This window comes from Pyxicephalus adspersus, chromosome Z (genome assembly GCF_032062135.1).
Source record: "Pyxicephalus adspersus chromosome Z, UCB_Pads_2.0, whole genome shotgun sequence".
Classification (NCBI taxonomy): domain Eukaryota; kingdom Metazoa; phylum Chordata; class Amphibia; order Anura; family Pyxicephalidae; genus Pyxicephalus; species Pyxicephalus adspersus.
In genome coordinates, this window is record NC_092871.1 from 26,233,361 (window position 1) to 26,365,689 (window position 132,329).

The window sequence follows — 132,329 nt, forward strand, 5'->3', positions numbered from 1 at the left end:
TTAATTAATAGCATTTTCAGACCCGGATCTTTATTATCAAAATGTGTCCAAAAAATAAAAATATTCAAAAAATTACCTTTCTTCCAGGATCACCTCCTCCACACAGGTATTTTTTAATTTATTTTATTTGGATTAGTGATATGTAACTTCGCTAATTGCATACAAATTACTGATGGAAAAAAGCGTAGCTGATACATTGTAAAGTCATCTCAGTGTCTCTGTCACAGGTCTATGATGCCTAACAATAAATCCAACATAATTATAGTTACTACATCATGACAGTTATTAAAAAATCATTAATGTGGATATCATTCTATGTCACATTCAGCTTGTTAGTCTCGCGGAATTCCTTTGGTTTTATATGAATACTGTAGTCACCATTAGCTGAGTGTTTAACAAGCCTAAATAGCTTGATGAAAGAACCTAACAATCAGCAAGTTGAAAGTACATTCAAGTATCTCTCCAGCTCCTTTAAGATCAGCCAAGGTAACCAAGTGGCATAAAACTTGATAAAATTGCTTTTTAAATTGGCCTTTAATCCTTCCACTTATCATAATCCTTTTGATTTTAAATCTTTGTTTTCAACTTTGTTACTGTTAAAGGAGGAGGAAACCCCATCCAACTGTCCCTAATTTGGAGGGATTGTCCCTCTTTCAGATCCACGTCTCCCTATTATACATATAGTACATATTCCCTGGATAAAAACACCTCTATAAAATGATTTAATATTACACGTTTAGTAACCCAATTACTTCAACCTCAGCAATCACATGTCATTTCAAAGGGTATTTTTAATATTTTTAAATTTTCAGCTTTTATTAAATTTATACTTGATGCTGTCCAATTAGGCTTTGCATTTAGTTTAAATCTAATTTTATTTAGTAATTTTTTTATAGATCTGCAGTTAGAAAATGTGCTAAAGAGAGAATTTCCCTTCATTCTACAGTTTCCTTGCTTTACTAGGTTTAGATGGTTCCCTCAACTCTTATGATGCTGTATTGTGCTCCCTTTATGCAGAAATGTCAAATGCATTTATGTAAAAAGAGGTGATAAACTGGTGGTAATAACCTACTGGAGTGAAGCTATAATCCCTTCCATGTGACTGTAATCTCTTGTGATCTGTATTCAATACAGAAAAAAATTCCATATACTGCAAAACAATGTATTAATCCTTTGTCTGCCAGAAGATTCCCATATAGAATTGCACATTTATAGTAGCCAGCTATAATATGCTCTCATTGCATGGAAAAGCACAATGATTTATTTTATTTCAAAAATTATTTATTATTATTGAACAGTATTTATATAACACCAGCATATTACGCAGCACTGTATATTAAATAGGGGTTGGAAATGACAGACCAATACAGTGACACAGGAGGAGGAGAGCCCTGCCCAGAAGAGCTAAGAACTTTATACACCCCCTTTATTCAAGTACCACATCCCAAAGGCATACATGGAAGGAAAAGAAAAAGTGGTACAAAAATAGGAAAAATCCAAATTACACAAACACTAGGAGGAGGATGTTAACTTTGGAAATTTTTAAAGAACCCCCTATACATTGGGTTTTTTCAGATTAATACATATTGATATATTTACATGTCTGTTTATTTGACTCGTTTCGCAATAGATTCCTCAGGAGACTGAACGTTAAGGAATTCCCAGCAAATACAAAATAACCACTATATGGTACTTTTTAGACATCAGTAGAATAAAGAACTCATCTTTTGTATTGCATATAAAAAAGATAATAATTTATTGGATATGATTTAATTTTTATATGCAATGCATTCTATGGGCTCTTTATACTACTGATGCCTTAAAAGGTCCCACACAGGTTTTATCTCCTAAAAATATCAAATATGCTCTTGGGATGTGACATCCATATCTCTAAACTGCTGTTCAGGATTATAACTATAGACACCCACAATTGTTATATACAGTACATATATATTTCCTAATAGTATATGAGCAACCCTGACAATAGATGGGGAGCAAGTGGGCAATGTCTACAATATGAGGTTATTTGTTACGATATATAAGAAATAACAATAATAGTTACAATACTGGAGCATTTCTTGAACTTTTCTTCATTCTAGCAGCAGGGTGGAACTCTCTCTTCCTTCTAGCCATACCCATTCCTAATGGCCAATAGAGCACAGCCCACAGTTCAACTACAGTAAATCCTCTTCTTCATTATTAGCAATCACACCACTAATCCAACAAGCAATTCATTGCCAAAACCACAAGGAACTACCTATAGCCCAGATACTCAGGTATCTTTAATTAGCTGGATTTTCTGGCAGGTATAAGAGGATATAGACATGAAAAAGATGGAGTTAGACTTTAAAACATATTGTCGTCTTTTACATGAATTATGAATTAAGTTCCTAAAAAGCTACTTTTGTATGACAAACTAAGTGTTTTACTGTTTTCTTTTTTTAGGCATTGCATACATGAATTTAGTAAGATGATTTGCAGGACTCATTCTCTGGTAAAGAATCTTCCAAGTGCATGTGTTTTTAATGGCATTAATTGATTCTCCACAAGAGACTAGGTGTTGAATACCAGATTCATTTCAGTTTAGAGTTCAAATAACATTCATATCAAGAAAGTCCAGGATCCAAAGTTCAGCTCCATTCTAATTTCAGCTTTGCTCTAGTTCCAAAAACATGGCTCTACTCTGGATCCAGATCTTATCCAAAAAAAAAAATGGAACCAGTTCTGCCTTATTTCCAGGCAGTGGAAATACTATATAAGTACAAGTAGTCCCAAAGTTAAGGACATCCAACATATGAATGACTCCTAGATACGAACAGGGCTTCCCTGCTTGTTTGTGTGCAGGACAGAGGCTTAATGACGGGGAGGGAACTTTTTGCATGACTTCTGTAAACCTCTTGTAACTCTTTCATGATTAAGGCAAACTCTGCAATTGTTTCTTTTTTGTCAAAGCACAGCTTGCTGCAGAAGTTAATGAATGTCTAAGCTCCATAAAGTTTTTTTTGCTTTTTTGCTTTGTTTGAACTAACACCATGCTGCCTAAAATTTATGTTGAGACAAACATCTGTCCTAATTGCATTTATTAAAATAATATACCTGTTCCAACTTACATACAAACGTTACTTAAGAACAAACCTACAGTGCCTATCTTGTATGTAACCCGGGTACTACCTGTATATGCTGTTTGGGAAAGAGAAGCTAGGTCTATGTGTAGCAGCCCGTAGAAATTGAACAAGGGTGGCAGTGGTTCAGTCCCACCACTGTAAAATGTGCAAATGTTGGTTCAGCCTAGCTGTGCACATGGCAGAGTGGCTGGCAGTTGCCAATAGCCGGGAGCCACACTGCGGCCAGCAAGTCTGACCCAGGCCTAAACCTTTTAGTTTGCCCAAAATGGGCAAAGGTAAGGTTCAGATTAAATATAATACTTTATTGGTGTATGTCTTTATAACATCAGATATATGCCAAGTAACTGTTGAATTACAAGAACACCCATTTATTTATAATACTTTATAGTACAATTCTTAATATTCCTAGACTCTAATGAGCTGAATAACCTGCACAATTATTAAAGACCCTGGGAATGCATGAGTCATTTTCCCAGCCAGAGATTGCAGCCTCAATAATCTCTTCATGATAATAGCCCAGAAGGATTGGATATCACTTCTGGTTTGGAATCGTTTTTCACTGTTATTGCCACTAGGTCCCACTTTGTAAGAAAATGGTTTGTACTTGTAGTGTGTACCATACCTACATGCTCATTAGCTTGGCTGCTTACAGCTATTACAACATTCTATGTATGCAGTGTTATAGTGATTAGCACAACAACATCCTACTGGTGAGGTTCTGAGATCAAATACCTCAAGCATTGTTTTTACACATGTACCAGTTTTTCAATGGCTAATTAAAAAATGTAATTATTGTAAATAAATTATATTGCACTCTCCTTTTTGCAGACAGAAGGATGTGAGTAATGGTTACAAATTACACTGAATACTTTGTATGGTCTAACAGTGATTTCAATTCCTTTTATATTCTCTCCTTACTCTTTATTGGTTTGTAAAGGAAAAAATATGCAGATAAATGTGTGGATTACCACCATTGAATTTTCCTTCTGAAAGCACTAATTGCCTGGATGTCGTCATGATCCTCTTGTAGATGAGGAGTTCTCTTTTAGTGTATTTGTTCTAGGCAAAACTAAACTAAAACTAAATACATAAAATACATAAATACTGATAGAGGAGTAAGGTAGTCCAATATTAAGCCAGTGGAATAAATAACCAATTTGGCATCTTTCAGTGCAGCTGGGATGGTTTTTGGTGTGGAACATTCTGGTTCAGAAAAGGTAAGTATGCAAAAAAGGTACAGTTAGGTCCATAAATATTTGGACAGAGACTATTTTTTTTTCTAATTTTGGTTCTGTACATTACCACAATTATTTTAAATGAAACAACTCCTTCAGTTTCAGCTTTAATTCAGTGGGTTGAAGAAAAAGATTGCATAAAAATGTGAGGAACTAAAGACTTTTTTTACACAATCACTTCATTTTAGGGGCTCAAATGTAATTGGACAAATTAAAAAGCTGAAAATAAAATGTTCATTTCCAATACTTGGTTGAAAACCCTTTGCTGGCAATGACAGCCTGTAGTCCTGAACTCATGGACATCACCAGAAGCTGGGTTTCCTCCTTTTTAATGCTCTGCCAGGCCTTTACTGCAGCGGCTTTCAGTTGCTGTTTGTTTGTGGCCCTTTCTGTCCGAAGTTTAGGCTTCAACAAGTGAAATGCATGCTCAATCGGGTTCAGATCAGGTGACTGACTTGGCCATTCAAGAATTTTCCACGTTTTGCTTTAATAAACTCCTGGTTTGCTTTGGCTGTATGTTTTAGGTCATTGTCCATCTGTATTATGAAACGCCTCCCAATCAATGTGACTGCATTTAGCTGGATTTGAGCAGACAGTATGTCTCTGAACACCTCAGAATTCATTTGACTGCTTCTGCCCTGTGTCACATGTCTGACCAATTCTTTGTACAGGGGCAGGATTATGTCTCCATCTCTGCAGTCTATTCCTCTTTTAATACAAGAAAGTACTTTACTAGCTTTAGATATTCCAGCTTGGCATTGCATGCTGTTATTAGGTCTATGATCTACCAGAACCCCCAGATCCTTTTCCATTTCTGCCCGCCCAAATGTATTCCCCCTAGAAAATTTGAAGCATGCATGTTGCTTGCTCCCAACTGTATAATTTTATATTTATCTATATTAAATATCATTTGCCACTTGGCTGTCCAATCAAACAGTACATCCAGAAATAATGGAGGCTGCCATTGCTGAATTCCTTCTAAATTACTTATGTCTTGGGTGTAAAGCCGATCTTTTGCTTTCAATAATCTCAGTCACACCTGAGACAAGCATACAGGCACCTGATACAGCATACATTGACCAATTGGAACAGTTTACCGAACCCCTGAACTGCATACTCCTTCAGGGTCAGGGATTCAGAAAGTATTAAATACCAACCACGTTTTCATAGACACCTTGTTTATATTTACTGATTGCTTGCTTGGTATTACTTATTGCTACTCTAGTAAATATGTATACTATTCTATGCCAAAAAAAACCCTCTTATGATGATTGTCATAAATACTGGCTAATATTAATAATAAAAGTGAGGCTGATGCAGTTTATGGCTCAGACTAAGAGAAGCACCTAATGCACTTTGTGAGTGAGCAACACAATGACATTAAGCATTGCTGACATATTTAAACATGTTTTCACACAATATTTACACAACTTTCACCCAGGATTCACACATTTTTTTCAATTGAATTCAATTAGGAAAAAAAAAGGATGAATCATGAGTATACATTTTCAAAAAAGAAAATTATGAATAGACTTAAAATGTGTAATAGTTCCAATACACTCAAAGCAAAAAAAGTGATAGCTAGTGGAATTAGGAGATAGGGATTAGGTCTCATGGTAAAAAACTTGCAGATGGGCTAAAGGAATGGAAAAAAAGGCACGGAAAGGAATTAACTGTCACAAGTGCCTAAACATGACACAAATTAGTGGCCTGCTATAGGTATTAAAGATCTAAATCAGAGGTCAGTAAACTTTTTTTGGCCACTAGGCCATTTCTGGGGTAGGCAGGAGCACACTAGGCCGGACTCTCTCTCGAGTCCCGCTCTAATGGCTCCGCCCCCACCAGAAATGCCCCTGAAGGGAAATCCCTCTCCTCTGCAATGCATACGGAGGAAAGGTAAAGTTCCTTATTTACCCTGGGGGCGGAAGTATTAACTCCGGCCACGGTAAATAGGGATGAAAGCCACAACACGGAGGCTCAAGAGCCGCACACGGCTCTGGCGGCTCTGGTTGTTTGTTCCAGCTCCACCACGGGTTGCCAGCTGGGATTAGGTCGGATCAGCCAGGGGGTTGTTAGGCTGGAACAAACTACCGGCTAGGCCGTATCTGGCCAAGGAGCCGGAGTGGGCTGACCTCTGGTCTAAATCAATCTAAATAAATAATCTAAAACCTGGGCGTTGTGGTCAGTTTCTTGATTACTTGTAGCAGCTCTTTTATCTCTAATAGTGAATACCAGCAAAGCTGCGGACTTAAAAAGAACTTTCTGTGCAAGTACAAATATAAGTAAAAATACAGTATAAATATAAGTAAGAATGCGGCATCTGTCGTTTCCATCCAAACGAGCTGATGAGATGAGGAGGCAGACTGTAAATCATGTGTGTGCATCCAGTTGACACTCCTGGCTTATTTCAGGAAGATTACAGCTAGAGCTGGTAATACAGCATTCTTGTCCCATCAATATATTTCTAATGATGTATTTAGCTGTGCTCTCTATATTCCCAACATGAATCCTCCTCTTGTCACCTCACATGTTTAAAATCAGAAGATATTTTACAAAACTAGTCCAGTCTTGCTAAAGACTATTTTTAAAGGGCAACCATTGTTGGCAGCAAATCATTGCCAGCAGTTGTATGGTAATATTTTTATTTTTGCAAAATAATCTTAGTATATTTAAATATTTTTTTCAGAGGAGCATTGGTAGCAATGTAGAATCTAAAGTATACAGTGTAAAAGGAGTATATTTGCTTGTCTACCGTGTGGTTTAATTGAGCTTCTTTTGCCTTTTCACCTCTCCCCAAGACAGATGTTTGATTAGTTGACTGTGGCCTCATCTAGTGGTTGGTCACCCGTAGTAATCAGAAAAAATGCTCAGTATTTCCTTGGCCCATTCTTGCCATTCACAATTCCAGTATCAGGATTAAAGTATTTGTGACTGTTGAAACTGTTTCATCTATTTTATATAGTCCTCATTGAAAATATCTTCGTTGGGTTAAAAGAAACTCAACAGATTTAAATGTGAGATTTCATCACATCTTGTTTCTTATGCCTTCACTTAGAGCAGGGGTCAGCAAACTTTATTGGCTACTAGGCTATTTTAGGACATTAAAAAGGCACACTAGGCCGGACTCTCTCTCTCGAGAGTCCCGAACTGATGGCTCCGCGCCCCAACAGGAACGCCCCTGAAGGAAAATCCCTCTCCTTCGCAATGCATACAGAGGAGGAGGAAATGTCCCCTTACCCCGGAGGCAGAAGTGTTAACACTGGCCTTGGTAAATAGGGAAGGGAGGCATAACAAGGGGGCTCAAGAGCCGCATGCGGGCCGTGGGTTGCCAACCCTTGCCAGCCTGGATTAGGGGGGGCGTTAGGCCAGAACGGACTACTGGCTAGGCCGTATCTGACCTAAAGGCTGGAATTTGCCTACCCCTGACTTAGGGTTTTAATGATCATGAGAAAAAGTATCAATGTTCAATTCTAAGGTTTTATATTTCAAGACATAAAATCACCTGGCCCCTAGCAGGTTCTAAAATTATTTCAAACTAACTTCAGATAGAAAACACACAACAGATTCCACCATGTCATTATTTAACAAAAATGGAAAAGATATGTATGTAAAACTAAGTACACCCTGTAATCCAATAGCTTGTAGGAACCACTTTTAGCTAAACTTGAAGTAATGGTTTTCTGTATGACGTTATCAGTCTTTCACATTGTTGTGGAGGACTTTGGGGCCACTCTTTACAACATTGCTTCAGTTCAGTTTGCAGGCATTTGTTTATGCACAGCTCTCCTTTGGTCCCACCAAAGTATTTTGATCACATTGAGGTATGGACTTTAAGTGGGCTATTGCAACTTCCTTTTTTTGCAACCATTCTGTTGTAGATTTGCTGATGTGCTTGGTACTCTTTATGGCCAAACATCTTCTCTTTGGTTTCATTTGTTCAAAGGATATTGTTCCAGAAGTCCTTTAGTTTGTTCACCTATGACCTAAACTGTGCTGCCATGTTCTTTTTAAAGAAGAGATTTTCACACATTTTTCTCAACTGAATACTAATGAGAAAAAAAGACAAATGCTGGGTGAAGTTTTCTAAAACAAAATTATGAAAGTACCCCAAAATGTGTAGTTCCAATACACTCAAAACAGTGATAGGTGGTAAGAATTAGCAAATTGGCAGCTTTGGCAATCTTTACAAACAAGCCATACTTGTCTTTTTTCTAATTGTACGGTCATGAATGCTAACATAATAACTGAAGCCAGTAGAGTCTGGGATATAGTTCTTGGTTTCCTTGCAATTTCTTTGAGCATTGCACAGTCTGACCTTGGGGTGAATTTGCCATGACATCCACTCCCGAGAAGACTGACAGCTGTAATAAATGTTATCCACTTGTGAATAATATTTTTCACTGTAGAATGATGGAATTCAGATTGTTTGTAATGGCCTTATAACCCTTCCAAGATTGATGGCAGCAACAATTGCCTCTCTAAGATCATTGATGGTCTATCCTATTTGGCATTGTGGTAATACACACCCAATTACTCCAGACCAGCAAACTGCCAAAACTTTTTGTTTTTATAGTGATCATTACACTTGCTGATGATTAATTAATCAAGCCCATTTTGTTTACTCTCTTAATTTCTATGGAAGTGGTAAAGGTGTACTTAATTTTTCACACCTATTCTGCATTTTGACTTTGTCTTTGTTAAATAAATGATGACACTGTGTATTATGTGTTGTTGTTTATCAAGGTTGCATTTACCTAATTTTAGACTCTTCTAAGGAGTTTTTAAGGTGCACAATATTTTTCTCATGATTGTGTTTTCAATTGAGAGTCAGGGAAAGGCCAAAGAAATTCAAGGAATGTGGGAATTCCACCACTGGTGTTCGAAGATTATTTTAGTTTTCAAAACCCTGTATTTGAAATACCATTGTTTTATGAAATAAGCTTTTATTCAGGGTAAAACACTCATACTGTGTATTTATCAAGCACATTTAAATTAAAATGTCTCTATATACACCTATTAATAGATAGGGTTAAGCCTAACTGCATTCAATATTTTATTCAAATGACAGGATATCTGACAAAAAAAGTGAAAAAGACCCCATTCCAGCATCCATGCTCACCAGATGCCAATACCCCAATCTAACTCTACACGTATAGAAGCACCCCACTTAGCCTTAGGTACATTGTACATTGTTTCCCCGGGATTTCAGTATTCAAAGGATGGCACTAGGGAAAGAACTCATGGAGAAAGAGCAGCTCACAAGAGTAGGACAGGGACACAATGGAAAGTCATAGAGTCCAAAGCCAGAAACCAGGTGATCCACAGATAAAGCTGTACACGAGAGTCCAGCATGTCCAGGCAGAGTTAAGGGTCATACATAGGTAGTAAGTCCACCAAACAAGGTATCCAAAGGTAAAGACAAAGCAGTCGGGAGTCACAGTCAAATGTCCCTCAATGGCTGCAGCACATACCCTAAAATCCCATTCAGCTGTGCACAGCCTTAGTGTATGCTGGGGATGCTAAGAAAGGTACATCTCAGAAGGAATCTGCATAGCTAAAGGGAAACTGGGGATGCTGCAAAATGTTGAGCAGAGGGCAGACAGCTAACTCCTTGATCTCCTTTGCTGCTGCTATCAACGCCACCAGAAGGAATAAATAGGGCGTGCTAGAGATGTGATGTGGAAAAGGCGTCTAACACAGGGTTCTCCAATCCCCGGCCCACTAGTGTCTGAAAGGTGGGCAGCGTCTCTGGCCAGTGCACCCCCAAGCGGAGTCAAGAGAAGGATCCCGTTTGGGGGGGGCGCACCGGCCAAATACACAGACCATGTCTCCCGCATGCATCTCAGGGCGGTGGGCGGGTTGTGTCTCTGGAGAGTGGGCTGCTTCTGGCATCATGACGTCACTTTGGAGGAAGTTTCTTGCCCTTTTAGTGACACACGGCTCCCTATGGATGTGCAGTCCGGAGTCTGTGCATTTAGTGGTCTTCGATCTCCAAAATGTTGGAGACCACTGGTCTAACACACACGCGCAATATTCTTTGACATACAAGAACCTCACCAAGACCAAGTTGCTATTATGCCATTTTAGGCTTGACTAGAAAGAAACTACTTTGTTTACTACTTCCTCTAATTTCTGTTTGTACTTTTATGTTGGAAGAGTCTATAACTGAAATGAATTTAGATTTCCAAACTCACATTTGTCTCATTTCATAATTATAACAAATGTTGGGTAGACGTCTGTTTTAAAAATGTGTCTGTTCCAATTAGATTGATTCTGATCAATTGCCGCTGTCGCTCTTCTTGTTCCTGCAGAATCCCTTATTGTTTCTCCTATGTGTAAGCATATCCTTACTGATTATTTATACAATGGCAAAAGCCTTGCCTTTATTCCTGCATTGATTGCTGTACTTAGTGCACCTGATGCTGCAGAGACTGAGTGGGAAGCCTAGATCTGTTTATCTATTGTTTCCATCAAAGGTCCTGCTGTTTCAAGTGATTTCCATTTATGAAATGCTGCCTGGGAATAACATTTTTATTTGATGAAGTGAGGCGCACTAGCATTCAAAATATGAACAAATCACTTACAGGCACAGTAACACTGCAAGTGAAAGTGACCCATTTTCCCTTTATTGTGTGACAGCAGATTCATCATCCTTAAATCATTGACTTTTATTGAAGTCTAACCTCTATGTGGCCCCAGTATTCAGTTTGTAACAGGTCCTGATAATTGCACTGCAGAATAGAGACAGCAGACGAGTGATCGGTGAATGCAGTCTGAAGCACTTGTTTTTCCTCCGCTAGGTGTAACAACACAAACCCTCAAAACAAAAGCGGCACTATAGAACTCAAATATAACAAAGAGGAATAAGAAGCAAGGTCACAGTAGCTAAAAACAATTCATATACTGGAGCTACATTTTCTAATTGTATTCCACAGGGGCCACTAAGGCAGACTTTCTTTTAATAATATGTTGTTCAGCCAATTCAACACAAAATATTAGATTTTTAGTAGCTAGGCGACATTAAATTCCATAGAAGAAGTCATATTACCATCAGTCCTTGCACACAACATTCAAGGCTAGCCAGTATAAACTCCTATCAGCATGGTTTTGATTAGGGGAAAAGTTAAAGTACGTCGTCCAAATTTGAAACTCCATGTAGGCATTGTTTCCAGTAGGCTGTAAACCAATACCTTAATCAAAGCTGTTACTGGGGTCAACCAGGGAAACTAAAAGGACACAAAAGCCTACCTTGTACATGCCACTTCTTTTACATGTGTAAAGGATTGTCACTTGAGATAAATGATCATAATCATCTTGAGCAAAAATATAGAATGTGTTCAACATCATTTAGTAACTGCTGTAAAATTAGCTGAAGTTGGCCTTTTATTCATTGCATCAAAGCAGACATTTGACCTTAAATTTTATAATAACAAAAAAAAGTTCTTCCCACCCTCATGTTTTAAAAACACTTCTAATTTTTCAAACTGATTTTATTACTAATATAATTTAAAATTAATTATTGGACCGCCTGTCCAAAAAGTCCCTAGGCCAGTAGCGCAGTGTTATGATCTGCGGTTGGTTCAGTCGGTCAGGTCTAGGTTCAGCAATGTAATGTGTTCAAAATTTGAGTTCAGCTGACTACCTGAATATATTTTTTCCTCCCTGATTGCTCAGGCATATTCCAGGATGACAATGCCAGGATTTGGACTCAAATGTGAAAGAGTGATTCAGGGAGACATCATTTTCACACTCAGAGACCTAAACGCCACTGAGAATTTTTGAAATGTGCTGGAGAAGGCTTTATGCAGCGATCCAACTCTCCATCATCAAGATCCAGGTGAAAAATGATAGCACATTTGGGCCGAAATAAAGATTGTAACATTTCATAAACCTATTGAGATGGTACCATAGCAAACGCTTGCCATAATGAAATTTAAATGTGGTTCAAAGGAAAAAAAGTGTAAGACTTTTTTGGCTAGGTAGTGTATATCACAATTTAGGTTTCCTTGTGTCCCCGGATACTTGCTTGGTACTTGCTCTAAAGACAGCAGCTTGCAAAAACCTTAAAATTGAACATCATGTCATCGGAGGGCTAGCTGAAGAAAACCAGAGGAGATGGTGGGCTTCAATGAATGTGGTTAGAGCTTCCTCATGCCAGTTCTGATGCTTTGAGGGAGACACTTACTCTACCTAACACTACGTAACTTCTACCTGCAGCAGCCTCATACAGAATGAACGCTGGTAAATCTGCAGATGCTGGTTCTTTAGGACATGGTGTGGTGCAAGTGGCTAAGCTGCTGGCAAGGTGCTAGCTACTGGAAGCCATGCAGGATCCAAGTCATAGGGAAGCAAGCAAAACACCAAAAAGAAAAAAAAATGATGAGGGGGATTAATTAGGTTGAAGAAGCCAGTGTGCTAAGTCTGTTGTAGAATTTTACTGCAGAACGTTTTGTCACCCTATTATACATATTACACTTGTCACCCTATTATAAAACCATAGGTGGTATCAACAGATGATAAAATTGTTACAGTGAGGACTCAAAAACACAAAAACTGCTTTGCTAATGTTGGTGACTGTATCATTTTTGACTTGATTGCTTTTGGTCAGAGCTCCACTAAACCACATAGATATAAATTGTGAATGCCTTTCACTGGTACATTGTGTTAATTAGGTGGACACAAACACAATCATTTATTCATCTTTGCTCTGAAAATCAGTGAAGGATTTATTAACATATGACGGTGGTATTATAGACTTTGTAAAGCACTGCGTAAAATGTTGCCGCTATGTAAATACTGTGTAATAATAATAATAATAATATTGTTAAACATTATTCTTAATCAGGCATAGTCAAACTACAGCCCCAGGTCATGTTGGGCTTTTTAATCCGACCTGTCAAATATTGCTCCAAAATTGTCCACTGGCATAAAAGGGTGACCAACAACACGGTTCTCACTGAAATGAAATGTAATTTGAATTTAAGTTTTCTTTAACTTTTTCTATCACGCCACACTTCGCATCCATCTGATGCTGGCTTGGCCTGTCTGTCAAATTTTAAAACTCATTGTGGCCCCTGAGCCAAAAATATTTCCTACCATTGTTCTAAATGATTGTGAGGGTAAAATGCAGCTACTGGCGGAGGTATGAAATCTAATGTACAAGAAACAAAAATATATCAAAGTTAGAAGTCAGCAAACATATAATATGTAAACATACAGGGTTAGGCTACATACACACGTTAGATGATTCTCGTCTAATTATCCCCTCGGAGCTAGCATTGGATAAAATTTTTGGCATGTGTACAGCGCATGTCCAACGACGTTCATAGATCCATCCTGGCGGGTCCACGAGCGATCGTAATGGAAGTGAAGAGAAGAAAGCGCAGCGGGGGTGCCACTCCAACGTTCTCCCCCTTCCCCTCTCCATAGAGCAGAACGGCGCTGTATGTACGTTGAATTATTAAACATGTATACGTAGCCTTATTCTTGTGATTCCATAAATACTGCAGGGGATGTGGGGTACTCAGTAGAAACATCCTCCAAACACCACATTATAGAAATGTCACTGACACTAGAACGCAAAGATGCTAAATATCTAATACAAGTTTTAATGTCACTCATTACTGAAAATGACAAAACTGATTCATATAATTACATATTCATTCAACAAAACAGTCAGAGTTTTTATACTTCAATAGTCTCCATAGATGGGACAGTGAACATTTTAACGTAGGCAATTCTAAAACTTTTAGTTTACAAAAAAACAGTGTTTTTGCCCAATTTTCATTCTGATTTAATTATGTGTACAGCCATCAACCAATTCATTCACAAGTCAGATTTAAAGTACACCTGTCATGAAAGAAATATTCTGATGTTGCTCTGAGTTGACTTGACACTGACATACATAGAACAGTCATGCTGCAAGCCAAGCCACTAGCATTTCATATGAAGTCAGATCTGCAACCAAATGGGTATGGAAGCCATTCCAAAAACACCAACCACCTGTTACCTGATACCCCCCCCCCCCCCCCCCCCACCCGGGTGGTCATTAGTGGCCTCGATCTTCCTGAGAAATGTAATACTTGGGCTAAGTGAGTTGAAGAGAGGTGAACCCTAACAAGCCTGATTCACCCTATGCAAAGTTGCCCAGACAGACACCGAAGTGGGACCACCTGAACCATTGGCTCCCTAAACTGGTCATTACGGGGAGGGCTTTGGATTTCAGGTTAAAATATTTTTAGGAGCCAGATACTATATGTTGATTTTGCCAAAAAATGCTTGTCACTTCCTGTGAGCTGAAATCACAACGACCTAAATAATGGAGATGAACATCGGCAGATCGCCAGTTATACAAGTCTATGACCATCGTAGCTGCCCCCATAGTTACATTGAAGAAATAAGTGGGGAATAAGGAGACAAGAATTGTATTATTCACAGGATTCCTAGAGGAAAATAAAATAAAAGCCCATGAGAAGCTCAGTATTTGCACATCTCATCATCCCACCTTTGAACGAGTAGTACCCAAAAATCCCAAGGTCATTTAGAAAAGCTAACCTTAAAAATTTAAAGTGAACTAAATGTAAAACAAATTAAAATTGTAACAGACAGGTTCTTTATTGCAGAAGGCACAAGTAATGCCCCTTCTGTAATAAAATAAACATACCTGCCTGATCACAGTTTTTTTTTAAGTACATTCACCTGTCATGATTCCAACATTGTCATCTTCTCTTCCTGGTTTCCTGATCTTTGGCCACCTTAATTAGCTATGTACATAAACGCAGTTTATTCAGTACAGGTAGTCCCCATGTTACATACGAGATTAGGACTGCAGGCTTGTTCTTAAATTGAATTTGTATGTAGGTCAGAACAGGTACGTTATTTTAATAAATGCAATTAGGACAAATGTTTGTCCCAACATATTATTAGGCAGTGTGGTGTCAGTTACAGTATTAAATCCTCACTGTGATTTAATCACAAACAAAGGAAAAAAAGCCTAGACATTCATTCTGGAGCAAGCTGTGCTTTGATATGCAAAAATAAACAGCTGCAAAGTTTGTCTTAGTCATTAAAGAGTTACAGAACAGATTTCTTCTGCAAGTCATGCAAACTGCCCCCTCCCCCCATCAAGCCTCTGTCCTGCACACAAGCGCGCAGGAAAGCCCAGTTCGTATCTAGGAGTCTTCCATATGTCAGATGTCCTTAACTCTCGGACTACCTGTAGCTGGCATCATACACTAAGTTGGCATACACAGCTCATTTCTTTTTTAAAAGAAGATTGTAAACTGGCAGGTAGGTATGTTTTATTGCAGAAGGGATATCGTCTGTCTCTTTCTGCCAGAAGACCTGTCTGACAAGCAGGACAATTGTTTCACTTTAAATCTAACAAGCATATATACTATATACCCTGTTTCCCCGAAAATAAGACCTACCCCGAAAGTAAGACCTAGTACTATTTTGTAAACCTGCCCTAATATAAGACCTACCCCGAAATCAGGAATCAGTATATTATAGTAATTATTTTTTTTTTATTTCTTTTGAATACGCTTTCACATATATGACATTATATACTACAGCTATCACGTATGCAGCTCTACATGCCCATCATTAACAACCATAGCTTATCTATGAATCCTGTCTGGAAAACAAATGCTACTTCCGAGGCCTCCATACAAGAGATTGGTATACTCTTCTGTTTCTCAGTGGGTAGGAAAGTAATACCCATTAGCGCATCATTATAACGGCTATTTGCATTAAAGTCATTTCATCCTTCGTGCTATCCGGCTCGCTCAGTGCAGATGATCACCAAATCTGTAAGACGTGATTTAAAGGTTACTGGATGGATTACGTTGGGCAGGACTCTGCCATTTTGCTGGCGGTGGCATATTTAGCAAGGATCTCCCCTGCAGTGTATGTAACATCCTTAATGAATGTGGTTTGATGTAATCTAAGGCTGTTAGATGGCTAAATTCTCTCTATTCTGCATCCCCTGCTATTACAATAGTTACAGTGTAACCATTTTATTCTATTTACTTCTTGTTACTGAAGACACCTGCAGATAAAGCAGCACAGTAATACATGTGCAATATGCCACTTCAACTTCAAATTCAAGAAATGAATCACCAAATAGACTTTTTCAGCATTGTCCATTGATTGGACTCGATTGCCCTCTAGTGGATAAAGTGAGTAACAGCATGGATCAAAGCAACTGCACCAAAGCACTTAAATTGTTCCTAAGCAAAAAAAAAAAAAACACAATCAACACATTTTTATTTTACATAGCAAATTAAAAGAAAAAGAACAAAAACAAATTAACAAAACAGAATTATGTATGTGTTAAGGATGTTACCAGTTCAAAGTAAGCATGACAAACACATTGCCTTTTAATACGATGCAATAAATTGGGAATAGAGATTTATACATTGAGGAAGAAATAGACAGAGAGACACTTCAAAAAGGTACCTCTCTCATTATTAAAGGTTCCTGCGGTGCGGCAATCCCCACAGGGAGTTGCACAATAATGCAAAAATGCTTTTAAATGCTTCAAATGATAACCTCGCACAAATAAAAATAAGATGCTGTGAAAAGCTGACCATAAAAGAAAAACATAACACAGAGTAATATGTGCCTACAGCTGTGATATGCAAATTTACTGAAGAGGTTTAAATACAAAACAAATTAATATATTGTTATCTCAGCCTTTGGTAATACTTGTTCCCATTCAGCAATGGTTTACAAAGTTTTTGTAATAATTCCTGGTTGCAGAAGTACAAATGAGAAAATAAAAAATAATTATATTTGCAAGCATCAAAATGTATATTTTGGTGAGGTCTGGAGGTATTTTGGAACGATTGTTATTAAAAGTACACATGAAACCAAATCTGGAAAAGATCTGGTCCAGATCTATTTTATTCTAAGTTTGTTGGATAACTCAGGTTCTCCTATATTATTAAATCAGGCCCATTATTACCTTCTAGGCTTATTATTGGGTGATGGTGATTGTGTATCCCTCGCTTCTAATGCGAGGTTATCAGTATGCTCAGATTAAAGTCATCATATCTAGTATGGCTTATTTTATATAGGTAGTTCCTGAGTTACATACGACATAGGGACTGTAGTGTTTGTTCTTAAGATGAATGTGTATGTAAGTCGAAACAGGTACATTATTTTAATAAATCCAATTAGGACAGATCTTTGTCTCAACATATTATTAGGCAGCGTGGTGTCAGTTACTGCATAAAATCCTCACTGTGAGTTAAACACAACCAAAGCAAAAAACAAAATTATGGAGCCTAGACATTTATTAACTTCTGGAGCAAGCTGTGCTTTGATATGCAAAAAGAAACAACTGCAGAGTTTCTCCTGGTCAATAAAGAGTTACAGAACAGCAAAATATTTCTTGTGCAAGTCATGGGAACTGCCCCCCATCAAGCCTTCATCCTGCACACAAGCGAGCAGGAAAGCCCTGTTCATATCAAGGACTCGTCTGTATGTTGGATGTCCCTAACTCGGGGACTACGTGTACCTGGCATCACTGGTCATGAAAGAGTTACAAGATGTTGTAGAAGAGCTCAGTCCTTAAGATGACCCACAACCTCAGCTGAGATTTCTTTTGCAAGTCATGCAAACTGTCCCCTCCCCTCGTCAAGCCTCCGTTCTGCACTTGAGGGAGCAGGGAAGCCCCGTTCGTATTTAGGAGTCGTCCATATGTTGGATGTCCTTAACAAGGAGACTACCTGTATAAAATTCATGGGAATTTTGGGTGATAAGGCATTTAAAAGATAACTGTATTATTCTTTAAAGATTAGTAATCTATAGAAACAAAAATAAGTTATAGAATAGCATAGGGAACAGTTAAAATAAAAGCATTGTAAATCTGGGACGCCAAGTAATGCTGTTAATCCACCTGTACTGGAAATTTTCCACTAAGTTAGAGATGCCCTTATATCTTTGTATGCTTCATGCCTATGCACAGCTAAAAAAGGTTTAGTAATGAGGTATGACGAGATTTAATGACTTAGGAAACTATAAGCATCAGACGGCTGATATACGCAGATATGTCGTCTTTTGCACTTCACGACATTAGCTTTTTAATCTGCCTTCCATCAAGTGTGATATTAGTTACTGGAGAAACCACAGAAACTTCTAAGAAGAGCAATACATGGCTGACTGACTCTGAGGACAGGATAATGGAACTGAAACAAATATTGACTTAAACAATTAGGTTCAAATATTCAGCTTTTTATTTCTACATTTCTAAAGTCACCTCTGGCAGAAATGGAAATTAAAGTTTCAGAAATCTCTGCAAAGATTGTAACAGTATTTTCCCAGTGGCAGGTCCGAACAATTTTACTGAAAAATATGTGACATTCTTTGCCTTGTTACGGAACAGGGGTCGACAAACTTTTTGGACTACTAGGCCAATTTAGGAGGTCAAGAAGGCACACTAGGCCAGAAGAAACAAGGTGTCCAAGGAAAGTTTTTTTCCAAGCGTGACTGCAAGCGAGCAGCCCCAGTCTTCCGCCCATCCGCAGTGTAGTCTCTGTATGTGTGCGCATGCTTGGCATCGAAATGCCCTTGAGATTCGATCACTTGAAAGTGCTGTTGGTGTCGTTGCACACTAAACACAGGGCTTTGTTGCCGGGTTGGACGAAGATTAATTTGTCAGTCCATTCGGGGTTGAAGACACGACGTTCGAGGTCAACCTTCCGGAGACTGGTAGCCGACCATTGCTTCTGCTCTTTAGGCATAGTAATTGGGGTTACTGTGCTTGAACTCGCGATAATGCGACAATTCAATTAGGCCAGATCCAAAATAAATAACCAGGGGGGCGTTAGGCCAGACTTGAATACTGGCTAGGCCATATCCGGCCTAAAGGCCACAGTTTCCCTACCCCTGGTGTAGAACAACTCCAGCAAAAATATGGATGGGTGTACTTCCCAACTTTCGGAAATAGGAAGGAGGTACACTTTTTAGGTCAAAGTATGTAGGCAATTACCACAGTCCGGCCATGTCCCTAGTAGTGGAGCATAGTTGCAAAAACGGACTACATTGCCTTTATATTAGCTTTTCAGAATGACAAAATGAGTAATTTAGAGTCTGGATGAAGTTGTTGGGGTAATTTCATATGTCCAGTAAACCACAGCGGTTTCCTAGATAGTCAACTGCATTACCAACTGTTCAACCCATTCAACCATATGGAACTATTTTGTGCAGGTGCATATGGTTGCATTCACATCATGCTTGCTGTGGATTGTGGGGTGGCTTCTGGACAGCCTTGCATGGCCAGCCACTTCTATTGACTTGTATGTCGTCCAACTACAGTGAGGCACTTGGTATGCAGTTGTTGCTGGAGGATTAGAAATCGCCCGCAATCCCTTGAAGTGCATAGAAAAAGCACAGCAAACACACAACAAAATGTTTGTTAAATGCTCTGGTTGGCTTTAAAAGCTGCAACCATGATAGGGGCCATACAGGGCACCCAGGGGTGACTATCCATACGGTTTTTAGATTGCACATATTAAAGAGGCCTTAGTGCAAAATACCACTTTTTTTATAGTAAATAACACATTTTTATAAACATCTACAGATCCACCCAACAACAAGGACAACTGAGGAGAAAAAAAGGGGCGGAGGCAATTGGTTCTAGAAGAAGGCCCCTTCATATTTGGGAGGTATGGGTCCAGTGTAGAACAGGTAGAACCTCCAAGATTTTACTGCTGTCTATGAGCACATTGGGGAGATATCTTCTCATTTTCTTATCCTGATGAAAGAGGGGTCAGCAGAACAGAAAATCGCTCTAATAGGGATATTAAACTCCAACAGAAACATTTTAGTACAGAAGATTATGATGGTCTGTTGTCACCAGGGTTGTAGTGGGGCATGTACGGGTGGGAACGTCGTGCCTTCACTTTTTTCGGGAATGGGCACTCTTATTTTGCAAAGATCTCTTTGATGGTCTGCGGCTCTGGCTGGTTCCCCCCCCCACCTGTGGGGTAAGGAGAAGGGCCCCACTGGGGGGCGCACTGGCCAGACCCATGGACCATGTCTACCTTATGCAATTGCGGACTCAGGGTGGTGGAGAGGTTGTCCCTCTGAACTCAAACCGCCCACTCTTCCGCCACAGGCTTAGACCTAGGAACACCAATAAAATCATTATGAAATTCCTTCCTATAACAAATACTTGGGCTCTACATTACAGAATCTGCAAATTTGACATTAAAAGGGATCCCGTCACCAAGCAAAATAGCATGTTGTACACCTTTAGAACTGCAATACTGTTGTAGTGGCTGGCAGGTGGATCCAGGAGATGTCGAGTTAATCTTAGCTCTCCTAAACGTATTTGGAGAGTGCTGAATACTATTCCTAATGGGGGTGCTGTCTAGCATGTAGCATCCAGCATTTAGATAGCTGCAGCAGGAATTTAGCAGTTTTCTATGAGATTAGAATATTTTACTTTTTCTGATGGCTCTTTGCAGTGACTATAACAATCGTGCTTGACGTGTTTATTTTGCTATGTGTCTTGTTAAATATAGTTTTGACATCAAGCCTAAAAAATGGTCATTGGAGATATCACCGTACTTCATTGTTTGTACTTTGTAGAAACATGAGATTGCAGCATTTATATTTCAAGGGTTGGAAAGAAAAAGATAACAGAGCAATTGAGTCTCGAGTTTGTTAGGCCTATGAACACTTAAGTAGTCACCAATTCATCAAGCAGCAGTTCTTCAATGTATATCATATGGAAGAGTGTGCATATAGGCAGATGGCACGGTGTATCCTATAGGCAGAAACAGGGAGATTGTACACAATAGTCAATGCAGGTGTCCCGTGAATGAAAGATTATCTTTCTAGTTGAAATGATGTTCCACATGAACAGTCAGTTTTCTTCCAAATCTCCCCTGTATGGTTTTCCTGTCCCATCCTTCTTTCTTTATCTGTAAGCATATGTGGATGACTGAAATACCTTCTGGTTCTATAAATTCTGAAGCATTGGGTTTGCACGGACCAGTATTTTCTCTGAGACCTTTAGAAAAGCCAGTGCTGAGCCAGAACTCCAAGCACATGGATATTTAGATGGATTACATGTACGGGAACTGGCAAGTACTTTGGCCGGGGAGACCTTCAATGTGGAACCCTGAAGGCTATACTTTGTCTAAAAAGGTGAGAGTTGCTCACAACTATAAAGGATCGAAAACCTTGACAATATCATTTGGTTCAAAAGTTATATCCTCAGCCAGCTTGTTCAAGCTACATTCTGTAGGACTTAGTTGGTTCTCTGGGCATTGGGAATGGGATATGGATGAGCGAAAATGCCTCTGGCATTCTTGCGAAAATTTACCCCCCTCCAAAGGGTCTGTGAAATCTGCGAAATCCAGGGTGCAGGTTCCCGCACTCCCCGGGTTGATAACTACATCCCGGGGAGCGTGGGAACCTGCGCTCACAGCTGATTGGAGGCACGCGAGTGCTTCCAATCAACTGTGACTGCAGGCAAACTCCTAATGGAGTTTCTCCATTGAGAGTTCATCTGAGTTCAGTTCCCACGGTCACCAGGCTGTACTTATCATTGCTAAGTACAGCCCGGGGAGCGTGGGAGCCTGCGGTCGCAACTGATTGGAGGCACGCAATTTTTAGAATACCAATCCACAGCCTATAGGAGGTTATTGTGATTGCTATGTTTATCTACTAGATCTACTTTAAGTATTAAAGCAGAACAAGTTCACAGTCATCCTCTAGTTGATAAAAGCTACAATTCCCTGTGTAACTTCTCAACTTAGTATTTTGTAAATGTATTAAGGTTCCATTTTGTTTAAGTTCCACTCACTACTATAATGCAAAAACAGCATTAAATTTTTCTATAAATTACTGTAAGTAGGTTTTGTCCTCAGTAGACATAATGTGGTCCCTTAAAGATTAAGTCTACTTAACTCAGACCACTGTTTCATTAGCTTTTGACAAGCCTGTTATAGTATTATCTCCCTCTAACAATGCTATGCACTAGCTCCCTCGTGGCACTTCAGTAAGAGAGACCATTTCCATCTCCTCAGTTAAAAGTAATTTTGGTAGCTGAGTCTACAGCAGCTTGATAAGAGCAATCCTTTGATGCTGTACATGCAATACATAGCATGAGGTCAACATTTCCACTTTTTTAGGGGATAACTGAGTATTAAAGTAAATGGAAAAAAAATAAAACCACCATACCCTTTTAAGGTGATGTTGGCATCATCGGTACATTGGGTAGAGACATACCCAGTTTAGGTGATGCTGTATGGACAACACAATTGTAAGATCAACTTTTCCATTAAACTCTAGCCTCCTAATTCTTTTGGAAATGGCAAAAGCCTTGGCAAGGGGTCTATTGGTGTTTGTGTCTATGTTGGGGCTGGTATCCTTCAAACCTTCCAATGGTGTCCCAGGTAAAGCAGAAGAACGAAGAGTTTGAAGTGTTTAGTAGAGGAACAAAGGGTTAGAAGCTCTTACAATGTTTAAATTAGAATATATACTTTCCACACTTACTGTTTCTTGTGGTCATTACAAGGGCAATAAGGGATATGACAAGGTGGCCCCTTTAGTCCCTGTGCTCTTGCTCAGTTTACTGCTAGGTCTGAAGGTCATTAGAAGTCCTCATGGAGGCTAGTGATGTGCATAAACAACAATGCCATAAAGTCACGCCTATGAAAACAAAATTAGGGTTTATCTATGTATTTGATAGACTTTACAAGACTTCCTATCAATTTAAACTTCAGCTTGATAAACATTCAAAGTCATAGTCCACCTTTTTAAAATAGGAGATCCTTCCCATTTCGAAATACAAGCTAGGAAAGAATTGTATCATTTTCATTCCTGGCATTATGCATGCACATTAGATGGAGGCTGCACTAGACATGGTTTGAAGTATCCATCTGTAAAGGATGAATTATACGGTGTATCAATCCTTTTTGACAAATACTACTTGAAAATGTTATAGGAAACAAAAAAGGAAGCAAGGTGAAGTATGTCATTACCAATAAAAATACCTAAGTGAAGTGATATTGAATACTGAATCATATATAACTTTTGAATAAGGTGCACTTTGTATTGAAGTATGTATGTGCTTCTACAAGGAAATAAAAGTGTCAAGCATTTATTAGGTAGAGTAACAACTGCAGTGTAGAAAATGAGTATCTCATCCTTAGTCAAATACCAACTGATTTCCACTGACCTTTCTGCTTATTCAGCTAATGGTTCTGTATTGCCAGTTCAATCACTCTTTTATGTGTTGTTACAGTAAAAATCAAAATCAATCTATATGCTCAGGATGTGTCAGTTTAGGTGAACTATAAAAACATATTGGTGTTTGGATGAAGTTCAGATAAAAATAAAAAATATATAGATACTTGACTCAGAAAGTGAAAAATTGCAGTATTTTCTCTGCAAATTACCAATTACAAATATCTATGTCAGTAAAGTGCAGAGACTATTAAGGGAAGAGTCAGAACTGAAATCCTGTCTCACTTGTCAAAAAATGTCCAGATTAGAACAAATTCTTGGTAAGAAACTTGAACACCCACAGGATCTGTCAATCACTCAAACCTTACTTGAAAATGAATGCAGTACACTTGGTACAAGTGCTTCTCTGCAGAATGTCTTTGAAACAAGTTTTACAGAGTTTCTACTAACACTGAATAATCGCAGCATCCACTAACCTCTCCGGGCAAGAACAAGATTTGTGCAGGGCAATTGCAAGTAAAAAATATAAAAGAAATTGAAACCATCATTGCAAAATCATAGTCAGTACTGGGTTAAAAGTAATAAAGTGAACACAAAACTTTAATATATGTCCCTAGACATAATGGCACATTCTGTTAGTCATGGTGTGTTCTGGAGCAGCCTGGCAGCCTTAAATTCAGGGCAATCATCAGTACTTGGCCTTGCCCATCCCACCATAGCACCTCTTTATTTGCCAGCCAAGGTGATTCGTAGTCCTTTTATTACTAGGAAGGCCACTAGGTGGCAGGTAAAAGCTTAGATTTCAGGTTTGCTTTTTTTGGCAAATCAGCACAGTAAATTCTAAAGTACAGTGGTCATCAGCTTTATTTAAAATGGCTACTCTTTGTATCATGCGGAGATCCTCTTCAGACTCCTTATCAACTAGTCTAATCTTCAATCTGCCAGAAGATAGTCTTTGTGTAGTTTAAAAATGAGGACAGAAGCTACTCGTTAAGTAGTGCCAATCATCCCACCAATGACACAACATTGTCACATTGTACAAGGACATTGACAGCTGAGGATGCTGTTTGGCACAAAAGAAAGGAAAGGAGAAGAGCAACCAGTGGCATCCAACATGTTGCACTGAATTGAGGACAGATAAGTACAACACATTACTACATACAGTAATTAGGGCAATCTGGTGGCAATCCCAGACAAGTCCCCCCCGCCCGTGCAACATCCCCAAAAACCACACCTACCTGTCCCCAGAAACCACCAAACTCCTTGTACACGCTCTTATCTCTCATCTGGACTACCGTAACCTCCTCCTCTTTGGTATTCCACTAACCTGACTCTCTCCTCTACAATCTAATATAAATGCTGTAGCCAGACTCATCCATCCTTCCCACCGCTCCTCTTCTGCTGCCTCTCTTTGTAGTTCTCCTTATTGGCTTTTTATTTCACCTTAGAATCAAATTCAAGCTCCTGTGTTTTGCCTTCCAATCCCTACACAGTTCTTGTCCCACTTACCTTTCTGACCTGGTAAAAAAATACCCTAGCCGCTCTCTTCACTCCTCCAATGACCTACTAATGACTTCCTCACTCATCCTCAACCTCATCACACGCATAGCTCAAAGACTTCTCTAGAGCTGCTCCAACTCTCTGGAATGGTCTTCCTCGTCGGATTTGCCTTGCTCCTAATTTCTGCTCATTTAAAAGAGCACTCAAAACCCAATTTTTCAAACTTGCCTACCCGTTTTCTTCTGAAACCCCCACTACTTCCTACCACTACATATCCCCCTCATATTGTGTGTTACTTCCCCTACCTCTTAGATTGTAAGCTCTTCAGGGCAGGGTCCTCTCCTCCTTCTGTGTCACTGTCTATATCTGTCTGTCATTTGCAACTCCTATTTAATGTACAGAGCTGCATAATATGTTGACGCTATATATTTCCTGTTTATTAATAATAAAAATAAGATTCTTTCACTGAAACTAATGATTCAGGAACATGTTTTAAAGTTGTTTCTTCCTCTTGAAACTTTAATAATTCAAGGTACTTCCACTGAAAATGTCATTGTACTTAGTTTGTCAATTTGAGTACACTCTTCTATTTTGTTCCTTAAGAAGCATTTACTTTCAAAGAGCATATAAAAACATCATACTCCCTCGAGTTTGAAGACATCAGTTCACATAATAATCACATACGAGGAGTTACCCCCCAAGGACAGGAACTCAAGCAAACAATCCCTGCTCTTTCCTCACCTCCTCTTTCCCAATATTATTTTTATTTTTAGTTTGGACTTTTAACAGTCACGCCTTCTACACTTGGGAGAATACCCACCTTTCATAGGGCAGCCCATAAACAAGGGAAGAAGAAAACTTTCCTTTTACCCCTTATAGACTGGGTGGCACCTCATTGGCTACTAGGAGTCCCCTTTGGCTCTGCCTCTGGTACATGGACAGAAATAATGATATCATTGCACTGGATAGGGGAAGAAAGAAGCTTTGTCATCTCCAGAAACGCCCTCGGAGAACATTTGTGGCCAGAGTAAGAGCCGGAACTGTTTGATGGCAAGTAAGGCGGGCATGAGAGGAATTGACTGGACTTAAGTTATCATAAAATTATTACTTACAATATCCTTGTCAGTGGTGGACATCAAAAACAGTGGGCCCCTGTGCAGAACAGACTTGGGCTCCCCATGGAGGCCCTTGTTGGCTCAGCATAGTCCGGGACCCTCATGCAGTGAAACACTTTGCACCTCCCAGATGCCAGTCCCTGATCCTCAATATTGTCATTGCCCTTGTATTTCCACAGTTGCTTGTTCTTGTTACCTGCTTACTGTAACAGCTACCAATTTGTTGCCCATGTATTGTGAAGTTAGTGCTGTAAATTCAGACGTAATTGTAAATTCAGTATGGTTTGGTACATTTTGCATTATACTAAGCAAACTGTGCATGTTTGGGATGGACAAATCTGAGATAAGAATCTCTAAATTCTTAAACTATCTATAGAAAATATAAATATATACATATCAAAGTATAAAGACCAATGGGCCCCTATCTAGATGGTACAGTGGACTCCACAATGGCCTGGGGCTCACCCACACTTGATTATGTCCCCTTTACTGCTTATATAAACAATTTGAAGTCACCCAATGCCCACTGAGGGGGTTAATTTTCTACTTTAAATTTAATTTCTAAAAGCATATGTAAACTTTACTGTGAATTCTCGGTTGCATAAACAGTTCATTTATATTTATAAATTGTCTTTTTATGTTTTTTTCCTGTCATGATTGGTAATATTCAAGAGGATCTCTTAGGTATTTGACTGCTTAAAAATTAATGCATTTATGGATTCCTGGGAATACATTACATTACATATTGAAAAAACAAAGGTAATTCTCATGAGGAAGACAAATAAATTCTACAGCCTAATGAAACCAAGCATTTAAGGAGAGAAATATAGAAAGTGGGTGTTTGGTAAGATTTAAGTTCACAAACAGATTGTTTTTTGCTGAAGAACCCTTATCCTCTGCATATATATATGGTAAAAATGACTTGCCCCTAAGATGAGGACCCTGACCCAGATCTCTCCACGTAAAATAGACAACATCCCCTCACCCTGAAGATCTGAAAAATATGTGGTAGGAATACTGCTGTCACCCACAACCATATTTTTGCAATACTATGGGTATATAATAATGAGTCTACATCTGCAATATGCAGCACAAGCAGATTTTCCCTTCAAGTACTTTTTTTAAAAAATTGCCACGACCTGAAGACACAAAAAGGCTTAATCCTTATCATATCAAGTTCAATAAGTCACAGAAACCAGATTTGTTTTACTGTATATGTACAGAATGGCAGTTTGAATTCTAATTGTTTGATGTAGAGTAATGGCTTTGCTCCTTAACATTTTAAAATATTTCATTTTGCCATTGCCACACCAATATGTTAACGTGGACAAAGTGAAGAATAACTATTGAAGGAATATGCTGATGATATGATGTGTGATAGTCATAAATAGTTATTAGTTGGCATGGGTTAAAGCAGTGGTCCCCAACCTTTTCTAGCTCTCGGACCACTAAATGCATGGACTCTGGACTGCGCATGCATGGGGGAGCCGTGTGTCACTCAAAGGGGAAGAAACTTCCTCCAGAGTGATGTCATGATACCAGAACCCACCCACTCCCCCATTGATGGTCTGAGCCTGCGATGGGAGAGTGGGCAGGTTGTATCCAGAGACACAACCTGCTCACCGCCCTGAGCCTGTGGTCCATACGGGGGACATGGCCTGCGGCTCTGGCCAGTGGGCCTCCCACAGTGGGGTTCCTCTCCTGACACCGCTGGGAGGTGCACTGGCAAGAGCAGCAGCACACCTGTCAGACTGGGGGTTGGGGACCCCTGGGTTGAAGATCATCTGCCAGGATTTGACCCTGTCCATCGCTGCCCACAGTAGATTACACCTGATATGTAAAAAATCAGTATATTGTCCAACCTGGTGCCACACCTAATTCGAGCAGCACTCAAAGTCCTTAACTGATGTGCTACAGACTTAGTGATCACAAAGATTCATTTCATATTTCTTTGTTTTCCATTAGAGATGAGCAAAATTAGGAAAATTATTTTCACAAAAATAATTTGCCATTTTGTGAATTTACCTTGCCAACTTTAGAAGCTGATCGCAAAGTTCCTGAACATGGCATAGCCACCATAATTGCTTATGGACTCATATCACATGAGTAAAATAACTAAAGGATTTTTGAAAAAAAATATTTGAGACAAGTATTTTCCCAGCTAAATCAGCTTTGAGATTAAAACCTACCCTTCCTAGTTTCTAAATTATTTTGCAATTTTGAGCACAATGTTTTCTGAAGGATATAAGACTCTCAAGAGCAACCGCTTCATGTTTGTAAAAGTTACTTGTAAACCTAATATCTAGCCAATCACAGGGCATCACTCAACGCGTTAAGGCAAGTAGACATTGTCAAGATGACCTGCTGAAGTACAAACCAAGCATGGGAAAGAATGGTGATCTAAGTGTCTTTACATGTGGCAAGGTTGTTATTGCCAGGCCGGCTGGTCTGAGAATTTAGAAACTGCTGATCTGTTGGGATTTTCACACACAACCACCTCTAGGGTTAAAATATCCAGTGAGGGTCAGTTCTCTGGGCAGAGGGGAATAGCCAGAGGGGTTTGAGCTGATAAAAAGGCAATAGTAAGTAAAATAAGCACTCTGAGGATTGCAGAAGAGCATGACCGAAGGCACAACAGGTGGATCATTGAAGCAAATGAGCTCCAGTAAGCAGGAGACCACACTGGATGCCTTTCTTGTCAGCTAAAGACAGGCAACTGCAGCTACAATTCACACTGGCTCATTATAATTGGACAACAACATGAAAGCATGTATGCATGGATCAGGTTAGTGGTGTAAAGGAGTGCGGTGACACTACTGAGAAATTATTTATTTCTTGTTGCAATTGATTTAGTGCCATCTTCATGTTTCCATGGTAGTTGGCAGATGTAAGTGGTCACGCTGGATTCCACAAAGTCCATAGCCACTTCTCCAAGCATTGACCCAATTTATTTGTTTAGTACAATCTATAAGCAAATATTGCACTCCTGGAAACGTTTAGGTGATTTCTGTGCCTGCAAGTTGTTTTCCTCCATTGTCAATGTTTTAACATGTAAAAATGTAAATAATATAAATTTGGAATTTTGCTGTTTTCCAAGTTTTAGATCTCTTGTTAAAATTTGTTTAGAGAATCGCGTACAGCAGACAAAAATGGCTTTGTAATCTGTTTATAGTAATGTGACCATAAACATGCAGAACATGTCACTGTCTTAGTAGCTACTCTGACCCTGTTTGCTCCCAACATCATCAACAAATTCAATTAAAGTTGTTAGCTAAAAGCAAAGAATAACATAATAAACCATAAGAATGCAAAACATCATCAGGGTGTACTTGAGATCAATTAACATAGGGCAGGGTTGCTACAAACACAAGGAGAAGCATAGCAGTAATGGTTCATATGTACAAATAATGAACAAACTTTTAAGTTATATTTCAACTGCCCAATACATAATTACCTGTTACCCTTATTTTTTAGGAGTTCCCCACATGCAATGAATATTAGATATAATTGCTAATTAGGAAGACAATGGCAGCACTTTCACTTGCTGCTGGATTGGGAAAGAAAAGACAGCACAGATACAAGTGACAAAAGTTCATGTTTGCCAAGAATCCTAGGTAGAAGATGGCAACTTATTTAGGTTGGCCAAAAGATCTTTATTAGTTTACCATCTTTATTAAAATATCAAGGCATTTCAACTAATTTCATTTCATATGAGTTGCATGCCATTTATACATTTATTGTTAACAACGAATTCTTAGAACTTGTCCAAATTACCTGTCCTAATTCCAGGTTCCAGACAGCTATTGTACTATCAAAACCTAAAAAGGCAGAAACAGGGACTTTCAAGTCAACAGTTCATCCTTTTCCAGTAGATTTTATCAAGGAACAATTTTAACAGCAACCATATTTGTTTATTTGTATGTTCTCTGCATACAGTTCTTCTCTACCCCTTACATACTGGATATCATTTTTATTTAAATCTCTGGTTTGTTGAACAAGCTTAAAAGTATCTATTTATAGCTGGAGACGCTTCTTACAGCCTGAGAAAATCTGCATTAGGCATACAAAGATCATTTTAGAGCTGTCTGGTAGCTGCAACATTTAATACAGAAATAGGTAAGTGTGATTTTTACATGCACACCTATTTTGGATTGTGAAGTTAGGGGGATCATCAACTATGCAGAACCTATTGATTTTTTGAATGGAAATCAAGCAACTTGGAATCAAAACCAAACTGCTTATTTTAGCATTGGTAGGAGGTTAACAGCAGTCTCTCCACCTGAGCAGCTGGTCCAGGAGGGCACCTTGTTCTCACAGGTAGCAAAGGGCTGCACAGTTTTACTGTTATTTCTTCAAACAACCTGGATCTGACCAATGCTGCTGCCCACAGTTTAGCTATTTCTTCAAAACTGAGCCATACACTGCCCCTGTCTACTACACCCATGCCTTAAAATCCTGGTATGTAATGTGGTGGGATAGGAAGGTCCATCCAGATTCTTCCCTTCTATCACAGAGTCTGGGCCCTGGAAGTAAACTAACCAAACTACGACCATTGATCACAGAAAAACTCCCAAAAATGATTTTTTATACCAGATAAAATTCACTAAAATCACCACTGTAACATAATGACTAACATAGTTCAACAACTTTCTGCAAGCTTACCATTTATTAATGAAAACTTTAATCTGAATATTTTCAGCAACTTTTGCTATAATTTCTGGATCCACATTTTTTTTCTAACCTTTTTGGGTCACATTTAAAGACCTCTGTTAAATATTGTTTTAGACAAAGTAAACTCAGATAACACAGAAGTAATTATTTGTGCACAAAGATTGGGTTGCAAATGTTACAGATTTGTGATATAGCAAATTGTTGGTGATGTTTGTCATTTGTGAAAAGAAATGTTCTCAAGTTTTGAAAACAGCTTTGATATTTGGAAATATTTTAGCTTGTGGATCACAGCTTTGTAAAACCAAATTCAGTGTAATAAAAAAGTAAAGTAACATTTCATATTGTTGAATCTCATTCAGTAAATGGACTCTGACATGTTTCTTTAATGCTAAGCCTACACTGAGTAAAATTCATATTAAATATATATAGGGTTAATATGAGTTTTAGGCATTTATAAAGATGTGGCAAAGAGTTAAAATAGACCAAAATGCTTACCAAATGCCAAAAATGCCCCCAAAACACCCAATTATGTTAAAGGGGGCATTTTTAGCATTTGTTTTACAGACCATCAAGAAAACATAACAGTGTGGGCAGGCCAGTTACAATAAATGGGAATTCTTTGTATAAACTCTGGGAGTCCATGTAGACCTAAAAAAAAATGCTATCTTGCATAATGTTTGCCTAGCTTTACAAACCTGAAGGTGATGGGCCTGGATTCTAATACCTGAATCAAAAAAGGTCAGATCCTTTGCTCACATGAGGAAATGAAAATCTACAGTTTGGTACATCATGAGAAGGAAACAAAGCACTGGTGACCTCAGCAACGCCAAAAGACCTGGACGTCCACGTAAGACAACAGTGGTGGATGATCACAGAATCATTTCCATGGTGAAGAGAAACCCCTTCACAACAGCCAACCAAGTGAAAAACACTTTCCAGGAAGTAGGCGTATCGATATCCAAGTCTACCATAAAGAGAAGACTGCATGAAAGTAAATACAGAGGGTGCACTGCAAGGTGCAAGCCACTTTAATTTGTCCATTTACTTTTGAGCCCCTGAAATGAAGTGATTGTGTAAAAAAGGGCTTTAGTTCCTCACATTTTTATGCAATCTTTTTGTTCAACCCACTGAATTAAAGCTAAAATGCTACAGTTCAACTGCATTTGAGTTATTTCACTTAAAATGAATTGTGGTAATGTACAGAACCAAAATTAGAAAAAAGTTGTCTCTGTCCAAATGTTTATGGACCTAACTAAATATTTATCAGGTCTGAACACATCCTGTACAGGTGTATTTGTCCCGACATGGCAACTGATGTTATCAGACAAACTATGTTATACAGCAGGAATGTAAACTCTTGTGGTTTACCACATCACTGCTTTCCCAGGCACATCAGGGAATCTTGCCCAATGTATATGACTAAAGATATGGGATGCCTTTTATATTAAAAACACAAACTGAATACTCAGAAAATATTAAGTGGGGAATAAAAAAACTGATCTGACATCTATAAAAAGCAATGCTAAAGAGGACTTAATATATTATAAAAAAGTGAAACTTTACTTTGAATGTAAAGGGGTGAAACAACAGGTTCACCTAATCACAGGGACCTGTTGATACTAACTAATTCTCTTTGCACACCCCCAACAATTCAATATGTCTCTGGAGTCTGAAGAAGTGTCTAGTTCCTCTAGCTATGGGGAACACTTGGATATATTAGAAGATATTTGTGAAAATCAGTTGCAATTCCAAGGAGTCTCACCCGTTCTAATCTATATAAATATAAAACAAAAATGTTCCCAACCAAAGCATTGGGTGTGCAGTGTGTAAACAACTTCATGTGATGGATGTGATGGATCATGACTGACGTTGATTTATAACACTGGATAACATAATTGATATAAACTTATATTCTGAGGTCCCTTATTCGCTTACATTTCAAATCTGGTAAGTTTTTTTTGTGGTTTGTATTAATTTACATTGTAGGAATAAGTGGGGTACTAATGTACTCCCCCCTGCCTCTGTTAGAACCATGTCTGTCATGTCTGTTAGAACACACTTATTTGTGTGTTGGCAATCTTCTTTATAATGTATGCTGAGTTGTGTATGCAATAGTTGGTGTATGATGCATGCATAGGAGTTATGTCATGCTAGCCTGCCCAATCAAGGGGACCTTAAGCTGTGTACACACGGCAAATTTTTCTCGCCCGATAATCGGTATCGGCCAATTATCGGGCGAAAATCTGCCGTGTGTACAGTCGGTCGTCGTCCATCGTCCGACGACCGTCCTGGCGGATCCATGGACGATGGACGACGACCGATCCTAATGAAAGGGAAGGGGAGAGCGCGCAGCAGGGTGCCGCTCCGTCGCTCTCCCCCTCCCCCCTCCATAGAGCATGAACGGTGCTGTATGTACAGCATCGTTCATGCATCGTGCAGTCTTTTCTCGTTGGAAAGGATCGTGAAAGATCCTTTCCAACGAGAAAAATTGCAGGTGTGTACGCAGCTTTAGACCCGAACCAGGGAAGAGGATCTAGAGAAGATGTTTGTGCTGGTGATGAAGCAAGGGAAGATGAGTTTAATTCCACCTTAAGGAGTAAAGCACACTTATTTTGTAATGCCACATAAAGTTTAAAGCATTTCCCAACCCCTAAAATTTGTGTATTTTTAATGTTGTGCTTTACACAAGCACATGGTAGGTGTATCACAGCTGTTAAACGTAAAACCTTACCGAGTCTTTGTTTTGATCTATGAGGATCTTTGATAATGAATTATTTCACAGCATAAGCAGCTAAGAAGCTCTTGTTTTTAGATTCTTTGATTGAGAACATGTAAGTATTTTATTGTCCTTAGACTGGGAACAGGTACACTTGCAAAAAAATCCAGGAAACTAGTATTTTTAAAACAGTAAACTCACCAATGGAAACCTTTGGAATCGTATCTGTTTTAATAACTATTTAACAGCTATAATAAATAGATTTTTGGCAATCTTTAAAGGACAGAAACTAATGTACTGACAAGGCAAATGTGGCATACAAAATTATATTCCATTGCTCTAATTGCTCTAAACCGAAGGTGAAACTTGATTGGTTGTCTTGGGCCATTGCATTTCTCACACCATCATTGATCTTTGTACTACCCTATTAATTAGAACAAATATAATTATGTGCTGCATTGTGTAGGTGCCAAATCTTATCTAAAAGTTAGAGTAAAAAAGAAAAAAATACAAGACTCTGTCTGCCAGTGTGGGTGTGATGCATACAGAAATATTTCTGAGATTTGACTGATAAATGAAATCATGTCTATTCTCTCTGACCTTTTTCCATAATTTAGATACAATTCAGTCTCACGCTCTTTTTAATACAGTACAGCACAGCAATTTTCATTAGGGCAGCTCCTTGGAAACACATTTTTTGGCTCCATGAGTCATTAACATGTAAAAGCACGTAGTGATCCAAGTAAAAAGAAAATAGAAACTGAATCTTAGCACAACTCAAAGACAAGAATAGAGACAAACCTATTCCAAACTAATATTCACTAAGGATAATACAGCCTAATCCCAAGCTGCCATTGGAAGATAATTTACTGCCTCATATCTGAATCACTTTCTGCCTCACCTTTAGGTCCATGGCATACTGGTGATAGATCTCCAGGGAAGGGATGGCTAAACAGAGCAATAATTTACCTGTTTTCATGTATTGCCTCCTTGCTGGTTGAATGAGAGAAGGTTCAATCTATTGTTGGTCAGGGAGATTCTGCTGTATTTTTAACAGTCATTGAGCCATGCCTTGCTCATAAGCGACGAACAGAAGCAGGTAAATTTGTTAGATGCACTTCCAAACCCAATACTGGAGAGCTAAGCTGCAACACCATATATATAAATAAATAAATATATATAAATATATATTTATATTGGTTTGTCAGCCAGTGACATGCTATGAGGGTCATAGGTTTGGGTCTTACCAGTGCCACAGTATGGGGCAAACTGCCCTACCAAACATAATAATAAATTTACTTTAAATAGTGTTCATAACAACCATTTTCATCCATCGTCATAAACTTTTTTCCCGTTGCAAAAGTATGACAATTATGTTCTTCATCATATATATCACAAATGGTGCAAAAATATAGCACATAATCATAGACAAGTAGAATTGTTTGTTTGTTGAAAGTATTCAGCAATTCGTACAGTACATGTAAGGACACATTTCTTTAGAAACATTACACCTATGTGATATATAAACATTTCCAAGATAGATAGATAGATAGATAGACTGCAGGAAATGGTGCAATTTTGGAGAAATGGAGAAAATGGCTCCAGTTGGTGCAGTTTAGCAACTGTTGATTTTCTTCCTAATTAGCTGATTAATTAAACTATTCGCTGGTGTATCCTTTTTTCTAAAATGGCATAATGTGATTACTTCTTTGAGTTTTTCTCTGTAAAACTATCTCTGAAAGGCTTTGGAAAACAGCATTGTACTCTGGAAGGCAGACACCCTGTGACTCCAGAGATTTTGCAAAAGCATTGTGCAGCCACTGATAATATTTGCTTTTCTGCCTAAGAAGCCCTGCTATTTAAATTGCCCTTCTTTTTATTATTCGTTGGAGCTCTTCACATTTTAAAAATATTGAGAACCGTAAAAAGGCGATTTGGGCTTTTTTTACATGAATATTGAGAAGCTGTTAAAGTGTACTTCCAGGCAAAACATTGTTTTTTGGTTTTGAAGACTGGGGAAGAAGAATAGATTGCTGTCAATTATTGTGATTTTTATCATCTAGAAAGAAACCGAGGAAAACCCCCAAAGTTGTCCACAGAACGCTAGATAAGAATAAATCTTTTAATTAGGATGCTTTGGGAAATGTACTTTCCTGTTGTATCTCTGGAACAGTAAGTGAAAAAAATGTCCTCAGCAATACCTGGAAAGCAAAAAATAAACCAGTGGGGATTTTAGGCTTCCTTTTTCTTCTCCACTGAAAACCAAACCATGGCTAGACATTGGTTTGGTTTACAAAACTTTATCAGTTAAAGACAATCTACTCTGCTAGGCCTTAAGGAACCTCATGTTCAGGACTAGGGGGAAAGTATACAAATATAAGTCTTACATAATCCTAATGTGTGTTTTAATGGTAATTTAGGCGACACGTTGGCCATACAAATAGCAAGACATTATTTTGTTTACTCAGCACACCAAAGAGCTGAAGTGGATTTTTATATTTTAATATTTTTAGTAAGATTTTCCAAAGATGTACAAACAGACATGTGAAAAAGAGAGATTTAGGGGAGAACAGCCATGTTAGATACAGTAATGAGTAAATAAACAACATGAGAGAACAATGTGATTATAACAAAGATTCACAAACCAATAAACATGGTGGAGGGGGAGGTGGGGGGGTTGGATGAAGGAAGGAAGGAGGAGATAGCTTGAAGAAAAATATATCCATGTAACAAAGATACATTTGTTCAATGAGCCCATTGAATATAGTAATAAGTAAAAATCAAGGATGTAAAGTCAATAAACAGTCAGTAGGTAAAATGTCCATGGGTTCCGGGTTCAACATTGAGCTTAGAAGTGATCACTTCAAATGAAATGGTAGGAGATGTCCAGGCCTTGGCTGTGGCAATACTAGCCATAAAATATATATATATATATATATATATATATATATACCATTTATCTATGGTGGACCTGGTATGGTATATATACAGTATATATGTATATATACCGTATATATATATATATATATATATATATATATATATATATATATATATTGACTGTCTTGGGCAAAGGCAGGTAAATGTTACTAAACACTAAGCACCCTCTGGGAAAACTTGGGTAATGGAGAGGAACAAATTGAAAATCCTGGACCACAACCTCTGGACAACAGGACAGAACACATGGGCCACAAAGTATGACAAGATCAAAAAACCTGGAAAAGAAGAAGATGGTGATGCCTGTAACAAAATGAGGACAGGTGTGTATATTTTCTAACAGGCAGGAAATTTTTTTTTATTGCACAAGGGTAATTACTAAAAAGAGGACTACAAATCCTCTATAATGGGTCATAGATTAGGGGTCATAGATATATCAACATTGAATATCAAATAAAAACTTTGTGTTTATTAATAATAACATTAAAAAAGTCAACATATACAGCAACACCTCAATATAGTGTGAATTCTTTTTATGACCTCCCAATAAGTAGAATAATGATTTATTAGATTGTGTAAACCTTGATTTCTGGAATGAACATATCCAGACCTTGTATTTAAATAATGAGGGAATTCAAATGCATTTGCAGTATTAACAGTCAGATGATATTCTAAACATGATCTAGTTGAATAGATCATAACAGCTCATCACTGAGCAAACAGAGTAGAAGAAAGTTCAAGGGGCTCCAAAAGCAGATGGTGGGCAGAAGTGCAGAAGTGAGGATGTTTTGAGGATACAGCATACACCCCACCACACTTGGAAAGCCAGAGACCCATGTTTTGGTAAGTAGAGTATTAAGGTTTTTTTGGTAAATCAGGTCCCAATATTCCATATACATAACTTATAGGACAATAAACTAAAAACATATGCTGCAATCTACTAAGTCCACCATAGATATAAGGCCATTTATCTATGGTGGACTTGGTAAATTGGTAGATAGGCTTTACTCTTGATGTTGCAGTCTAGCAATCAGACTAAAGAAAATGAAGAAAATGAAATTTATATACATGTATTTCTAACCTATATTTAACTTTTTGCCTGGAGTTCAGCTTTAATTTGTGCATTTTCCCATTCTTTTCCTTATAACCGAGTCTCAGCCACTATCAAGTTATGGACCAAGGTTCAGTAAATTAGTTTTTCATTGTAGATTGCATGTAATAAACATGAATACGGCATGAGAATATATTTTAAAACACAACTGGTAACCTTGTTCATGACCTTGAAGTTTAATATGAGCTCTTCCCTTATGCCTGCACTTTAGTAATTGCACCCAATACCATGGTCTTTGTCTGTAGCTAGCTGACTTTTTTATTTTATACCTCGGGAAAGCCACCAACAAGATTGCTTTTTGGTACTAAAGCATGCAACACATTTAGAAGAGAAATTGCACCTGTCAAATCGCAGTGGGCATGAATGCCTGCGCTGTTTTACTTTTCACCTAGTAAATATCGAATAATTATTTTCCAGAATCAGCCTTTCCAGAATTCTAATCTGTTTCCATTAATATCAAAAGTTTGAAAGGCTAAGGAAACAGGAAGTAACAGACTGAAAGCAGATGCTGTTCATTAGACGCTAATCACATTCTGCAATGCAGCTTTAAGGTCACCTTTTGCACTGCAAATAAAACAGCACATTGAACAGTTTTAATTTGTTTCCCTACATGACATAATGTCCATTTCTTGTCTTCTACATACACCATTTTACATTGTATTACTTATATAAATGATAGAAAATAATTGGCGAATTTATTATCACAAACAGACACGTGATTGAATTTTCTATACTAGTGTGGGAATAAAATAAGTAGACAATGCTTCCTACTAAACTAAAGTGTCCCTATGCAACAAATTAAATTCCACCTTTAATTTTTTTTAAGACTGAAAATTTAAACCAGAATCAGTGTTTTCTATGGCACATATCTTTATTTCAAAGAACCAGCCCTAAAAATTGGAAGTGTGCAGCTTCACCCAAAGATCCACAAACCAACAAATACAATTTAAAAGGGATTTTAAAAAAATGCTAATGAAAAAATTAGCTTCCAGGAGGTGCGAGTCACGCCAGCAGGACAAAATGGACTACTAGGCTGGAATTCAGAATTCAGTGGCAATGCCACTAAGTAGGTCACATGAAGACCAATAAGCACTCCTCAATACCTCATAGGGCACCATTGAATCCAATGTACCTATATGAAAAGAATATGGTACCACTACAAACCTGACAAGAGAAGGCCACCCACCAAAACTCAGCAGACAAAGCAATCAGAGATCCAACAAAGAGGAAACCAAGGAAAACATTCATGAAGCTGCAAAGATACACAGCAGAGACAGGACTATCTGTCCATAGGACCACTTTAAGACATACACACCACATGGCTGGGCTTTACGGAAGAGTGGACAGATAAAAGCTGTTGATATAGGGAAACATGTTTAAGGAATCCACCACATGCTGTTGGGCAAACTCCAAACACATGGAAGACTCTCTGGTCAACTGAGACTAAAATGTAATGAACAGTTGTCTACAATATCCCTTCCCTAGCATACCATACTTACATTGTCCTCATATCACTTATTTTAGTAGCTGGGGGTGAGGAGGGGGAGCTTTGTGTACGTACAAGGTCATTCCTTTATGAGCTTTCACACGGCTACCTTCCTGCACCCATGTGGAACGATGGACCAATCACCAAGAGTAGTGCTTTCCTAAAATGAAGGGAATTGAATCATATACTACCTCATAACTACTAACTTTGGGTATCCTCCTTTAATCTTAAAGGCTTAGGACAGTGGTGCAGAGATGAAAATTATGGGTTAGGTGGAGGAGTTTCCTCCCTTTGGAGAGATTTTATTTTATTTTTCTATATTTTTTAGGACTGAATCAACTAAAATATTTTAGGTTCATCATTCTTTCTATGCCTTGCCAACATGCTGTAGTTCTTTGTGTGAAGCCATAATCTTTTTTCCAGGGATGACACACATCAATCCAGAGTAATATTTGTGCAATCAGCAAACATCATGCTTGCTGTCAACTGGAGAGTCCTAGCTGGTGATGTAGGAAATGGTGTAGGGGGTAATAATGTAGGAGGAGAATGATTGTGGCACAAAACACACACAGAGGCAAGGTACCACCTTTAAGTAGAACTTAATTCACCTCCCCTTGCTCCTTTGTTGGTGCCAACTTCTTTACACAGTCTTTTTCCATGTTGGAGATTTTCAGCCATCTTGATTGGCCAGTCTGAAATAGCGTAGCATTCCTTCATTCTCAGCTTTGAGGTATGCCGAGATCATACACTGCACATGCACAACTCAGTGTACATTCCTCGGTCGTGAAGGGGCAGGTAAGTTTGTTTAATTGTAAAGAGATATAGCCTGTGCCTTCTACTTCCCCTCTAACCAGACCAAAAGTAACCAAATATAGTTTAGTTACCTATCTAATACACAAAAGGCTGTCATCCTGTTTTTTCATTCACTACTTAATGAGTCACTGGTCTTTCACAACAGAGTCCAGACTTTACAGCCTTAAGTGGTTGCATGCCTGTTCTGAGTTGGTGACTAAAGCTACGTGCACACGTCAAATTTTTCTCGCCCGATAATCGGCTTGGAGCCTATATCGGGCAAGAATCTAGCGTGTCTACACCCCGCATCATTCATCGTTCGTAGATCCGTCCTGGAGGATCCACGGACGATGAGCGACGAGCGATCCTAATACAAGGGAAGGGGGAGAGCGCGCAGCAGGGTGCCGCTCCGTCGCTGTCCCCCTCCCCTCTCCATAGAGCAGAACAGTGCTGTATGTACAGCACTCGTTCATGCATCGTGCAGTTCTTATCATTGGAAAGGATCCTGAAAGATACTTTCCAACGACAAGAATTGCACGTGTGTACGCGGCTTTAGGCTGCATACACACGTCCAATGGTTCTTGTCCGACAATCGACTCAGGGCTGATATCAGACGAGAATCTGGTGTGTGTACAGCGCCCTTTGTCCATCGTCCAAACGACCGTCCTGGCGGATCCACAGACGATGGATTACGAACAATCGTAATAGAAGTGAAGGGGGAGAGAGCGCAGCGGGGTGCTGCTCCGTCGATATCACCTCTCCATAGAGCAGAACGGTGCTGTATGTTCATGCATCGTGCAGTGCTTAGTCGTTGAAAAGGCTGGTGAGAGGTCTATGAAAAGGATTATTGCACGTGTGTATGAAGCTTTATTACGATGAGATCCAGTTGAATGGCCTGGGGCTCGCATCTTTGGAGCTCATTCACTTTGTATCTGTATGGTGAGCTCTGAAAATGACTCTCCAAATTCCATATCCATATGTGTACACACACAAAATACATTGGCCATAAAAACACTCTGCACTGGATGTTCTTGTTTAATCTAAACTGAGTTACAGACAGCTGATTTTTTATTCCTACAGGTTCTCTTTATTGGGACTACATTTTGTATACATTTTATACTTATTTCTAAATCAAATTGGTTTATGAAGTTGAACCCCTTTACCCCTTCTAGGACACACTAGACATTTATTTTCCAACAAAAATATATTTCTTTTAACATTACATATTACACTGTCATCTGAAGCAAATCACAAGACCTGTAAGACGTTTTTTTGAATGATGGGAACATTCATGCATAGCCAGATGCACATTGGGAAACAAATGCCTCTACATTTTAAGGGAAATTAGTTTCATAGTTGACATTTTTTAAACTTTTCTCATGTATAGCACTTAAATGTTCACACTTCTCCTCCAGATCTGTTTTTAAAACGTTTCTAAAGGATTTCTGTCAGGGGTTGAGAGAAGGTGAATTGTTTACATGTGTCCTGCCTTACACATTCTACATATGTTATGAGTTTATGGGAAATCTTGCGACTAGAAGACTTCCTTTTTACCTTTGACTTGTACATACATGGGAAATTATAAAACTGTGAGTTCCTAAATTCACAGGCTTCTATTACAGTTTATACGGAGCTGCATTAATGTTAATGTTTGTAGACCAATTATAGAGACTTCATCATGGACAAAACCACTTGTAAGATTAGCCTTTAAAAGAGTCTGTTTTATAAAGCTTATTTATTAAAGGTCCCCAAGTCTCTAGAAGATACACCATCATGGGTGCTCCAGCAAACATGTAATAGATCTAGCCCAGGATTATAAACATTTTAAGAAATCCATTCCAGGTTTGCTGGCTCACCCAGGTTTTCACATAATAGTCTATTTTCTCCAGTCTTGGAGAGCTTTAATAAATCAGGCACATTTGGATGGAATGGGTAGCCGACTAGATTGTAAAGTGTTGCCTACATAAGGCTAAACTGCTATTCACGTTATATAGTGGGCTCCTCCGGGAAAACTCCTGACTACCTTTTAATTAATAAAACATCCCAGGAGCACTGAATACAGTTCTGATTTGCAAATGCAGACCACTACACCACATAGTCAGTGGTTCTTGCCTAGTCCCTCTAATGTCTCACCAACCAATAGTAAGATACAGGAGATCGAGCGATGACCATACAGGATGCTTATTAAGGGGTGTAGAGTGGTGCAGAAAAGATAGTGCAAGTTATATCCAAAGGGGTCAAGCGATTCAATAGGGTGGCTAATAATGGATAGGTCCAAAAAGGTACCAGTTCTGATTAAAGATTAGTGCTATTTATCATTCTGCTGGTAGGCAAAGGATGAGGCTAATCTGGTGACTTGTAGCCTTAATGGGACCTATCCATTGCAAGCAACCCTATTGAATTTTTGACCCCTTTGGAAATAACCTTCAGTATCTTTTCTGCACAACTCTAAATCCTGTGTGGTCATTGCTCTCCCCATATGTTGAGACCAGCAATCACTAGTGATCCTTTGTCAATTAAAAGTCTCTCAGAAAGTCCCCCTGAGGAAACCCGTCGGCGAAACGCGTCGGGAACCAGAGACAACGGTTTAATTATCCATTCGTTCACTTTTGTTGTTTGTAGACTGTTGGGCCGAAGGCCAATACTATATGTATTAATATCTGTTCTGATATGTACTTTGTACCCTGTATTTCGGATGCTATATGATTTAAGTAAAACTTTTATGCATAAAAAGCCACACTTTGCTTTCTCTTTATTTTCTATTTAAATACATAGGGTTGGCTACATAAACAAAATTACGTTGAAATAGAGCAAATTTGCTTTCTTCTTTCTCTCTTTTTTCATCACAAAAACTGGCCAGTATGTCACAGATCTCCTCAGGTCCTGGTCATCTGTGCCAAACATCTGAATAACTGAGATTATCTTAGCAACAGCACTCCCTCTGCTGGTGGAATTGATGTCCGCGGCTCACTTGATCCAAGCCCATCACCTGACATTCCCTTATTCCCTTCTTAAGGAAGTGATCTGGCAACAGGAAGTTGCCGGAACTAGGAGTTTCTTTGGCTCTGCTTCCAGTTCCTGGTGTTTGTTTCTCCTGTTCCAGATTCTTTGTGTACTGGCCCCGGCTTGTTTACTGGCCACTTTTGTTCGCTGCCTGCCCTGACCTTTTGGCTCATCTGACTACTCTCTTGGATTTCCCTTTTCCACTATGTTTTGGTTCCAGGTTGTTAGCTGTCACCTGCCTTGGCGGGCACAGGGGCCGCAACCTGGCAGTAGCTTGCCGCACAAAATCCTCACCTCTAGAGGCTCTGGAGAAGACCAAGCTACTGCTTGGACCCTGCGCCCCATGCACGTCTCCACCCACAGGGTTGATGACACAGTGGGTCCACCACTTGGCCTTGTGGAGCCGTGACAAAGTGTTTACTATCAATAGTAATCTTCTTTAATCAAACTGAAAAAAATAAAATTTGTCAGCTCCTAAGGTAGTCCCCGAATCCCTGGCCCAGGCTGTAGATTGTCTTATAAACCCAGTGACATTCTTGCATTTGACACAGATTGACAAAGTTTGGCTTAATACCAACTCAGGCAGAAGTTAAATTGCAATTTACAGACTGGGCCATCGAACCAAAGAGACCCCACAGGAACACAGAGATCAATCAAAACTAAAGTGACCCATACACAGATCAACTTCAAGTCAATTGATTTTCAATTTTGTCAACTTGTTTTATATGAACATTGACTATCATTCAAACATTAATCGATCTCACTACGCCACGCATCACAGTTGATGCACAATTGATTTTTTAGCATTGATTCTTTACAAATGGATAAAATGCAAATTGATCACTATATTTTAATGTGATCAATCTCTCAATTATTAGTAATTTTTTATACGCACGCACCAACATTCCATTGAAAAAAAATCATGTGGTTTCTAAAACCAGATATTTGTGCATTAAAATGAACATTTCCAACTGAGTGATCAAGGTCCTTTCAAATCTATACTCAATTTTTCACAATTTTTGCAATTTCACTTGCTTCTGGTTGATAAAATTCCAAAATGAAGTAAAAATGCTAACCAATAGTGGTACACAGAACAAATAGTTATGTATACAAAATACTAATCTTCTGCTGAGTTTTTAAAAAATATGGAAACCAAAAACTTTAGCCATTTGTATTATCTAAAAGGAAAAGGTTACGAGGATAGGTACATTCATGATTATATTCATACATAGCCCGTAAACCAATGCCAAAATCAATACAAATTGTTTTCTAGAGGTAGGTCTCCAGATCCTAAATCATTATTGTAGTAAGAAGAATGAAAACCAAGCATGGAGAAAATGAAATGTGGAGTCCAGTGTGGCATCTCTGGGGTCCAAATGTTATTTAAGGTGGCTAATTTAGACTTTATGGTTCGTTATTTTCTCTGCATTATAGAGCCATCAAATTTTATCTCCAATACTTTGTTTATTTGAAGCTAGATTTTTCCAAGTAACCAGTTATAAATATGTCACTGCTGTAGAGATCTGGGCTATTAGTTTCTTTTGATATTCTTTGTGAGAAGGAATTTTCTTTCCAAAGACTGCCACTAAGGGGTCAAGAGGGACATGAGATTGCAGGACTGAGAAAACTAATGACTAACACATGCGCCAGAAGTTGTGTACAGCTCAGCAGGTCCACACGCTATCTGCTGATTGAGTGCAATCCTAGACACACAGATCATCAGGAAATTCAAACTATTATTTTTTTATCAAATCCCTATTTAATGTACAAGGCTGCATAATATGTTGGTGCTACATAAATAATATTTAATAATAATGACAATAGTTAAATCCTGAACACAATCAATCCATTACTGAACAAGAGACACTATAGGGAAAAATTATTCTTTTATGGTCAATTACTCTAAACTATACTATACTCTCAACATACAAAATACACACTACATCTATTACAGGCTAATTATTACATCTATATGGAAACTTATCTGACTTTCCCCCAAACAGGAAATCTTCCAGAGTTATATGTTTCAATAGCAGTAATTTATTCCCACCAGAAATGTCGGATTCCCTGTTTTGTAAATAGAACCTTTAATACTGTGATAGAAATTTAAATATAACGGAACCCTCACAAGAAAAATAATAAAATAAATCATAAACATAAATTAAATTATTTTTCTTTTTAAAGTTGGTAAATTACCTGCACGGTGCATAGTGCTCTAGCTGTCATTGAGCAGTCCTGGGACTATGCCTGCAGTATTAGGAGAGATGGACAGGAAAATTCACTGTGCTCCTGATTGTAGGCTGTAATGGCTACATGTCCTTGAGTGCCAATATCGCTTCTGCATCAAACCACATAAAACACTTCTAAATGTTTTTGAACATTTGTTCCAACTTATTGTATTTTTGATTTAACTAAGTTTAATTAGAATTGGATTTGGATTTCGATAGGAAATGGGAATATTTAAAGCAATCCAAAAATACTTAATGTTGTGGGGAAGCTTTTGCCATAGTGGCAACCACCCTGCAATGATGACAGTCTAAGGGTCCTGGCATTGCTGCAATGCTACTATTATTATTAAACAGGATTTATATAGCCCCAAGATATTACGCAGGGCTGTACATTAAATAGGGATGTGATAAAAAATAATAGTTTGAATTTCAATCACCACCACCAATACTTCGAGGTCCACCATGATTCTCCTTGGCCATTGGGCAGCAATCAATTATGCAAATCCTGCATTTGCACGGCAGTTACAATGTACCCATCATTGCTTTTAAATTTACCATTGGTTTGTTAGCAATACACCAAATGTTCCCAGATGTCCAGGAATAATTTAGATGTTAGCAAACATGATATTTTGTGTGGTTGGTGAAAGCAGAGACAAATACAGCCAGCAATCCTCTGAGATGTGAGTGATAATTCTTATAATAGTGATGTTTGGCAACTACTTATGTGCTGCAGTCATGACTTATAAATTAAGTTAAAGGATTCCTGATGTGTGTGATAGATCAAGGCAATAATTAAAAAGGAGGAATGACTTTAATAACCATTTGTATATTCTCCAGTAAATTGTTTAAGAAAATGTCATTTTTATAAATAAACAATATTAAGAGTTGTCTGGACAATGCTGGGAAAAGAGGTAAATGACTATAAGAGACATAGAACATAGTTCATTATACAGCAATTGATACAAATTCCTCTAGGTGGCAGTGAGGATTTATATTAGGGAATACACAGATTAAAAGAATGCAAGGAGTAGCATTGCATGCCTGTAAATGGCAACATATAAAGAAAAATAAGACCAGGAAAATACTGTTGATCATAAATAAGCCTTAAAAATCTTGGTTCCTGTATTGTTCCCTTGCTAAATTGGAACAAATAGAAGTATAAAATATTCAACTACTGGGGTAACTCAACAAAGCCAAAATATATTACAGCTACAAAGCATATTTTAATTATAATTCTATTTATTTTTTTTAGGTTTAAGCTCTACTGTGGCTGTGTCATGTAGTGTAAAGCTCGGCTCAGTGTATAGTGGTGCACAGACAATCTAACTTCTGTGCATGGACAGGTTTTGCATCATAAATGGCAATCTAATGGCCAAAGAGGATCATTGTGCTCTTAGAAGTGTGCCATGGGGTCAGTGGCAAAGATGGCGGCTGCTGCTGCCATAAGAGATCCAAGTCCAGTCATCAATGCACAAAGGTAGATCTGTGTACCCACCAACAATTTTAGTTCCACAAACTAACCCGTCATTTTGACAGAGGTGAAGAATCAGAAGACCGATTGAAGTCAACAATATTAATCTATTCTGGAAAGTGAATAGGCCCAGTAGAGAAGACATGGTAGTGTATAGGTCATACATTAGGTGTTCCAGTCAATGGTGGCTATAGGTTACTAGAAGTCACAGTATGTGTTTGATAAAATCAGATAATGGTTGTTTAATGTCTCTGCATTCATTATAATATTATTAATATTACACAGTATTTATATAGCATCATATTACGCAGCTCCTTACAAAGCCAATAGTCATGTCACTAACTGTCCCTCAAAGGCGCTCACAATGTAATGTCCATACCATAGTGATATGTCATTACTATGGTGTAAGGGCAATATTGGGGATAAGCCAATTAATCTGCATGGGAGCTGATCTTTATGATTCACTATTGGGGTCATATTGCACTGTACAGTATATCTTAAAAAAAAAAACTGAACAATACAAAACTCACCTTTACCTTTGCAGATCTGTCAATCCATCCGGATGTTGTACTGGATCGGGATCGTGTTGTCCCGGTATCCTCCTTCGTCCCAGCACAGAGGAAGCCTCCTCTCACTGCGCATGCGTGAGATCAACGTTTTTTTATCCATTGAATACAGATCTCCTTCTGCACATGCCCAACATCGGCCATGCACAGAAGGAGCAGCCAGAAGCTTCCCAGGATGCGTTACATATGTATCCCTATTCTGTCTTGATTGCTATGGCTCATATTATTATTGGATAGAGAACCTTTACCAAAGCATATTTTTCAATAACAATTTCCCTTGAGAATTATATGTGTATTTGTTGCATTTTAGGTATGTTATATATCTGCCCCTCCCCCCTTCTTTGTGTAGACATCCAAAAGCCCCAAGATTTCTTCTGGGTGCCACCATCCTGGATGTTATAAGCAGACCCAGAGTTGTCAATCCAGTGACATCCTTTAGTTTTCCTATTCACACCTCCCCCAGCTGCTACATAAAAGGCTGTGTAGAGAGGGGAGGGAAGGCTTGGCCAGCACTAAGAGTAATTAAACACTTCTAGAAGTGTAGGGGGTATGACACGCAAGGATGGGGAATACTATGCTAGGGAACTGACTTTTCCTGAAGTAGTCAAATTTGCTAGCAAGCCTCCAATAAACAGTTATAGAAAGGAGAGCCAAACCACTACATAAAAGTCCACAATTTGTCCAACACCAACAAATACAGCCAACATGCTTAGGGCAGCCAAAAGAATGCATCAGGGCTCAATAGCAATGTATGCACTTAGTCAGCACAGGTATCTCAATATTAATGCACAGGCTCCAAAGCTAGTAGAAGAAGGGTTAACAATGAAAGCTTTCTGTTGATTGAAATAAAAAAGCTTCTCTTAGTCTTATATGTGTGTATGCTGGATAAAGATCTGATCATTTATGTGGGCATCACGGTGGCAGTGGTTAGCACTCTGGCCTTTGCAGTGCTGGGTCCCAGGATCGACTCTCAACCAGGACACCATCTTCATGGAGTCTGAAGGTCCTCCCCATGTTTGCATGGGTTTGCTCCGGGTACTCTGGTTTCCTCCCACAATCCAAAAACATGCAGTTAAGTTAATTGGCTACCCCCCAAAATTGACCTTATACTGTATTAAAGACATATGACTATGGTAGGGAAATCAGATTGTGAGCCCCTTTTAGGGACAGCTAGTGGCATGACTATGGACTTGGTACAGCGCTGCATAATGTGTCGGTGCTTTATAAAGCTTGTGCAATAAAATTTAAAAATTTATTGCCCGCTTAATAGGTATGCTCTTTTTAAATTTATAATATAAAAGAATAATCTTTATATTACACATTGATTTCATGTCAGTGAAAAAAAGCACAGGTCATCTAGATTACATCTCATACATTATACAGAAAGCTGCTATCAACATCTTTTGGCATTCAATGTGTATCCACTAGACCTTGGATATTTCAGCTCTAAGCTTAAAGCAAAATGTGTCATTGTTGCAGCTCAAATTCCAGGCATGCACATTCCCACAATAACTTTGTGTGTTACCTGAGTCCTCTAATTAATTGTTTTTTAATCCTTTCCTTAAGAATCCTTCAGCCTCAAGCCAGGATTTAGGAGAATTCCTTGCTAAGTACAGGTGCATGAATGTAAACGGAAAATCAATGTTTTTCAAACATGTCCTTAAGACAAATTCTTAAGTGGTTGAAAATCAAACTCAGTCCTGCCTATGAGGACATCTATGGGGACATCTTTGGGGGTGGCAGAACTATATGAGCACGCCTGTTCCCCGAGGCTGGATTAGGTAAGACTGCAATCCTTATTTCCAACACTAAAAAGGCTCCGGTTTATTAGACTCTTACTGACACTGAATATTTAAGAACATTGGATGAAAGACACCATCACCAAAAACCAATCAAACCAGATTCCACCAGATATACAAATATATAGATAACTAATATATAAGGTATAAACTATAGAAAAGTCTAAACAGTAAAATGCCACTTTAACACCTTTCTTGATTCTTTCTAGAGATTTAGCTTTGGGTACAAAAATGTTTTTGATTGAAAAGAAAATGTTTGTAGGACATGTGTTTAGTTAAGGTCATGCAGCTGCACAGTAACTTTGTAACAATGTCCTGCCGAACATCTCTCCAGAAAACATCACATAGAAAGTATAACAAAGAGCAGGCTTCAGAGCATGCATCACTGTTATATTAATGCTTCATTAACACTCTGCTCCTTTCTGGCAGAAAAATTCCATGTCTGTTGACTCATACTTATTCACTTGTGTTTGGAATATTTAAAGAGATGTGTCAGCTGCCCATGAAGGGTCCACCAAAAGAAGATTGAACCTTTCTAAATGGGAATACTTTGTGACTAGTCTGGGGGGTTCATAGACATAATATTAAGGAGAAAGAGACAAGACAGGCTTTTATAGGCAAGGTATAAAAAAATGTAGCTTTATTAGGTATTTATATTATTATTCTAAAACTAGACAAAGTCCTCCTGCGCTAGAGCTTTGCGAACACAGTTATATGCTATAGTGTGATCATGTCACACAATGTTGATTGATGTCAGCAGTGTCTCAATTCCCAACACGTTTTGCCCTACAGGGCTTCCTCAGGGGATTGAGAGACATGGTGTCTGCTGATGATTAACCACAGAAAACACAGTAAGTAACATCAAATTATTGTAAAGTAAATTCCTAATGGTGAAGAGACTGACTGGATAGTTTGAACATTTTGTGAGCTGACCGCTATTCAATTTTTAGGCTTGCCTATATTTAGGATGATAGTGAATGTTTCTACAATATACGAGAGTACCACTCTTAGTAAGAGATTCCTGATGCGTGGGTGTATTATCCTCTTGAGTGTCACTGAATCTGCCTAATTTCCAGTTAAAAGGTTGCTACGTGTTGTTAAATCCTAAATGTATTCTTTGTATCATACGTTAGAGCTGTCATAAGTTCTTCCGTACATTTTGTATGAGTTCTTGTAAGATTTAATGTGTCCCAGGCTTACTCTGCTGCATTGTTTTTGCGGAAGGGCACGTTAAACAGGGCTTTTTTTCTAGGTTTCGTTGGGGTATAGTGGTAAGGGTGAGCCAGCAGCAGCTGTTCAGGCATGGGACCTGAGGAAGCCCTGTTGGGCGAAACGCGTCGGGTATTAGGACACTGCTGACATCCATTAACATTTTGTGACATGTTGTATAACCTATGATCACTCAATAGCATAGTAGTACTGTGCTAGCAACGGTCTGTGCTAGCAAAGACAACAGATAACCAGGCAGAAAAGTGTTTCACTCCCAGCAACGCACAAAGAGTGTTACAAACTGTGCGGTATGCAGAATATAAGCCATATCTGATCCTTACTTAGGGTTTTTGCATTCCAAAATTGCCCTTTTGCTAATTGTGACATGTTTAGGAGCCAATGACATTTTCACTTCTGCTCTTCCTTTCTTCTTTTTCCCTTGTCTTCTTTGTATATTGTCCATTTTGTCTTTTGCTTGAAACTAAGCCTGTAACAAGTGTTTGTTTGCAAGGTACCCAGTATAACAACACAATATGGAGCCTATTCATCCTGCTTACATAATTCTATGGGTTCCAGACTCCTATTCTAAAGTTTTTTTGTTTTTGTTTTTTTTGGGGGGATCTTACTAGTTTTGGGACTCTATGTACAGGCTAGGTTACTAATGACTAAGAAACTACTTGGTAATTGGTGTACACTATGTACAGATTTCCAAGAGTTCTTAAATAATACAAGTATGCACTAAGCTTTGATAGCAGCTTTGCAGTCATTGATCCACCATACCTAGAGCAAAGCTGGTGAACACCACAATGGTGACATCAACACAGTGTCATCTATGTCATATAAAGCTCAGGCCGATTCACCTACCAGCTGGGTCAGGAGGACACCTCTTGGGGGGACACACTGGCCAGAGCTAGGGGCCACCTCTCCCGGAGACATTGCAGGCTCAGGAAGATGGGTGAGTTGTGTCCCTGGACTCTGGTGTGGCGTCACTCTGGGGGGAAGTTTCTTCTCCTTTGAGTGACACACGGCTCCCTGCACATGCGTGGTCCGGAGCTGGTAAATTTAGTGGTCCATGATGTCCAAAAGGTTGAGGACCACTGATATAAAGCCACTCAAAGGTTTCTATTTATGAAGCAGGGAAATCTGACATTCCCTTAAACATTGCCTAGTGACAATCAATTACTGCCATTGAAACATAGACGTGGAAGTTTCCCATGAGGGAATGTCGGAATTCCGGTTTTAAAGATAGAGCCCAAAGTCCAATTTTGAATCATGTTGTCAGGAGTAAAGCCTAAGGAGACTATTTCACTTTGGGGAAATTTCTGACTTCATGTTGCGTCTATAGGTCAGTATGGGTCAAATGGGACACAAACAGCAATAAAAAAAAGTTTTGGACAGCAGTGTAGTTGATATGTTACTGTAGTAGATATCTTAAAGATGGTAAGGATATGCAGAAGTTACATAAAAAAAACACAGAACACTTACCTTTACTTTTCAAGAGAACTCAATCCATCCGCAATCTGATCCCAGCTTCCTTCTGCTTTCTGATGTAGATAGGACAGCGGGCGCAGGCATCTACTTCCTGCTCCTGGTGACCTCACCCATTTTTTTTTTAACTATGTGCAACCATATGCTCCTTAAGAAAAGAATATCCCCAGAGTTTTCCGGAGACGTAGAGGTTCAAGTGACAATAAAATGCTTCATAAGCAAAAATGAATTCAAAGAGCAAACAGTTGCCTTTTGGTTTCTAAGTTCCAAGCAAACAAGATCTGCAGTTTACAAACTTTGAAAAGGTGCTCAGAAAAAGCCAAGAGAATAAACCCCTGGCTCCCAGTTGAAGAAACCAATATAACTTCAAGGGTTTGGTGTTATGTATTACCAACAGACATCACGTTAGATGGCTAAGACTTTGAACACAAATCCTGAATGAAAAGACTGTCATTCTTCAAAGTTCTGAAATATAACTAGATAATACTTTAGAACCAAAGCATAGTTCCTAAAGAATACAATACCCCCTACTTAATTCTACATTTTACCTATAGTAAACCTATTAAGAGTAATCTAGTACTTGGTTTAGAGAGATAACAGTAAAGGTTGTGTTAGGAGCTATGGCACAGAGAGACTTATTAGCTGGTACTTTATTTACAAGCAGTTAACACGCTCTCTGGCCAATATGCTAAATGTTCAAATAGTTCAGCTTTGTGAGTCCATTAATAAATGGAAACTTTGAAACACAACTTAGTTTAAACAGCTTGACAGAGCTCCAGTATTCTCCACACAGGTAAAAGTGTTAGAGCTGCATTGATAAAAAGTTGTAGAAATATTGCTGCCTAAATTTATTAACTATCCTAAAAATATAAAGGAAGGACACTGTAAGACACCACCAGTTTACTTTGAAAAGAATGATTACCTTAAAAGTATGTAGACCTTAAAATGAAAACTGTTTTAAATAGAACCTATCCATTTTTTCCTGTGTTATTTTTTTGCTACTTAATTCAGTATGGCAGTCTTGCAAATTTTTTTTCCTCTTGGGTCTCCAATTCTCACAGCACACAGGCATTGTCAGATTATGGGGTGTACCACTGGGGATGCACCATATGGAATTACATCTGGGATTAATGGTGGAAATGACATTGAGGTATTTCAGCATATACACCCATAGCCACTGCTGCACTGGATATTTATGAAGATGTCTGTGTATTGCTCAGCATGCACGTCATCAACACTACGCTATCATATAAATCTAAAAACCATGTCACAGATGCACTAATGGCAAAACTGTGCAAACATCTGACATGCAATTTCCCTATGGCCGGGGCAGAAATAAATGAACTGAATAAGTTACCACCAGACCAGAGACTGACCCGACAACTCCAGGTTTTCAGCTCTCCAGTTCCACCTTACAATCCCCCCCCCCTATGGTAATCTTGGCTGCTACATTTACCCTACCCTCCCCTGGAGGAGGATTGAACAGCAGACTCCGGAAACAGGAATGGTAAGCCAATTTTCTTGATGGATAAGAGGTACTGGGCAGGAGACCTGATTGTTGCAGGAGGTGCAATTCCCTTGTCCTGGAACACCAATGATTACCAGAAGACATCTCAGCACTATGATGTGGACTAAGTAAATGAAAACTGCCAGTTACTGGTGAAAGTTACTGTCACTATGGGACTTATTACTGGTGAATCTGTCCATTAAGAGATCTATTACTGGAGAATAATACAGTCACTAGAGGCCCTATCTACATGTCTATAAGTGATTCATTACAGGTGAATCAGCCTAACACTTGAGTATTGGCCTGTAATGGGAATCCTTCTTTTTGATATTGGCCTGTTATCTGCAGGTGGTTGATATTTTACTTTTGTTGGTATATTATCCTGTTTCTAGTATTATATTTTAGTAGGTCATTGATATCTGACACATGACCACTGGCATTATCTGCATACAATTATTTTGATGTGTCATTTTTACTGGATACATTTCAGTTTGGCCACATGTCATCCCCTTTACTCTATCCAGCAGTTTATTTCAGACTCTTTAAAAATTCACTAGATTATAGCATGTTGGAAATAGGCAGTTCTATCAGTTCACCCTGATTGGGGGAAATAAAAGTGTACAAAATGATAGATTTTGGCAATATTTGGCACTACAGTACAAAAGCAAGGTAGTATTGGGATGACTTTGCTTCTGCATCCAGAGCTTGTTTGTAAACATTAAAGATAAAAAAAATGATAACAGATAATTCCCTTTTAGGGTTTTCATTTGCAATGTATACTTATGCTTTGGCCTTTCAGTGTGCAAGGTCACACCAAATGAATGTAGGTGTACATTTTTTCAATCTTACAAAGTAGGCAGAGAGAGGAGGATGACTTACCTCCCATATTAAATGGTTCTTTATTAGGGGGGCTAGTGCAAAAAGGTATCAATAGGAGAAGCTGGGCAGGAAAACATTCCTGGATGAGTAGAAATCTTCAAACTGTATTACCTTTAGCATGGGTGTGCCACATTCACACAAAAAAAACAAAGGTCCCCCAATGAGTACAGACAAATAAAGAAGCAATTGCAGATAACAGGTAAAAAAAAAAATCAGAACTTCTACAGTTGAGGAGAAAGTTCACTCTGCAATTTCTTTTTATTAAATCTTTTTATGTTAATTGCCTTGCAATTGTCACCCTTTAATGATGTGTAGGACTCCAGCTTCTTGTCATTTGATTCTCTGAAATGTAACTCGCTATGTGAACTGGCAACAAAATCCAATACCAACATATTACGCTGCTACTGTGCTTGGCTGACACACAGAATTGTAGGGCACAAAAGCAGGCATTGTTCTCTGTCTGCATTTGAAGAATACCACACAGTTCTGGTTATAGCTTACCACTAAAGCTAAATAACAAAGCATCAGTGACAAAAAATAGAACACAGAAAATGTATTTTCATGTATTTAATTCGGTCTGTTGGAGCATAAATGTTTGGGTATTTAATGCCAGGAACTTTGACAGTAAAACAGTATATTGTACAACATGCACATTTTAGTACATAGAGACACAAAATGACATTTCCAGAAGGATGAACTACAATTTTTTTTTTTATTGTGCATAGGCTGCAACTATATATAAAAGTTAACATTACCCAACCTAATTTTCCAACTTAACAAATTTTCAGGATTGAAAATGTATTTTAAGGATTTAAGAATATAAGTCAGTCAATCAGGGGACTTAAGTACAAAGAAAAATTACAGACATACATAACTATTGTAATAAATGGTAATGGGTACCCTTTTTTAAAAGGAAGGGTATTGTTTGTGTAGCAAATATATAAAAATATATATTCTATTACCCCATCCCACCCAACACGATGTGAGCATTACACCATTGTGCCACTGTAAAAAAATATGTTTCAAAGGATGTGAAAGGGAATACCAACCTGTTCAGTTATTAGAAACAACTCTAAAACACATTCTTTGAGTAAATTCCATGTGATAAGGGAGATTGTCCCAACTCTACAACTCTACACAGGTTGGGTGCTACTTAGACTTCTGTTCACTTACAATTAAAAAATCTCAATGTCAATGAGTAGTTAATAGTAAATCTAGCATTTAAAGCGTACCTAAACTCAGAAGTTTCACTTTACATAAAAGGGTAGACAGCCCTTGCCGATCTCACACAAGCGCAGTGACCCTGTTGGGAGATCAGATGACATAGGAAGAAGAAGCAGAAAAAAGAGGGGAAGATGGCGGCGCATGGAGCGCCGACCCGAATACGGATGCTGGGACTATGCAGGACCTGATAGAAGAGATCTCCGGATGGATCGGACTTCCCTGCGGGATTGAAGGTAAGTGTATTTTTGTTGTTTGGGGACTTTTGAGTTTAGTTCCTCTTTAATAACATGGTGTGTATAAGTTCTGAAATATGCAGCCATAAAAATACAAATTTTCACCACTTTGCAAAAAAATTTTTCTGTAGCCATTTTATTACATAATATTCAAAAAGAAGAAAAAAAAAAAAACACGCACAGGGAAAAAAAAAAAAGGATACTAAAGCTTCCAAATTCTGTAATACAATCCCAGTACAGTTACACACTTCTATAATTTAGCAAGTACCACTGTTAAACCAACACGCCTCTTGTTTCTCCACACACGTAAAGTGTCCAATAAACCAAAATTACAAAAACCCTGCAAAGGCCGACAGTCTTCCTTTACTAAATTACTTTATAGTTACTAAGTAACTTGTTAGGTTTTGGTTTGTGCAAATATACTCTGAAAAAGTAGATTTAGCTATGCATAAAAGCACAGTTTTTCTTTTTTAGTGCATGTATAAAATTTAAAAAAAAAAAAAAAAAAAAAAAAAAAAAGGCTTGGGGTATAGTACTCGTGTGTCAAAACAATTCACATTTGTGTTTGTAGTCTTTTATAATGGTACAGATATAAGGAGAAAAATCTAGTAAAACGACACAATGTGGCCAAACTTTTTCATGTACAATTTTTGGTAACAAATGGTAAAATAATTAATAATAAAAAAGTAAATGTGTTTATTATGGATTAAATTGCCAACCACAAATACGTATGCCCCACAAAACTATGTACATTTTTTTTATTTATATAATGCCTTGTCTGTATGTTAAAAAAAATCCCCATCACGACAGCCAAAGACAAAAAAAAGCAAATCTTCTACATTAAAAAGGCACATTTATTAATAAAAAAATAATTACATGAATAAAAGACTGGTTCTTATAAAATACCATTAACATACTGGCTGTTAAAATAGCCTGTAGTGTCCACCATCTTATGACAGCTAAAAAGTTAAAGCAATGAAGGCATACAAATGAATAATGAATAAATTGGTGCTTTGAACTACGGCGTATGACCATACATACCCAAATTCTTAATTGGCCGAATATGTACACATATGGCATTACATGCGGTATTCAAAATGAATTTTAAAATTAAACCTATTTTGTAACAATATTTAACAGTAAAATAACAAGAATATTGTATTTTGTATAATGTGTTTGCTAATACTACAACATGTATGCATACCCCTAAATTTGGAAAAATCTGTCTCGTGTCGAAATCATCCAAACTTTGCCCAAAACTGCCATGTTCCAACTATATTTTAGGAAAAACCTAACCAATCTTTTGTAATCCCAGTCCAATCTGAACTGGGACCACATCTGAAAATAGGGAGGGTTGGGAGGTGTGAGTATGCCATATAAGCAACGTTTTGCTGCCTTGATAAAATCTGTTGGCAATTATATGTATATCCAATGATTACATTTACACAAATATATATATATATATATATTCACACCTAGTTTATCATAGATTAATATACAACTACTTGCTCTTTCCTTCATAGTTTAAATAAATATTAACGTATGCAGACAGATATTTCAGGTTGGTTTACCTCCCCTACCTTCTTACTTGCAGGGCGCTCCTGACATTCTAATACAAAATTAAAATCCGTAGGCTGCAAAATTCCTCTTGACATGTCACCCATAAGCAGTAAAAATATAAACAAATCACTACTTTCAAAAAATGTGTTTAGTTTTTTTAGTTTTTTTTTACTAAAATTTCAAAACCTAAAGATAGTACCATAGTGTAAAAATATTTACCATCTGTTTATATGTGAAAAATGTGCATTAATAGAAACCCTAATACAAAATCTTTTATGGAATTTAGAATGGTGTACCTTAAATTACAGATTAAGAATGATGGCAAATCTTTACCTGAAAGCTTTAAGCAATGGAATACAGTTATGAAAAATTTAATATCTTAATTTAAACTAAAAATGATTTCCAACCTCAGGACTGCCAACTGCCAAACCTTAGGCTGTGCAAAGTTTTAATATTGTGTCAAAAAACAAAACAAAATCACCTTTCAAGGCGTGTTGGGTACAAACTTTTTTTTTTTGTTTTTAAAACGTTTTACTTTTTTGGAATTTCCGTAACAGATTTTTACTTGAAAAACTGCGGTCTTAATAACTACTTGGTCAATAGACGGTTCTTGTCTCACCCACTTTATTCTTGGTGGCACACAGATTTGTAAAAGGTGAAACCAACAACTGCGGGTACACAAACTCCACCAAAGGCACCTGAACATAACTTTTTTTATAACCAAGGTTTTACTTATATGCTATCAAATGTCATGCCTAAAACATATGAATAAGAAATTCTGATCATTACACAGTGCTTTGTGTGTAATGAAATAAGTTTTGGGTGCTTAACAAAAGACAAATTAGAACAATTGGATGAAGAGCTGGAAAATGTTCACTGCTCTGCATTTAAAGCAATCAAGTATGGTCTATAGGGATAGCTTGGGTGCAGCTATATTATAAAGACCAGACTCATTCCTACTAAAAATAATAGCCTCAACGTGAACTAAAGGAAATTCCTCAGAATTGAGGTAGTTACTAAATATCAGCAAATCTCGGTTATTTACAACTTTTTTTCCCAGGGTTTATTTTTTTTAATTTTTTTTTTTTTTTTTTAAAACATTTTACTTGAAAAATTTCTATTACTATGAAATCATCATAATAAATAACAGGTTATGGCCCAATCAAAGTATCCCTTAACAAGCGTGCTGGCATGACATCTTTTAAAATTACACCTGTCAGGACTTTTCTTGGCAGTTTGTTAAAAATATTCATGTTTATTGAATTTTTGATCTTCAAACAAATACATGAAATCAGACTTTAGGTTTTGCTACTTTTTCTTTTTTTTTACATAAAAACAAAATCCCAACATTGTGGGTGACATTTATACTAATTGTATAAATGTTTCTTTAAAGAAAAACAAACAAAAAAAAAAAAGCGTATAAACATTTAGGGTATTTTACAGATGTGGTGTAATGAAATTGTCGACGTGCTAACTGTGTTGAATGAACCATTACATTTTTTTTTTAAACAAAAGTCACTGTATATGTTTTTAAAATATTTGCGTTTTTTGTTTTTGAGATGTTGCTTGTGTATGTTGTATCCCCTTGGACCTATTAGGAAAAAAACACTGAGCTTTTTTTGAGGCATAGTCCAGAGATGATATGAATAGTCCATAAGCTTTGAGTTGATTAGGAAGACTGGGTTTAAATTTGACTTCAGGACACCTGTATTAATATAGCATTCCTTAGCAAACAGGAATCGTCAATCAGCAGTCACTTCTTAAAGAGCTGAATTTCCCCAGGACCAGAGTAACACTTTGCTAAGGAATGCCGAGGCTTAGCAAACTGCTGAAACCTCTGGCAAACCCAGAAATCTGATAGAAAAGCTCAATTGAAGCCCAACTTGTAAAAATTGCATAAAAACTGGAGAGATGTATTTTTTCCTGCACAACATTTTCAATTGGCTGGGATATCTAATGGCACAAAGTACCACTAATGGTACAAAGTAAGAAGATCATTTCCTCCTGAGCATGAAGTTTGTGACTTTTGGTCAAAATACCAAATACATCACTGCCAGTAAAATTAGACTGCACAGATATCCCTAATCTGTAAATACATTAAAACAAAGACTTCACTTAAAAGCATTAATATGTTGGCTGCTTGGTCATTATTCCCAAAAGACAAGATAAATAAAATTTACTTCTGTACAGATAGAATTAAAGGGGAGATAAAAAAAAAATAGGGACAGGAAAGAAAATAAAATTGCTTTAGGAGTGTGACCCTGGGACTAATGACATGGAAATGTGATAAAGCACAGCTACCTACAGATCTGTATATACATGTCTACTTGCCACAATAACCTAGATCATCAGGAAAAATTGATAAGTCCATTTTCCAGGTAAATAAGTGAGGTGAGGGACAACAGATCCAGCACTTGACCCTGTGGCAAGGTGGTAAAAAGAAAAACAATACACCTTCGTCCAGCTTACAAAGACATAAAAATTGTTCGATGTTTTTTTTTTTTTTTTTATAAAAAGGTGCACTTTCCATACTGAGAAGTCTTTTTCATGAGTGTTTCAAAATGCCTCTATTATCTCCACTGTCTCACCAAAAACAAGACACTTGGAAGAATGATGAAAAGGGAAGCAGTGTTGGTCCAGGCTGCACTGGGCAGTTTGTTGAGATCATTCTCTGGTACAATGATCCTGCCCTTCGGATCTGCTTTGCCAATCTTTGTTCCTTGTGTTGGATGGACAGGTAATGAACATTTTGAGTCCTCACAGTCACCGCTGCCACTGCCATCACCACTGTTCTCATCGCCTGTAAAACGTAAACCAAAAAGAGTCAAGTAAACTAACAAAAAAAACAAACAAAAAGATACAAAAACATTTGAGAGCCAATTATTTTTTAACCGTGTACACCAATTCATATTTATACACTATATAGGCCAAAAGACTGGACTTCAGAAATAACATAACATATATATTTCAGCTGTTTGCCAACGATTGGTCTTAGCGTTATTGGAACACCCAATTAGCTACACAATACTAATTTCCATTTTTTAACCAAAATGACCCATATTTATTCCATATTTGGACTTTTACATCATCTAGTGTTAACATGTTGGCGTTTCCTGATATTGGTGCAGAATGGAAACTGAAAACCTGGAATTAGAGACACCTAATTTACTAACGCAATAAATACTTACTTATATCAATGAAGTTTACATCATTGCCATTGTATGCACCCCTCATTTTGTTTGTCATCACACGCAAATCCATTATCTGTCGGCGAATCACCATGTCTGGTTTTGTGACATCCACCTGCACGTCAGGATTGTTTATCTGGTTTGCAAGACCATTGCTCATGACAGCGTACAGATACCTAATAAAAGTAAAATATATTAGGAAAAACAGTTTGGGGCATTTAAAAAATACTTTTTTTGTTGAAATATTTGAAATATATTTGAAATATTTGATATTTGAAAGAAAATGATGGCCAAAATACAGTTACATCCATGGGCTTTGTAAATGTCAGCTATGAATGGCAATGTCAGCTCTAAAAGACTTGGACCTCGGAAATCTGACCATGACTGGGCAGGGAAGAACCAAAAAACAAATGAAACACAAGGACAATAAATATGACTTCAGACTCGATAGTGAAATATTCACAGAGAAGAATGTAGGGTTATGGAAAGGAGAGTAATAGAAGAGGTAAAAACAAATGACTCAAACATATGTAAAAATGACATGATTCTCAAATTGGGGTGTAAAATGCACCTTAAAAGCCAACAGTGTAGAAGAAGGAACTGTGATGTACCAAGCAGAAACAGGCAATTCAGAAACAGGGAAAGTCTGGGAAGCCCAAATTTTTTTCAGATAATGGTATAACTAGTACGGTAGTAGTAAGACATAATCAACTGGACTTTTTTCAAGACATTTTTCAGCATATTCTGCAGCTTCTTTGGGTCTAATTAGCATCTTGACCATAATCCAGCATTTACTGGATAGGGAAATGTGAGCCGACACTTTCATACTGCAAAACTTTACTGCTATGATTCATTAACCCTTCAACAAGACCAGATAAACGATACCACCATCTAATTTGCTAGAGTAATCAGGTGTAAACGATACGATACAGTAGGTATGTGAATGCATAACTTCAATAAAGATTATGGTTACCAGAAGTCAAATACAAACCTGCTTTTGTCACTTCCATTCCAACAGTCATCTTCATTCACTCCTGATGTCCAGTTGTTTTTACAAATACTAACTGGTAAAGAAGACCAGAATTTCTTGGCGGACTTCAACTTCTCTTTCACATCTGATACCTGTGGACAGCAAACAAAGGAAATTATCATTTTAAATGACTCCTCAGAAAAGGTCAACAAAAACGAAGATGAGGATCAGCATTTCAGATTGCAAAGTTTTACAAGCAGTAGAACAGTTACCTAAACACAGAAATATTTTATAATGAAGGAGGTGATATTTTGGAAAAACTAACAAAGAACAAGTACAAGTAAAAAGCTTAACCTACCAGTCTATCCAAACTTGTTCCAGCCGCAGTTGTGGGACGTTCATCTGGGCTGTAAGCTCTAAATCGGTCATTGAAATTTGCTCCCGATACTGATCGAGAAGACCTTGCTGGAGGAAGAGGCTTCGGCTGTCCACATCCTTGAAATACCTTTTGAATAAAAATAAATTGTATTAGAAAAACAAGAACACTAGTGATTTCGTCACCGGTGAAGGACACTCCACTGCACCGGCCCCCAAACTGTGAAAAAAATTTTGGTGGTCCACGGCTCTGGCTAGTGCCCCCCTGAGCGGGGTCAGAAGGACCGGCCAGAGTCGTGGACCATGTCTCCTGTATGCAACGAAGGCTCAGGGTGGCGAGGTGGTTGTGTCTCTGGCTCAGACTTGCGATGGGAGAGTTGGCGGTTCTGACATCATGACGTCACTCTGGGGGAAGTTTCTTCCCCAATGAGTGACACACGGCTCCCTGTGCATGCACGGTCAGGAGTCAGTAGATTTTGTGGTCTGTAACGTCCAAAAGGTTGGAGACCACTGCTCTATTGGATTCCTTTCTATATTTTACATCACATATATCTGCATTGCTTACCAAAATTGATGTGACAAATTATAACACCAACATACCAAGTCTGCTTGAGCAAAAGCAACCACAATTTTTTTAAACCATCTGAATAGAATGTGACTACTGCAACTACCGCTTGTAGTGTTTAGATTATCCCACCCCCTTCCTGCCTCTCCCGCTGTAACTTTTATTAATCACTTTTGATCTGCATGTAAATAAGATTTGCTATTTTTGCATCACATTCCTACCAAACAAAATAAAATCCCCCCTTAAAAAAAAAACAAAAAAACACCGCCATAAAGACAGAAGAGGGTTCTGAGGATGCAAAAAGTAATGAAAATCTAGTTACATGGAAAATCCAAAATATGGGAGGGGTTATCCAAAGAAAGTATAACTGGATATTTTTAGTTAAATTTTTCTTTCTGTATTTTAGATTGGTGAGACTTTTCCCCTACCCCAATTAAAAAGAAAAAAAAAATAGTCAAGGCTTCGGACACATACCTTCTGTGAAACTTGCATACTATTTTCCTGCATGTTCATGATGGCGTCCGAAATTTTCACATCGATTGGGTCCATGACGGTCTCAATGTTGAATGGGCCTTCTAATCTTTCAGCCAACAACAACATAGCATCTAATAAACACAAAACATGTTTGTTAGGAAAAAACTAAAGCCAATCAAAGTATGGCTAAACTTTTTTTTTGCTTGGATATCATGTCAGAATTTGCACAGTGAATCATTGAGTTCCATAATGAAAAAAATGGCATCATGAGAACTACAATTTATTGTACATCTTGTTTAAAGACACAAAAACGGCACAGTATCACACTGTGTTATTACTAATAGAATTAATGCCACATATGTCTCATTCATATCATAAAGCTATCAAAACTTTTCACAAAACTGCCTAAATCCATCAAACAAGAATGTTATGACCATATTCTTCATAAAAAGTACGGCATTTGGTTGTAAAAATCTCATCTTATGGGCTTGAATATCTCTGCTCAAAGGGCACTTTGTGAAGTTTAAATTCTAGAACTCCAATATAAACTTCACATTTTGTCAAAGCAGGAAATCTAAACCTGGCAGTAATTCAACACTTAATGAACCCAAGACCAAGAAAGTTTTGTTGGAATATTTAAAACATTAGGAAAAAAGGTCAAATAGCAATCCATTAGCCAATGTAAAATTGTTAAATTATTTTTTTTTCAAAAGAAAACAGTGGTTCTTTTCACCAGGAAATCTCAGTGGTGTATATTAGTTTTATCAACATCTACATTGATGGAGGACATTTTATTGAAACAGACAGATATATCCTGTGATTTTACAACTAAACATAGGATACCTACATACACTGGTTGATAATCTCCCTTCCTGTGAAGGTATGCTTAGGAGACAGGCACAACCGATCCCCCATCAATTATGGAAGCATGTGTGTTGGACAACCAATGTTCTCCATAGGCCTAGGAACAACCGGTCACATCAGGCCATGGTCTCTCACAACTTTTAGCATTAGACTGTATATGGCCATGTATCTAGTTGTACAATAACAATAAGACCTTTTATAAACACTCCCTTTTGCAGTCCTGTGATTCAACAAATACCTATACAGAAATTGAGAATATCAGCAACTGTATTCAATTATGTTTGCAAAGATTTTAAAGAAAGGAAAATACCAAAAACTTTCCAATAAATTGTTCTGCAAAGGTCAATCTGTGTCAACTTTAAATATCCCAATCACATGAATAGGAAGCAAGCAACTTCTCCACCAAATTACTGGTAATTTAGGGAATGGACCTATAATCCTGGAGTTATACTGCTTATATCCCTTAACTAATACAAATACATAGTAAAACATATCAGGGAGATTAAAGTTACTCACAGACATTTATATTTTTATATATATATATATATATATATATATATATATATAGATATATATATAGATATATAGATATATATATATAGATATCATTTTATTCAATCAAATAAAATTAAAACAATGTATTCGAAAGCAGCAGTCCCCAACCCGTTTGTTGCCTGCAAGAAAATTTTAGTGGTCCGTATCTCTGGCCGATGCACCCTCCAGTGGGATCAGGAGAAAGACCCCATTTGGGAGGGCGCACTGACCAGAGAAGCGGACCATGTCCCCCGTGTCCATGGCAGGCTCAGGGCAGTAGGCAGGTTGTGTCTCCGGACACAACCCACCCACTCTCCCATTGCAAGCACAGACCCGTGATGGGAGAGTGGGTGGGTGTGTTCTGGCAATATGACCTCACACTGGGGGAAGTTTCTTCCCCCTGGAGTGACACATGGCTCAGGTCCAGGGTCTGTAAATGTAGTAGTCTGACGTCCAAAAGGTTGGGGACCACTGGTCTAAGGTAAATTGAAGAACATACAAATTTTGAAGAAGTAGTATGTCCAGATTTCAAAGGTTTGCAAATACACATGCTTGGGAGAAGTGTTGGGCCAAACAAAACAAAGCCATGAATAGGCCATTCTGACTAATGCATGCAGTGTCAGCCTTTAAGGCAGGACTACCCCAGCCTTCGATTGCCAACCAAATGGTCAAAGCTTTGTAGTTCTGTTGATTTAATTAGCGCTTGTTCACATCAGCAAGTGGGAGTACCTGTCAGGGAAAGCCATGAATGCTGGAGAAGAGTGTCATTTTTTTTAATATACTATATTACATTTGTATATATTATGGACCATAAAGTCCTGTCAATACTATAGGAATTGTGCCATATTCCTACCGTAAAGCTATTGCTAATATTTTAAATGAAAGACACTCTGCTGAGCCCCTGTAGACAATCTGTCTGTGCTCCATGTGTTTTAAATTTTTAATAAACATTATAGTTAATTGGTGCAGTTATACTAAATCCAGTTCCATCATTCCAATCAGTTCACAAAAAGCAAGTTAGCTAGATCGGTTGGCTTGGATGAGAGGAAATGGGGCCAATTAATAGAAAGCATCACACTTTAAGGCCAGATTCATAATTTAAACCACAATGGTTGGACTCCACTTAGTTTTTAAAGTCTGGGCCACTGCTTTGCTAAAATACGAACAAATAAATAAGAACATCTCCAATTACATGAGAAAAGGAAGAAATAATAAGATGTAAATCACACATCAACTTAACCTTTCTAAACTTTAAAATGAAAGTTCCCACAAGAACTTTCTGGGGATATGTCAACCAATTAAAACAACGTTTAGCCAACAAAGGTTGTTACACTCCACCTGATGAATTTCCTAATGCCTAAAACAAATACATTTCGGTATATAGTATATAGACGGGGACAATAACACCAAGATCTAACTACAAGAGTCACAAATAGGCAGCTGCAAGGTGTATAAACCTACTTTCACCAAATTCTAAAATATCACTTTACCAATGGCTTACCTCTTTAACTACATATATATTAAAAAGACAAAATCTATATTCAAAAAGGACTGAAATTCAAAACTTCTGCTTCTTTTCCAGCATTAAGCATGGGCACAAAGGGAATGACAAAGCCACTTGCTATGGAATTTGGTTGATCTGACCTGGAGACAAGAATCTGACTAAATGCATATTTTGTAAAAGGGAAGAAAATGTAATAAAACAAAGGAGTCAGACGGTTTTGTGATGGCTTTCAATAAAAAGTTGCTTCAAATCTCTGAGCAAAGGCCATTGGCATGAATATACCATTATGATACAGGAGGGGAAAAATTCTTTTGAAGTGTCAGCAAATGAGGGCCTGGAAAATAGAAAAGCACAAGCCGAACTAGCTGCTTGTCAAAGCTGCTTCTTTGGTCCGTATGTGACAGGATTAAAAAGTCTGCATATTTTTTGAACATTGCCGGTACCTACGAATACAAATTTATGGTATTTGCATCTGATTTTTAGATTTTATTTATTTGTGACAACTAACTGCATATTATTTAATCTGGTAATTTAGTATTCCCTCTGTGGCCGGGAAAGGCCCCAGATTAATAATGTGTTTGTGAGAGCTTGAAAAGAAGCACAAACCCCTGATTCTTCAGCCTGTTTGGGGTCTTTGTAAACTCTGAGCTAGGCAGGCCATATACAAGAGCATGGGAATTGTATACGAATTGGGCCTTTTGTTATTCTTGATGCCATGGCATTACTTGTATCAGGGCTGAGGAATGCACGCCCCCCCTCCTCCTCTTCTTGCTTTTGACTGTCGATACAGAAAATGCATTTGGTCTCCAGCTGAGCATCTGAACGGAATTATAAAAGATAAGGGGTATAATAATTGGTCAAAAGAATATATTCAACTGTAGCAGATAGACATTGATAGAGTGCAATGGAAGAGGAGCTCATTAAAAAAAAGGGGGTATAGTGTGCATATAGGCTACAGTATTTTATTTGCAGGACATCCGAGATGGTGTCTCTTCTGGCAGTATGGATTAATCTTGGCAAAAGAATTTTTATGTAAAACGGAACTTGTGAGGAAACACCAGATTGTATCTGTTAGCCAGCACCTAGTATGAATTAAATTGACAAAAGTTATGATTGGTGGGAAGTAACTGTCTGCCGACTACATTGAATTACCTTTAATTGAAGAATTACAGCATTAAAGATTACAAATATCACTGTACTTTAATAATATTCAGTGTTCTCCCCCGTCCATTTTAGCTGAGCGCACCACCCAGGACTTTTTAGTTGCCACTCAGCTGTTTTTGTGTGGTTACTGAAGAGTTTGGACACCATCTGGCTTAAAAAACTTCTGTGAACACTGCTATTAGTATACTTCTATTGGTTCTTGTTTTGTAAAGGGGTCTTTTTTTTTTTTTTTTTTTTTTTTTTAAAGAGGGTGTACAGGACATTGGGTACTGATGTTGTGTATATGGTCTATCCCAGTAACCACAAATACTGGCATCCTTCACACCTTTACATGGTAAGGGGTGCCAGGGTAGGCATGGGCCTTGCAGGTGCAAAGCAGCAGCATATTCAAAATCCACGTAACACACGAGGGGGAGTAGATTACATTTGTGCCAAGCAGTATTACAGAATTTCCAACAACTAAATCACTGTGCACCCCACTGGCACAACGCCATGTATGGTTGTAAAAGACATTCAATATAGAAAATGTCAAAAAAAAAAATACAAAGGGGGATGCGAAAGATAAGCCTGAGGACTAACAATTGGTACTGTACATGTACAGCTGTGTGTGTGTATACGTATACATACACAAACACATACATACACAGTGTTTTCCCCAGCCCCTTTTAGCCGGGTGCTCCACCCGGCACTGTTCAGTAACCACCCGGCTGTATTTGGGTGGTTACTTAAGAGTTGGGTTACAATACAGGGGCTGCCACCTGCCTACAATTTCTTCCCACTCAGCTTATAAAAAATTCTGAGTTGATCACTGATTTCACACACACACTCTTTCTTATTATTATTGCAAAAAAAGCGGGGTAATCATGTTTAATGCTGAAGGGATTAATTTTGCTTTGGGGCAAACTGCATGTAAATGACAACACCAACCAAAAAATGATGTTGCAGATCACATTGTCGGTTATGTGACAAGAGCATAATGGGACAGTTCAATACAGATATTTTTGCCGAAGCAGAAACAAAGGAGAAAAACGATTAGCCAACAGTGAGCCATGCATATTTCTCTGGAGGGTCGTCCCACACGTTAATAAGCTAACGTAATAAAGTAATTAAATACAATTCATAGAGAGGTAGATACAAGAAAGGAGAAAAGAAAAGCTGGGGTTTTTAGGCTTCATCAAGAGGTAACAGCACAATGGATAGAGGATCTAAAACAATGTAAAAAGAGGGGTAAAATGTAGCATACAAGGCTAAGATTAATTAAAGCATTTTGTTAAATTCATGACATGGTTCTGGGGATTACAGCATTGTTCAGTGCCTAGGGCGCCTGAAACCTGATGTGCATTAAGTAACAGTGTATATACCAGCGGGGCAGCCAAAATACTTCCACATAGAGATCATCCCAGAGAAACGCCTAATGAAAACAGACTTTGTGGAAATAGCCAGTTGGCTTCAAGATTATAGCAGATTTAGTTTAGTATTAGCTAACTTCAATGAAGGCAGAGAAAAAAAAATATCAATTTCCTGGAAGCAAATCCTGGCAGACAGCAGATGTGCATTATCAGAAAACAAGAGTTAAAATATAACCACATCAGAGGTGAAACACTGAGAAATACTAACATAAAGGTAAATATTAATTCAAGTCAAGAGGCAGGAACTATACCTAAGTAGCCTGCAGCCCTATTCAATAAGGAGCTCCTACTAAGGGTACTATGGTAGAAAGATTCAATAGAGTTTTAAAGGTGAGGCTCTCTTGGAAACACATCAATAACCCCTCCAAAAAAATAAATAAATACATTTAAAAAAGGTATTAATTTTTTTAAATTGTAGATCTGTAATTATAAGTCTTGACCACTGAAGGTTTCAATGACATACCCTTAGTGGAACAAGAATAATAATTACCTTTTTTTATTATTATTATTACACAGTATTATATAGCGCCATCATATTACACAGTATTTGTACCTGTGGGTATACTTTCCAGCTTAAGGGGCCACAACAGTGCTAGAGATTTTGGCTAAAAATTCCCAAAACGGTACATCTCTAGGTCATGGGAAATGTTACATGTTAAGTGTAGTGATCCATAGAAGCCAATTAGAATTGGACTGCTTAAGTCAGATCAGTAACCATAAACTAAAATGTGCAACCTTTCTACAAATATATTAATAGTACACCACAAATAAACAAAAATCTAAATAGGTTAATAGTATACCATATATAAACAAAAATCTATCTTGCCTTTTATAAATTTTAACCTAGAACTTGAAACCGTGATGATGACCTGGCTTGGAAGGGACTATCATTACCTATATAAAGTCCTAAGTGCAATAGTAAAGTAAAACCAAGAAACAAAACAAAGACACACACACACTTATATGGAGGCCAGGGAATTCTGAATATTAAGATGCGGGCAATTGAGGTTTTCTGAACAGCAATACTCAGAAATCTTTTCAGAAAATATTAACATGGCCACTAAAGACCAAAAAACTAAAATTAATCTGAACAAAGGTGACACAAACAAATATAAAAGGCATTATAAAAATAAAACAAAAATGCCTGCAAACAAGACAAGCCAGGCAGCTTTTTAACATTAAAACATCACTTCTTTTTTTTTTTTTTTAAACCAACACAAATAAATTTTCACCTACCGATAAAATTGTTCCATTCCGTATCCAGATCTCCAGGATTGGCAAGACAGCCTCTCATTACATTCAAGCAGTAGTTGTTGCAAGGCTTTACGGTTACTAGTCCTCTACAATGAGGACAGTAGGTCATCTTCATCATGGCTCGTACACAGTTAGGGGTGGGATTTACCTATAATAAAATGAATTAAGGGACAAATTTAGTATGAAAACTACATTTTCAACAAAACATTTTGAATATGGCAATCACTTTGATAATCTGAGGCCAGCCAACTATGCAATTCCACCAGAAAGCTGGGTGGTTTGCGCGGCTTTATATACAGTACATCACCATTGAGATGGAGCACCTCACCATAGAAACAACTTATTTGTTCTTTAGGTTTCTGAGGTCTGGCGTTCTCCAGGTTGACAATACGTGTTACTTTAAAGTTCCAGTTACTAGGAGAAGCTGAAAAACGGTATTGTGTGACCCAGGAATAGATTAACATATTTACTGATGGGATTATCATGGCATACTTCATCTGTATGCTTACCAGGCATCTGACTTTCCAAAACATGACAATGCTGTGATACAACAAAGAGCACAGTAGCGGCAATACAGCACTTTTTTTTAAAGGTTCCTAGCAGACAAATACAATGCCATTGCTGCCATCATGGCACAGGCTACTAATGAACCAAATTATGTTGGTGGGAAGAAGCAGGGCATTTCAAACAGTATAAAACATTTTTTCTCTTTGGTGGCTGAACATTCATAGAATAATGGGTTTCTACAACTGTATCTGTCAGATGAATATTCCCCATTCACTTTCAAATCATAGAATAGCACTGAAGGCATAGGCACTGTATCTAGAAGCTTTTGTATTCAGCATTATTGCAGTTTTGTTGAAAATAGCTTACTAAAAAAAATACTTCCTGATCATAAATCACAAGCTTTAGAGGCACGATTTTATATTTGGGAGTTTGATCAAAAAACAGATACTATTATCAGATTTAGCCTGTATTATAAAACATGTGCCGACTTGGCTTGTTTGCACCATTGGGATAACTCATGGTACATTGACACACATTGCAGTTTTAGAAGAACTTCTATGATTACATGCAACATGGAAGCATTTTTTAAACTTGCTGTAATGTAAGGAATTAAGTTAAAAGAAAAAGAAAAGGGCACCTGAAGGGAGGCCACAGGCAATACTGGTGGATAGTGGTTTGTCTTCTGCCTGCCATTTTTTGGGGGGGACATAACTTGTAGCATTCAGTTCTTCTTAAGATACAAAACATATTTTAGCTTTCCTATTATCATTACAAAGTACCTTGCATAAATTTAAGAACCAAGAAACTCACAACAGAGGAGTGAAATATGATTTTCCCAGGCCATTCAGATAAAAATGAAAAATTGAGAAATGTTTTTCTGGTGGGCCGAATATAAAATTTTCCTGATATTTATTAGACAAATATAATTTTATCAGAAATTGGGAAGAATGGCATTTGCACAAACTTAGCTGATAATTACTACAGAAACGAGATACAGAAGTAAAAATAAGAGATAGCTCTGCCAAATTAAACCTTTGGTATGTTGGTCCAAGGAAAGGCAAACAAAAGCCCATTTGGAGGTATTGACAATCTTGTGTCAGAATGATAAATTTCAGCTGATTACACTCCTATTTGACTGTGTTCATTAATGCTAAATGAACATTAAGACTATAGATACTGAAATGCTTATTCAGCTGAGAGGCCTGTTGGCTTAGAAATACAAGATTTACAAACTTTAAAGAGATTTTGTTACCCAAAAATAAACACATATATATATATATATATATATATATATATATATATATGTCAATCACATATCACCATGTAAAAGAGAGTTAAATAGTACTTTAGAACATTGAATTTCTCTTATTTGATTTCTCTTGGTCTGTTGAATATACCATAGAGCATGTGTTTTATATGTTTAACTTGTCATAGTCAAGTCATATCCTGTCTAATCTTGGAAACATCCTGTGATAAGCTTTTTACTACTGTTCCCAGTAGTCTTCATGGACTTCACAACACTTCTTCCCCATACTCATGTTTCTAAAGTCCTACAATATGGTGACCATTGGCCCACTTGGACAGGAGGTGTGTTACTGGCAGAATCCCCAGGTAAGGAAAAGTTAAACAGCTTTAAAAATTAAGACAGACAAACCACCTCCATGCTGTGTGCTGCATATAGACCTGCAGACCAGTCATGCAAACACCAGAACAAATCCCTGGAAGGAGGCATCCTATTCTGATAAATGTTGGCATTACTATGGGGGAAGAAATGACTGTAACATGCACAATAGGAAAAAAAAGTCAGGCTGGTGGAGATCGGGATTTAAAGGGTCTGTTGTTAATGTCCACGTTTCAGATACCACAGGAATACTTAATTCTCAAAGAGACTTTGAGGTCTTAAAGCGTACCTAAACTCTCAAAATCAATTTTGGCTTATGCATAATATAAACCCAAATTATAATCATCTTAATACTTTTTTTAGCTTGCTTTCACCTTTAAACATTAAAAACAAGTTCTGGTCACACCCTCAGGTCTCTCCATTGCCTAGGTGGTGAACTGCAATCTGGGAAATGCCATTTTTTGGTGGGAGTGTTTCTAATCCACTCTAACAGCCCTAATAATGCAGATGTTTTTTCTTTCCTTGTCTGGGACTCATGTCACTGTGCGACTGCTCCGTCTGCAGCTTTCTGCTTCTTTTCAGCTTGTGAGCTCTCCCTGCAGAGGGCTCCAGCTAGTGAGGGAGGGGGAGAAGAAGGTCAGGGGAGGAAGAAAACGTAAACTTGCCAGTCACAATCTGGCCACTTCTAAACTCTTCATAAATGATTATATTTTTCATGGATACAAGCTGACCCAGCCAGTGCCACCAGGGTAGACTGACATTTTAATGCACGTAACTAAGAATAGATTAATTAAAAGACTGGTTTTTAAATATAGTTCTTTAAGGAGTTTATGCCTTGACAGCTGTTTTGGCAGCACAAAAAGGACTTACAAAATATTAGGAAGATGTTTTTATTGAAATTTGCTGATCAATGCATTAAGAGTTTCTATATATCCTCTTTAGGACTGTGACCTGTCACCAGCCTGTTTTCATGTGAAAAGGTAACGAAGTATACAATCCACTTTTCTTTGTACCTTGAACTTATAGTCAGATCCATTTACATTTTATAATCTTCACAAAGAAAAAAAGTCATGTTAGGGGAGGTTATAGCATGCAGGTCCAATCGCAGCCAATTCATCTAGTACATAAGTGAGTTATTCCCCTAATCTTATCTAGTCACCTTGTGGTTTTTTTATCATATATAAATTATTTATAAGGCACTTAGAGGTCGGGAAGCAACTCCTAGCCAACACACCATAACAAAACCCAGATAGACAAAAAAATGCATTTTCTCATCAGTTCATGCAGATAAATACAGTGAGTACAGTAGATATCAGTTTATCCCTGCACAGAAAGCAAGGAACAAACATCTACGTCAGGCAAATATTCCTATCTTGCAATAGTAAGATTTCAGTTCCTCAGATACACTTAAAATGTAAATCCAGCCAAAATGTCATTTTGTTTGGATAGTATAGGGAAGGGTTAAAGCTCCTGCAACATTTTACACTATGTGCCCCTTTACCAGATTTGCCTCACTTCCTTGCTCTGACAGTTGAACTCAATAAAGATTTGTCATGGAAACAAAAAAAAAAACAAAAAAAAAAAAAAATCAGTGATGGCTTTGATGTTTTTTTTTTTTTAACTCCTACAAGAAGTGCCCCTTCTCCCTTTATTAGTTACATTTTTCCTCACTTCACACTCGGGGCCCTGGTATATAAAACAGGAAATCAGACATTCAAGTGTTCTCCCCAGCCCCTTTTAGCTGGGTGCACAGCCCAGCACTTTCCAGTAACCACCTAAAAACAGCCTAAAAAAATTCTGGGGAGAATACTGCATTCCCTCGTGGGAATCTTTCAGAGTGGGAAACTTTTACAGAGTCGTAAATGTTAGTTCCTCTGTTACTTTCTAGAAGACAACTGATCCCAACAGAAAGTTTTGGGGTAACAATTTTTGGAGTTGCACCTTACAGAACAATAAACCTCAATAGGAAAGCTTCTTATAAAGGACTGCTTTTTCATATGTGGGGAAAAAAGAAAACCACTGAAATGTTTTTTCTCTATTACACTGCAAGCTGCCAACAAGGCTTTAACAAAAGTGGAATTAATTATATATACGATTCTACTTTTCAACACTGCTTGAAGTCATCCAACAAATCACTGGCATACCATACCCATAATCATCTTCAAATGTCTGTTCATGGGGCTCGTTTTCCAACAAAAAGCATAGAATTTATTGCTTATTTATGGATATTTTTTGCCAAGAATTTATGGGTTGTGCATCTCTCGCTCCGAGCCTTCACTTCCTTTGTTCTTGGCCTATGGGAAGTAAAGACTGCAAATGACTGCTTACAACACCCAGATTACAGCTGTCAGTTTTCTAGAGTAAGTAGAACATTGAGAAAACATCTGGTTTCTATGGGAAACCATACTCTTCAGTGTTTAAAACATAAATCCCAGCATTAACTTTCCTAGAGTTACCAATAACAAATTTATAATAATGCGATATATGGCATTACATGAACAGCAATATAAAGTTGGTTGTAAGATGGTCTACATATGGTCCAAAATTTGCAGTCAATGTGAGCAATCTGAGCATAGTATGCAATAGCCAGGCAGTGAATGAGCTAACTTCTAATGTGTCTCTGCTAAAACAATCTATCCTGGTACTTTTTTTTTTTTTTTTTAATCCACATGACATGAATGTTTAGCAGGTATATGATCACAGGGTACTGGGACAAAGTGGTAAACCATCATCTACTGTACTTGGCAAGGAAGGAGCCTAAAATAAGCAAAAATCCACAGTAAGGGCAGCATGGTGGTTAAGAAGTGCTCTAGCCTTTGCAGCGCTAGGTCCCAGGTTCGAATACCAAACAGGACACTATCTGCATGGAGTTTGCAGGTTCCCCCTGTGTTTGTGTGGGTTTCCTCCGGGTACTCCAGTTTCCTCCCACATCCCAAAAACATGCAGTTAGGTTTATTAGCTAACCCCCAAAATTGACCTTAGACTGTATTAAAGACATATGACTAAGGTAGGGACTTAGAATTAGATTGTGAGCTCCTTGAGGGACAGCTAGTGACATAACTATGGACTTTGTACAGTGCTGCATAATATGATGGTGCTAAATAAATACTGTATGATAATAATAATAATAATAATAATAATATTAATATGATATCACTAGCCTTTCCAAAAACTTTTATGTTGGAACCAGTAGACAGGAATACCTAGAGCAGCGTTTCCTGACCTTTTTAACATGGGGGAACCTTTGAAATAACTTTCAGGTCTTCAGGGAACCCTTGTTATAATTACTATCTCACGGCTAACAGTACAATAGCATGGTGGTCCATATGAAAAATGCCTCCTACACTGCTTGCCATTGAAAAGAATGATACCCTTATAGATAGCCAAATAGATCATTGGTGTCACTTAAACTGACCTAAGAGTCAATAAAATTTGTGAAGAAACACTGACTGGTACAGTGAACGTTCTATTACCATGCATCAAAAATCATAATGTTCCCCAATAGGTTCCCATGTACCCTGGGATGTATTTTAATTTTGCCTCTTGACAAACCAAAGACTTACTGTCACATAGCAGTAATTCTGAAATTTGTCAAACACTAACTGGTGATAAATAACGCACTACATATTGTGCAATATTTCCCCAGAGGTTTCACTTTCAGAGCCCCTGAAAATTAAATATTCAAACAACTTATATTTGGTATGGGCATACCAATAAGATATCCATGCAACAAAATATTTTTATTATATAAATCTTTTCTCTCTATATCTATATATATTTACCATGAATTAGTCTTGTCAAATGATAGTCGATCTAAAGACATTCACCTGGCAGAACATACAGCAAGATTCCACCATGTGATTGTGTTTGATCTTTTTTATTATGCCATCATTCTAATGGTTTAAAGGATGAGAACAAAACTTCAAACTTGTTCAAAGAACAGATGTTTCACCAATCAGTTACGGTATAGGAATATTGATGCAGCCATGTTACTGGGCCCTTGGTTCTATCAAGGGGAAAAAGCTGGTTCCTGATTCCCCACCACAACATTTTTGCTGGAAAAAAAGGAAAAAAAGAGTAACAAAAGAGTAACAAAGCCTCTTGGAAAAAAAAAAAAATCTTAAGTGGGATCTTAGTCCACACTTTTCACCAGGTCCTTGGTATCTGTAGCTTTACCACCACCAACCTTATCAATGTCAAAGCTTGGCTGACTACAGGTAATTGACAGGACTATTTTATAAACTGTAATTCGGTCTAGAAATATTTGCCAGTTTGTTTGCTACTTCTATCCTGGGTGTTATGGCACCTTGGAATTTATTGGCTAAAAAACCAACCCTTGTCTCAAACAGCAGACCATGTAAAATTGGTATACTGTCTCCAAAAGTGATGAATGATATTAGGTCACCATTCTAAAGTAAAACTTAATTATTTTTAAAGTAGGGACATTTGTTTCAATAGAAGCAAACAAGACCTCAATATGTTACAGCCCAAGTAAAGGGATCATGTCAGAACTTATATTTTTATAATAAGCATGTGAAACCTGTACAAGTCACAATGTTACAAACTTTTACATCCTCTTCAGTATAATTTAACAGTTCATGTAGCACTTGTGCCTCTTCAGAGTTAAGACACATTTCAACTTGAATAAATAGGAACATAACTACATATGGACTTGATTTAGGCTCTTCAACACTGTCGTCATTGCAGAAAGCTTGTTTTGCTAGGAAATAAGGGAGGGGGGTAGTGCCAGATACACAAAAAAGAATTCAAGAATGATCATTAAGTGGAATTTGTGCACTGTGGAATTCAAGACATTAACCCCTCACAAGCCAGAAGGGTCAGAATGCAAGGATTAATGTGCTGCAGGCATGTTAGTGTGGTCCAAAACACAGACCAACACAATCTACATCCACAGAGCAGCCGGTGTACCGAAGCAGTCGGTAATACATTATGATTACCAGCTCTGCATGCTGTGACCTGCAATTATACATACATCCTATTATTCTCCTTCTGCCAAGTTTTCTGCACGGCTGCCATGGGACAATCTCAGGAATCCTCCATAGTCTAGACAAAGAGTCAGGACTTTCCAGTCCAACTCCGCTTAGTTTCAGGGATTATAGATGTCAAAAACTTGTTTGAATCCTAAACTCAGGTAGATGCAGTTACTTGTATTATAGATTTAGTTTTGATGTCAAAAAAGCATTAAAGTATCATGAATGATTAAGAAACCTAACATGTTTTAAAAACCTGATTTATTTTTTTAATCTGTGGAGTTCCTAAATATATTATATTGCTTTATCTTATAAACTTTCTTATTTTTAAACGGCAAATCATTAATATTGTTTGAATATTGGGAAATATTAATTTAGGAGAATTATTTCTATACTGAACAGACCATTAACCCAAAATGGGAGTCTGAATGACCCACGCAGCCCCGCCCGCCCCTAGGCCAATGTTGCCCCAGCCTGCCCCAGGGCTAATGCTAAATAAAGGAACAATGTACGTAGAATGTAACACCCACTGTGAATGTTGGTATTTCTAGGAGATATTTTTGGATTGGACTGTTTGGCTTTTAAAAAAGAGATACTTCATTTTGGACTTAATTTTTAAACGTAGGGGTCTTTATAGCGCAGAATTTCGGCAAACATTCTCTGTAGGTGAATCTTCCAGGTTCATGTGTTATATGGCAGCGATGTATTCACCACCAGTGAAGGCTGTTTGCTGAATGTAAGTTTCTCTGCTGTAAAAAGGGACCCCTAATGCTGCATTTGGATTTAACTTCAAAGAATATGTAAAGTGGCTGTTTACAAGAGGAGGTCTTTTAATATTTTTTCTATTTCTAAAAAAGATATTTTAATGGTCTTATTTAGTTTAAGGAACAAAAATAATAAATGGTTGGTTCACTGTGACCGGAATGTGTGTTAAAATGCACATTACAAAAATTGACAGGTTGTTTTGTATTGGCTTAAAAAGCCCAGAGTAACAATTGTGAGAGCTGCAAAGCACTGCTTTCCAGTATGAACAAGATTCTTTATTTTCCCTACAGTTAACTAATAAAACACTATTTCAGTCTTTTAGGCACAAAAACAGTTATGAAACAAAGGACTTGTCAAAATATTTTTCCAACATGTTCTGCAGATGACAGTGAGAGAAATGTTATCTGTACAATCATTCAGCACCCAGGGTAATTACACTCAGAAAGATAGCTGTGTGGCTTCAAAGTGCAAATACAAACCCTAAAAATCATACAAGTCCATAAAACTATTGCAAAATATGTCCTGGTTTACAAATAGGCCAAGTGTCCAACTAAAACATTATCTCTACAAGCACTGCAGCCTTTCCTGTGAATTTACAAAGAGTTATCCTATTTAAATTGCAATGGAGTGAGTCAAATCTGTGTCTCATCCCCAATACTAAAACATGGCATGATACCAAAGATTGTTCTTCTCGGTTTGCGTGTGAAGTCTGGTTGTATGATTTTGTGCACCGTCACATTTACTAGGCCATTTTTAGAGCTAACAGACCAAAGAAAGTCAAGTTTAAAAAAATATATATAAGCTTTGTATTCCTTTACAAATGAGCACTTTGTTCCTTTCAGTTTCGTCCTTTGCATGGAGCCAGAAGGTGTAAGAGTTTGAGCGAGGGAGGTTTGAGGTAAGGCAATTTCATGTGGATTTATATAGGATGTTTCTCGGGTGACTCATGGGTCTGAGTCACACCATTCTGAATTTCAACACCTCTTAGCCATGCCTGGCCTAACAGTGGGAACAAAGGGAATCGACTAATTATTACTTTGGGGAACTGTTGGTGTAATCATTAACTCCTACAGGTCCTGTGTTATAATACAAAGTCCAAGGCAAAAAAATACTAGCTATGATGCTTTTACAATACATTTTCTGTAAATGTGTTTCTCTGGTTCTCCATTGTGTAATGGGAGCAGTCCATGCATGGTGTGAGATTGCTGCATCAAGTTTTACTAGAAGCACTCAATGCTTGATTGCAGCTATGTTCAAATTAACAATATGCAAAATGCATACGTAAGCAGCAATAACAACGTCAGTTACAGGACGGTACGGTTAGGTCCTCAATGAATGGAAAGTGGACAACTACTCTGAAGACTAGTGCTGCCATTGTACATTGATTTAGCATCCTCAGTACCTTGCACGATTAACGTCAATGCACTCAGGAGGATAAAAAGCATTACATAAGATAAGTCTATCTCTATATCTAATATTGGATATAATCTAAATATGATTTTCCAAATTGCGTGCCAGCTAATTTTTACCTCTTCTTCTAATAGCTCAAGTTTCCACTTTCAAGCTTTTCTAGATGGTAAAATCTAATACTGTGGGTCATCCATGGAGATATTTGTGCTGTATGAATGTGCTATTTAAAAGGACAAACTTCAGTCCAAAAGAGGGTCTTTATAAATAAACACCAGTCACGATAAGCAAACAGATCTACAAAAGTCAAAGAAAGAAAAAAAATTAATAAACCACAATACAAGTTCTAAAGTAGTAGTTGTGAATTAGTGACTACTTGTAGAACTTGTATTGTGGTTTCTAAATAAATTAATATTCTGCAATGAAGCTTTGACAATTTTGCTTTGGAAGCAAGTCTTTGAGGAGAGACTGATGTGCTCCTGAAGCTACACCAGCAACTGGGGTATGGATTAAAACACCAAAGCCCACAGGAACTTTTCATTTATTGTTTGTACATGAGAATTTTGTACAATATTAAAAAATTTAATAAAACTGCCAGTACTAGCCTACTTCTGAAAATGCCAGTTGTCTTGCACCCACGAATCTCCAGCACAAGAAAAAAAACTTTCTTACCATCGAAACCTTGTTTATAACATCCCTGGCCACAGCCAGACCCTGCGCGAAGGTACGGGCTGCCACAAACGCACGTGTGACTTGGAGCTTGAGTTTACGCGGAACATCTCCAAATGGCTTCAGCTGATCTGTGTATTTACTGACACACTCCAAATACTCGTCTGTGAACTGATACTGAGGGTTCACCAGTCTGAACATGCGCTCCAATAGCCGGGCCCAAAAGTCGTTTAACATTTCCTCCAAATTTACATTTCCGCCAACATAATACTTCCGTAGTTCCACAAAGAAATCCTTGAAAAGTTCAGAATTTTGCATGTACAATCGTCCATAAGTCCGCACAAACATGTCATTCAATGATGACTCTGCATTTTTTAGAAGTTCTTTGAAAAATTCTGAAAAGGAAGAAAAAAAATCATTAATATTTATAGCAGTTGGTAAAAAAAAAAAAACACATTTGAAACCCAAATTTTAGAGACACAAATCAAGGCTGATTCTTGAAGCAATCGTGATGATTACTGTAAATTAAAGTTGAAGTTTGATTTTAAACATTTAATTTAGAAGCCTGTAAACAGACTGAGGGCCTACAATCACTTACCACAGCTATTTCTTGTCACCATATGTCCTGCCCCTTCTCATTTTACATATAAAACAAATATTCTGTCCACCACTTTGTGGGTTTAGTTGGGATTTAATTTCTGTGTATCTACCTGCACACACCTCCGTTACTATTTTTCCGCCTTTTACCTCTGTATTGTCACCCAACTTTTCAGTAACCACCCGAAAACAGCCAGGGTGGTCACTGAAAAGAGCCGGGTGGTGCGCCCAGCTAAAAGAGGCTGGGAAGAACACAATTTGGAATACTGAATGCAATTTCTGACAGCAATAAAACTTGAGAGATTCTGTCATTGTCCACACTGCAGGGATTTGTCATTACTTACTCAATCTGAACTCCAGAAAAGGAAGTAAAAGGAGTGCAAAGAGCAATAACAGACAGACAGATGGTCTAAAACTTTTATATTGAAAATGCTAAAAGTAGCATTTAGGCTTTAGCTCCCTAGGTTAACTAAACTGCATTAAATGAACATGAAAAATACTCAGATTTCAGGTTCACAGAACAACAAAGCCACAAAGATCTGTGGTCACAGGGTGTGGAATAATAAGAGTGGCCAGGGGACACATAAATTAGACCTAAGTTAAGAAAGTATTTTGGTAATAGTATATTACTATAAGAAACATTCATGCTCTCATATATTGAGCGGCATTTCCTGTCTCTAAATAGGAATTTGGGGTTTAGCTTCGAATGTTGAGAATTTATGTGGCTGTGCATATTGATCTGCAAATTGATGTACCGGTATATTAAAAACTGTGGCTGCTTCCTTCCTTTCTAACCATTAAACACAGGCTTGTGCGATTTGTTGAAATATGTTACAAAAAGGTATATATTATTATAACATTACCTTTGTCCCATCCACCCCCCCCCCCCCCCCCCCCCCCCCCCCCCAACAAAATATAAGTGTGGAGGGGTAATGCAGGCTGCAGAAACAAATTTCTATATAAACCAATTTCTCATAACAAGAAACTACCATGGTATAGAGAGGAATTCCTTATATATTCCTTAAATATTTATTATAATTCTAAGCATGCAAAGTAGTTTTTTTTTGTATCAGAGGAAAGATAATAGTAAAGAGATACAAAATATCAAAATGTACCAAAAAATCACTCTAAAATATTCACAGTTGTCCTTTACCAATATTACTAAGTATAAAACAAAATACATGTGTAGACTGTTAAACATGGCCATGTGCTTAAGCTTTTTCTTTTTTTACAGCATTGAGAAAAAGAAAAGGATAAATAAACTTAAAAAGTTGACTATGTTTTTTCTGCTCCAAGTAAGAATAATGGCTGGTGTTCTCAGTCTGGACTGCAAGGTTCCATAAATTAACACCTCTGCTGCAAGTCACTCGAACAAAGTCCTACACACAAGGATTACTTTCCTGTTTTGCCAAGTTGTAAAAACAAGTTTTATAGCTGCACGACAAATACAGTACACTCATTAAATCACCACATCAACAAATTCAACAGAAAAAAAGGCATACACAAAGAATTCTCAGGAAAGGCTTTTTACACAATTTCAGAATAAAAGAGGTTAATGTCTATTGACTTTCCTTCAAACTACTTTATCTTATATACAAAAGTTCCAATAATTAGAAATGTGTGTGTATAATATAAATATATTTAACTTTTCCTAATGTGTTTTGTTTCTCATTACCATCAACAATAATATATATATATCCCAACATACTGCTAGAAAAGTATGTCACCCATGGAAAATTAAGAATGATCTATCAATCTTCACTTTTACTGGTTCGATGAGCTACCTGAAGAAAATGTAGAGTTCAGACTTCCATTTTTAGACATTGACCCTGCATGGGAAGTATGACCTTTCACATATGGCTCCATCAGATGACCATTTAGGTTTGCAGTTTGTGTGTGGCCCCAGTTGTAAAACTTTTGCCATATGCCTTATATAGCTTCAGAAGTGCAGCATCAGGGAGTCATTGCAAAATCAAAGGACTAGATGACAACCATTGCAAGAGCTGAATTCTCTGCACATGGGAAACAGTAAAAATGGGACATCGGTCATAAAAGCACGGCATTTGAAAAGGCCCTGATGGTTGCTACTATTCATGGATGCATGTACAGGGCCTGTGTACTAATTTAACCTAATTGTAATTTGGTAGGTTTAAGTGTTCTAGGTTTACTGTCACACAACAATTATAAAAGGCCACAATGTACAACTATTCAAACTCATAATAAAAGGTATAAAAATGCTACACTCTAAGGAGACAGTAGGATTTTTTTTTTAATCCAATATTAGGTTTACTTCTTGAAATAAACTAACATTCTCATTATATATGCAAAAGAAGAAAAAAAGAGATAACGAAAACTTGCCCATGTGTCTGATTTCACAATATATGTATGTTCACCTAAGTGGGGCCCAACTTCTACAAATCCTTACTGTTAAGCTGTCATGCTTGTCCGCTAGCTTTATTTTGTCACTAACCCACAACAAGTAAGGACTTCTGACTTCGGTGTGATCTATCGTAATTGGTAACTGCATGCAAGCTAGCAATTTCAGAAGGAACAGCAATGACAGCCTTCAAAAACCTCCCATGGCAGGTTAAAGTGAGTTTAAAGTAGCTCTGTCAATAAAAATGATGGGGGCTGTCATCACTGCTCCCAGCATGGTCATTCCCTGGTTGTCAGCCATTGCTTTGGCCTCAATACTTGACTCTGTGACCTAGAGCAATTATAGAGGTTTAGGCTCTAGGTCTATGTTTGTTTCAGGTTTGTGACTGGACAAGTAATTGTTCAAAAGAAGGCCAGTAATGGTGGGCCTCTTACTTTCCCACACTTCTGTCACTTTAAAAGGGAATCCCGAGACATAGATCTTACAGATACTGCAGAATGACCTGGATGGGATTGGGGGATACTAAGCAAGTCTATCACATTAAAAAAAAAGTGGTGTTCCCAGAATACCATGCAACTATTTACAAGTGAGTTGGTCTAATACACTGATCCTATTGAGCTTGTAGTATCATTTTTAACTGAAGTGTACTTTTATTAGCTTCAGAATGTAAGTTTTACTAATCCAGCTTAATGGTTAATTGACTCACAGGGTGGAGCAAAAGTTGATTTTGTGTTGCCCTATAGCTACTCCAGTTGGTCTCAACATAACTTGATATATAAAGCATGACTAAAATACCAAAGCCAGTCAAAATGTGTTCCCTGCAACCTTTTTAATTATGCATATTTGATTTACCCAGCACATGCTATAACCCCATATGGCGGCCTCATCCATCCTGCAATGGTTCCCTATACACAGCTCATGTGACTATAGGGGTAAATCTGTGCATTCCGCCATGTCTATACACAAGAATACCTCCCAGAATGAATCCCCTGAAGGTGTGGCTAGGTGCACAGTTATGGGAAGCAATGACAAGGCAGCTGCATGTGGCATTTCAGGAAAGTGAAATTTACACCCGTTCATACTGAACAGACGCCTGTGCCTTTACATATGCGGCTCATTGTTCCCCAAGAGACAAGGTATATGGGAGTATATCGCTCCACCCAACAGCTGGGCTTACACAATACCAGCATAATTCAGCCTAATCTGGACAGATAAAAGAAAAGTATGATGGAAAGGAAGAAACAGAACACCAGTGTTGGGTTTTTTGGCTTCATACTGCAGGCCAATAACGCACTTCCTTCCAGGACATAAGAAGCAAGGGAATAAGCACTGTGCAAAATATGCTTTCTAGGTCTGTCTCTAGAGGAGAGCAAGATCCTCTTTTACTGAACACATTACAGATATGTGCTCCTGTTACAAGAGATGTTAGTCCAGAATTAGACAAGATTTAATAAAAACCACTATACAAGCTGGGTTGCAATTAAGCACACTCAAGTCAAAACTAATGTACTTCTAGTTTGATTATGTTTGCTTCAAGGAGTGTGGAACAACCTAGTTCCTACCCAGGGTTAAAATCTATAAATGATGTAAAAGACTAGAAAAAAAATCTGCAAACCTTTGTCATCATAAAGCACAAAATTACCCAGCGACAAAAGACTCCCCTGAACTATCACACCACAAATTAGGAATAATGATTATATAGAGGGGGGAAGAAATGTTTTATGCAACATAACACAGACAAAGATGTGTAGGAGTTTAGACTAATAACTCAAATGTCAAGTGAAAATACTAAAGCTGTGACTGTGTATGCAGCCCCATATTATACAATGTTTATGTAAGAAAACGTGTGGGTATTAGAAAATTGGCACAAGAGTGTATGTATAGTATGCTGAACAAATACCAAGTCACTTATTGTGCACAGAAATTGCTCACTGAAGGCGTGTGTAAAACTGTGGCTGAACATTCCCACAGTTCTGACTTTGGTGCAAAAGAAAATTACAAGTGTTTTTCTTCATCAACAAAACCTCATCTAGAGCTCAGAAGCCAAGGCCTGGCTGGGATCCTAATGCTTGCTGCACATGTACACCCCACACGCGCTTCAACAATAGGAGCTAAAAGTAACTTCAACCAGCTGGCAAGGCCATACATAAAACTTCCACACCGAGCGGTCTCTACACAGCTGTCCATTATACTTTACTGACACTGTTCAAATTCTGAGGTTTATGACTACAACAAACCCATTTCAAAAGGAATTTGTTCTTTGGTTAGAAGCAGAATTAGATTTGGTTGAAGAGCAATTAAGAGCACTTAGAGATTGGTAGAAGCCAGGGAAAGGTCAGCAAGGCCTCACATGAAAGCCTAAAGGCAATGCCAGACGTCTACAAACTGCATGGAAAAAAAAATCCACATAAAATTAGAGTTGAAATCTCTGCAAAACAAAAGAAGCGAGAGAGCAGCTAGCAACATTAATTGAAAAATAACAGATTAAGTTTTATGTCTAGTACACGCATTCAATATCGGTGACAGGAGAACGGATAAGAGCCATACAGAGAGCTGTTCTATGGAGAGGGTAGGGAGGAGGCCTAGCCAAAGAAGCAGCGCTGTGTCCTTCACATTACTAAAAACAATGGTTTTACAATGCTACATCCCCCACCTTGGGATCTGGGGTGTAATATCTTGGTGCTATGTAAATACTGTTTAATAATAAAGGTTGTTCATGTCAATTGGATATCAAGGGATGATTTACAGAGGCTAGGCGTTCACTAGATTACAAACCTTCCTAAAATGATATAAGTCTACTGCATGTACATAGGCAGTATAAAAAATGATTTAAAGTTAGCTGAAACAGTACCAAAGTATAAAAGATACAGTTAAAAAAAAAAAATAACCAATAGGCAACGAATGTTTATATCTATAATAAAGCAGCAGTCCTACCAAACCTGCCCATTTGTGAAATTTGCTGGACATGGCCTCCTGGAAACTTAAAGAGGTTAACTATAATCTTTAGAGCAGGAGTGCCCAAACCTATGGTCCTCTCCTCATCTCTGCTCATTGCCTTGCAGGGGATGGGTCGCAGGCCCAACAATACCGGTGCTCCGTCCCCCGCAAGGCAACGAGCATTACAAAGACGAGACACATAGAACTGTGCCTCACTGACCTGTCCCCATATGGAAACAGAGCTTCGATCCTGTTCTAAATTCAAGTAAAATAAAGTCCACATCTACATTCTGTGCTGTGAAAAAACAGTACCGATCTCAATCCAAGCATTCAAAAGCTGGTTTCTCAAAAGCAACTGCAGACATCCTATTATTAAAATAAGCACCAAATGGTGCAGAAATTCTTGATTTGTCATTTCTTTCATTTGGTGCACGTATGGTAGTAACCCGGCCTCTGAGTTTATTCTCAATGTCAAATGCGCCCCCGATGAAAAACGTTGTGCACCACTGCTATAGAGTATAATTATATAGAAGTCTGCATCGTATTACAAAAGGAGATGGATGATTGGGAGACTGAAAAACTTCAGAAAAACCTAAACCAGCCCTTAACCTTCCATCCTCTTCTGGCAAATGCTGCTCACCCATTACTGTCCAAATACACTGCCAGCCACACACGGTCGGGCATTAGAAAAAATTTAAATGGGCTGTTCGGAACTTCCTAGAGCTACAGACATTTTTCAGATCATGTATGAAGAACTAAAACTTTATTCTATTTCAGTGTTCTTTAAATTACATATAGTATATACAGCAACTTATGTGTCAATTTTTTAAATGAAACTGGAATTATCCAGTGTGTAAACATGCATGCTCATATAAGCTCAAGCATGTTTGTTTATTGTACTGACACACCCAGCAGCATTGTCTCTGGGAACAAGAGATATTCTCCTGGAAAAATAAACCATTTTGTCTATTCCAGCAACAAAAAAATAGGCATGTCTGTTTAATGCTAGGTGTTTCTGTTCAATCTCACAAAAGACTATGAATATTATAAAACCACCTTGCACCACTTGATATTGTACAGATTTAAGCAGAAATCTTAATACAAATTGATCTGAATGCGGCTGCCTCTAGCTTTCTACAGCTTAATAGGGTACAAAGTTGCACGGGCATCAATCTCCCTATGTTCATGCCTGTTTTGTGGTCAAGATCAATTTAGAGCTGAATAATTACCAAATGTCAGGAACTAGGTGAATGAATGAGCATTCTCTTAAAATAAAAGGGAGCCAGGGCCAGGATCACTGAGCATGGGGAATATGGGGAAGCCTACTAAGATGACTTACATTAGGCTCCATCTACCCTCTGAGGAAAGATCTAAATAATACCTTCAGGAATTCGGGGGTTTTTCAGATGCATGGCTGGACTTTCATGATGAGTACAGGTTAACCAACAGGGGTCGTGCTAATAAAATAAAATTTTGTTCTAAACGACCAACTGAAGACAAAATTTATTGTTTTCATTTCTGTGACCCCATTGGGGAGATGTCTCCATGCTGTCAGAGACAAAGATCTCTAATGCAAATGTCAAGTGTGTCCTTGTAGGGGATACAATTACACACGATGTATAGGGGATACACTTCCCTACCTAATGAAGACTTCACCTTTATTTAACCCTCCTGGCATTCTAATTCTGTCCAATTTTTCTTATGCAGAAAGCCCTACATTGTTTTGCATGGAAATTTATTTTACAATGTAGGCCAAGAATTTTTAGGCATAACTTACCAAAATATGTCCAATATTTAAAAAAAAAATGTAATAAACTTTAAATAAAAAAAAAAAAATCTGTTAAAACAAGCATGCACAAAAATACAGAAAACTTTTATATACCTGTACAGAAGCATATATATATATGTATGAAGATTTCTTTGTATTGGATTCAATACAGCTATTTTGTATTGAATCCAATACAAAATTATTTGAATTTCCTGCTGTACCTCCCACCCACACCGACGTCACTGCATTATCTGACTGAAGATCGGCGGAAGAAGTTGCCGCCCGAGGATGGCATCCGTCAGGCAGGAGGCCAGGGGACACGATGGGACAAGGTAAGTGTGTTTTTTATTGTTTTTAGCTACCCCAAGTGTGGCTCGGGGTTACTGCCTTTTGCATGTTTTTTTTTTTTTTTACCCCGAGCCACACTCAGGAATACCGCCAGGGGGGTTAATATACCCCTGAAATGATTTTACCATATAGAGCTGAGGAGTTTATCCTTGCCTATATTTCTACACCTCAGTTTCCATTGTAGGTTTACTAGTCTATTAAATCACAGAAGAATCTGCTATACATACAAGGCTTTGATGATTACACGACTCAAAAAATAATCATCCTAACCCCAAACTCTAAAAATAATTCAGAGGTTTCCTATTTTGGGATTATAAATTCCACAGCCAAAAAACAGCCATTAAAGCACTATTATGGAACAGTAAGGATATAACATATGTTTCTCATATGTCCCTGTCCCTGTTAAAGGAGGGCGTAAAAGCAAACACCATATTACTGAAACAAGGGGAAGTGAAAAGAAAAAATAAAATAAAATAAAGCCTGCATCAGCATACTTTATACATTAGCTTATGCCTTAGGAATAAAAACATTAATTGACAACTTTTTAATGGGCAGTAAATCCTAAAACCACAACTAAAGATGAAATTTAAAATATATTCCTTACCATCAAATTTGTTGTATCTGGAACCAAAAATATTCTGCATATTGCTACACGGTTCAGTGACAGCAGCCTTGAAGTCATGTTTACTTTGCTGATTGTACTTCTCCTCCATTGCCTGGGAGCAGCATGTGTGCCCCTGTGAGCAGACCTTTAGATGGTCACCTGGAAAGAAAAATGACAAGAAATTATATTTATGCTAACTGAATTCTACAAATTATCTTTATAAAATGTTCTTTGACATCCTGGACCACTTTATTTTACATTTGAGGTTTTTCAATCCACAAGGCTTTCTACAAAAGGAAAAAAAAAAAAACTGTGGTCCTACTAAAGTTCTTTCAACAACTTTATAGAAAGTTGTAATAAAAGCAGGGTTAGAGTTTTGGGTGAGTTCTGATGGACGTTTGTAAACCTTGGGGTTAACCAATCCTGGGTGCTCACTTTAATCTAGTAGGCTGTCTGTGACACTCGTTCCCTGAAATTTATCAGTGTACGAGAAATTCTATTAACCTAAACCACACATGGGGGACACTCGTTTTGGTTTTCCATTTCATACCAGGAAGTGATTTGTGCCCTATTAGAAATAAAGAGGAGGTCTCCGAATTCAATGAGCTCCCAGTCTCTACCCTGGAACAAGCATGCATATAACAGCAATGTCAAGGCTCCTCATATAAAATACAGCCATCAGCAATTCAAAGAGTGCCAATGGAATAACAAACCAGCCAAGTACCGGTAACTAGCATTTTTAATTAAAGCCAGCAACAGCAGATCATAATAATAATCAATTAGGGTTTACTTTCAACAAACACCAAATAAGTCAATCACTCCCATAGCACAGGCAAAAGTTACCAGGGGGAAACGCTCATTAGATAAAACATTACCAAAGACTGACTACTTTAGAAATTGAAAAAAATCTGTAGTTCTCTGTCAAACTATCCAGTGTAAGGAAGATTTGCTTGGTGAGGGCAAAGGTTCATCCAACAAGACAGGAAACACATTTTTCAGCCCTGTCTTTTGGTTAGGGGGGAAATTCTGAAAACCTCACTTATCTGGACTATCAAAGGATCACTTTGTTTATGATTGTAACATTTAATGCATACAAAGAAATATTAAAAAAAAAATTAAACACATCTGAATTTGCCCCGTTATAACTTAGAAATGCATGACATTTTTCTTCGGTTACGCATTACTTCAATTACATCTTATCCAATCAAAATCCACAAATGGGCTGGTAAATCTAATCATCCAATGTACACTTAAATTTAATAAACCTGGATAAGTTGTCTAGTCTAGGTCTACACCTATAGTGGAACTATTAGTCATACATTGTCGGGATTGATGCTGGAGTGCCAAAGAAGCTTGGGGAGGGGAGGGGGACTACTTGCACAGAGGAAGTAACATGTGAGTATGAGATACAAAAGCCATTTTTTTTTTTTTTACTTAGTCCCCTAAATCAGCGGTCCCCAACTGGTGGTCCAAGGCTCTGGCAGGCGTGCCCCCCAGTGGGGTCAGGAGAAGGACCCCGCTGGTGTGGTGCACCGGCTAGAGTTGGGTGACGTTGCAGGGGCTGCCACCCACCTCCATCTTCTTCTCAACTGGCTTAAAAAAAGTTCTGGGTTGAACACTGCAATGGTAGTTTTATTATTATCTGAATTAAAGGCAAGCACTGGAGATCCTTTATTAAGTTGTTAGCTTTGAATACCCAAGATTTTCCTTTTCACATTTATGGATGATTAATGAATGAGGATTAAACCAGTCTCAAAAATGTTTTCACTTTTTTTTGCCACTCAATCCTAATATTTCCTGACAAAGATGTAATGTCTGAGGTTCTCCGGCAGGAATTACTCTGGATGCTTTTAAAATTTTTTAGGTACAAGCAGTGTTGGAAGGTGAGCCTCCAGAAGATTAGAGGACAGAATGAAAATGGATCATTTACTCCGCTTCAAATTCTTCACGTTCTGAATCGCTCTTTATTTATCCCTAAAGTGAATTTCATTTAATGGGCAGTTCATAGCCAGTCATGGCGGGAAGCTGTAAACTTTTTCTTGTCTGTGCTCTACTTACTACAAGCTATCTAACTGAAGACAAATGTTCAAGCTATTAAATGGGGGAGGTAAAAGCCAAACCATCATCAAAAAGACAGACCAGGGCAAATGCATTCATGTAAATAAACACAATGCAAACAGACACCATATCTTGAGGTCATATCAGGCTTCAGGAACACTGCTGCCATTGGTTATGTGAAATGATTTACAGCACCAACATAGATATCAACATGTTTTTCCAGCACATGGATGAGATGTGATGAGTGTGATATGTTGCAAACCTAAGTGATGAAGATCTCTAATTATCAGATGCTGCAGCCTGTGTAAAATCCTTACAGCCTACTAACCACATTTAGTGGGTGGTACAAACTTATTCATAAGTGTCACCCACACACATCAAATCATTTATCTTTATAGCAAAACCTCTTTTGATGCTGTTTCCTCCATCAACAACACAGACAGAACTGGGGGAGATGGACTTAAAGATAACAGTGATAATATCAGAGAAGTAATATTAAAAACAACTTATAACAAAGTATAACAAAGACAAAAAAACATTTTATAAGATTTTGATAGAGTGGTGATGGATTAGATCCAGGTTTTTATTGCCATCTCTGTCCCTATTTGAGTTGCCACCAGAACAGGAAAAGAGGAGATCTCTCTCAAATTGAACACTTGTAGCTTTAATAAACTTTCTAGGAGTGAATATCCCACACAGAAGAATATCCTAACATAAGACATCCTCTCATTGCTAAAATAGGTATAGCTGCTTTGTCAAGTAACCCTCCACCACCACCAGTTAAATATCCATCACCCCATTCAGCTGAAGCATCTGACATGAACAACAAATGAAGACACCGGTGTGGTGTTGCATCAGAACTAAAATCTGGTGCTGGAACCTGATCAGGAAACCTGTGCTCTAAGCCAACGAATCACCATTATGTTGAGTATACCATTATTATTATTATTATTATTATTATTAAACAGGGTTTATATAGCGCCAACATATTACGCAGCGCTGTACATTAAATACCATGACTTTAAAGCAGCAGTTGCCAATCGGTGGTCTGGATGTGCCCCCAAGCAGGACAGGAGAAGGGGGGGGCGCACTGGCCAGAGCCGCGGACCATGCTCCCGTATAGACCTACGATGGGAGAGAGCGTGGCTGGGTTCTAGCATAATGACGTCACTATGAGCCACTTTAAGTGACACCCAGCTCCCCGTGCATGCGTGGTCCAGAGCCAGTAAATTTAGTGGTCTCTGGGTCCGAAAAGGTTGGCAAACCCCTGTTTTAATGGATTGGGCAATTTAGAATTTTTAATACAAGTTATGGTAGTCCGACAAATTGAAATTACAGTACATTTGTGTTTAAATTATAATTATTCTTAGATCATCTCTGAGTGCATCTTTTGATTAATTTTTATTTTGTTAGGATTTAGCAGAAATATTTTAAGCTATTTGGGGAGTCTGGGACTCCGCAGAGGCACCTAGGTGGTAAAGGAAGCCATCAAAAGATTCAAATTAAGGTTGGGTGCACCAACCCTAAAAAGTGTATCTGTATTTTGCCCAGGCACCATCGGTGAGCATGTTCATAAGCAATATCCCTTTTCCCTTTGCTCCAGGTGGGCTTTACCTGGGTCACTAGGAGTAAGGAAGGAAGGAAAATTAAAAAAATAAAAAATTAGTATGTGGCATATTGCCCTTCCCACATGACAATACTGGTGATTTTTATTTCGTCACCTGAGCACCTTGTTCCATCACTTGGGGCATGAAGAGATCACCCAACATACTTGTGCAGCACCCAAAAAAATAAACTGATTTCTTTGTCCAGGTTCATCCTAAGTAGAAACTTAAGTAATATGTACTCATCAGAAAGGCTAATGGAAAAACTCACAGCCCAAAAAAGTGGTCTTTCTTTAGAAAATAACTGCGGTGCATGGGAAAAAAAAAATATCAAGTGCAATTTGTACACATGAATAGGCTATACTTGTTAAGCTTTGTTCAAGGGATACATGACTCTGGGTCAAGTGAATCAGTGTAAACCTGATCCCACAGCTGTACGATTGTAGAAACCCAACCAAGTTTTTCAAATGAACAGCGTTAAGCTTCTTCTCTCAACTTGGACAAACTACTTTCTATTAAAGAAACACCTTCATTGGTCTAATCAACTCCCTAGCCAATTACAATATTAATTGTCTGATACAAAAATGACACTGTTCAAAGAAACATGACTCTTTGGGAAAAGTTTTTCATTTGGGCAGGAAACTTGAGCTGGTATGTATTCTGAAGGATTTAGAAATTCTCGATTTCCCGGGTAAAGCTAAAGAAGAATACATTAAAAACTGCCAGACAGATTATTTTCAGAGAGTTGGAATAATAAAAGTACTCAAAAAACGGGATGTGTGTTTTGGCCGAACATGTATTTAATAAAGTGATATGTCAGCTGGACGTTACCAGCAACACCCTCTCGTAATGCTGTATCATCTATATTTCGTTAATAGAAGGCCAATACAAACACTTTAGAAAAAGCATCGGTCCAAGACAGCATTAAGGTAGAGCATTCTAAGCGATTTGCACGCTTACCACAAGCAGCATTTCTCTGCAGCGCACAAGGAAAGGTTTCAATGAGCCGGGTTATAAATGGAAAGGAGACATGAGAAAAGATCTTTGTCTATATCTTTTATAAGAGACTGTTTTGCATTAATTACAACTTAAAGCTAATATAAGACACCGTGCTCTAAAAGAACTTCCTTGAATGTGCCAAGTTAATGCGGCAAATTATGATGACTGCACCAATACCTGTAACTGTTAAACTCCATGGGGTTTATAATTGGGGTACAGGAATACAAGGATGCTGTCCCTAAATGTGCCTGGCCACAGTTGTATTTCTCCTAGAACAGTATTGGATGTTTTCCTTTTATTACAAACCCTTTTTCAGTCAAACACACCCTCATGTTAAACATGACACCCAATTTCCCAATTATACTGCATTCCAATGGGAACCATGTTTTGCTGGACTCTTATATTCATGACACATTCTAGCAAATAATTTATACCTACAGTATAAATTAATTGACATGTATGCTGATACAGCATAAGTTTCAGAACAAACTTTGGAACCATACTGGATTTCAGCCTAGTCAACCTGGTCAGTAATGCAGACAGAATCCTAATACATAAAGACCGTTCACAATCGTATCCATTTCTACGACAAGCTAGTTTAGAGGCCAGATACTCTTGGCTAATCCCAGAGGAAACATACACAACTGACTAGTATTATCCAGCAGTGACTATATTATTTCAGGAACAGCTGCCCGAGTCTAGCACGCTCCAAGTCAAATGACTACTATTTTGGATCAACTAAGAACAATAACCCATACTACTAACACACAACAGTCCCATAAATTCTCAGTTTTAAAAACTCAAGTGGATCAGAAAGGGGGTAATTAAAAGGTTTCAGGTAGCCAAGGAATGTAAAAAATATAATTTGCACCTATTCTTTTACACGTATATCTGCTGAGAAACAAATCGTAAGACATGAAAAAAAAGGCTGCCATAGCTCAACAAAGTTCAGCTTATTTAAAAATGCATTTCAAAGCAGAAGATATTCCCTACATAGAGCCAACCTTCCCAAACACAGTAGGAGTTGGAGCCAGCAAATGGGCCAATTTCTGTGAACATCTGTCTCAGCCACATTGCAAATATTAATTTATGAGAGACTACTTCATGTTCTGATAGCACATTGGAATTTCTAGATTTAAATATATAACGTTTGGAATTTGATTAATGTAAAGCTAAAAAGTAAAGCTTTCAGAAAGCAACGCCCGAAAACACACTGAACCGATTGGCTCTGCCCTGGAAAATGTTTGCCATGAAATCCTCACACCTGTTTTTGAGAAGAACTTAGGGGGAGCCGGTCATGGGCTCGAAATACAAACACTAGAGGAAAAAGTGTCAATTTGTTGAGTATAGTTTTCCAGGGTAGGCTCAGCTACCAACCATCACATAACTACAGACACATCATGAAATCTATCACACTCAGCATGTTAACATCTGAAGCAGTGCTGTTTTTTAATACAGGGGAGGAAAAAAAGCCCAGAAGCTCAATATATTCTGTGCTTCATAAGAAAACAGATGCTGACACTGCAGAAGTTATTGTACAAGCCTTTATAGGTTAAGGCCGAACTCTAAGCAGACTTGTGAAGGCTCCGTTTTATGCTGTGCAAATTATTAAGTAAAGGTTTAAAAGGTTGTAAACCATTTTTTAAAAAACAAATTCAGCAAGGAAACAGCTGAAAGGTGAATCTGCCCAACCGAGACACAGCCAGCAAGGCAAAACCTAACTTGTGCCAACTGGAAGCCCACTGTAATACTTATATTTGGCGACCTACAGATACAAAGAATCTAATATAAAAAACTGATATATATATATTTTATATATATATATATATATATATATATAATATTATATATAATATTATATTATATTTTATGTGTATTTATATACACATAAATATACAAACATAAAAATTACATCAGCCCTAGAATGGGGTTCAGTTTCTCACGTCAAAATAGTTTTATCAGCAGTCTCATTATGGTTTGGTGTTTATTTAGCTGCAAGCCTCTGGGAAAAGGTCAGTTATGATACACCTGAGACTCAGCTTCCAGCTAAGCACTATATTACAACTATGACCAACGTCTCTCTCCTAGTCCAACAGCAAACAAGGAGGCCACTATAATGCAATATAAATATACACATTTGCAGTGTTCTCCCCAGCCCCTTTTAGCCGGGCGCACCACCCGGCACTTTTCAGCAACCACCCAGCTGTTTTTGGGTGGGTACTAAAGAGTTTGGTCACGATACAGGGGCTGCCACCTGCCTACAATTTTTTGGACCCAGGTTCACGTTGGAAGTCAGACATAGGGCAACCCTATTCAATTGAGTTTATGTGCATAGACAACACGTGTGCACCATCTATGCACTGTGGGGCATAAAAAATGTGTATACAAAGTTACACTGACAACCTATTAAAAATAGGCTGCCATAACTCGATTCATGAATGTCAATGTGCAATTTATTGATGCAATGCACAATTTTAATGGAGAATTATTTTGAGGGACTTGCTGTAACTTCAGGACTTTTTCATATAACGCTATAAAACATGGTTATAGTGAGGAGAAGTTGAAAGAAGAATAAATTAAAGCAACCTATTAGAATGTAGTAGGCATTTCTGATTAGTAGGCGTCACCAGAGGCTATGGCTTTGGCTACTCTACAAGGTGTAAAAGTTTTGTAATGGGTAATCAAGCCAAGTTTCTGCTCAGGCTTTGATTACCAATGGATCGCAATAGATAAAAAATTTAGAATTTTGCGCACACACAAAAAAAGCCCCTTGATAAGACTACACTTTTGTACAAAATGAAAAACAATTCTGGATCTCGTTTTACACAAGGTATGGAATTCCGCTGATGCACTGACCAGGAGAGATATTCTTTTTAGTGTTTGAATAGAGCCCTCCCAGCAGAAGGAAGTCTAATTACTTTGTGAAGCAGAGCAGAAAAATGATAGGAGATCCAAGCATACTTAATTAGCTATGACACGGAAATTCCTTCATTGCTTTTGTGACTGTGTTAGTGTAGCTCCGCTAGGTCAGGCCAACCTTAGAGTGTGGTCAGGGTCTCTAATATAAATATTTAAGGAAACAATTATTTGTTTCGCTGAGAGAGGAAATAATATTTGGATATTTGGCAAGGCACAGAAGGAATGTTCAGCCCTATCTCATCTGTCCTCCAGGGATCCTAGAACAGCAGCACTCTGATGAAAGGTATAGATATTCAGAATGATAGGAAGTGGGGTAGGTCTTGTGTTTTTTTATGAGCTTTGCAGAGACAGGAAAAATCTATTTCACAGCACGAGAAGGGAAAGTTTCTGTAAGCTTAGAGGGTATTTAACTGCATGTGGAACAATTAAAGAAAAATAGGTATCAAAAGAAGAACTATCCATGAGTAGAAAAGTGATTTTCTGGGTGGGAAATAAGAATTAAGAATAAGAAAAAAAGCTTAAGTACAATCAAATATAAAGAGAAAAAATACTGACCTCAAACTTAAAAGACAAAAGAAAAACACTTATGCTGGGCAACCACCAGATTTCCCCAGGCTAAAACACCAAAAAAAATGCCATAAACACTGCAAAACTATCCAAAAGTGAAATTTTAATAGTTAAATATCAATATAATTTTTTGTACCTTTTCATGCTGATGGTCGCCCTTTTCCTATTAAGGGAGAACTGTTATGGCCACCTAAGGATCACAACTTCAATTTATGAACATTCTATTAAAACCCATAGAGGCACTGTGCATTGATGTGAGTTTGAACACACATCGCTCTAGAATATGTGTTGCATATAAACATGTCAATACATATAAGTTTGCACAGATGTGGCTTTGGGCATTTAATGATGACAAGGTGATGGTTACCTGCCAATTGGGATTTTCCCAATCCCTCCTACAGAGTTTTATACCTTTGCTCATCTCTATCTACAAGTATGGCTCAGACCAGAAGCCAAAAAATTAAAACACAAAAAAACAAAGTATAAAAATAACTAGAAGAGCTTGGACTTTGGAACAAGGCAACCCTGATGACTAAAAGACTTTTAAGGAGGAAAAAAAAGGAAGGAGAGGAATTGAGTTCAGACAGATTCTAAGCGCGAAGACAGAGGCTCATCTTTAGAAACAAATAAGCGATGGATGGTTTGCCAGATTTTTTTGCGACTGGGGTCGCAAGGAAGAAAAACACTCTCCGAAACCTTATGACATTTCCCACAGACCACTGTGGAGTTTAAACTGTGGAAATAAGCAATATAGGACATTCCACAATGTACACGATGCAAAAGAGGGGCCTTAGCCTCTTTCACAAATAATAAGATGCAAGACAAACATTTTAAACAATTTTCTCATGTCCCCACCCTATCCCCAAAGATTGGCACTTCATTTTCTCACACTAAATTTGGCTACAAGTATAAAGAACAACATTACTGGCCTTCCTGCATGGACCAAATGTATGGTCTTAAGCATTTAGTTGCTTAAAGCGTACCTAAATTTAGACAACCCTTTTAAGTAAAAATTCTGATTGTTGTTTTTTTTTTTTGTTTTTTTAAGTGCAACACCCTATATAAAAAAAAAGGGTGCAGCACAGCCCCCTTAATTCTTGATCACCTAGGCCAGGGACGCCAGCCGCAATAAATAGGGGAGCCACAGCAAGGAGGTGGCTCCGGCTCTAGTAGTTCCTAACGCCACCTGGCCTATCCACCGGAGGCCAGCATCAGGCTGGATCGGCCAGGGGGCATTAGTCCGGAACGAACTACCGGCTAGGGGGTATCTGGCCTAAAGGCCAGAGTTTGCTGACCCCTGACCTAGGCAATCAAGAATTAATGGGAGTACAGAGCCTACCAGGAATCCTACGTCACACATCCCAGGAGACTCATGCGCAGTGAGATCAGCAAGTTTTTTCCAAATCTACGTCACCAGATCTTGCGACTGTGCACTGTGAAATTGGTGACGTTGGAAGAACACAGGAGAAAATGACAGCGCCTGCCACTCCCTCTGCACTGGGCTGAAGGCGGATACCAGGATGACATGGGATCCAATGGAAGAAACCTCCAGACGGACAGACTGATATGTGGGGTTGAATTTAAGTGTGATTTTATTGTTTTGGGTTTACTTGCGCTTTAAAAGGAACATTTTTCTAATTCTCCAAAGAGAGCATGTATAGTAGATATTCTTCCAGTAACATTATAAACAGCTCACAAGATTTCTGCCAAAATCAGCAGGTATTTTTTTGCATTGAATAAAACTATAACTCCTCTTTCAATCGTATATTTAACAGACAAAAAGGAAGTGATTACAGGGAGATTATTGTTAGAGTTCATATTCACCTTAATTGGCCCAATTCTCTTGAAGTCGTGATAAACTCTGGGTTCATTACAAAAATTTCTATGGCTTGTACTTTTTTACATGGCTATATGTATGTTTCTGAAGCGGGGGACACCAGCCTTAAATATTTATCTGGGATTACAATAGATCTGGTTTCCGTATGTCAGGTACAGTTTTTAGCTTGATCGAGCATCCGTACACAAAATAAAGAAAGCCCGTTTCCCAATAATAATCTGAGTGAAAATCCTATTTGGAATAATATTAGTTGGCCAAGTAGCCTGCTAGTTTCCCACATCTTTTGTAGTAAGACTGGAAGAGATTTATGTCTCCTTTGCCAGCCATGTGGCCATAATAAAGGTGTTGGCCTTACAGTCTGGCACCAACCTGCCCCCAATTAAATTTATTTAACCACCAACAAGGTCTCCTTTGCTTATTTTTGTTCTTCTAAAAGTAAATCACTGAGTGTTTGGTTATAACTATTAGATAAGTGCAAAAACAACCTGTTGATTTTGCCACAAATCTTGTGTGCTGATAACATCCAGTGCTCTCTTCCTGTGTACAAGGAGAGGTTATAGAGATAAGGGAGGGGGGTTAGATGAGGAGAGGTCCGTGTACTTTGTAATGTAGCAGATAAGATGTAGTCGGGGTTGCGGTTCTGCATTTGATTCAAGTTTAAAGGTTTAAAATATAGAGCAGATATGTAAAGCTGCGTACACACTGCCAATTTTTTACAGTCTGGCACCAACCTGCCCCCAATTAAATTTATTTAACCACCAACAAGGTCTCCTTTGCTTATTTTTGTTCTTCTAAAAGTAAATCACTCAGTGTTTGGTTATAACTATTAGATAAGTGCAAAAACAACCTGTTGATTTTGCCAGAAATCTTGTGTGCTGATAACATCCAGTGCTCTCTTCCTGTGTACAAGGAGAGGTTATAGAGATAAGGGAGGGGGGTTAGATGAGGAGAGGTCCATGTACTTTGTAATGTAGCAGATAAGATGTAGTCGGGGTTGCGGTTCTGCATTTGATTCAAGTTTAAAGGTTTAAAATATAGAGCAGATATGTAAGAAACATATGCTTTTTCTTTTATGCCTTGGCGTTGGTTCCTCTCAAATGGGCATTAGTGCCATCTATAGGACATCTGGAGTCTCTCCCTGCCGGTTTGCACATTTGTTAGTGACAGAATATATCTTTGCATTGCCAGAAATAGGAGCCTTTATCACCCTTGTTTAAAGCAAAAAATAAAGTAAAGAAAAAAAAAAGATGAAAAGCCTTAGCTTATTCTAAGCAAAAAAAAAAAAAAGTTGAATTTCATATTTACTAGTGCTTGTTCACACCAAAATGTATAGATTAGAAAACACAAGGGGAGCATTTCTTAGTTGTGTTCTGTGCTGCAATAGGCTGCGTACATGCATTGATTGCAGTGCACTTTTTTTAGCTACTGCTCATGGCGACATGTTATATTATATTATTGTGTTGGTGAGAATTGAAACCGTGACAAGACAAATTGCCTGGTTCTTGTGTTGAGCAACAGTACCCAATGCTGCTGGTGTCAATAAGTTCAAAGTATTTTGGAGCATACACAGCTGGTTTTCTAATCTAAAACATATAGTCACGAAGGTCTTCGTAAAGAAGTAAATGATTGGAAATGTAAGATTTGATTTCTTCATCCAATTTCCTGACAATGCCGGCCACTTTCATCTTCAGGCATGACAGCATATAGTTAGGATATACGCGTATAACCTAAAATCTGTATTTACTAAATCTTGAATTTATTATGACCAAGTCAACAAACTGAAAATAAAATGTTAACAGCTTCACAATCATCACAAAAAATTGAAAAAAGGTGCCCACATGTTAAGCATATGAAGCGTTATCATGGGGAGATGTGATGCTTAAATTGTCAGCCAGCAGACTGTGGCTACATGGAGGTGGACTTCAAAAGAACAACTGGTGCAGATAGGACCATTTGTGCTGGGAAGATGCGCATAGACTTAGCGGAGTCAGCAGAACAGAGGGTCATTTGAGTACAAGACAAGGCCTGGCATGGACCTTATTCGGCAAAATAAGCAAACGTCACAATTTTGCAGTCTCCGGAGGGTGATGACAATATCCCGTAGAGAGAATACAGCACAGACATTGAGGCAGGATGGAGATACAAGCAGAAGGGCCAAGACATACCAGACTTGTAACGGCATCCATAAATAATTGTCAAGTGAAAGTTAATCTCTGGTCTCCGCTGAGACAGATGGCTGAATATATCAGTGTAATTGCTTCTAGCTTGTTGGTTAGCCTTTGCATGAGAAAGGAAATAAACTGTTTCTTGGCTTTTTCTGGCACTTACAAACAAAATAAACAGCAAATCTTGTTGGCCAAGATTGGTGACTTCATATAAAATGCCTCATCCATGCCCTGTGACTTGGATTGTGTTAGTAGCCAAACTTAAGGGTTTGTAAAGTCTAACCATATGAAAAAAATTAAACCTAGAATTACAGTAAAGATATACCTGCACAGGAAGAGTTTAATGTTCATTTTTGTCTAGGGGGATGTAAAGAGGACTCTTCTTCCAAATACCTTTGCTCGGGCATGTTCCCTTTTCTGCATGACTGGTCCCCTGCAGACACTTCATTGGTCAGACATCATCTCCCACAATCCAAGGTCAACAGCCCTGCAGTCTAAGCAAGAATGCAGAGGGTCCATTCATAACCTGGTGCCATCACAGGAAAGAGAAGGATGCCAAAGGGGGCAAAACATAAGGTAAAAGTCCTTCTTGTCTACTGAACCTAAATGAGCACATATATCCTAGTGAAAGCAAAATCCTGTGTATGGGTAAGAAATAGATTTGTTCACACACTAGGTTTTCCAACGCATTTTTTATTTAATTCATGCGTTTTCATTGGTTGGATTATGACAGCCTGCTAATTGTAACAAACTCAGCTCATTTGTTGCTTTGCAAAATAATTCATGTAAATTTCAACTTTCATCGAGAACCTCATCACAATTCCATTTTCAACTTATAACTGGCCATGATTTACTGCCGAAATAATCACAAAATAACTATTGAGAGAATTAAATGGGGGAATCTCCTGTTTTGTAAATTTAAACATATTTAAGCAATGCTAATCCTACTGTCCAAAATATATCAACAGTTCTTCATTATACCATTCATAAAAGGTCAGCAGCTTCTTTGGTGGGATTTGCAGAACATGTGTGGTAACCAAAATGTCAACACAGCAATAACTGGAAGAAACGTTCCACCTAAGCCATGCCTACTTATACTTAGGAATTTGGGATTAGGATCACCTTATGTCACCGCTTTAATAAATCAAAGTCCACAGAGGCATTTATTGACAACCTGGAGAACACCTGTGACTCCATATTGACTTAGGAGGTCACCGGCCAATCTTCCAGAATTCCACATACTGCTAAGCTCCATGAACCACTGGTCAAAATTGTTTACATCTGTCAATCAATCTGCTACCAAAGGTCATAAACCAAAGCCAGAGATCTTCCAAAGGTCACAAGGCCCCATACCCGATGCGCTAGAATTAGCGCTTCAACTTTAACGTTTATATCGGTTACCCCTAAATAAATTACTCCTTAAACTGGGCTAGGGTATGTTCAATAAGCGTCTTTGTGACTCCATCAATATGATCATCCTACCTTACTGCGGGTTTCCTCTAAATATTCCAGCTTGAACCAACATTCCAAAAACAAATTATGGGAATCAACAATCTTTTGAAATCTATTAGGTATCAGGGCATATTGGTAGGTCAATGAGAGTCTTAAAATCAATTGCTCCGTATGGATATACATTTTTAGATTGCACTTACATCCTATACAGTGTGCTTCAGAGCTTCTTCTCTAATCCAAGCTCACAGCTTGGTGAAACATATGATGAGAACAAAAAATGAAGTAGCTTTTCTGCAGATATTTTTTTTCTCAGCAGTCATTTACCCAAGAGGACAACTGCCTTACCTGGATTGCCACAAGCGAAAAAAATCTAAAAATATGGCTTAAGTCATAAAATATGGCACAGTCCACATATATTGTAAAGTAGTTAGAGTATCGGTATTCAGAAACATGAACTGTGAGCAAAGCAGTGCAAATAAAGGCTCTTTACGCCATACAGTAAACTGGGTAGTAACATGATTTGGCATCACCCCATTCAGTTATCTTTCTGTACATTGCTTTTTCCCCATTCAAGCCAGCCTGCTAGATTTACATCTGTTTGTTTATTCTGAATTAAGCTTGTTAGGACAAGATCAGGCCACACCTAAATGATCAGGATGCAAAAGGGTTTTGTGTTATTGATCTAATTGGATTTTTGCTTGAGCCAAATACACAAAGAATATGTCAACTGCCAAGCTAATAAGGTCAGAAATTCACCACACAAATGGATAGCACTGAAACAGGATACACGTTGAGACAAGCGAACATTTAGTATACACATTTGAGCAGAATATTTACCAAGAATGTCAGCTTACTTGCAGGGATTTAAAGAAAACATACTTAACGCATATAGAAGGATGACATCACAGTCTTTTGAAGACAGTAGTTACCGTGCTGTCATGATCTAACAGCAGCCTTCTGATTTTCCTTGGCACAAATTTCTATCAAAGTAAAAGATCAGATTTATATCTCCAAAGCAAAAAACAAAAACATACTTGCCCCTCTAGCCCAGCCAGTGCTTCTCTTATGTGAAAGTGCTTGGTTCTGCCTGCAGCAGACAGCATAGACTAAGTCGGACAAGCGTTGCAACCCTTCACTTCCATTACGATCGTCGCAGATCTGCCCAGACAGATCCACAAGCGCTGTACACGCCAGATTCTCGTCCGATATCAGCTTTTCGGCGATTATCACATGAAAATCACCTGACCTTATCGGTAGCCATACTGGGAGGTCTACTTTAAAATGCACAATTACAGTTTAGGAATTATTTGCCATTTCCCAGCTTAGCCATGGCCTACATACGCACTGGCAGCCCAAACATTCTGAATAGGTACGACGTATTTGACGTGTTACCAAATAAACCAACATTTGGGACAGCTTTTTGTTGTGCTTGAAGTGTAGCTAAAGGCACCTTTTAATCCTGAAAGTTGGGGATCTATCATACTTCACCCATGAAATACGCCCCGTGGACCATTAAAAGAAGTGTCTGCTACTGTAGCTCAGACTTCCATCTAAACATAGGAAACCGACAGAGAGGAAGACTAACAGTCTGTAAATCTCCTTGCCGACATAATAAGTCAGAAAATGTATTAAACAAACATTACATCTTGGTTGTTTCTTGGGCACAGGGGACAAGTAATTATGTATATGGTTACAAAGTGTGACCTCACTTTATGACATCATTCAGTGTAAAAACAGCATGCAGCATTGATCACTTAACACTGGCCAAAAATACAGAACTGTCCTCTGGGAATACAGATAATAATGTGAAATTATCTGAAATGCATGCTGAGAGCTTTCATTAGTATCTAACACAATCTAAGCCCTCTGGTAGCTGAGCAACACTTCATCTACTAACATTTCCCCTCTATCCTGAAAGCAGAATACAAGCAAAATTCTCCATAGGAGTTTCGGGGACCAGAAAGTTCGACTTATATAAAGAAATTCAATAGAGCTCTCTGGAAAGGTCTCAGCAATAAAGACAGGTAGGAATTTATAAAAAATACCTACTTCCGCAAGCAGTGAAAAGTTAGGATATGAACTTTCTATAGTGTGTCAAATGGAGCTGCCGCACCCAGATAATTTCGGGTGTATATAGCTGTTCTTTTGGTGCATCCAATTGCATTTTGCTTGAAAGCCAGCCAGCAACTAAAAGCAAGACGACAGAAAATGTCACTAATTTATGCATGCACATCAGCCTATTTTTGGCATGGCCTCTGGCTTTTCCTATAACACATACAGAAACGGGAGGGCCAAGCACAACGAACAAAACTTTGGCCTGTGGGTAAGAAATGGATTTTTTTTATGTTCAGAAACTTACTATAATTACTGTCAAATACTCTACTGCGGATGTTTTTCTGAACATCGTCTGGGTCCCTGGTACAGGATACAAAATTGTAATTCATAAAAAAAGAGAGAATTTATGTCGTGGGTAAGAGTCCTGGTTGGACAATGGCGGAGCGACCACCTAAAAATGGTCTTAAAAAATTACTTGGCTGCGGGTAAACAATGGCAATAATATGTTATTTCTCCTTATGGAGGGAGCCTTTTTTTACAGGGGATATTTGCTTTAAAACATTAAAGAAATCACAAACCATGATGAGGCAAACCCTAATTTACATACAACATAGCATCATTTGGTATATGGCCTTTGGAACAGTGCACCAAAATATGAAACATAGTTAGCTGAATAACAAAGCACTTACGTCTATGTTACGTTATACTTTTGCAACCCTCCATTCTTAGTCACCAAGCGTTTCACTTTGTACAGCCTACTGGTACCCTCTTAAACAAACAACAACAGAAAAAGAAGTACAAAGACTCCTGCTCAACAAACAGCTTGCAATAAAAATAAAAAAAACTAGAACACAATGGTCTTCGAGCCACACAGGAATGTTTTTATGTGCCTTGGATGAGCAGTGAGGCATGTTCAAAGCCTGACCCAACAGACCGGTGTCAGAAAAGCAACCATGTTCTCTGAATGCATTTCCAAGAAAATCAAGCCTTACCCTCTGCATTCCACAACCGGCTACATTATGCTCAGAAGACAAAATGGGCGGCTGACAAAAAAACAGAATTCCCCCTGCACTGATCCTTTGGATAGTTGCTATTATTACCCAAGTCTCATCAGCATCTACAGTTACCAGACAGATGAGAATTTTATCTATACAAATGAATCTCAACTCCCTACAGCCCAACCACGCATTCTTTCATTATCTCATTAGTATACCTTACCATTGTGGAATTTTAGCCTTTTTTATTGAATAAGTACACAAGTGTATCAAAAGTCCCTCCCCCAGCATAAAACAATAAGGCTCATTCCCTGGTGGACATTTAGGGTTTTTCAATCCATGCCAAGTTCACGTGTTTGAATGCTAAGTTTTTGCAATGAATGGTCCCCACTGTATATGTGCATTACAGCGCATAGCCTTTCATTAATTACTGCACCCCAAGTAAAAGCAAACAAGCACATAAGTGAATACTTTCCACCCTTATACATTTTCTAATATCCTTTTTGTTATGGATGAAATCTTTTTTAGTGGACTATGACAGAATTCTGGAAGACAAGAATTCTGGCTACAAGAATATGAAAGGTAGGTTACTTTATATCGAGGAAAGGGCGATTTAACTTTCTACTAGAAGTGTCCCCTTTCCCTTAAAGAAAGTAAAATTGAAAAAAATGAGAAGGCAAGCCCTTTATTGCAGAAGGGACAGTATATAACATTTCTGCAATAGGATAAACTTACCTTCCTAATCACAACTTTTAAATAAACTCACCTGTCCTTGTTCTGAGGCGGGTGCCGCCATCTTTTGTGCAGCAGTTAATTCCAGGCAGCCCAGGGTGAGCAGGGATGCTCGGCGTCAGATAACTTGCCTGACTGCAGCCCTCCCTCCCGCCCCATTCAGTTCCGATTTCTTGTTTTGGGGATGGAAAAACCTAGTCTTTATGTGCCCCTTGAGGACTGGAGTTGGACAGATCTAGCCTAGAGATACACTTTAATTGACTCCTTCGTAAAGAGTTGGAGGACAATTGCTCCGGCCTCAGGTCTGCAAAGTTAGGGGGAAAAAAAAAAAAAAAGAAAAGGAGAAAAGAAAAGAATAGAATTCCTAAAAATGTCCAGTGGGTAGAATGGCATAAGCATGAAGCCACAGAACTACAAACCATGAAGTACTGCACAGCTGCTCTTGGAAAAGCCAGTTTGAAAGGGAAATAAAGAAGGGAACATTGCCAGTTTTTGCTCCTGATAAAAGCCGCATTCCAAGCTGTCAGCCATCTTGTTATCCTCGGAACCGCTGAAGTGTCTTTGGCCAGAGCAGCAAATGACTATTGCTCGAGGGGATGGGAGTAAAGAATGTAATCATTTCTCCCAGGCCTTTCCTTTCAACAGAAAAGGGAGAACAGTGCTATAAAAAAGTGTATTTTTCTCAGCTCTTAAGTAAAAACCCCACCTATTAACAAACCTTCACTAGTAGAAAAAGCAGTAAGCCAAAGACAAAGGCTTGTAAATGGGACCAAGTAGTAAATACCCAATTAAGATTTTAGGTCTCAACTTTCAAGGGGCCACAAGCCATACTATTAAAGGAACAAAATTAAAGACTTAATTAACTTGAACAAGTCAACTTGAAACCAGCAAAAAGGTGCAAGAAAGTAATATTCACCACTTCCGCAGAACACCTCAGAGGGGAGGGGACCAAACTAAAGCTGGATAAATAAGAGCTAATGTAAAGTAAAAAAAAAAAGTTTAGATGCTCAAAAACAAATATATTACAGCTCTTTGTTATGGTGCTTCATCCAATTTCTTTAATTGCATTTCTTCTCACTTCCTGTTCTAGACTGACAAAGATCTTGCACTGCCCTACAGTGCAACAGTGTCTTTGTCACCTTCCGAACATGTCCCTACTGAAGACTAAAGGCTGCTGTTTCTACACAGAGCATATCTAGAAATATTCCCAGTTTACCTGTGCATGTCTATGCCCATCTACCAGCTTTGAGCCAAGGGAAGAGAGTAAGTCACAATCATACTTTGTTCTTGTGTTTAGCAAGGTCACAAAAAATCCATTTTGTTCAATTTACTTTTATCTCATTTGGAGAAAGATGACTTTCTCTACGATTTCAGCCAAGTGCTAAATCACAAGCGAGTGCTCCGCTACAAAACAATACATTTTATCCAACCAGACTCTTTCTCACCACATGCTGCTGTGTGTTGTGCCATAGCAAAAAAATTGCCAGCAAATTCCTGCATTTGTTGCAGTGTTTTTACTATTTGTGCTGGCTCAGTTTCTCAGCCCCCACAGTAGCATTCAGGAGAAGAGTAAAGGGGAAAAGTATACAGCAGACTTGCTCAACTTTACTCCAAAGCAACCCTTGAAATAAGTTTTAGGTTCCAGGGAAACCTTGCTAAAATACCTCCTTAAACAATGGTAAGACTGTCATCCAAAAAAAAAAAAAAGCTTACTGGTGTTCTGCAGCTGGCTCCGCCAAATGGCGATGCCCAAGGAACTGGGCAGGCACCATCAAATGGTGAAATAAACCAACCACAGGTCAAGGAACCTGAATGGTTTAGGTGACAGTATTAATATTTATTAAAATGCATCTGGTGTGATATAACCTCAGTTATGTACAGACCTGTTATAAGTCTATTGGTAGCCAATGCAAAATTTTTCTAAAATATACACCAGGCAGATCCTCGTAATCCACTTTGCACCTTTGTAACCAAATCAGATATAAGCTGCAGTCTTCACTCATTATCATGGCAGTTATGACAATGGGCAATAATTTAACAATAGAATGGAGTGAATGGAACAACTGTGCTTGTTGGCTCAGCTATCTCTGAAGCGAGTGCCAATGAAAACGAGACTCCCACTTACTGGAGAAATGAAAAGTAACTGTTGTTGTTGCTGTGAATAACTCTGAAGAGTGAGGATTCCAACATCATTTGCAAACCAAGAAGATGCTTCCCTAAAAATATAATGCCCAGAAAAGCAGTTATTTATAAATCAGGAAAACAAATAGCATAAAAGAGAAAGAACACAAAACTAACCCCGGGTCTCCTACTACATAACAATAACCAGACTTGATTTGTGCCACTGGCCGGGATAACAAACTTAATTGCTTTCAGAGGGGGAAAACAATGCAGAGGGATAAAGGAGAGGACAGGAAGACAAGTGACAAGCCTAGGACAAAGACAAAATTGCCAATGAGAAAAAAGAAAAAACAGTCATGAATAGAGATTCCTATGTAAATAGGAAGGCTGAGTGGATATTGAAAGGTAATAAAACAGATTAACAGTCCTTTTCTTTATATGGTGGGGGCAAGTGTCCTCAGCTATAGACATGCCTTAGTGCCTGCCTGTATTCAACTGTGCCTTATGTCTTACAAGGCAAATAAAAAGCAAACCAGTTCATCTAAGGCCAAGAACTGTACAACAATTCTGAACTAAAGAGGCTGTGAAAATGTACAAGACTTACAAAGGCCTAGTAGGGCCTCCCTATTTAATGTACAGCGCTGTGTAATATGTTGGCGCTATATAAATCCTGTTTAATAATAATAATAATAATAATAATAATAGGCATGGCCAACGTATTCATGCTTTGGTGCACGATATGAACAAACTCATGAGCCAAGTCAGTGTATCTCCTTAGCCAAGCTTTTTGTCCCAGACATACAATGGTATGCTTCCTTCACCTGTCATTTTGGTCACTGGTGTTCCTAAAAACACACACGATGGGGGCTCTCAGACATAAAATTGGGCTTCTTTGATTGGGATAGATACAGAATTGGAGAGCCCATTTACTTACATTTAAAGACCCACAGCTTCTGAACACCCATTAACATAACAAATTGCAATTTTTGGAACGTTTTCTCTAACTGGGAATGCTCCACGACAACCACCTGCCAAGCATTATCATCAACATCCAGTTCTGCTAGGCATTCAATATGAAGGCGATATTGATCATTTAAATTGGTTGTGTACCCATCTTTTAATGCATTGCCACGGTTAAAAAAAAAAAAAGTGTGTATAAACCCCCAACAATGGGTCTGATTTATTAAAGCTCTTCTATGCTGGAGAGGATACACTTTCATCAGAGAAGCTGGGTGATTCAGCAAACCTGGAATGCATTTCTACAAAGACATTTGTTATTAGTTAGCAAATGTTTTGAATCCTTGAGCAGATTCATTCCAGGTTTGCTGGATCACCCAGCCTCATTGATGAAAGTGTATCCTCTCCATCATGGGAGAGCTTCCCATGATTCCCCTTACACCCATTACAAATTGAGAGTTAAAGTTTCCCAATGTTACACTATAAAACTGTACATACGTAAGCAACCAAAAGCCACAAAATTGTGTACACTGTGCCACTGAACCCCTGGCATTTATGAGAACAAGTGTTATTTGCATTGGGTCATAATCTGTTTTATTTAAAGAAAAAAGAAAGCTGGAAACAGATCTCAGTTTGTAAAGCCAGAAGAGATAACGGCCTCAAGTCTGGCGTCGCTCAACGGCCAGGCTTGTGTTATGTTATTAATGTGTCTTATGGCAACGGAAACAATTTGATAGATAAAAGTATGTACAGCGGTTGGAGAAGTGTTACATATAAAAAAAAAAAGTGCTGTTTCACATGAAATCATTTTAATGATTTAAGACACGAAATATGCCAGCTTTCTATCTAAATGCCCTTGGGAAAGAAAGGTTTCAGACTTCCTTAGCTTCACAAACACTGCCTAGCCAAACAAGCTGTAATGTACTTATTTTAATTTTGGCTTCAGCAAAAAAGAGACCAACAAAGCCCTGATAATTCCACTCACATGTTATGTGCCAGAGCACTTTCAAGTAAACGACTTCCTCATTGATTGTTTGATCCTCGAATTTCAATAGGTCATGGGAGGTGCACATCAAAAACACACTATGCACATGTATGGAATCTCAACCTACTGACAGTTCTCTGGAGTAGGGAAAAGTTTTGTACAAAAAAAACTCTGAATGTGCATAGACAGATACAGGTAGTCCCCGGGTTAAGGACTTCCAACATACGACTCAGCTAATCTGTAACATCGTCCTTTCATATACAAATATGAAAAATAAAATTATATATGCAAATAAAAGCCATAATAAATATATATATATATATATATATATAAAACAATACATTCTCATATACATAAACACTGCTAGTATCATATTCCCATTGCTCAGAGAGGGTCACAGCAAATCAGGTAACGAGGAGACTGATGTCTGGAGTTATTTGGAGCCCGTTGTCATAAGATCTTCAGACCAGCATATCTAGACTGTAACAAGTTATGCAGATAAATAAGCAAAGACTAATGTAAGGCATGCGTATTTAGTAGACACTTCATGAGGCATGGCCTCAAATTATTATAGGAAAGCATTCTGATTGGATGTTGGTGCTTACAGGTGTTTCTGCCCCCAACAGCCAATAAAAATAATTTTGGATACTGAGGAATAAATAGATTTTTAGGATATGCCCCATTTCCATGATCACTCCAACGTCCTTTAAAATCAGCCATTTAAAATGTATTTGGATACACCGTGCTGGAAAAAGCAATGGACATTTTAACACAACATTGGAAATTCTAATGATTCCCGCTCAATCTGCTCATTTCAAATGACTCTTCCCCTCCCAACTGCAAAAAGATTTACACGTACACATTAAAAAGTGGAACATCTCCCAATTAAGCCACACATTCTGCCTCCATATAATATAGCAGTGTTAAACCGTTGTACGCAGGAACAGGGCTCTTTTCAAAAGTTTACAGTAAGGCAAAGTCTACAGCATTTCAAAATTAATATTTACTAAACCTTTAATGAGAAGACTTGTGTACTGCCAGAGACTGAAGAACAAACAGCCCAACACTTAAAAAGATCCTAGGCGCTTGGCACCCATCAGCTCTTCACTTGGAACGCACATTTCTTCCAGTATATTTTGGCACCGACGAGACAACATGAATTCTCATTACTTTTATCTGAAACAACTGTAGACCTTTGCAAAAAGCAGATGCACCATTTCATCCCATCAGAAACTCTTTCACATGAAGCACAGACATACAACTGTGCAATCTGTGTGTAACAGACACACCAATGGTTAGCCAAGATGAATGCAAGTTATGTAATAGCCCCATTACACTAAAGGGGATCTGAATAGCATTTTATAATTTCATGACAGGTCATAAACTTCTACGGCCATATTCCAGACAGAATCACTATCATCTGTCTATTCAAAAAATACGTCTGGCCATAAATATATCTCTACAAAAGAAAAAATAATTATATGAATTAAACTGAAAAAAATAATAATATACACACACAATAACGTCAGTAATAACTTATCTGCAGTAATCTGCTCTTGGCAGATATACAAGACTTTCAGGTGTGTCCAACAACCTTGCCCCCCCCCCACTACCCATGCACATTGTGATTCTTCCTGCTTATTCATACATACTGTATTGGCATACAAGCTGAAAAGAGGACAGAGCGGGTTTTGCAAGAAGCAGGTATTCAGAAAACCCAGAAGTGGCAAATACATGCAGGTGCTGGGTTACCTACATATCATATTCAGTGTTAACCCCAGCCCCTTTTAGCTGGGCACACCACCCAACACTTTTCAGTAACCACCTGGCTGCCTCCGGGTCGTTACTGAAAAGTTTGGTCACAATACATGGCCTGACACCTGCCTAAAGCATCTACCCATACTGATATTGGTCAAGTTTTCAGTGTCTAGAAACTAACAGGGACATGTGCAGATTAATGAAATGGCATGTGTTGACCTGGGTGGTCGCATAGCTGTGTATGAAATGTTAAGAACGGCTGAACATGCTTACAAAGATTTTGTAGATTAAAAGAAATTCATGTTAAATGTGAATTTTTCCATGTGGATTATCCATTTTTAATATTGGGATTTTCAAAAAGGGGGCTTTTCTTTAGAGCAAAATACAACCAGTGGCCCCTATGAAACTTCTAACACGTCTTTCTTACTCTCGTCTTAAATGAAAAACAATATATATATATTATATATATGGATGGTAGGAAGTGTTGACCCAAGCAGAAGGAGCAGAGAAGGTCCATGTCTACAATGATTTTAAAGGGATGTGAACCATGTTTTTCTCCCTCTCCCAATTCTTCTAAAAAACAAATATCTATCTGGAGCTCAACTTAAGCTTTTTAATAAATAACTAGGCAACAGTTAAGCACAGCTAAAAGCACAGTAACTCAGAGCAAGCAGATTTCTTGGTTGTTTCTACTTAAGTCAAATGACTAAACAATAAATTGGCAAGATTTGCAGCAATGTCTTGTTTTTGGATGTGCTATGTGCCAGAAAAAGTAATGTTCCATCCAAGTTTGAGCCTGTAATGCAAACAGAAGCCTTTTTTTAATAGATATTTTAACCTTTTACACATTTTTACTTACTTTTGCTTACTATATATATATATATATATTCTATGTATAAATATCTAAAATGGCTCTAAGCTTTGTATGTTTAGTTTGCACGATATCATTAGCACCCCCCCCCCGGTCCCCATCTGATCTCCGGCAGCTTCATTGCAGCCATATGCTGTTCCTTGGTGGGTGCAGACCTGGATGGCACATTCCTGCATAAAGAACGTCATAAGGAAGTACCCTACAAGGGCCTATATACAGGGGGATCAACAGATATTTAGCCAAAAGCCAAAAATTCAAAAGACTGATTAACTACTTTTGACATTAAAAGTTTAAGAATAGGAGATTTCGATCTACTTTAGGTTAGTGATCTCTTCCTTGCGGATATTTATGCAATACTCAAATTAGAATAATATATCTGTATAGATGAATAGGCACATGTGCATACAATGCAGTACCATATGGTTTTATTTTCCCATTGACAGAAAACATGCAACGTTTAAACAAGCCTAAGGCAGCGCGTGACATATGCATTCATAAATTATTGCTTGGCTGGAACGTACCTTACAGTTTAGCAGGAAGTATGTTGTACAACAACACACATGCTGCTTTTAATGGAAAGCAATGAAAAAAATCTACGGGGGGAGTGCAGGGAGAAAGCAGATGGGCAGAAATAAGACAGGAACATATGTGAAATGAGGAAAAAAAATCTGGATAAAAAAAAAAAAGAATTAAAAAGAAAACCCACCAAATGTTCCGGCTGAATGAAAACTTTGTGGTAAGGTATAGTTCTCTTGACTATTTATAACCGTCGCTGCACAATCACAGAAGGGCAGAGGCGTAATTTAAAATTGCAATCATTTAAATAAGAAATTAAAAAAAGAAAATGAAATGGAACGTTAAGCAATTCAGAAGTACTAAAGAGAAAAGCGTAGGTTACAAGTAAAGGCAAAGTAAAAAAAAAAAAATGGTAGATCTCTTTGCCTTCTCATTTTAAAGATTTAAGGTTGTCATGATGTCCTTCAGTTTCAAAACTTAAAAGTCACTCTCCATAAATAAGTATGTGTGACTTTCAATGTTCCTTGTTCAAACTATTAGATCCCTTCACAGTTTTTCCCTACTATAGAGAGCTATTTATACCTTGTCATGACAAGAAAAAGGATAAATATATCCAATAACACCTACAAGTTCTTCAGAAATGTGAAGAGGATAGTCATAACAGAGCCTTTGTCTACATCATTCAAAGCAGCGAGCATTGACTTAAACAAAATGGAGGCGCTTTAAACTTAAAGACTTGCGACACTCACATTGTTGGAAACGATCCAGCGGGTCAGATTTGTTTTGGAGCCAAGTGACGGATGGGAAAGATATATTCATGTCACAACGCAAGTAACAGTAAAGATTACCCTAGGTTCTATTTTAGCAGTGCAGAGGTATTTACTTGGGTTTGTCTGTGTTGTGACAGTGTCCTAGACTTTAATGAATGCCTCGGCCACTCTGCATTTTTGTACCATTCAGTCATGCATTTTTGTTATAGTTGAATGGGGTGCGAAGTTGCACTGCAGGAGTTCGAGTCCTTGGTGGTCTCCCGAGGTTTCTGGCTAAAAAGGCATCTTCTTTGTTCCAGAAGATAAAGCCGTCCAGTAGGTCATTGAAAAGTCCAAATAAAAGCAGCAGCAGCCTTGGGAGAGAGATGAAGGATGAAACAAAAAGAAGAGAAAATGGTTTTTGGGTGAACACATTAGCTACTATTTCCTACAGCAAGTCACTGGAAGGGCATACTGGCAAGCGAGCAGTGGCATAGCTAGAATTAAAAATAAACTCCACATTATCGGATTTTCAGAAATAAAAAAAGGCTTTAACAGAAGCTGGAAACAAAGTGTTGCACATCATAACCCGATCCTAGACTGGGCAGATTGTTGTCCTGTTTGTGTACAAAACTAAAAATAAATAGTACAATAACAAAATAAGTACAAAAGAATCAGTGTTGACAAATACTTGCAGAATTAACTACCCAGGAAGTTCATTTGCAAAGCTATTTACCCAAAATAGCTACTTGAGTTTTTAATGAAAGTTGGATACATTTTCGGAGGTATTGTCAACAGGATCAAAAGGTATGGATAGCACAAAAAAAAAAACAAAAAAAAACAAACAAACATTGTTGGCAGTTGGAAACCATGCAGAGGCTAAAAACAAAGGCTTTAAGACATACCTAAAACAGGAGTTAAGTCATACCTAAAATGACTTTTGAGTTTGGTTGGGGGCAGCACATAGTGGCTCAGTGGTTAGCACTCTGGCCTTTGCAGCGTTGGGTTCCCAGGTTCGAATCTCGGCCAGGACACTATCTGCAAGAGTTGGAAGGTTCCCCCTGTGTTTGTACGGGTTTCTTCCAGGTACTCTGGTTTCCTCCCACATTCCAAAACATGCAGTTGGCTTCCCCCCAAAATTAACCTTAGACTGTATTAAGACATATGACTATGGTAGGGGCATTAGATTGTGAGCCCATTTAAATATCAGCTAGTGATATGTCTATGGACTTTGTAAAGTGCTGCGTAATATGTTGGCGCTATATAAATACTGTGTAATAATAATGTGTAATTTACAGAAAATGCATTTCCCTGATCACTAGCAACCCTCTTGTTATGTACTACTTTCAATCCCTCCAATCCACTCTGATAATGGAGGGAATCAAAGGTTGAGCAGCCACAATTTTCATGCACACAAGCCTTTTGCTTGATGTGCAACACATTTTCCATTTCCAACCAACACATCAGCATAGTGGCCCTCAAATTAAATTATAATACTTTCAATCACAGCAGCCAGAATCTTCCTCTCTTTTACAAACTTGCACATGGAATTACCAGATTGGGATTTACTGGTTCCTTTACTTTTCATGAGGCCCATGGTATAATTTATCTAAGCGAATGCTATCAACTCCTATAAGACTGGTTTGATTGCCAAGTTTCAGTGTTAATAAATGCCTTGTGTAGGTATTAAGCCACAAACCAAGACAAGCAAATAACTGAGAGCATCCCAGAAAGAATCAATTGCTGCATTATAAGGCAAGGAAGACGGCAGCAGACTTTCCACTCCTCACGCATCCCTGGTATGAAGGGAGCCATCCAAAATTCCAAAATATTACTGAAAATGTAAACTGTTCTTTTAGGCCAGGATTTCCTGAGCACTATGGGAGGAAAAAAAAAAAAAGATGGCTTTGCGACAGAGCCAGCAAACATCTCTAGGTCCTTGCCTCTGCAGGGCCATTTCCCAGGTGTGTGAAGAGATTTTACCTTTTCGTATTAGTTCATATTAGACATAATATAAAAAGGTCACACAAGGACAATACAACTTCTACTAGACTTAGACTGCCAACAAGAGAGAAAATCCTGGAGAATGAGCAGGCTAAACACAAGACCTACAATCAGTATAAAAACTCTTAATCAGATAGGCTTGTTGCCTAAAGATTTATTGCTGAATGCTGGGATCCAAATAAAAGAATTTTTGGATACTTTAACAATCGCCAATTACCAGCTGCAAACTTTATAAAAGGCAAACCCTGTGCAAAGGGAACAGACACAGCGATGGAAAATCACTTGGTGCACATTCCTGGCTCCTTTGCATTTCAAGGGAAGACACACAAGCAATTAGTAATCAGGGATTTGTCCGAGGTTGCCCAGGCTTCTGTCCTGTCAACATGGCATTAAAGTGAACTTGTGTTTGCCTATGCAGATCTCTATAGAATTTTTCTTTTTTGCAAAAGGTAAAATTAAAGTAATGTTACACAAGGCTAAGGATCTTACAATGACACAGCTGTCACATGGGCCAGTCCCAGGCTCCTCCATACTTGGAAATACCATGCACTTCCTGTGGCACTCCATGTTCAATGAATCAGAGAGGGAGGGCAAGTAAAGAAGTGGTTGGAGATAGAAGGGTTAAAGAAGGTCAGATGAGCAAAGTACAGGTCTACGCTGTTATATATACACAAGTATACATTTCAAAGCACTAACTATCTAAAACATCCTGGAATTACTCTTTCCCAACATCTGTAAAAGCATTTTAATTTTTTTCAAAAGTTTACCAAATCACATCACAAAACATCTTGATCTTGAAACATCTTAGCAATTCTACGAAAAGAGAAACCATACATTAAAGAAATACATCTAGAAGGATAATCATAAATGATTTCTCACCAGCAAAAATATATTTTCCTAACCTAACTTTCATGTGTATTCACCTTATTCTACAGGGTTTACATATACTGTAAGTTGACCATAGACAGTCTGTTGGATGAGCAAGGAAACCTTCTCCAAGGCAAATCTAAAGAATCAGTTTGATTGGAGAACCTTGACTGATTACCACTGTTACCCACCTGATAAGCGGGGGCTGATAGATGACTCCTCGACCCTCTCATTTTTGAGTGCTGGGGCCAATACCACTTGGTGGAGCAAGCTAAATTACTGTAATGATGGTTTAATTTGCCTATGTGAATTTTTCTCATTACTATAGGAAGGAATCTTTCCACTGGCCACCATTTTGCCCACCAACCCCCTATAAACTGGTTTTAGCAAGGGTGCCCCACTACCTGTCCTCAAGTCTATGGCGATCTTCCAAACAAATTATACAATACAAAACACAAGTCAGAATTTTGCACCCAACCCTTCAAAGAAACCACAAATTCTAAGTTTTTAATTTATAAAAAGAAAATTTACTATTATATCCCTACCATTATTCATATTTGCCCACGCCCAACTCAAGCTGAAGCATTTTATTTAATTTTGGGACCCTGTAATCTGTGATCCAATTAGGAAGAATAACTCACTTCCTGTTGTGACCGGAAGTGATGGGAACTTTTGGTACATACATTTTTATCACAATGAAAAAAAGTTGAGACATCTGACAATAGTTTTTTGCTGTTTGTGGTTTCTTGCCCCCAGGCCACAGCCCCTATTTGTGGCAAGGACAACCCAGAGACAGGAAATAAAATCTTAAAAATAAAAATTGCTTTTCTAAACCACAAACAAAATGTCTAGAGTACGTTTTTCCCATTCTCATATAATTCAAAAGCAAAAAAGGTTTGATGATAGAAGTGATCGGACTTTAATTAAGGCTACGTTCACGCATCAGATGATTCTTGTCCGATAATCGGCTCAGGGCTGATATCGGACGAGAATCTGGCGTCTGTACAGTGCTCGCCGTCCGTGGTCCGTTCTGATGGATCCACGGACAACGAACGATCATAAGGGAAGTGAACAGGAGAGAGCACAGCGGGGTGCCGCTAAGTCGCTCTCCCCCTCTCCATAGAGCAGAACAGTGCTGTATGTACAGCACTCGTTAATGCATCATGCAGTCGTTTGTCATTGGATAGGATCGTGAAAGATCCTATCCAACGACAATAATTACACGTCTTAAGCTGGGTACACACGTGCAATAATTGATCGTGAAAGATCCTTCCAACAACTAAGGACTGCATGATGCATGAACGTGTGCTGTACATACAGAACCATTCTGCTCTATGGAGAGGGGACGGGGAGAACGACAAAGCGGCACCCTGCTGTGCGCTCTCCCCCTTAACTTCCATTATGATCGTTTGACGTCCGTGGAACCGCCAGGACGGTCGTTCGTACGATGGGCGCTGTACACACGCCAGATTCTCATCTGTTATTGGCCCTGAGCCGATTATGGGAGGACAAGCATTGGATGTGTGTACGTAGATTTAGTCTTTAGGTCTTGGGAATGCAACAAAGAATGGTGAAAGTAAACCCTGCTAATACATTGAATGTTGCTCTGCTGTTACTGTAGAAAGTAATGGGGGCGGGAGGAGGACATCACCATTTACATTGGAAGCTAACAAATTGTCTCACTTCAATTAAAATGCATGATACTGTGCAGAATAAATAAAGACTGTTTGAATGACACTTCCCATTTTCAACAGTGACTATTTATGGTCCAAATGCTGCCTCTGGAAAGAAACACATGAGCTTACCAGCTGCACAGCAAAATATACCTACACAAGAGAACACTGGAGGGTCTGTGCAGAATTTCCATCTGATCTAGAATGTTTAATGTAGAAAGATTATGGTAATTTCTCCACTGTGAAACTGGAAGATTTGAGGCAGGCGTGACCATTAAGCATTAATTGGTCGTGTCATTACACTCCTTAATTAAATGCTGCTTCCATCTTGTAAACACTATTGTAACTTTGGCTAAAATACTTAAGTTTAGGAAAGTATTTGAGCAATAAATACCAACAATTTAAAGACCTTTTTGGGGAGTTTTATTAAAGGTTCTCACATAACTTTTATTAAGAATTCACACATTTTGAATGCAATTAGCAAAATGTGTTACTTTTGGTTGAAAGCATTTATAAATAGATCTCTTTGCTTCGGAAAAGATGCACTGGAGTTCTTTGTGATGTGGTCATTAAAATCCCACCCCTTTGTAGCATTTTTAGTATTAAAAATGTAGATACATCTGTGTGAACATGTTAATTTAAATAGACCATGTGGCTATTTTTTTTTAATAAGTAAAGCCTGTAAAGAAAGTAATACTAACTTGATAGCCAAAACAACCTTAATTGCCCCTAATTCCACCACCAGTTGTAAATTCCCTACTTTGTCCTGTGGTGGCGCAGCTGCTGCTGGAAGGAACCACTGCAAACAGAGGGGGGATCAGGCACTCGACACTGCCAGAAGTGTCAGATGCAAAAGTGGTAATTGGATGGAATAAAAGATCTTTAATGCGGGACTTTTCTTTAACAACTGGCTTGATTTAAATCTTCCTCCATCAACCAAAATTTACACAAGACTGCAAACTGCATAAACCCTTATTGTAGTTGCAGCTAGCAATATCGGAAAAGTGAAAATCAAGCCACCGAGTCCATGTTTAGTGACAACCTGGGCCCAGTTATTAAATTGGAACTGTTAAAAAAATTTAAAAAAAAAACCATAGAAACCAATCAGACTGAGCTTTGAACATAAAGCTACATTCGCAGACTCTGCTCCAGCCCCAAAGTTTGACTTCTATTACAATCATTGCAAAAATATAATATTGCATGGATAGCAGTAACCAAGTTTTGGGGCATTTTGGATATACAAGGCTTAGTTCACACCGAGCGGTTTCTTTAGCCGGAGTTTTTCTGCCCCTTCCCCCAATTCCTGGGGTATGAAAGCTGCATTCATAGCAATGCAATGTAAGCATATGCTGGGTGACGCAGCTGAGTGTGATTGGAATAGCGTTACAAGCAGCGCCTGGTGACCTGCAAATGACAGCAATCACATGATGGGGCGGCTATTCTGCATATCAATATAGCGTTTAGAAGGCAGTAAATTTTGCACCAAAAACCCTGCACTGTATTCACGTCCCAAAAAAATAAAAAAGTTTGCAGTGCCAACAATATAACTTTGAAGACCAATGACATCACAATGTCACAATATTCACAGGCAACATTCACTCTCCGGTAACATATGGTCAGCTGTGTGCGGCTCCAATGACCCCCCCCCCCCCCCCCCAAATTGGTCATTTATCGGCCCTGCACCCCCCATGGATCACATGACTATTTGACTTTCTACAGCTCATTTTCTGCTCACAAATAAGTGAATATAAAGGAAAGTAAACACACTGATAATAAAATATCTGATTCTGGGCTGCAATACAAACACACCACAGCAAACGCGTGCAGATCTCAGCTCCTCAGGGACTGAAGGGGTTAATTACCGCAGTAAAATACAGATTGGAGTTTGTATTTTTTATGATATTGGAACTCTGCATTCTGCACGAAAAGCACAGCAAGCAGAAAATGCATGGTTGCTCCTAGCGACTGTCAAATGAAGCAAGGATTCCCGTCGGTTGTTAGGGGGAACAAGGAATTCTCCTAGTGCAGGTTATATAGGCAAGATTTGTGACCCAGTAAGAAAATATGGAATTGTTACAGGCAAATTACTCCCTTTACACCTTAATTAACGGAAGGATTATGGGGGAGGGGGGGCAGCAAGTTCACATTCTTCAACATGGACCCCTTACTGGTGTGAAAGGGTGAAGAGGATGGAGAGAGGGGCTCTATTAGACAATGGCTGGCCAGGCTGCACATGGCTCAATGCATTAGAGGGAACAATAGGGAGCAAATCCTGAGTAACAAGGTGAGATTAGGAAATCTCGCCCCCAGGTATGGATTACACACAGACACCTGGAGCACTAATTCCCAAAGCAGCCCCATTACACAGCTATGGGGGGCTTCTCTGCTCTTACCTGGCTCCTCAGAGGTGGGGTATACCTGGCCTATAACCCCTCCCCTATCTTCTACAGCCTATCAGAAAGCAGATGTACCAACTTACTGCCCAGTTACCCAATAAACAACAACAGCAGGAGTCCTATACCCAGCACACGTACGGAATGATGCATCCAAGCGGCATTCCATAGACCAATGATATGGTGATCACACAATCGTTAAGGTCCATACACATCACAATCTTGCAATGCCTATGTGTGATGTGATAAGGAACAGACCAGATTTACCCTAACTTTATAAAAGTTGTACAATGGGATTGTGGAGCGCTCCCGATCCCATAGTACACATTCCTTTAGCATTGCTTTGTAATTGATCTGGACTCTGCCATGGCAGAAGTTTGGACAATGATTGGCACATGTGTTCAATCGGATCAATGATTCCTAAACATGGAGATCAGATACATAGGCATGTTAGGGTAAATGGTAGCATCAATGTGGCCCCTTAATGTCACCTCCAGACAGCACAAAGGGCCCCATAGACTGGGTCTGACTTACAGGCAATCCCAATAGGATACTTCCCAAGCCTGCAGAGGATAGCAGCAGATCGGGCACAGCAATGTTGGGAAGTTGCCCCAGCTATGGGGCAATAGAGGGGGTAATTGCCCCACCAACCCCCCGCCATTCACTCACCATTGATCTCATACACCGGAGCATCGTTCTGGTTGAAGCCCTTGGACACGTAAAGTTTCCGGACCTCAGAGCAACTTTTGCTGGCCCGGACGGTGAGGCTGCAGAGGGCCACAGTGCAGAGCAGCAGAGGGGACAGCGGAACCCACATTATGGTCCAGGCACCGGGGGGAAGGGACAAAGACGGCACACACAAGTCCTGCGGCTCGGCGATACAAACGGAGCTTCCTCCTGCCTCCGGGAGAAGTTAGCAAAGTGCCCGTACCGGAGAGCTGAGCCCTGCTAACTTATCCCCCTCCTCCAGCGAATGTCCGGGGCGCTGTGTGTATGAATCTGGCAGAGGGTGCGAGGAGCACGGGGCGCGCATGCGCAGTACAGGGAGAGCGGCATGGAATGCTGGAGGGAGGGCTGAGGATTGAGGGGGGAGGGGGTGCAGGAGGTGGGGGGGGGGGGGGGGGGGGGGGGGGGGGGGGGGGCTCAGCTGTTAACCCCTGCAGGGAATACGTGTGTGCTGCATACAATGCTGCCTGTGTCCAACACATTGCTCTGGAATGCGCATTTAACTCGCTCATTCGGATGTGCAATTGAGATTTAACACCTTCCTAGCCTGCTGCTTACACACACTGATTGTTACCTGCATACAGGTAGGTACAGCTGGATGTAACTACAAAAATCTGAAATAAAAGGAGTGCATCAGATTGTAATTTTATAATATCCTGCAGCCTTTTCAGTAGATTGTCAGCCAGACACTTCCTTTTACAAGGTGACAACAGGACTGGAGTGGAGAGACAGTGTTGTCACCTTCAGCTGCAAACTCAGGAATGGCTATTTTGATACAACAAAATACATATGATCATCCTAAATTGTCCCTCTTTTTGGAGTTTTGTATAGATCTCTATTAAAGAGGAACTAAACTAAAAAACGACTAAAAAAAATTTACCCTCAGTCCCACAGGGCAGTCCGATCCATCGGGGGGTGTCTAACATCGGGTCCCAGCATATTCTCCTTCGGGGTTCTTCATCCTAAGTCACCCGACCCAGGCGTGACGCAGGATAGAAAAAAACTGCACATGCGTGTGACAAATTTTTCTCTTTGTGCGAAAAGGCTCCTTCGAGATGCTCGGGCATGCGCACCCAAGAGCCTCCTGGGATGCGTAACATAGGTATCCCAGGACCCTTTGCGCTCTCATTCATTCTCAATCGCCTAGGCAATTTTTTTTAAAAAAAGGGTTGCAAAAAAAAAAACAGAATGATTACCTTACATAAAAGGGTTGTCTGAGTTTAGGTACGCTATAACACTACGAAAAATGTTTTACAGGTTGACATTAAAAAATCCAGCCAACGATAATCCAGTTCCTTCAGATTTCCGGCATGGATTTAGGAACGCATTTTCAAGTTTACACTGTTATCTGGAGGCGCCGTTTATGTTTTAATGGCGCTGTACTCCAGAATCAGCTGTTGGGTCTTGCTTGCACGTGTTTCCTGCTCATTATTTCTCATTTATTTGCTGCTGTTTAGCCCCATTATGGATTCAGCATCCATTTATAGGACTGTACAGGTAGTCATTTTATGTTAAATATTTACAGCATATATACACGTAAAAAAATCTTAGGTCCGGAGGTTGCCAAATTTTTGAAGGTCAACCCGCACTACATTAAACCTGTCCCATACCCGACAACTGTCCCTCACTCAGATACAGTTATTATTATTATTATTGAAAAAGATTTATATAGCACCAACATATTACGCAGCGCTCGCTGTACAACAAATAGGGGTTGCAGATGACAGACAGATACAGACAGTGGCACAGGAGGAGGGAAGACTCTGCCCCAAAGAGCAGAATCCAGTTCTTTCTTCCTAGCTCAGTTCCCTGTATTGTTGGATGGATCTGTACACCTCTATACAAAATGTATTATTACCTATCACAAAGTTTTCCTATTAAGCCTTTTATCAGTTACAATTTGTTATCTTGAAAAGCTCATATAAAAGAAAGACAATTCTGTATTAAGCACATTAGGTATTTTTTCCATATTTAGTTTTTGTGGGCCACAAAATGTGGTTGTGGCACTTTCAGGTTTGCCTCTACAATAGGGTCAAATCTTCAGTATCATGGGACCACGAGTGGATGTGATCAGAACTAAACTGTGCAAGTGATAATATCTTGTATGGCCTTTGCACTATGATCAGCTGGTTTGTACAATGCATAGGGAGCACCCCACACCCCTGGTGACTTCTATGACCAAATATGGTCAATGATGTCACTTGGGGTTCCCTCCACTTATCACAGCGAAGGACATCTGTCATTTAGCAGCAACTATGTGATGGATCAAAATGAAGTCACCACTAATTGCAATGGGATTACATTGATGGATGACATGGCTCTGGTCTCATTTTAACGATAAGGGGAACCTCACACCCTTATCTTTTTAATTTTTAAGGGTATAGTACATTAAAAAAAAAGGAGGTAAACAGTATTAGGGCCCCTTTACTGTTCAAACTAGGACTTCTGGTCCTCCATATGGGATGTGTAGTTTATCACAAAATCTGGGCGCCACTAGATATACTCCTTTATTTATGTCCCCAGATGTAAGTGTCAATCACATTATCCGGTGTCGTAAGCCCATATTAATCACAGTGACTGACAATTATCAATGTTACCCTACAGCATTACCACTAAATAAAAGACCGCGGTTCTGCAAGAATAGCACAGTAAATCCCCATGGAATTTCTGCAGCCAGATGATTCTGTCAATTAAACATTATTAATTGCTAGAGATGAAGCCAAAATATATTTTGCCTAATAATCCTTACTTGATTGCCCAAAGAGCTAGCAATCAAAATTAAAGTACAGGTACCTAACTGACTGTGATGACTCCCTTTACAGTTTGTCAGCATTCACTATTCATTCTCAAACACAGCTTCCAATACTGACACTATAGCTGCTCTGTCCCCCCACTTATAATGAGGGTACCCACTCCCATTGGTGTAGGGTTGTCACATGACCAATATGGGACTTGTTTTTCAACTTTATTATTAGAACAAATACATAAAACACCACAGAAGATGGTAAAAAGAGTCCATGGCAATTATTAGTATCATTATTATTATTATTATTATTATTAATAATAATTAACAGGATTTATATAGCGCCAACATATTATGCAGCGCTGTACATTAAATATGGGTTGCAAATAACAGACAGATACAGACAGTGACACAGGAGGAGGAGGGGACCCTGCCTGAAGAGCTTACAATCTAGAAGACAATAGTAAGATTAATACTAGGTTTGATCAATGAAATGCAACTTTTTGCATCTCATTAACTGTTACTAGTAAATGCTTTTAAACAGAGGATAATTAGGTCCCAGGTTCGATTCCCAGCTAGGACGTTATCTGCATGGAGTTTGCAGGTTCTCCCCGTGTCTGCGTGGGTTTCCTCCAGGTACTCCGGTTTCCTCCCACATCCCAAAAACATGCAGTTAGGTTAATTGGCCTCTCCCTAACAATTGACCTTAGACTACATTAATCACATATGACTATGGTAGGGACATTAGATTGTGAGCTCCCTTGAGGGACAGTTAGTGACACGACTATGCACTTTGTACAGCGCTGCGTAATATGATGGCGCTATATAAATACTGTATAATAATAATAATAATAATAATTATAAAAAATAATAATAAAAAAATATTAGTGGGTTTAATGATACTTTATATTGCCTTCAGACAAGGTCTATCCAGTCTGGCAACTTACTGCTGAGTCAAGAAAAGTCATATAGGATTCTCCCAATTCTTTGGGCCAAATTTATTAAAGCTCTCCAAGGCTGGAATGGATACACTTTGATCAGTGAAGCTGGGTGATACAGCAAACCTGGAATGGATCTGGTCCAGGATTCAAAACATTTGTTAACCCCTTTGGCGGTATTCCCGAGTGTGGCTCAGGGTGAAATTTCTTTACAGAAAGCCTGAGGCATCCTCCAGCGATACCGGCCCGGCATCTGTGTCCACTTGATGATGCCCGGCCGGCATCGGTCTCCCGTTGGGGATGCCCGGCATCTGTGTCCCCTGGCCTCATTGTACCCATTTGACATTTAAAAGTACAAAATATTCATACCACCAGTGAGGCTAGCAAATAGCAAATGACTTTTTAAAAATTCATTTCCAAGTTTGCTGGATCACTCAGATTCACTGATGAAAGTGTATCCTCTCCAGCCTTGGAGAGTTTTAATAAATCAGGCCGTTTGTGTAGGGAAAATATGGATCAACCAGGATAGATTTTCCCAGTGAGTTGGTATTGTTCCTCTCAACTATTTTAATAGTTATTGCCTACAGGTCTCTCTTAACCCCCACCCCCAGCTCCCTTCCAAAAATGGAGAATAGAATACATTTAGCCAATGAAATCAGAGCCAGTTAACCTTCCCACTATTTAAGCCCTGGTCTTCCCCCAATTGATGGAGATGGGCATGGGTGGTTTTTGACTCACCGCTTCTGGCACAAGGGGTGATGACCTGGCCTTAGGCCCTGCTCATACTAACCTTCCTTGTTACCATGACCTAACCCAAGGATTACTTGATATGTTTGCAAGCAATTAGTCAGAAACTACCAGTGCCCATCTCCTGGCTCTGAAAGCTAATGAATTGGGGGAAGGCAGGGGCTTAAAAAGTGGGGAAGGTTGACTATGGTTTAAGCCCCATTGACTAATATATCACAAATGGTGCTATAAAAATACTGTGTAAAAATATTAATAATAATAATTCATTAGCTGGGAAGAACTGAGATGATCCCAACAAACCACAAGTGATCTATGGGAGTCTATAAGGGTTATTCAGTCCTGGACCAATACTAAAAAGAAATCCAATCACCTGGCAGGCAAAACAATATACTGCACTACTTATGCAAAATCCACATATTTCCATAAACATCTAGTAGCAGTAAAATTACCCCAAGGGAAATCCCTGGATTAAAGGTGAATATTGCAGCATAGAGTGGTTTTGGTATTTTATCTTTTAACAGGCTGTTGCTGTTGCACATTTAGTTTTTGTGGTCCACAAAATGTGGTTGTGGCAGGGTGTGGCACTTTCAGGTTTGCCCCTACAATAGTGTCAAATCTTTAGTGTCAGACACTCATGGTACCACAGGTGGATGTGACCAAAACCAAAACTTCTGCAAATGATAATATCTTGTATGGACATTCTGATCAGCTGGTTAGTGCAAAGCATAGGAAGCACCCCAGATTCCTGGTGACATCTATGACCAAGTATGGTCAATGATGTCACTTGGGGTTCCCTCCCCTTATCACAGCGCAAGACATCTGGTTAAAAAATAAGTCACCACTAATTGCAAATGACATGGAATTACATTGATGGATGATATTACTCTGGAGAACCTTAATTTTGTCACCGCTGATCTTTGTACAGCGCTGTGGTATATGTCAGAGGTATATAAATGTATAATATTAGTGTGTGACTGTGGGGGGACATTAGAATGTCAGCTCCTCTGTACAGAGACTGATGGGCCTAGCTCAGTGTTTCATTGTACAGCACCATGGTATATGTCAGAGCTATATAAATCTATATATATATATATATATATATATATATATATATAATATTGGATGTATGTATGTGTGTATCTTCCGCCATCACTAGAAAACGCATGGAGACATTTCAATCAAACTTGCTATACATATGACTAAGACTCATGTGAGTGCAGCTGTCATCTTTGTACAGCGCTGTGCTATATGTCAGAGCTATGTTTGGATGGATGTATGAATATGTGTATGTCATCACTAGGAAAAGCATGGAGACATTTAAACCAGAATTGCTAGACATATGACTCAGACTCATGAGAGTGCACCGCTGATCTTTGTACAGCGCTGTGGTATATGTCAGAGGTATATTTGCATGTATGTATGTGTGTGTGTATTGCTCAAAGACAGTATGCCTTTTGCTTATATTTTTACATACTTTTTACTCTTTTACAAATTTCTGGCCTGTAATAATGCCTTCGAGAAAACGTAAGGCAATTGGCTGAGTGCAATCAAAGGCAAAAAAAAAATGAAACAACAACATAGACAAGAAAATCACTACAGCTTTATTTGGTTCCTTTTCCTGTATAATATAAGATTGCAATAAATAAATACAAAGGCAACGCCGGGTTTTTTAGCTAGTAGTTACATAAAAGCCAAGCACCAATCAATGCTTTATCACATATTGCGGTCTATTTATAAAGCAGTGAATCTGACATTCGCTGAAACATTCCCCTTTTCTGAAGTTTGTCTAAAGATTACCTTACCAGGAGAGGTAAGCATGTGTTAGAGTTAAAACATGTTTGTGACACATTTCAGATAAATCAATAACAGTGCAGTAAAAGCATCTAAAGATCTTGTTAAACAGGTTTTTATTTTTCACAGGAAATTCAATCTTAAACATCATACAAGTGTCATTAACGCAAAGCAAACGTTTGTACTTTAGGCCCGTGTAAACGAGGCTTAGCATTCAGTGATGAGATCAGGCACATTAATTTGATCAGATTTACATATATGTTAGCAACAACTTGTAAAAAGCAAAATGGAATTAATGTCATGGAATGTTAGCTTAATGTTTATTTCTGCCTATATTGGGGAATCATTGACCTGGAACTAGCATGCAGTAAAAGTTAGGATACTGGTCTGGGACTCAGAAAACCCCATCAACATATTGGGTCTTGGAGTCAGAACACCCTATCAGCATATTGGGTCTGGGAGTCAGAACACCCTATCAGCATATTGGGTCTGGGACCCTATCAGCATATTGGGTCTGGGAGTCAGAACACCCTATCAGCATATTGGGTCTGGGAGTCAGAACACTCTATCAGCATATTGGGTCTGGGAGTCAGAGATCTGATTCCACGTTCGGTCTGGGAGTCAGAACACCCCATCAGCATATTGCATCTGGGGGTCAGAACACCTGATCTGCACATTTGGTCAGGGTGTACATATTTGGTTAAAGAATCAGAACACCTGATCTGCACATTCGGTGTATCAGTTATGACACCCATACTGTTTATTCATTCTGGGAGCCAGATCCACTGATCTGCATATTCATTTTGGGTCATCAACGGGCCTGCTTTATCAAAGTCCTTCAAGACTGATGACAATAGACTATCACAGGAGAACCTGGGTAATCCAGCAAACCTGGAAATGATGTCTTACAAGCATGTTTTCAGCTTGCACCAGATCCATTCTAGGTTTTCGGATCACCCAGGTTCTTCCATGATACTCTATCTTCACCAGTCTTGGACAGCTTTAATAAATCGGGCCCACTTTGTACTGAAGTTACAGGATGCCTGTAAAGAGAAGACTGAAAGCATCTGCATTTTTATATTTAAAGTCTAGTAGTGGAGCAAAAGACAACTTTACTGTAACACAAATATTACGGTAACAAATACTAGCTGATTATTATTAGTTTTCCTAAATAAAAAATGAATATAATGTTTTTACCATCATTGCACCTCATCCAGCCATTGGCATTGTCAAGGCAGGTTAAAGCTGGTGCCCATATGTAGAATTTAATTGCACAACATTCTGAAAGACTCCAATAGAATATTGCCATATTCCTACCCCGTGTAGAGAGAAAACAAGAGCAGCAAATTATTACCAAATGTCAGGATGTTGGCTGGACTGATTGGAAAATCGTCAGTTGCTGATTAATTACATAAGCTGTAACCATGCATAATTCACTATGGGGATCTAATCCAATGTTTGCTGTCCAATCAAGGTGTAAATTGGCTGAAATAACAACCAACCAAGAGTCTTATTTATAATATACTTGTTTTCAGTTCTGGCTTCTAGAACTAAGACCACACTAACCCTGCTTTAACCCAAATACTAAAACCCACCCTCTCTGTACCATTACACTAACATCTAATTATGAATCATCTTAAAGAGAACCGGCCATCCATGGCTATCACAGTTGTAACACCTCGGGAGGTGTCAACATATTGTTACCCTAACCTTGGATTACTTTTTTCTTTATATAGCTTATTTATATTGGAGGATGGCAAACATTACAAATTCAATATGACTAATGAAATATAAACAAGAATAACAATACGTAATAGCAGAAATACAAAGCAAATAAAAGCATTACCACAATAACAAAGTCAGAAAGAGAAATACAATATGGGAACAAGACAACCCAGTGATGGTGGTAATTAGGTACAACAATCAATTCCAACTTCACTTCATTCTGGAAATATACCATGATGTAATTCAAAGGAGAGTACAATATTGTGTTTACTTTTATTAATATGAATTCCAGTTTTTAAAGTGTTTTTTTGAAAATGATATTAGTAAGATTCCTACACCTTCAACATGTAGTTTATTTATTTTAAAGGATCAAATAAATGTTGTTTTCAATCAACATTTCTATTAGATCATAACTCTGCTCAATCAAATGTACCTTGATATATATATATGTTCTCTTAGATTGTAAGCTCTTCAGGGCAGGGTCCTCTCCTCCTGTGTCACTGTCTATATTAATCTGTCATTTGCAAGCCCTATTTAATGTACAGCGCTGTGTAATATGTTGGTGCTATATAAATCCTGTTTATGAATAATAATAATAATAAAAATAATACATTTAATAATAATCATTTGTATTTTTTAAATATATTTGTATTTTGTTATTAATAATAATAATAATAATAATAATAATGGAGGTCATATTCTAATGGAGGCCAAATTATATTGGGGCTAACAGGCTGTATGCTAAAAAATGCCACAAAATTGCATTATTTATTTACAGATCACACAATTTTTGTTGGCCCCATTTTTATAAGTAATAATCAATTTAAAAACACTTTTATTATTAACATTACTTTTGATATTTATTGAGCCATTTGGCATAAACATAAACTGGTGGTCAGCTTGATCACCACTTTATTATTGACGGCTACTCTTCTCCAGTGTTAAAAGCCATAGGACATAATAGAGAGCTGTTGCATTTTGTAATTTTTTTAAACCACCAGTCCAAAGGTATTATGATATTTCTAATATCCATTTTTATAATAAAAACCCATCTAAATATTCCAAAATATGTGTGTGGTTTTACATTTTTTTATTTAAAAGCCCTAAGTTTAATATTCAGTTTAAGGGTTTGTTAGTTAGTATTGCTTTTCACATTTTGTTTTTTATTTTTGGTTATTTGGTTTTATAGGTTGTAAAGTTCTAGGTGCCCAAACAATTACAACAAAGTTACCATTTTGAGCTTTACATACAGCCTCCCCACCTACATGAACCCTCTCCAGCCTTGGAGAGCTAGAATAAATCAGACCATTGAACCCAATGAATCTAAAGTAATATAACTGTGCCATCAGGAAAGAAAAAACCTGGTCATTCACTGTATTCAGATAGTCAGCTGACTTCATTGTTGGACACATAAAGTTGCTGAACCTAGACCTGACCAACTGCTCATACCACTGCACCCACAGGCTGGAAGACTTTTATGTCCAGGCAATGGCTCTGATTTACTAAAGCTCTCCAAGGCTGGGGAAGATACACTTTCATCAGTGAAGCTGGGTGATCCAACAAACCTGGGATGGATCTGGTCCAGGATTCAAAGCATTTGCGAACAAATAAAATAGCAAACGACATTGAAGAAATCCATTCCAGGTTTGCTGGATCACCCAGCTTCACTGGTGAAAGTGTATTCTTTCCAGCCTTGGAGAGCTTTAATAAATCAGGCCCAATGTATATGCCCAGCATTTTAGCTTCCAAGATTCGCTGATATTCTGCCAAATGGGGCCCTGAGCAATTGATCAGTTTTCCACTTCTAACTCAAGCCCTCATAGCTCCAAGTCTTCCAAGAGTCTAATCAAAATTCTAAGTATCCCCCCCACTCCAGCTGATCAGCTACTAAATCCACCCAAATATCAGTTTAAACTGACACCACAGTGCCTCTGCTCCATTGAAAGTAATTTTGTTACCCCTGACCAAGTCTCCGCTTCTGGACTGTTGAGTATATCTACTTCTCTTCAACTCTAAAATAAAAGGGGAAAGTGTTCTGTAGCCCAGCAAGGGAAAACTGAGCAGAGCTTAAAACTTCTTGGAATTTGGAACTTCTTGATTCTGAATTTCTCAAAGAATCAACAATATTCTTTTGTATTTTTAATATTTTTAAAAAGAGACAATATTGTTTCATTTTTCCAATACATGCATATTACCTGACCTAACAAAAGCCTAAGAATGACACGCAGAGATCTTCTAACATGTTGGAAAATCTCTATATGTGATAATGAGAGCTTGTGATGGAGAGTTAATGAACACTGCTCACAAGCACTAATAATTCCTGACGAGCTAACATCTATAGTGTCTGATCATTGTAGTTGATACTGAAGAAATGAAAAGATGAAATTAAAGAAATGTAAGAAGACTTAATTTAAAACCAATCATTTTGCCAGCTGCCTATGTCAGATTGGCAATCATTGCTGTACACATTTTAATTTTCCAAGGTGTGGAAAAGTATCTCAGTAATATGGCATGTGATTTATGATGCTTCTTAAAGAAATGAAGTCTCTGACTGTGCCAGGACAGTTCAGCCGGCTGTCTGTGACTGCTCAGACGTAGCTGGCCTGTTTCCGAGAATAAGTGAATGTGTTCATGAATCATGTGAGGCATTTCCTTCATTCTTGCAGCAGCCACTAAATAACATTTTAGCTGCTTTCCAAATGTACAAATAAATGGGAGAAGTAAACATGTTACTAGCTTTAAAAAAAAAACTGCAAGCTTGTAAGGCATAATTATTACGGTAGAATGAATCAAAACACATATTTGTAATCCGTTTTATTTTGCTACTTGTGTATTATGACTTCCCGAAAGGTAATTTCACTCAACAGATGCTATTGAGATGGGGAAAGGTAGGCATGGTATACTAATATTTATAAACTCCTATTCCCATTTTCCTGTAATTTTCTGCTAAAAATAAATAAACTAAATATTCCTAGTTCAGTCTTTTCATTTTTTCCCCTGTACTAAATTTGGTGATAGATGGTTGGATATGTATGCACAATACAGCCACCTCCAATACTTTCTTAGTACTGTATAGGCTGGTCAATGGAGGGGGTAAAACAATAGCAACCAGGCAAATTACTTGGGGTTGGTATGCTCAGCTCTTAGTATGATTATCACTCAATCCGGTCATATAGGGTACATTATCTGATGTATAAAGGCAGACACCGGTAGAACCTGCAAACTCCACGCAAATAGTGCCCTGGCCGAGATACGAACCTGAGACCTAGCACAAAAGGTAAGAGTGCTAAACACTGAGCCACCATGCTGCCCTTGTGTGATTTTGTAATTATTAATTACTCTTATGTGATGAAATGTTAACATCAGTTTCTCAACTGGCTTGGGCGATATACAGAGCTGAATGTCCCATGGTAATGCAGCACTGGATTC

The 132,329-nt window shown here is 38.3% G+C and overlaps 1 protein-coding gene across 1 annotated transcript; it reads right to left on the minus strand.

Annotated features, from left to right (window-relative positions):
• Window positions 1–54,596: 54,596 nt before the first annotated feature.
• GPC4 (glypican 4) lies at window positions 54,597–121,235 on the minus strand. Its single transcript, XM_072431938.1, has 9 exons — window positions 120,900–121,235; window positions 87,954–88,112; window positions 79,326–79,717; window positions 69,345–69,510; window positions 62,634–62,764; window positions 61,578–61,724; window positions 61,241–61,371; window positions 60,250–60,425; window positions 54,597–59,861 (listed from the first exon to the last, which is right to left on the minus strand). The coding sequence occupies exons 1-9, from the start codon at window positions 121,045–121,047 to the stop codon at window positions 59,632–59,634; spliced, it is 1,680 nt and encodes a 559-aa protein (XP_072288039.1). The 5' UTR covers window positions 121,048–121,235; the 3' UTR covers window positions 54,597–59,631.
• Window positions 121,236–132,329: the final 11,094 nt, after the last annotated feature.

Bases quoted from the DNA above. Each gene is read 5' to 3' on its own strand.
- GPC4 (XM_072431938.1), bottom strand. From the start codon at position 121,047: ATGTGGGTTCCGCTGTCCCCTCTGCTGCTCTGCACTGTGGCCCTCTGC. The intron at 79,718-87,953 runs GTAAGGAATATA...CTTCCTTTTCAG, and splicing joins CAGATACAACAAATTTGATG to AATTTTTCAAAGAACTTCTA. The intron at 62,765-69,344 runs GTAGGTGAAAAT...TGTGTTTATTAG, and splicing joins GGAATGGAACAATTTTATCG to ATGCTATGTTGTTGTTGGCT.